The 116,132-nt window shown below is 36.8% G+C and overlaps 3 protein-coding genes and 1 long non-coding RNA gene across 6 annotated transcripts in view; 2 read left to right on the top strand and 2 right to left on the bottom strand.

The window, feature by feature from the left end:
• The window catches only part of LOC140147055 (protein mono-ADP-ribosyltransferase PARP14-like), a 28,501-nt gene extending 2,373 nt beyond the window's left edge, over positions 1-26,128 (top strand). Inside the window, exons 2-22 of the mRNA XM_072168827.1 lie at positions 208-289; positions 2,710-3,565; positions 3,925-4,182; positions 4,356-4,592; positions 4,758-6,461; positions 6,726-7,211; positions 7,841-8,010; positions 8,284-8,526; positions 8,969-9,190; positions 10,060-10,186; positions 10,603-10,755; positions 12,192-12,344; positions 13,651-13,725; positions 14,115-14,276; positions 14,979-15,182; positions 15,388-15,590; positions 15,892-15,975; positions 16,473-16,842; positions 17,380-17,534; positions 18,690-18,867; positions 19,950-26,128. Coding sequence (XP_072024928.1) covers positions 266-289; positions 2,710-3,565; positions 3,925-4,182; positions 4,356-4,592; positions 4,758-6,461; positions 6,726-7,211; positions 7,841-8,010; positions 8,284-8,526; positions 8,969-9,190; positions 10,060-10,186; positions 10,603-10,755; positions 12,192-12,344; positions 13,651-13,725; positions 14,115-14,276; positions 14,979-15,182; positions 15,388-15,590; positions 15,892-15,975; positions 16,473-16,842; positions 17,380-17,534; positions 18,690-18,867; positions 19,950-20,230 — 6,345 coding nt within the window. The 5' untranslated portion in view covers positions 208-265 and the 3' untranslated portion in view covers positions 20,231-26,128. The remainder of the gene's footprint in view (positions 1-207; positions 290-2,709; positions 3,566-3,924; positions 4,183-4,355; positions 4,593-4,757; positions 6,462-6,725; positions 7,212-7,840; positions 8,011-8,283; positions 8,527-8,968; positions 9,191-10,059; positions 10,187-10,602; positions 10,756-12,191; positions 12,345-13,650; positions 13,726-14,114; positions 14,277-14,978; positions 15,183-15,387; positions 15,591-15,891; positions 15,976-16,472; positions 16,843-17,379; positions 17,535-18,689; positions 18,868-19,949) is intronic.
• LOC140147056 (uncharacterized) lies at positions 25,765-27,249 on the bottom strand. The gene is made up of 2 exons (XM_072168828.1): positions 26,577-27,249; positions 25,765-25,886 (listed from the first exon to the last, which is right to left on the bottom strand). The coding sequence occupies exons 1-2, from the start codon at positions 27,247-27,249 to the stop codon at positions 25,765-25,767; spliced, it is 795 nt and encodes a 264-aa protein (XP_072024929.1).
• An 8,878-nt stretch (positions 27,250-36,127) lies between these two features.
• Positions 36,128-83,072, bottom strand: LOC140147985 (protein mono-ADP-ribosyltransferase PARP14-like). 3 transcript variants are annotated; one of them, XM_072169804.1, is made up of 16 exons: positions 66,706-66,844; positions 62,625-62,794; positions 61,134-61,373; positions 59,636-59,857; positions 58,550-58,676; positions 57,915-58,067; positions 57,456-57,530; positions 56,502-56,663; positions 52,030-52,236; positions 51,584-51,795; positions 51,072-51,155; positions 50,494-50,863; positions 49,969-50,123; positions 49,508-49,694; positions 48,191-48,322; positions 36,128-36,299 (listed from the first exon to the last, which is right to left on the bottom strand). In XM_072169804.1, exons 4-16 carry the CDS (start codon positions 59,837-59,839, stop codon positions 36,130-36,132), a joined length of 2,238 nt encoding a protein of 745 aa, XP_072025905.1. In that variant the 5' UTR covers positions 59,840-59,857; positions 61,134-61,373; positions 62,625-62,794; positions 66,706-66,844; the 3' UTR covers positions 36,128-36,129. The 3 variants fall into 3 exon arrangements, 2 of the variants coding, with proteins under 2 accessions (XP_072025905.1, XP_072025906.1); XM_072169805.1 differs by lacking the exon at positions 36,128-36,299 and having other exon boundaries at positions 48,014-48,322; XR_011858428.1 differs by lacking the exons at positions 36,128-36,299; positions 48,191-48,322; positions 49,508-49,694; ... (8 more) ...; positions 58,550-58,676; positions 59,636-59,857 and adding exons at positions 67,377-69,092; positions 69,632-69,868; positions 70,134-70,382; ... (1 more) ...; positions 78,653-78,725; positions 82,946-83,072 and having other exon boundaries at positions 61,138-61,373; positions 66,706-67,184.
• Positions 83,073-87,998: 4,926 nt separating this feature from the next.
• LOC140147994 (uncharacterized) lies at positions 87,999-91,170 on the top strand. Its single transcript, XR_011858432.1, has 3 exons — positions 87,999-88,081; positions 88,970-89,189; positions 90,759-91,170. It is a non-coding gene; the product is annotated as an uncharacterized lncRNA (long non-coding RNA).
• The last annotated feature ends 24,962 nt before the right edge of the window (positions 91,171-116,132 follow it).

Consider the following 116,132-nt stretch of genomic DNA (forward strand, 5'->3'; position numbering starts at 1 on the left):
GAACCTTTCCTGACCATGCTGGCAGTTATATATATACTATTCAAGATTTTGAGAAAATAATAACAACATTAAAATTCTATGGAAATAGTATATTATTGCTTTAAACGTTCACTCCATCTCATGCGGAAATGATTTCCCCTGGATGCCTCCCGATCAAGTCGACTTACACAGCAATAATGCTCTTTTGTTTTTGTGGGTTTGTTTTAGGTACACTATTATTGTCTTTCATTTCTGGTACATGTAGACCTAGACGTTAATTTCAACAATGGCAGAACAAACAGTGAACGTGGTAAGACATCATATTTTTCTACTTTGATATCTACTTTAAAGCTACAATATAACGTATAATAACTTAAATGTTCCCAAGCGCTGTTGTTTTTAGTGTATTTGCAATTATGTAACATCTAAATAAAACAAACTCTCCAAATTTGCAGGAAACCCGTACAGTAGAACGATGGTATTATATTAATTATTTAAACTTATGATCTCAACACAAAATCAACACGTTCCTCAAATTTGAGGTCACGACTTTGACCTTCATCTAGATCCTGGCAATCCAAGTTGGGGATCCAAATCTCTGTCATACTCTCTACGTAACTTAATCCCTATACAGAATATCCCATAACTCGAGAAAATGATATCGGAATAAAAATATTTTTTATTTGATTCGATTGACTGGTTGCCAAGAAATGAGCGATTACATAATAAGCCTTTTTGAAATATGGCGGGCACAAAAAGAAAGGGCGTACTTTGAAGTGAGTAATCTTTTGTCCGAATGAGAAGCATACAAAAGATTACTCACTTCAAAGTACGCCCTCTCCTTTTGCGCCCGCCATATTCAAAAAGGCTTATGCGCGCATGAATTACAAGTTTAATCAACAGGCGGTTTTTATTTATTCTGAAATATACATTTTGTTAATTGGACTTTTCTTTCTCATTTGACACCCTGTTCGTGAAAACGAACAAGAATTGACCAAGATATGCTCCTCCAAAGCCTCAAACCCCAAAATCAAAAGTTGCATTTTCAATTAACACAATGTATATTTCAGAATAATCCAAAATTATCAAGTTATTGAACAGCAAGGATGAATATAACTGACGAGTTTTTTTGTGCCTGGTGTATTTTATAATCCGACGGTGTTATGTTATTCATGCTTTCACTGAAGGTAAAAAAACTGAACAGCTTTTGATTTGCCTTTATATTGATACACAGTGGTCGAATTATAAGAAACTTAAGATGGATTCCTGAAATTGGATAGCTATAACTTAAAATAGTTTTAATTCTTTATTTAATATGTTAAACTTTTCAAAAAACCAAGAAAGACATGATTAAGTAATGAGCTTGTAGCTTCTAATTTTTGATACTGTGCTATATTATGTTTAATACTTTAAGTTTTGTTCAAACTTTTGTATCAATTATTCATGACAATATTTGAAGCAACAGTTTGTCCGAGAAAACTTTGATTTCGGAAATTGGAAGCTTCCTAACTTAAAAGTTGTATGTTGTGCAATATGTTATTTTTTTAATTTCTAAAGAACATTTGATCCGAGAATGACAATGATCAAGTGCTTTACAGCTTAACGTGTAGTAATTCTTGATATCATGCAACATTAGGTTGAAGCTTTAAAAGATTTAAATGTTACATTAACAATTCGTGGAAATATTCCAAAACATTATTGTGTGAGAAACTTTAACTTTTTAGTCAGCTGGAATTATTGATGCAATAATTATATTAAGGGGTCGGTCACCCACCTTTGCACAGTACCTTTTGTGAGGTCTGAGAGCGCATCAGACATATCAAAAAAAAATTAATTTGCAATATAATAAAAATTCTATGGCAAATTATTAAAAATTGATATTTTTGATATTTAACAGTCCTGGAAGTAAAATTAATAAATCTAACGATATTTACTTAAAGTGTATGTAGCTGGGAGGAAAAGCCGACGATCATTTGAAATTTTGACTTTTCGTATTAAAGATATACATCTTATCCCAAAGACCGAACAAAAATTAGGTATTTTGGGGAAAAAATGACGTACCTTCAATACGAAAGGTCAAAATGTATATATCAGTAGATTTATAAATTTTACTTTGAAGACTCTTTTTCATATTTAAAAATATGAAAATAAAAAAGAATATCACTTTAAAAAAAATTGTCATAAAATGTGTTTTATATCGCCAATTTAAAAAAAATCAAAATTACTTGATATCTGAAGAACATTCCTCGTATAACAAAATGCAATTCGATATGCATGATGTGCACTCATGTGCCACAAAAACACTTTGGAAGCGTTGATATCCGATCCCTTAACATTATCGAAAAAAGTACCGAGAAACAATTGTTTCAGAAGAATGAAAATGATTTCACCGAACAAAATGTAAAACCAATTGGCACGTTTACGACTAGGGCATTGTCGTGAATAATTTTCCTTTCAAACATAGAATGAAGTGAATTGACGCTTGCGTTACTTAATCGCTTGTTTCTTCATATAAATCGGTCAACCGATTCGAGTAAAATATTTAGCATATAAGATGGAGACTTCTGTCCTAATTCAGCCACTCAGTAATTTTAACCCGGTTTATTTTTTCTGGTACACCGTTTATATGTTTTTCTGTATCCGCGGCCTTGGTCACTTTTACCTTTTTGCTTCGGCCATTTTTAAAATGTCATAATTAAATCTGTTTTTGAAATTCCATTATGCTTTTAGAATGAAGTTGACCACAATGCTGATGACGACATAATCGAAGAAGTAGTTTATCAACCAGAATCAAATTCAAGTTCAGATGAAGACGAGTTTTACATGACTTCGTTCAAAACCAAAGGTCAAATTTGCCGTCCTCGAAGTGCATGGTCAGCTTCTGATGAAGACAGTTCATTTGATGGCAATGAACATGAGAGAAAGCTCGACGAACATCATCAGTTGTTTCCACACCACTCATTAGCAAATAACACCAATCCCAATCTTGGACTGTGTCAGCCAAATGAATATTCGCGAGAACAAAGCCATGATAGCGGCAATACAAAGCATCAACCATCACAAAAGCCAAAACAACGACCGGTACCAGCTCCTCGAACAAATTTAAGGAATTCACAGACTGGTGTTAAAAAGGAGGTTCGAACTCCACCTAAGAACATTCTCCAAAGGTCGCAAGACTACCTGATGAGTCCGCAAGACGGAGAAGGCGTATCATACAATTCACTGGACGTAGAACGACCAAGAGTAAGCTACAACCAACATCAATCTGAAAATCATTACAACAGTCCTCATACACATGACATCGATAACTCATGTAATTCTGACGAAGTTCCACCTGGTGAGCAGGTATTTGATACTGAAATGGGACCTTGTAGTCGTAGACCACAAAGTAACTACGGGCAGCTATCAAGTATGCATACGGATGAAACTGAAAATGCTACTGTTGTGGTGTCCAAAATCAGTCCGAACACATCAGCTGACATGCTACGAATGTATTTCGAAAATAAGCGGAAATCGGGAGGCGGTATGATATCTGAATTTAGTTTAGACCAAGACGTGGTGAACATCACATTCATGGATCCAATAGGTATGAAAATAACAGTTTATACCAATATTTTGATAACTCAGATATATCATTTTTGAAAGGTGGATTGTTTCATCGCACTAACCATGCCAACTGGAAGAGAAAAATGCACACTCCTAAGGGGCAGGACAAAACTTCAACTTCAACAATTAACTAATGTTTACTGCATGCTTGTACTTGCATGGTTGAAAAAAGCTGAATTTATACTCTACCCCGTTTGCAATTTTTACACGCTTCTGGTGGTACTTGTGTTCTTTATCACATGTCCCAGTCGCATGTCTGAAGGATTATTATTTATCTTCCATCAAAGCATGACCATGCAATAATCACCAATATTTCAAAATGTTTAATAATCCTTTTAGCCGCAAGAGAAGTCACCCAAAGATCCCATGTGTTGGATGGTTCTACTATTTCTGTTATCCCGGGTGAAAGGAAAAAACCTCGCGCAAATCGCCCGTACGATCCCTGTCGCCTTTGCCTTGCGGGAATACCGGACGGAGTGACAGATGAATTCTTGACGTATTTCGTTGATGGCCGCACTCAAAAGGAAGAAGATCCGGATATATCATACGGAGAAGTGCCTGGAACCGCTTTGCTGGCATACCCCACAGAGTTTGAAGGTATTCTGATGAAAAGTAAATTATAAAAGATATTTTAACCAATACTAACAACTCGTTTTCGGACACAACTGCAACAGAATACGATGTAATTTACTACTACAATTGAATTGCGGCAACTACCATGGCTACTACTTCACTCATTCTCCTACAAGTACAACATGTTTCTTTTTCAGATATTGACCACGTCATTCAGAATTTCAGAAAACGAAAGCTAAAAGATTCCTTCGTCAAAGCGTCACGTGTACAGGTCTCCGACAGCATTCTTGTGCATAACCTGAAACCAGGATCATCCCAACAATCAGTTGAATTGTACTTTGAAAGCACAAAGAATAGTGGTGGTGATTGTGTTCGGGAAGTTCGTCTTTTTGAGGAAAAAGACCAAGCTGCCGTTTTCTTTGAAGACTGGAAAGGTAATGATGGTTATTCTCAATTAAAGCAATGACCAGCTTATATTGTTCAACTATCTTAAACACCCAGAGATCGAACTTATTGTAGACACATTTCAGAACGGAATGATTAATCAAACAAAATGATGTGTTTATCATAAATTTGTTTAAATTCTTTCCTCTCTATAGTTGTTGAACGAGTCACAAAAAGAAGGCATACACTTGAGGGCTTCCAATTGAAGGTTACACCTTTCTACGACTTTCTTGGTGCGGAGGTATCAGCTGATGGACCAACGCCGAGGATTCCTAAACCCGAGGTCCTTGACGTGGACCCGTTAATTGCTGAATACATATTCAACGAAAGTCAGATCCAATCACACCTTCATCAGGAGATGCGAAAGGTAGTGACTAAAATCGAATGGCCACACGAACAGAATAACGACAAAATACAGTTATTGCCTGACACTACTCTCAACAAAGATCCAGTCTTGTGGAAATCATGGAAAGAGAGCGCAATTACACAGGCAAATACTTTCTTCGATCAGTATGAAACACGCGAAGTACTTGTTAATCGATCATTCTGGAATGAGATCTGTCAAACTCTTACGCAAAGAAATCTTCAACTTGTCCGTCCCATATTGAGATCAAACGAGGGCGTGATTGTCTTGCAAGGAAAATCAGAAGATGTGAAAAGCGCAGAGACCGATATCATGAATCACGTAGAGGCTTTAGAAGAAGCAGCTGAAAGAGAACGACAAACCGTTACTGAGCAGATACCCTTCAATTCAGAGAATTTCAAACTGCTTCTTTTGTGTCGAATCAAAGAAGAGATTGAACAACGCTGGGCAAATGTGAAGTTTACTTTACTCCCAAGCTCCAATATGATAGAATGCGAAGGTATGCAAAGCGAAGTGTTGAAGGCACAATTTGAAATATGCAATAAACTGAATAATCTCAGTAAACGTTCTATTGACGTCAGTCTTTGCAAAAGCCGTTTTGTGAACCTCGTCGAGGACAAAATACACGAAATCTTCAATTCAAGGAACATACACGCTGCTTGCCGGTCGGAAGGATGTAAAATTACAGTCACTGGAAAAACAGATGCTGATAGAGATCGCGCTATTAAGTGCATCGAGACCGAGATTGTGGGAAAAAGTGTGAAAATTGAGAATGAACCTACTCTTCTCGTTCTGCAATCGGCCAAAGGACAAGATCAAATCAGAGAAATAAATAGTCGGAAAGCGGTCCTGGTTGCTTTGAATTCTAACAACACGCACGTTGACATCACAGGATTCGTCACAGATGTTAAAACTGCAGTACATACTGTTGAAGAATTCATCGAAAAGAATGTAATTCTTGAAGGGGTAGTCAAAGCAGAGAAGGGAAGGGTTCGTTTCATATTAGAACGAAAGGGAGAAAAACTACGTGCTCTTTCGGGAACCAACCGTCAACATTCAGTGACTATCCGGCATCAGCTAGATAGCCGCGTAAGCAGATTTTACATTAGCGGAACACAGCAAGGCATGTCGGTAACCTTACCACGTCTTAAAGTGCTAGTGGAAAACATTGTGTATCAGCAATATCCGGTTGCAAAAGCTGGTATTCCAAAATTGCTACGAGAAAACAAAGGACAAAGATTTTTAAAGACGGTTGAAAAGGAATGCGAATGCATTGTTGAGATTGACAAAGAGTTTGATTCACTTAACGATGATGTCGTTCGCGATGTCTCTGAGAAGAAAGTACAGGTACTTCGTCGACATACCCTACCAGGAGGTTGTCTGTTGATGGTCTGCAAAGGAGATTTGACAGTAGAACAGGTAGATGGTATCGTAAATGCAGCAAATACAGGTTTGCAACACTCCGGGGGATTGGCCAAAGCAATAGTTGTTGCAGGTATAGTTGAAAAGAAATAACATAAATTCCATACCATTCCAACTGCAAGAAAATGTGTTTATTTTAGTTTAAAAATAATGTCGTTTGGATTTAAAAGTGTTACCTGTTATTGAATACAACAACATACATCACACCTTATAATAGTCATTCTATACCAAGAATCATACTATGCCGTCTACCTAAGGCATCGAAGTACAACGGTTGAATATGCATGCACTTTGACTAATGAACTTCTTATAACATTCATTTCAATTCATTTTGAAGGTGGTGAAAGCATTCAAAGAGAGAGTAACCAAATCATTCGGGAAAAAGGACGATCCTTGCTTACAAGTGAGGTGGTTCGAACATCCCCTGGACGACTTCCATGCAAGCATGTACTTCACGTAGCGGGGCCTAAATGGGAAGACACACCCATGCCCAAATCTGGAGATGACCCTACAAACGAAGAAAACTTACTGTGGGATGCCGTGACAAATGTTTTGAGAGAAGCCAAACGTATGGGAATGCAGACCATATCAGTACCGGCGATAAGCTCAGGTATTTTTGGTTTTCCAATTCATCTCTGTGCTAAGACGTTGGTTGAAGCATCGAAGGAGTTCTGCACTAAAAACAAATCATGTAGTCTGAAAGAAATACGATTTACCAACATCGATGACCGTGCCTGCAACGCAATTCTGACGTATTGTCAAGGAGCATTTGGTGATGATGATCGGAAGGAATCGTTTCGATTTACTGACATCGACAATGAAGGTAAAATATTGATATTTATCTATATCGTTGCTTAAATTTGTTTTACTTGAACCCATGTCTAATCTAGGATTTGTTTGTAACAAACCACGGAGGTTGTAACCTCTCTATTATTTCTATTACACTTAAACGTCGTATAGTGTTCAAGGTTGAATATTCATACGAATTTGGAGGTAAATCAAAGTTGTTTCTAAGACTCTAAGGGGTGTGTTCCTAATACTCTGATCAGTTTGTAATAGACGGGACTCATCGTAGAATATACGTAGAATAACGTACAAACAGGCTTGGCGCACTACTTACGTGAACCACTCTTTGCATATTGTGCAAACTTTATTGACGCGCAGTTGCAAAAACCGAATGATTATAGTATAGTTAAGCGATGCTGACCAGTATCAAGCCATCAAGTATCAAAACTTTTAAACAGCGTTAAGCAGTGTAATAAAGAATGTAATTTATTCTCACTTCTCTGGTCTGAAATAAAGGTTGGTATTTAACGCAATGAAGCAATATTTTACTTGTTATTCTCAGATTGGTATGCTCTATAATGTCGTTCAATTTTAACAGGTTAAACAATGATCAGTCATCTTTTGTTCATTTTTGCATTTTTTTACATAATGATTCCCATAATATAGATGATTTCGTAAAACTGGACAGAGCCTATGGATACTCAGGGAGTTTTTCAAGAACTCGAGGTGTTTCTTCTAGTACCTCTACACCTCCAAAACAAGCTGGAAGATATACCCTTAGCACAAAAGAAAACAAAACCATCTCTTTGAAGAAAGCCGATCTCTCAGCCGAAAGAGTAAGTATTCAGTATTCAGTATTTTTCACTAACTTAAAACGCACCCATCGATATGCCAAACTCACTAGCCCTTGCAATCCCCGTACACCTTCAACAAGGGATAACTTTAATATCTCTGGGATGTGAATGATAAATGGTTTAGCACACATGTACACATAGATTTTGGCCGGTTCAAAAGCCACACCAGGGAAAATATATGTAATTTCCTTCTGTAAAACAAAGTCTACACAAAGTCTGTAACCGTCGTCATTATACTTATAATATTGTCAACAGGTCGATGTCATTGTTAATACGACAAATGGGAACATTAACCTCGGTGGTGGAGGAGGGGTTTCTGCCGCAATTCTATCAGCAGCTGGTCACCAACTTCAACAAGAATGTGATGACGAACTCGCTCAACAGGGACTCTCAGGATTGGGCATAGGAGGTATTTTGCAGACAGGTCCTGCAGCATTGGGATGCAGAGCTGTTTATCACACTGTGTGCTGTTCTTATAATGGTGCTAAGTCCGAGTCGGTGAGTGTTCGAAGGTCAAAGATAAAACACCATCAAGTGGGGCTTCTGCATGTAGCATGGTATGGGAAAAAAGTTTCAAATTAATGCGCATCTCCGCAATCTAGTTTAGTGTGGTATTCTGTGTTAGGTAGGTTTATTCAATCCATTATACGCCCTTGTAGACACAAAAAGGACCATGATCTACATCTCAGATCTATATAGATGTGCATTGGTATATGTTTTCTAATGATAAGCAATTGGTTATGAGTCTGTCAGAATCATGAAATAAGAGGCTCTCTTCTCGCTCGAACCATAGTTACATCTTAATCCCTTAAGCATGAAAGAATGTCAAACTCCACCCCTGTGAATATTGCCTTTCAAAATATAGAAACAATTCGAGATGAGCGAATTTGTAAATTGTCACCATAAAATTTGATCCTAAACTATTTTCGCATTTATCTAGGTTTTGTGTACGTTAGTGATGACCATTCTACAGCAAGCAAACCGAGCACGCCTGCGGTCTATCGCTTTCCCAGCAATCGGCACAGGCAATTTGAAATTTCCGCCCAATGTTGCCGCGAAACTGATGTACGAAACAGTAGTCAAGTTCAGCCGGCAAAACCCAACGGGATCTCTTGTAGACATCCGTGTTGTGCTGTATCATAAGGACATACCTACGATAAAGGTATGTAATATCTTCTGATCTTCTTGTTATGAAGAGATGTAGTACCGAAGCAATCATATCAACGTGACTTTAATGGAAATTATTTTGATATTGAGTTAAATTCTGATGATATATGAAGAGCTTGGTTTGAAACCATATTAAGTCCACAAACACATGTTTCTGATTTACCTGTGCGATACTGCAATGGGTTGTGATGCTATAGTAATTAGTATAGTAATAGGTATAGTAATTTCCGTTGGATACACCATTACAAAGCAAACAGTGGATGGATGCACCGTAACAATACTGTGTGAGGCCTTTGGTTCCCATATGTGATGCGATCAAGCAAAATCAGTCGGAACTCGGCAAAAATAAATTTTCAGTTTCCTATAGGATAGTAAAATGTATTTATAAGCTGGATTTTGCAGAAAATCCCATTGAAATTGAACAACCAGTTCCAAAGATATGAGCAATTAAAGAGTTTCCAAAACAATAGGAAACAAAAGGAAAAATTTCCTTTGTTTGGCTATATCTCAAAATCAATATTTCCGAGTTCCGACTGATTTGGCTTGATCGCATCACATATAGAACAATAGTCTGCATATTTTAAGCAGCATTGTAGCGGTAAATAATGGCTTGTTGATGGTACAATTGTTGCTAATGTCAATCTTGTCAAAGTAATTGTGATTGTATCACGCAAGTAAATGAGAAACATGTGGTTGTGGACTTATCATGGTTTGGAAACAAGCTCTTCATATACATCAACAAGACATTATTTGTAACTGATGAGCATGAGAAAACTCCAATGCTTATTAAGAATATAAAGTTATTTTACTGCCAAATTATAAGTATAAGTTATTGGTACTGTATTTACTTGCCTGTTTATCAAGGCCTTTGAGGCAGAAATGCAACGTCTGACACAACCTGGAATGCAAATCGGAGCTGGGACAGATGAAGAAGGGACACCTGGAAGACGACTGAAAAAAACACCAGGGAATAAAGATTCGGCGTCGTCAGGTAGGTTGCACTGAATCATGTGTACAACTTTATTTAAGTCTCAAATAAAAGCGTACGCGTAAAAATTATGTTACGTATATTTTTGGACATTAAACAGCAGGCAGAAAGCATTTGTCATTCGTCAGTCAACTTATAACGGAGATATTATATATCAAGTATACTATTAGTAGAATAGGATTAAGGTTTTTTTCCTGGTTGAGGTGTTCTTGTTATATTACGCTAAATTCATAGAGATTGATTGATGACGAGAAAAAGATAAGAAGAAAAAGAGAGGGAAGATAGAGGAGAGATAGATCTAACACTGTGATTGAACTACGTGAATAATTATGAATTAGATAAGTTATTATTGGTAGATCGGGTTTTGCTATTGTCATGATAATAATTGAAGTCCTAGTGCATAATCGTTTCTACAACAGGTCAATCATCATACAAAGGATTTCGTGAATCCCATCGCGGTACAGTTGAAATGAAGATAGGGCAAATACGTGTTCAAGTATGTTCCGGAGACCTGACCAAAGAGAGTACTGAAGCTATCGTCAACAGCGTTGGGCCAGGTCTTGGTTTAAACGGTAAGTACGAAATTTAAAGTTGAACTGTTTACTACATTAAGTCAGGTATGTAGAACAGTATTTACATTAAAAGTGAGAATATTGTTGGGCTTAGTTGTAACATTTCACAGGACGGTGACAGAACGGGTTAGTGTAGCGGTCGTCTCACTCGCTTCTCACCACTGTGGCCCGGGTTCAATTCCCCGCGTTACCACATGTGAGTTTGGCTGCCGATCCATGCTTGTCCTCGTAGGGTTTTATCTGAGTTTCTAAAATCAGACCTCTTCTCATATCCCATATCCCTGTTATAAATGTTATAAATAATACTGTGTGAGGCCTTTGGTTCCCATATGTGATGCGATCAAGCAAAATCAGTCGGAACTCGGCAAAAATAAATTTTCAGTTTCCTATAGGATAGTAAAATGTATTTATAAGCTGGATTTTGCAGAAAATCCCATTGAAATTGAACAACCAGTTCCAAAGATATGAGCAATTAAAGAGTTTCCAAAACAATAGGAAACAAAAGGAAAAATTTCCTTTGTTTGGCTATATCTCAAAATCAATATTTCCGAGTTCCGACTGATTTGGCTTGATCGCATCACATATAGAACAATAGTCTGCATATTTTTAAGCAGCATTGTAGCGGTAAATAATGGCTTGTTGATGGTACAATTGTTGCTAATGTCAATCTTGTCAAAGTAATTGTGATTGTATCACGCAAGTAAATGAGAAACATGTGGTTGTGGACTTATCATGGTTTGGAAACAAGCTCTTCATATACATCAACAAGACATTATTTGTAACTGATGAGCATGAGAAAACTCCAATGCTTATTAAGAATATAAAGTTATTTTACTGCCAAATTATAAGTATAAGTTATTGGTACTGTATTTACTTGCCTGTTTATCAAGGCCTTTGAGGCAGAAATGCAACGTCTGACACAACCTGGAATGCAAATCGGAGCTGGGACAGATGAAGAAGGGACACCTGGAAGACGACTGAAAAAAAACACCAGGGAATAAAGATTCGGCGTCGTCAGGTAGGTTGCACTGAATCATGTGTACAACTTTATTTAAGTCTCAAATAAAAGCGTACGCGTAAAAATTATGTTACGTATATTTTTGGACATTAAACAGCAGGCAGAAAGCATTTGTCATTCGTCAGTCAACTTATAACGGAGATATTATATATCAAGTATACTATTAGTAGAATAGGATTAAGGTTTTTTTCCTGGTTGAGGTGTTCTTGTTATATTACGCTAAATTCATAGAGATTGATTGATGACGAGAAAAAAGATAAGAAGAAAAAAGAGAGGGAAGATAGAGGAGAGATAGATCTAACACTGTGATTGAACTACGTGAATAATTATGAATTAGATAAGTTATTATTGGTAGATCGGGTTTTGCTATTGTCATGATAATAATTGAAGTCCTAGTGCATAATCGTTTCTACAACAGGTCAATCATCATACAAAGGATTTCGTGAATCCCATCGCGGTACAGTTGAAATGAAGATAGGGCAAATACGTGTTCAAGTATGTTCCGGAGACCTGACCAAAGAGAGTACTGAAGCTATCGTCAACAGCGTTGGGCCAGGTCTTGGTTTAAACGGTAAGTACGAAATTTAAAGTTGAACTGTTTACTACATTAAGTCAGGTATGTAGAACAGTATTTACATTAAAAGTGAGAATATTGTTGGGCTTAGTTGTAACATTTCACAGGACGGTGACAGAACGGGTTAGTGTAGCGGTCGTCTCACTCGCTTCTCACCACTGTGGCCCGGGTTCAATTCCCCGCGTTACCACATGTGAGTTTGGCTGCCGATCCATGCTTGTCCTCGTAGGGTTTTATCTGAGTTTCTAAAATCAGACCTCTTCTCATATCCCATATCCCTGTTATAAATGTTATAAATAATTTCCATAAAATAGTATTCAGTTGTGTTATTCAAAATATCTGATTATGGCACAACTTTCTGCAGCGTATGTTAGTGTACTAAAGTACATTGCAAGCATAAGTACATTACAAGCATATAATAGAAGAATTGAGGGCGCTTTCCACGGTAAATGTTTACAATATTGATTTAACTAGGCCCATGGTAAATTTAAAGTTCTGTCATGAAGTTTTCTGTGATGTTATTTCTACACAATTCATAACACTAGTCACTTATAGCTCTGGATTGTCATACGTTGATTTTGTCCATGATTTTATAAATGTTCACCCTTTTGGTCAAATTTATGCGTGGAGAGCTCATTTCTCCTTTCTAGTGATTTTATCATTTTGAAACAACTGCTGATTAAAAACTTCAAAGAAAATCTTATTTTACACCAAAATTAACTCCACCAAATCTTTGTTTTGCACTGAATGATGGTTGCATGAGTGCCTAAAGGATCAGAGACAGAAAGGTGAAGGAAAAAACAAGAATTAAATCAACCTTAACATTAATATTGAGAACGTTTTGTTCATAATGTGATAAAGTGCAACTTTTTCTGAAAGCATCATTTTTGGAGGATGTGATTATTTTTGACCAAAAATATTGTTTTTGCAAATGAAACAACTTTGGGAGGATTGAAAAACGATTCCTCTATTCACAGCTTTTTGAATTTTTCAAATCACCAAAATATATGTAAAGTTATGCAAAGAAATGTTTTGTAATTTTAAGCGGAAGTTATTTCTTTTGAACCCTTTATGTACTGCTTTGCACATATGAAATCCAAGACACAGATACTGAACATCAATAACCAAATATGGCAATGTTTATAAAAAGTTCCTATATACATTTGTACATCGAATAAAGCTGGTTTTAAATTGACAGGCGAAAGTTAGGAAACTCTTTAACAGTATTGTCATCGTTTGCCACTGATATCTAATTTCATTGAATTTTAAGACTCATGTGTTTTCCATTGCGTTCTATTCTTAGGTCCAGTTTCTCAAGCCATTATTCGAGCGGGTGGGAAGTCAATTGAAAAGGAATGTGAACAGGCTCGTGACAAAGGTAAGCACATGGCTCCCATGACCACTGAACATCGTAGCATATAAATTAACTGCTTTCGATTACTAACAGTAATTTACAAACAATCTTATTCGGGACTCGACCATTGCCTTGCCAGAAATAGGGAATATAATTAACTTAGTATTATTGAGTTATTTGTAACGGCTCAATTACACTATTTCATAATATGGAGTGAATTCACATGTTTCTCCAAAGCCGTGTTACGATAATCAATTAAATTGACTAATATGGTTCTCTATACATTTGGACTTCAAATCCATTCTCACATTATATTAGAAAGAAAATAAATGGAAACGTATGTTTCAGGAATACAATTTGGAATATGAAATTGAGGCGAAAGTATCTTTACTCATATTTGTTCTTCCTATAAGGTGATGTCGTCAAAACAGGAGCCGGGACTTTGAACTTCAATTTCATCATTCATGTTGTGACGCCCCGCAATTTGAATAAACTGAAGGAAGTTGTGGGAAAGGCTCTTAATCTTGCTGAAAAGGAACGGTGCAAATCGATCGCATTTCCAGCACTTGGAACAGGTAAGGCTGTTATTAATCAGAATACCATACACAATTCGAACAACGTTGTATGTTTAATTTGATAATAATTGGCCTACCACTTTTCGTGGTATCAGTAATATTGCGTCATTGAAGTCGCATCCCCAGTATGATACTAACTAGAAATGTTCTACAAAGTAGGTATAGTCAAAAGAGGAGCTTTTTTGGATCCTGGTGTTTTATATCAGGCAGGAGATGAGAGGATCATAAACATGAATTAGAAAGTAGACTTTCGTCTCTATTTACTGATTAATGATGTTAGCTCCCATTCTTCTAATCCAATGGATTCTCTGATTTATCTAGAGTTCGAAAAGTGCCCGTTCATTCGAAGGATAAAACTGTAACCACTCCTATTTGAGTCTTATGAACACTCCTATTTGAACACTGAAACGAAAAAAAAAAACCAACAGGGTGTCTAAGACAAATAGTGAGCAGTCCATAAACTGTGTTTCCAATTACATTACGCGATAGATATTAAGGCTTGGTACAAAGTTTCACATGTTAAACAATCCAAGTCAATGAAACAAAAGGGGTACTGGTTAGATTTTCAAAGGAATTAGCTTTGCCTGTCATAGATATTTGTACCATTTTTGCCGACTGTAAGAATACAAGTGTAGCCCGTGAGTGCTGAAATAATATTTGAGACACTGCTATTTTTGTTTTGTTATGCCCATGTTCTTTTAGGGAACATCGGAGGAGACCCTGCTCAGGCAGCTGGAGATCTGCTTGATGCTATTGGCGAATTCGCAAGTGGGAAGCCGAAACATCTTTTATTGATCAAGTTGACCATCTTCCAACCAACATTGATGAAAGTGTTTCAGGATCAAATGCGATCCAAAGAAGGCGATTCATATACTGCACAGAAGTCATTTTTTCAACGTGGTGCAGGTAGGTTCAGACATATCAATTCTAGATAATTAAAAAGGGACTTTATCAAAGGATGACAGTTTATTACGAAATGCGTTTATATGGTCTTTGGTAATTATCCAGTACAAATGAATCATATTATATGATACAGTTAATATGTTTCAGTTTCATTTGACTAATAACTGTTAATATTATTGTTTAGTTTTGATTTATTTGGACATTACAGACCTTGTCAAATGGGTATTTTCGAAGGCGTCATTCCGAGGTGGTGAAGAAGCTTCAAACATCAGCGAGAGATTCAGAGACGGAACAGATGTCGATAAAGCACGCGACACACTGATTCTTCACATATATGCTGGACAAAAGAGTGATCTACAGAATGCCAAAATGAAAATTGACGAATATATCGAAGAAGAGTTTACCAGAGATGTATGTATTTTTCAGTGACACAAATTAAATTGATATTACATTGGGAATACCCCACACCATGGTTTCTTTCCCAATTTATATGAAATAAAGTAGAAAATAAAGTTACGCATAGTGAATACGCCGATATTGGAATTGAACCCCCGACCTCCTGCATGCGTGCTATGCGAACATTCAACCCACCAAACTAATCACCATACCTGATAAACGGCGCTGAAATTAGTAACTAATATAAGACAGTAATTTGTCATCTTTTATGTTATAGTTAAGATAATCACTGTCTGTGTTATTTTTGCTGTCTTAGGAAATAATGTACGAGAGTGATGTTTGGGGAGAGCTGGATGGAAGGAAGATGGCCAAGATAGCTGCCATTGCAAGAAAAAACTCGGTAACATATACTATAGTGAACATAGTATAGTCAATTGTAGTATTTGGCAAAGTCATTCAGCGGTGTCCAACTGCTTAACCTGATTATCGCGTAGAAAGAATTAGGTCACGTGATGCTACTCAGCATGAGCCGCGAATGTGGTGCCGATGTGACGATGGCGTAATTCAATTAGCCAATCAGAGTCCCACTTCCGCGTTTACGCTGTAAACCGCGTCAAATCGGCAGATCTTTCAGGAACCTTGCCAAGAACTATAGTCATCTGTATGGTAGAAATGCAGACATGATTTCTTTTTGTTTAAAGACACTATCAGCATAAGTTCAAAGGTCATAAGTTCATCAAAAATCATTGACCTAGATATGAACTTCCATTTTCAATCTCGGTACTTACATCAACAATTATTTGTGACAAATTTCAATTGATCTGAAACTTAAACAGACATGATACAACTGTATCGAGTACCGTCAATAAATTACGTTCCGCTACTTTTCGTCAATAGGTTGAAATCGAGCCTCTCTTGGATGGAAAGGCTAAACGAATTATCATAGAGGGGAGAACAGTTGACGTCAACAAAACCAAAGCTGATATGAATAGGTTCTTTACTGAAATACAAGTGGAGAAAAAGAGGGAACTTGAAGACCGTCTGACAAATAAAGAAGTGGAATGGCGTTACAAAGAAGCAGGTACTGGTCAGTTCACGAAGTACGGAGATGACATCAACCCTCTTATAGAGCGCGCATATCAAGAGGGCAAGGATTACAAAGACATGGAACTTGAAGATGGATCAATTCGCATTGACTTCAGGACAATGAAAGAAGGTGACAAGTTTGGACGTAAGACGGATGTTGAACGCGTTGATCTAAAGAAAGGTATGTTGAAGTACAGTAGAGGGGAGTAAAACGTAAATGGTGAACGATGAAATTCACACAGTTATATAATATGCTGATAAGAAAAGCATAGGCAAACAGATTCGTCGAGGTCCAACATGTTTGGAAGTTCCTTAAAAGTAGTTAATAAATCGGTGAAATGCCATTTTTGTGAATATCGACAGAATATATATAAAAAAAGCCGAATGGTAACAGTCACCTTTGAGATTTGACTCTCTACGTGTCTATTTATTAATTTTAGGGACTAGTTAATATAATGTTAATATTACTAAAAAATGACATGTGTGCAAAATAGTATAATTGGGATTATGTTTTACACAATTAAATTGAGTAAATTTGAAACTATGATTCCGGTTCAATTAATGTTTTTAATTTCATTGTTTTTTCGTGATTGGTATAAGATAACACATTATGCCAACTGTGACATGGATATGTGACTGTGTTATCTTAAATGCGATCAATTTATTATATCAATGAAGTTAGATAGGGGAGCTCAATGCAGTTCTATATTTTTTTCAGTTGGTCATTCACAAATTACTTTGCCACAAAATTGGATACCAATGAATCCTGGCCAAAACTCACAAGTCGTACCGTTACTGCAGACAACACAGGAATATGCTGATATCGAGAGGACCTTTACAGCGTCAATTGGACGTCAAGTTAGGATCAAAGAGGTATGAAGCTGTAATTTTGATCTCATATTAATAAATGATCAATGTTTAATTACCCTTTTATGCCATATTTATTAAAACATTGTTACGAGTCGTACTTGACTCGAGGCCAAAATCACCTTACCCGAACTCACACGAATGCACAACACAAATACACTGTTTGATTAAGCTAACAAAATATAAGTCTTTAATTGAAAGCACGTTATGATTGGTATAATATATGACAACAAATGCACATACACAATAATCAAATATAATCACTCTTTATCTATTTAGTACTTAGCCAGCATTCTTCTTGGTGATCATGAAGTTCTTGCAATGTTCTGGACGACTGATGTAATATATCCTTATTCACTTGTCCTGCGAAAATCAGCAAAGGCCAGTGTACACTTGAGTTTATAAATATCCTTGCGTGTGAAATCCTCACACAAAAATGGCGTTGCTTTCTCCAAACCGTTATCTCCTTGCGCTGCTTTCGCCCAACTTGGTGCTATTTCCACCTTTCACACAATATCTTCAGGAAGCAGGACTGCGATGCAGTTATCCCCACTTATTTTGACAGTTGCGTTGAATCAAAACACCAGACTTCAGCAAGTCGACAGAAGAATATATATTCCTTTCTTGGAAGAAGTACGTTCTTTGACGTATTCTAGATCTTCTCCGACAACACTGGCAAATAGTAGTACTTTGACTACATAAAATATTTCTGGTTTGCAATTTCCTTTCTTTGAAGGAATTGGACTGTAAGCATATTAGCTAGCTATCCCAGATCAACACTATCAACTGTGTCAATAATTGTGTTTACATTTTCTTATATATCAAGCAGTGGGAAATCCCAAATATTAATAGCCAAATGTGATCTTGAAATTCCCAAGCCTTAATTATAACATTAACATTTCACATGACATCATTTCCTGAGGGAATCCCTGACATCACTTCCTGAAGGAAATCCCGTGACTTCACTTTACATCCTCAGGGGGGTTTCCAAATATTCCAAATTAGATATGATTCAACTTGTTTGCTCAATTTGAGAGAGGAATTCCCCCAAAATGTCATCACTCATGTAATTTTGTAAACAGAGATACATCACAACATGCATAAATGTGGCAATGACTCAAACATAATATGCATAGTTTAATCATTTGCTTTACCGAATAGATCCGACGTATCCAAATTGAAGACTTATACAAGATGTATACAGCCAAAAAGGAGAAAATGGTTGCATCAGCTATAGTAGGGATTCAAGTAGAACGATATGCTTACCACGGAACAGCACGCAACAACTGTGACAAAATCAGCACAAACGGGTTCAATCGTAGTTTCCATGGCGCTAACGGTAACATTAAATCTAAAATTAACAGATAATTCAAATTAACAAAACGAAGAGATTCCTCTTCAGAGGGGGACTTACAAGGTTTCTCTTCAATTTTACAAGGTTCCTCTTCAAAAATTGTAAATTGAATGAGGAGTCGAAGGTCAAACAAAAACTTGTCAGAAATATAACAATTAAGCTTAAGAAGCATACTTCTATAATATTTCTGACAAGTATTAATCTTTTGTTTGACCTTTGACTCTCATTCAATTTACAATTTTGAAGAGAACCCTTGTAAAGAGATACCTTAAAAGTCCCCTCTGAAGAGGAATCTATTCGTTTTGATAAGTTTGTTTTAAGAGAGGAAACATTAGCACAATTCATACAGGAAAACAGTTGGGCAAATTTGTATATAAAGCCAAACCATTTGACTAATTCAATTTTTGACATCTAGCCCTCCACATACATAAAAACAAGCAAAAATGCAATATTTTTGGAATCAGTCTACCCTTAAAATCAAATAACAAGTCACGTATAAACAATATATACATGCACATTACTCTGTTTTTATTTATCAGACAGATATTGTTGGATCTCTGAATCAGTGTACTGTGCTTTCAATTAGAAATACTGTTTAGGAGAAAGTTCAGGGGGTGTCATTTTCTTCAGAGGGGTCCAAAATATATCAGTGACCAGACCCAATTTGTTATGAATCCCGGCTGCACCTATCTACTTTTAAATTGTGATGCAAGACCCCTTCCACTCGTACAGCACCAAAACTAAATACTAGTAATCAAAAAGTTCAAAAAACGTGTGATAGTCTTAAAAAATCGATTGTAACTGCAATTGTCGCCAATATATTTATTTTATATTTATTCACGAGCCATTTGTAAGTTAATGACTGCGTATTGTGTTTTTGCTAGTTTGTCCATGTTATGAGCTCATTTATGACCCCATGATGCAGATTTGAATCAAATTAGCTGGTGAAACTAGACTTTTGGAAATTACTTACGTGTTAAAAACACTGTTGTATTAAACTGATTAAAAGATTGTAACTCTTTATCCCTTATAACACGGGTATTATTCTCGAAATATTTCTGTTTTAGGAACTATGTTTGGAAAAGGGACATACTTTGCACGCGACGCCAGCTACTCTGACAGATATGCTAAGCCATCTGCCTCAACCGGATATCGGTACATGTTCTACTGTAAAATCTTAACTGGAGAATATACTATTGGTAATCCCACATATATTGCTCCTCCAGCTAAACCCAACAACCCAACTGACCTGTATGATAGTGTGGTAGATCGTCATCCCAATCCGAAGATATTTGTCATCTTTCATGACACTCAAGCATATCCAGAGTACCTTATCAAATACCAGTAACCTTATTATGTGACCTTCTTCCCACAAACCAATTAATGCTCTGCGTGCTATCCATGTGCTTCAACGGAAAAAGTTCAAGTTTCAAAATATTTTCTCAAAATATCAAGAGCTATCTTAAGAACTACTGAACCAATACTAGGCTTGTTTGTACTCATCTTAATGCAATTTTCATGTTGATTCCAAATATGGTCAGTTTTTTAAGAAATTTTTGAAACATGTCGTCTGCAGTCGACACCCGCGTGAAGAGAGTTAAGGAACATAGGAGAATGAGAGCAATGTCAGTGGCCCAGGTCACAGTGTGCATGGTGTATGGGAAGTGATGGTACTAAACTATCATCACATTGCATTGTGGGCCTGTTAATGCCATATTATAACATTTCCATAAGAAAAATGGAATTGTTTTGGCATAAAATGTTAGTTTTCACTGTCAGATATGTCCTCTTTTAATTTAGGCCCTAACAGATGAGGCAATACAAAGAAAATACAGCGTATATGTCGCCAATGCTAGCCACTCATTCGAACGTGAGTCATGTCGGTTCTTTTGATATGTCACGTCTGCCCGCACGCAATGTACGTACTGTGTTATGCACATCATGTACGCGTTCGACTGATATCCATCGTAATAATAAAACGACGGTTCCGGTTTATTCAAAATCTCGGATTTTGACAAAACTACAGCACCTCAAGTCTTGATTTTTGCAGGGTATGTTAGTTTACTAAAAAAGTACATGACAATAATTGTGTAAAAACCCAGAATTTGTCAAAATATTGAGGGCGTCCTCCTGAGCAAATGTTATAATATGGCTTTAATTGTTATATTCTAACGCTTCGACTCAAACTTATTATAATGTTCCGCACAATGCAAAACAAGGTCACTGAGATACACGGACAGGAATACTATGATTTATATGTGTACCGCACAACAAGTATATTGAAAATGAGTGAAATTGACTACCCGCGTAAACGTTCGCCTAATGGCGCACCTGGGCTCATTTGCCTTGGGGTAAATTTCATGTGCAAATAGAGAGCTCAAAAGGTTCCGTGCCCTTATTTGCTGGTGGGAATTTTACGCGAGGGCACTTTTAGGTTATGCCGAAAATTCCACTTATGCCAGGGGAGCCCATAGCGCCATTAGGCGAACGTTTACGGTATTTCTTTAAGTTCCGTTGATCAATAATCACTGTCATATTCTAATCGATTTACTACAGAATGTATTATATAATTTACTTATAACTTGAAATTGTAAATATGTTCGAAAATATATTTTTGTATCTAAGTATTACAACACGTTAATAACATCATGTAGGAAACAAAATGACGCCTAAGCATGCTGGGAAGGACTGACCTGTGTAATTTCAGACCATAGGGATGATATACCACTTTGAAATTGTGCCTTTTGGTAGTTTTTTGTCACTCCCAGCAAACACAAAAATGTTTTAAAAATGTTTTGAACCTGTTATATTTTGTATTATATTATGGGCTTTGGTTTAGATAAAAACATTTTAATAATATTAAATGCCGGTTTAGATATTAGATATTTAGATATCCAAATAGACATTATAGTGAAATGGCTAGCATAAAAAGACACGATGTTAATTTGACAAGATCTTTTAATTGAGTAATTTCTCTAGTTCGTATTCGTAGGTTATTATTTTGACAGCCCAATGTTACCTACAAATACATTAGAAAAAATTGATATTCTGAGAAAGTCTCACCAAAAATGATGATGCTGTAGAAGATATAGAACCTAAGGGTGTTAAAATTGACCCTTATCAGGAATGTGGAGCTACCATAGATGTAGGCCAGATAAAAGCCGATTAAGGAAGAGGGTCAATGGAATTATATTGTTATATTTTGTATTATATTATGGGCTTTGGTTTAGATAAAAACATTTTAATAATATTAAATGTTGGTTTATATAAAGGTCATAGAAACAATTTAAACGTCTTGTATGAAAACACAGACACTACAACAATATTTTAAAAATGTTTTCAAAATGTTAATGTAAAATATTTTTTGCAAACATTTTTAGTCAAATATTTTGTTAACACTTGGTTAACATTATGTTAAACTATTTGCAGTAAGTTATCAACAAATGTTTTTGATGTTAAGAAAACGTTTATAACGATATAGAACCTAAGGGTGTTAAAATTGACCCTTATCAGGAATGTGGAGCTACCATAGATGTAGACCAGATAAAAGCCGATTAAGGAAGAGGGTCAATGGAATTATATTGTTATATTTTGTATTATATTATGGGCTTTGGTTTAGATAAAAACATTTTAATAATATTAAATGTCGGTTTATATAAAGGTCATAGAAACAGTTTAAACGTCTTGTATGAAAACACAGTCACTACAACAATATTTTAAAAATGTTTTCAAAATATTGTAAAATATTTTTTGCAAACATTTTTAGTCAAATATTTTGTTAACACTTGGTTAACATTATGTTAAACTATTTGCAGTAAATGTTTTTGATGTTAAGAAAACGTTTTATAACCTTTATATGTCCTTTATATAACCTGACATTTAAACGTTTTCTGGTAACCATTTCTATTCTTTTGCGAATGATGTCGAAAACGTTTTGTGTTTGCTGGGTCGCTATTCCCAAATAATAATTAAGTTCCCTAGGAAAATTTAAGTAGCTATAAATATTAGTATATAAGCTTTAAAATGACACAATATGATACAATTCATACATAAATGTCATTAATCCAATCTTCCATTCGGTATTATATTTTTCACACTTTTTCTCTAAATGGCGATTTTCTTTGAGGTGTTTATAAAATCATAAAATCATAGTGCCAATTATTGGCAGAAATATTTAGAATTCAAATTCTAACGATTCCAAAACTTTTAATGAATATGTGCACTCTATGAAATGGATAACCTAAAAGTGCTGTAACTTCTGAGTTACTCATAAAACTTATTTAAAAGTACACATTTTAGGAAGGAAATTAGACAAGTAATCTAAACATAGACACAGATTTGGTGTAAATGCAACAATTTGCAGAAAAACATGTTTTGTGCCTCAAATTTTTTTAAACACACATATCAATTTGTAAGTCATAGTTCATTGAATTTCAACCGTATGACAAAACAGGCGAAATGTTTGCACAAGATTTGCAATCTAAAGAGAATTGCCCATTGTTCATTCTAGTGACGCTAGTGTATAGACAATATAAGTGTGCTTTTTCATTTAATGACATAAAATGTGACCAATATTGTAAGGAACACTTGAGGTTTTGACCTACATTTTGGTCCAAAAATGTGCTTGGATAGGTAGTATTCAACAGATTTTCCACATTTGCCTTGCTATAACATTGAATTGCGTTAACTGTTGACCTAGTGACGAAAAGTGTTTTCAGGGGGAAGTGAAACATTTCCATATGCTATAGAAAAAGAAAACAACAACCCCGAAACCGGTGTCATATTTTTTTTGTACAACAGAACGTAAATCCATTGTTCTCAAGGAAATTGATTTCAAATGTTGTGAAGATTTCACAACCTCGAAAGGTTTTAATTAACATTTTAATGACAGCTATTTAGATATCCAAATAGACATTATAGTGAAATGGCTAGCATAAAAAGACACGATGTTAATTTGACAAGATCTTTTAATTGTGTAATTTCTCTAGTTCGTATTCGTAGGTTATTATTTTGACAGCCCAATGTTACCTACAAATACATTAGAAAAAATTGATATTCTGAGAAAGTCTCACCAGAAATGATGATGCTGTAGAAGATATAGAACCTAAGGGTGTTAAAATTGACCCTTATCAGGAATGTGGAGCTACCATAGATGTAGGCCAGATAAAAGCCGATTAAGGAAGAGGGTCAATGGAATTGTTTATGATCATATAAAGAATGTACATTGTCTTTCAAACCATAAATGATGCTATATACATCTAAAATACGGTATTTGATAATTAACAGCACAACAGTAAGTTTAATGTACATGTAAATAGTAAATATATACAATACATTTGCATATAGAGACACATCGTAAACGTCAAAATGGATCGCTATGAAGTAGATGTAAACACCTACCAATAAGTAATTACCCCCACTCTCTGCTAAATTTGGGATATACAGTCGAAGCAGAATTTTTGCACATTATCACACATCTCACTTGTTGCAATGGTCGCAGTATTGATGCCACACCTTACATCTAAATGAACACAACCAAAGATTAAGAAGTTGCAGTTAAAATCGTATTGCCTGGTAATCAGTATCCATTGAAGGAAATCTGTTCAGCTCTCATTGGATTATCCTTTGTTTCATGCATTTGGAGAGGATCAAAACATGTGATAATCAATAACCATTCACATGATGTCAAATTGAAATATGAAAATTTCAATATGTTTTCTAACCAACAAGGTCTTAAATGGCCTACAATTGCAAGTTGTCCTTTCAATGGGTAAAGTTAGAATCAACATTTCTTGATTGGGAGTTGTTACCAACAAATATAACCCCTGGTCTTCCACTTCTTGTGACCTTCTTGATCCCATAAATCATTGTGCTTGTTATGTATAATGATAAAGTAAACAATGACTACTGATGTGAATAATGACAATTTTTATTGAGTATCATGTTTTGACCTTATGGCACATAAACTATATACTGCGTTTGATCCTTCCGTTCCTGGGAGTTCTGATCTAGCTTTATCCAGATTGTCTGTATGTATCTCAGATATCAAGAAGTGGGTGATAATCAATAAACTAAAGTTGAATGATCAAAAAACTGATTTTTTTTGCTGCTGCATCCCCTCGTGCCATTAACTCCATCTCCAATGTTACGTTTCTCCATCTCCAACTCCATCTCCAATATTACAGTATCCACAAAAAACATCAAAGCCGCAGAGCCGGCAGGTTAATACTGCCCCCCAGTATCCATAAAAACATCAAGGCCGCAGAGCAAACAAACAAATATTCAATATACATGTATAAACTCCTCAAAAAATTTCAAAAACAGCCGTTTTTTAGAAATTTGTGAAATCTATCTCCATATTGTTTCATATCAGTGACAACATTGTTTATTCTTGTCAACAATGACACCTCATTTGTGACGATAACTTATTCCACGGCTGAGTAACTTTCTTTGAAAGACAGAGAGGTATCAAAGAAAATGTGCCAAATTGACCATTGTCTGCGCTCATCTCACTGACTTGAATGAATGAATGAGTTGGTTAATGCATGAATAAAAAAAATAAATGAAAAGTTATTTACAGTCATATGCTTCATGAATCTAATCTCCGAGCTCGCAAGCCTGTCAGGAAGCCTAAAATGAATCCACTTCATCGTCTTGCCCGTCTTCGCTGGTGCCGTCAACAGCGCGGTTGGAACGTACACATGTGGCGCAATGTCATGTTTAGTGATGAAGCAAGATTTTGTTTGAGGAAGCTTGATGGCCGAGTGAGAGTATGGAGAAGATTGCTGCATTGACAAAGTAACAGCCTATGGTGGTAGAAGCGTGATGATATGGGCGGGAATATAGATGATAGGAAAGACCAGACTGGAAATCTCAATGCAATCAACTATCGAGATGACATCCTTCAGCCAGTCGCAGTCTCATTTCTGCAAAACCTTGAACCGAACGCTGTTCTACAGGATGATAACGCTCGACCACACAGGGCAAGAGTTGTAAATGACTTCCTGCAAGAAGAATGAATTCAACGAATAGAATGGCCAGCCAATAGCCCGGAATTAAATCCTATAGAACACCTCTGGGACCAATTTGGTCGGACAGTGCGCACTAGAGTGACAGATCAAACCACCTTGTCTGGTTTACGACAGATCTTGCTTGAAGAGTGGAATGCCATCCCTCATGATTCTGTGGCCAGGTTGATAAGAAGCATGAGAAGAAGATGCAATGCTGTTGTGAACGCATATGGGTTCTCTACATACATACATACATACAACAAGGCTTTTATAACCCGCCATTTCATAAAGACCACAGCGGGTGTGATGATACAGCAAAACAATATTAAATCAACAAGCATAAAAAATAATGACAGAGCAAACAAATATAAATGCAACAATTACAAACTTATTTTGGAAAGAGATATGATTTTAAATTTTTCTTGAAGATATTAAGCGATTTGGCAGTGCGCAGAGCAATTGGGATTTTGTTCCATAATCTTGGTGCATAGTAATAAAAAGATCTATCAGCAGCAGATTGGAGATTCCGTGGATGAATTTTGTGTTCCATAAGCCGGGTAGTATCTGTAGACGAGCGCAAGCCACTACGAGATGATGTGTAAGCAGTCAAGTTTGAAGCAAGATATGGCGGAGCAATGTTATATATACACTTAAAAACAAGAACCAGAATTTTGAATTGGATACGTTCCTGCACAGGCAACCAATGTAACTGTCTCAGGTATGGTGTGGCATGATCACGTTTGTTGGCACAGTGAATGAGTTTAACAGCCCAGTTTTGTAAACGTTGAAGTTTGGCAAGGTCCACCTGGTTTGATCCCAAAATGAGTGCATTTCCGTAATCTAAACGAGAGAGTACAAGAGCTCTAATGATGTGATGACAAGAATCTGTGTCTAGAAACCGACGTATGCGAGAGATATTGCGGAGTTGAAAAGTGATTGATTTGCAGAGTCCGGAAATATGAGGAGACATAGACATGTGAGTGTCAAACAAGATGCCCAGATTGCGAACAGTATCTGAAGGGTGGACACTTTCAGTACCAAGTTGGAGATGAACTGGCGGCATCTTGCGTTTGTTATTATGTGACACTGCTACAAAGAACTCAGTCTTGGTGTCATTCAACATGAGCATATTGTCCGTCATCCAGAGTTTTATTTCAGTGATACATGCAGAGACTTTTGAAAGAGAGTTTTGAATTGAAGTAGCATCTGACGGATTGAAGTCAAGATAGAGTTGAATATCATCTGCATACATGTGATAAGAGATGTGATGTTTTCTGATGATGCGACCGATAGGAATAGTGTAAATCTTGAATGACGCAGGTCCAACAATTGAGCCCTGTGGGAGACCGTAATCCATGTGGCGAGGTTCTGAAAAAGCACTATTGATAACAACTTTGGTTTACTGATTATAGATAAGTAGCGATTGTTTTAATGAAACAGGGTGATATTCCTTACTCATGTTTACTGATGCAAATGGCGTAGATAACGGCAGATTTGGCACATTTTGTTTGAGACCTCCTCCAGCCAATAGCCCGGAATTAAATCCTATAGAACACCTCTGGGACCAATTTGGTCGGGCAGTGCGCACTAGAGTGACAGATCAAACCACCATGTCTTGTTTAGGACAGATCTTGCTTGAAGAGTGGAATGCCATCCCTCAGGATTCTGTGGCCAGGTTGATAAGAAGCATGAGAAGAAGATGCAATGCTGTTGTGAACGCATATGGGTTCTCTACTCGTTACTGATTTTAGGTAAGTAGCGATTGTTTTAATGAAACAGGTAGATATTCCTTACTCATGTTTACTGATTCAAATGGCGCAGACAACGGCAGATTTGGCACATTTTGTTTGAGACTCCTTGTCTTTTAACGATGGAATAAGTTATTGTCACCAATTTGGTGTAATTTTTGACAGGAAAGAACAATCTTTGTATTGATATGAAACAATATGGAAATAGATTTAACATATTTCTGATATATAGCCGTTTGTGAAAGTTTTTTGGAGGAGTTTATATATATACGGTATTTGATAATTTAATTAAGGGTGAGCAATTCTTCGTCTTCAATAACGAATTTTTATTTTTCGTAATTCAATCAAAACGCACACGTAAAATAATAATGTAAGATAATTGAATTGTCAATGGAATGAAAATATATTTTCATCCATTAGAAACCAATAAACGCAGTCAGGACGTGACGGTAACTGAAGACACTCTAATGTTGTGTACTCATATTTGTGTATGCTCTTACGCGTTGGTAGATAAAAAGTAGATTTAAACTGTCATTCAACACACATTCTCATCAGGAGGGCTTCGATGATGAACTGCTGGGGTTGGTGCGGGAGGCCATTCAGATCAGAAAACACACTCCAGCGCTCAACCGTGATCAAGAACTTGAGCTCCCTTCATTATATAATGCCCTAATCCGATCAATAGAAAAGACATCAAAGGTCGAGAGCAGGACATTCGACTCCATCATTTCATCATTGCATCCTTCGCTGAAAAGTTACAAAATTAGATTGTAGTGAAAACAGTTTATGAAAAGAAACATTTTAGAGCACGAATCTATCTGTATTGTAATTTAATTTTATAATAATTCTTTCACGTTTTTTATCAGGTGTTGAAAATAGATTACTTTTAAATTCATAATACCACGTCCGAGTAGATGTGAAATGTTATTTTATGCATATTTATATATACCTATATGTATTTGCTTATTCTGAAAAAGTTCCATAACAATAGTAATGTTTTAATTAGTTTTAGAATTTTTGTCAACTATGTTCATTGCAATGTTTGAAGATGACGGCGTTGATGACTGTTTTTTAAAAAGTAAACACAGAAGCAAAAACTTGACATATCCTTCGCGAAAGTGTTTGTTAGTCGCCGCGTATATGATGCAATTTATACTAGAATTAGTGTGCGCTAAGGCGACTGCCACTTTGAAAACCCAATTTGGCCATGTTCCGTAGAAGAAGACACCGAAGGCTGTGAAAGGTGCCCACATCAAAATGAATGCTACCCAGATGGTCGCAATGGAACGAAGGAGTCTCAGATCAGTTTGCTTAATCTTATTGTCACTGTCCATTTTGCTGATCTTTGTAAGTTCCTTTCTTACTGAACGAGCATATATCAAAATACGTAAGTAACAGAAACTTACCAAAGTCATAGGGGTACATAAGCCCAAGAAAGCGAGGTAGAGAGTATAATTGTAATCAGTCAAGAAATTAAATAGGCACAAATACCCTTCCTTGTTGAACACATGTCCTCCCCAACCGACGAAGTTTGGGAAGTCAAGACAAAAACAAATAAGCCATAAACCAAAAATGTAAAATGGCATCTTTCCTTTAGTGTACATGTCATAGTAAAGTTGTCGATGGCAAATACAGATATACCGGTTGATACTGATGGCGGCAATGCTCCAAATAGAACAAAAACAGGTTACGATACACAGACAAGCTATAACCTCACAAAATGCGGGGTATTTGTAAAAAAACTCGCCATTCGTTACTGCTCCTACCAAGTTCAGTGGACTGATAAAGGCAGACACCATGAGATCAGCGATAGCAAGATTAGCGATGAAAACGTTGCTAAGAATTCGCAATTTCTTATGAACCAGAACGGCACCTGTAAACATAAACGAGTGTATATAACAAATTAATTTTGTACAAAGACAATGCAATTATAATAGTCAAGAATCTTTAAACTCCAAATGTGTGGCTGAGTGGAATAAGTATTTTTATAAAATGAAAACTTCAATAATACGTACCAATAACTAAAATGTTTCCAAATGTCCCGCAAAATGCCATAATCGCTGTTAAAACAAGATAGCCAAGTAGAAAACCATTGATTTCAGATGAAATAATATTGTCATTTGCTGAACTTTCATTCTGATCCTGGAAATCTTCCATACTGTACATTGCTGCCTGAACGCTAATGTTAAAATGAAGATATGTAGATTTAATTACTGTTGGCCTTTAAATTTTGTCTCAGCACTTGGGGTCCGCATTATTGCATTACTTATTAAATTATAACATGAAGTCTGCACAAAAAGTAACTCAGCTGTTATAAATAAGCCTATAGATTCAGAACTAATAATTGTTTTCACAATATTTCAACATAAAAAGAAGGATGATTTATTTACGCGCATTTTGATACCCCATTTGTCCAATTTTGTTCAATATTGACAATACAGCAGTGTTTTGAAAGACAAAAAATACCCCAATTTAAAAGTTGCAGTTATTTGTATTGATTTGAAGTAAGCGCGAAGATAATGGCGGGCTTTACGTGTTTACAGTGCTGGCATTATAACCATTGATCGCTGTAAATTGAAACTTTTAAATTCGGGTATTTTTCTGTAAAAGCACTCCTGTGTTGTTAACATTGAACGACATTTGACGAATGGGTATCAAAATGCGTGTAAATAAATCATCCTTCTCGCTATGTTGAAATATTGTGAAAACAATTATTAGTTCTGAATCTATAGGCGTATTTATAACAGCTGAGTTACTTTTTGTGCAGACTTTATGTTATATTTAACTGGTCAAGGATGTACGAACACTGATTATTTATGACTTTTTTTACGGAACCTGTGTAAAATTCATCAATTTATCAATCCAAGTGAGAGTACCCGACGTGACAAATCCTTTATCGTGTTATAGTGTACTATTTCCGTCAAATGTTATTCTTTACTCAAAATGCTGAAATTTTATTAGCAATAACTGGGTTTCTGTCCATTTTAAGCTGAAATAACAAGGTAAATTGAAAGAAAAACCACTGACTATTTTGGCCATTTAACATGGCGTTCTGTGGTGGCCGTAATTATGATGAAAATGTTAAAATTGGCTGATTCCATTAAGGTGTTAGTTGGGATATGTGTAAACATTACAAAAACATTACAAAAATGCCAAAAATGCCAAACAAACAATTTCATATTGTGGCTTTAACTATGCTGCAAGGCGAATGTGTTGTCGTACCAAGGTGTTTTAAATGATATAGTCCGGTGGTAGACCAAGGTAGGTTGGTTTTGCCACTTAAAATGTTTTTGTTTGTTGATTATTGTTCACCCCTGGGATTTTCGAGATAACCAAGGTCAAAATCTTTACAGGGGCAACAATTTAAAGAACTTGTCAAATGTTGTCCACACCTGTGTCAAATGATTCTTCTCGTCATAAAGATTCAGAAAATATATTGTTTCACAATATCTACGGCTTATCGTGGTGGAGTTACAAGCAAAAGTATTGAAGGTAAAATCCTTATGATCAGAGGAACATTTTGGTATGGGTTTCAAACAATTTGCGGAGTTTTGAATTTTGACCACTGCATAAACTTTGACCTTGGGGAATCTTGAATTGCCCATGGGTGACAACAATTCTACACCCACCATAATCTCATTTTGTACCACCTATAAAATAATAATCAGCGACGAAAAACACTTGAACTGGCAAAACTATCTAACCCGATAAAACAATAATTTGCAGCAGGATTATTAGGATGGATAACTGAAAGTGGTATTTAGTACCTGTGTTATAGATATTGGCGATGAATAGCGAGATGAGTACCATGTAATCCTCTTATTGTTTCTTAACCCCCTGAGCACTACTGCCTTTCTAACAACAACTTTGATTGGTTGATGACAAGAGACATTCAGTTGATTAGCCAATAAGAATAGTTTTGAAAATATTTCACCCCGTTCATTTTAAATGATGGCATTATTATTACAAGATCACTGATAATAAATGAAACTACATCCATTCTGACTAATCGGCAGGTAGGTTAAACCTAGGAGTGACACTCAAATTAGCATGTGACCTGTTGTTGTTAGAGTGACCTATTGACTCTGATTACAATTGTTTAAATATCCACCAGTATTGGCCAATACAAAAACACTATATATAGCCTGTCTCAAAAAAGCTGTACAAGTGAAAAGCGCCCTCTATGGCAATTAGAAAATACCGTTGTGACATGATGCTTACATCATCGTCATCGTTACAAGGAAAGATCAAGAGTACTGTACATGTAAATCAATGATAGCATCAAGTTATCAAGAGTTATTTCGTGAAATAAAAAAACCGCATCAATTATACAACAATAAAATAGTTTTTACTGTTTTTACTGCTTTATCATGATACATGTATTATATGATTCTCTTTTTCCACTTAAAACAAGAGAAGTAGATATTTCACATTCTGCTGTAAAATGAAATACAGTCATGTGCATGTCAATGATTTTATCATGGTAAATACTGTTTTCTTTGTCACTCAAGACATGTTAAAAGACAAACAAATATTGCAAACTTATAGGTTAATGAACGTGTATTATTTGTTGGGAGAGAAATTACTAGTAGACAAAATAATGCATGCGCGCTGATGTTGATGCGTCTTATGCACGAGCCCCAAAGGGGGAGTGCATTAGACGCATCAACATCAGCTATCATTGATTTACTTGTGCAGCCCCTAGTAAAAGTGGCACAATTGTGATTTTACACTGCCGTTGTTAACTAAACATATCTCGAGATTAAAACAAGCAAATTGAACAGAACAAACGGCATTTGAGAGCTAAGACTACGCCCTTGATGTTGATGTAAGCATCATGTCACAACGGTATTTTCTAATTGCCATAGAGGGCGCTTTTTTTAGACATGCTGTACAACATATTAACAATCAACTAACACAGTATCGTAATAATTATGTGCGCAACATGCCCGAAATGTCTCAATTCGAGTCTTGACCAAAAAAAAAAAAAGGGGGGTAAAGGCTAAGTATAGCAGTCAAGTTAGCTCAATCGACAAGGCGGTTTACTATGGTACGAGAGGTTGCGGGTTCGAATCCTGGCGGTAGCTTAGTATGCTCTCATGGACAATTGAGTTTTGAAATTCCCTTGGACAAGGAACTTGCTGCTAATTGTCTCGTTGTAACCCGTACGAATATCGGGGAGCTGATCCTGGTTGCGAAGGTCAATTTGTGGAATGGCTAGGATGTGCGCTCTTGAAGCTGCAAAGTCCTTGTATTGTTGTTAAATGGTTTATGGAATGACGTGGGGCCGTAGTGATCAGCGACAACCTGTAATTTGTGCCGAGGCTTGTGGATCAACGTCTAGGCGTTGTGCCTGTGCGTAACACACTATAAATCACTGCACTTTTTTTTAAGTACCTCCAGCATATTATGTACCAAATTTTAACTGAGAGAGCCCAAGTGGGCTAGGTGTTTAACTATCTAAACGTTCACGTCAGAGCCCTTAAGGATGCCAAAAATCATTGGTCCCACTAATGTAAGGAAAGTAAAATCCCAAATCCACAGCGCCACGTAATATTAAAACTGCGGAATTAGTATTAAACCGCGGATTAAATGTTAAAACCACGGAATTAATTTTAATCAAAGGAATCTTGCTTTTTAATCATCAAGACATAGCGTAACCATAGAAGCACCACCCTTATACCGTAATATAATCACAACACACAAGTAAAATAATTATGTAAGATGTTGAATTATCATTAAATTGTTGCAAGTGAAAATGGTTTCATTCATTAGTAACCGCCATTGTCACCACGTGGAAGTCTGTTCAGACGAACTTTCACCCACCTGCATTTGAGCTGATCGGGAACATTGATGTCTGTAAATGGAAGATAGTGAAATGTCTTCCTTTACGTAAATCACCACTTCACCCCCACACTGATGTTTTTGGTTGATGTTTTGGCGAATGAAAATACTCTTTCCAAAATCATTTAAAAAATAGATGATCAATACAAACACTTCCAACTACAATCGGAGGTCCCGGGTTCAACCATCTCTAAATTCCACCAACTGATTACTCTATCACGTCTTTACTTAACCCATGGAGACAAATCAGTCCCCTTTCATTGACTAATTTGAATAATCATTGAATAATGTTGTAAATAAGGGGAAATTAAAGTTGAAAATGGCTCAAAAGCATATGTATACATTATCATAATACCACTGTAAGCTGTTTAAGCCTAAAATCGGGTTGTACATGATGGTTTGTTTGAAAAACTAATAAATGAACACATTAAACAACCGTGTAATAATTATGTGCGCAACATGCCCGAAATGTCTCGATTCGAGTCTTGACCAAAAAAAAAAAAAAAGGGGGGGTAAAGGCTAAGTATAGCAGTCAAGTTAGCTCAATCGACAAGGCGGTCTACTATGGTACGAGAGGTTGCGGGTTCGAATCCTGGCGGTAGCTTAGTATGCTCTCATTGACAATTGAGTTTTGAAATTCCCTTGGACAAGGAACTTGCTGCTATTTGTCTCGTTGTAACCCGTACGAAACTCGGGGAGCTGATCCTGGTTGCGAAGGTCAATTTGTGGAATGGCTAGGATGTGCGCTCTTGAAGCTGCAAAGTCCCTGTATTGTTGTTAAATGGTTTATGGAATGACGTGGGGCCGTAGTGATCAGCGACAACCTGTAATTTGTGCTGAGGCTTGTGGATCAAAGTCTAGGCGTTGTGCCTGTGCGTAACACACTGTAAATCACTGCACTTTTTTTTAAGTACCTCCAACATATTATGTACCAAATTTTAACTGAGAGAGCCCAAGTGGGCTAGGTGTTTAACTATCTAAACGTTCACGTCAGAGCCCTTAAGGATGCCAAAAATCATTGGTCTCACTAATGTAAGGAAAGTAAAATCCCAAATCCATAGCGCCACGTAATATTAAAACTGCGGAATTAGTATTAAACCGCGGATTAAATGTTAAAACCACGGAATTAATTTTAATCAAAGGAATCTTGCTTTTTAATCATATCAAGACATAGCGTAATCATAGAAGCACCACCCTTGTACCGTAATATAATCACAACACACAAGTAAAATAATTATGTAAGATGTTGAATTATCATTAAATTGTTGCAAGTGAAAATGGTTTCATTCATTAGTAACCGCCATTGTCACCACGTGGAAGTCTGTTCAGACGAACTTTCACCCACCTGCATTTGAGCTGATCGGGAACATTGATGTCTGTAAATGGAAGATAGTGAAATGTCTTCCTTTACGTAAATCACCACTTCACCCCCACGCTGATGTTTTTGGTTGATGTTTTGGCGAATGAAAATACTCTTTCCAAAATCATTTCCCTACAGATGCTCAATACAATCACTTCCAAGGTTAATACGGAGGTCCCGGGTTCAACCATCTCTAAATTCCACCAACTGATTACTCTATCACGTCTTTACTTAACTCCATGGAGACAAATCAGTCCCCTTTCATTGACTAATTTGAGTTATTTATGTTTATTGCAATGTTTGAAGATGACAACGTTGATGAATGCTTTTTAAAAGGTAAACACAGAAGCAAAAACTTGACATATCCTTCGCGAAAGTGTTTGTTAGTCGCCGCGTATATGATGCAGTTTATACTAGAATTAGAGTGCGCTAATACAACTGACATTTTGAAAACCCACTTTGGCCATGTTCCGTAGAAAAAGATCACGAAGGCTGTGAAAGGTGCCCACATCAAAATGAATACTACCCAGATGGTCGCAATAGAACGGAGGAGTCTCAGATCAGTTTCTTTAATCGTCTTGTCATTGTCCATTTTGCCGATCTTTGTAAGTTCCTTTCTTACTGATCGAGCAAATATCAAAATACGAAAGTAACAGAAAGTTACCAAAATCATAGGGGTACATATGCCCAAAAAGGTGAGATAGAGGGTAAAATTGTAACCAGTTAAGAGGTTAAAAAGGCATAGACCACCTTCAGTGTTGAACGCACGTCCTCCTCCCCAACCGACGAAGTTTGGGAAGTCAAGACCAAAACAAAGAAGCCATAAACCAAAAATGTAAAATGGCATCTTTCCTTTAGTGTACATGTCATAGTAAAGTAACCTATGACAAATACAGATATACCGGTTGATACTGATGGCGGCAATGTTCCAGATAGAACACATACAGCCAACGATACACATACAAGCGATAACCTCACAAAGTGTAGGGTATTTGTAAAAAAACTCGCCATTCGTTACTGCTCCTACCAAGTTAAATGGACTGATAATGCCAGACACCATGAGATCAGCGATAGCAAGATTAGCGATGAAAACATTGCTAAGAATTCGCAATTTCTTATGAACCAGAACGGCACCTGTAAACATAAATGAGTGTATATAACAAATTAATTTTGTATAAAGACAATGAACTTATAATAGTCAAGAATCTTTAAACTCCAAAAGTGTGGCAAAGTGGAATAAGTATTTTGCTTTAAAAAGGAAAACTTCAATAATACGTACCAATAACTAAAATGTTTCCAACTGTCCCGCAAATTGCCATGAGCGATAGCAAAACAAGATAGCCAATGATAAAACCATTGTTTTCAGATGAAATAATTTTATCATTTGCTGAACTTTCATTCTGATCTTGGAAATATTCCATAGCGTGTAATCCTGCCAATTGTGTAACTCTGCGTCTGTTGAAATTAAGATATGGACATTAGTTTAATAAGTGTTGGTTTTTCGTCTTAGAACTTGGGCTCACATTATTGCATTGATTTATTGAATTGAAATTTATTATCAACGGTTTCAAAAAGGTCAAAGCCCATTGAATAATGTTAATCCTGATCTATTTTGTGATGTTACCCAGGGTGCAAAACCACCGAGATCATGGGCGTCAATCCGAGGGGGGGGGCAGAGGGACATGCTCCTCCAGCTTTTGGCAAAATGGCCCATTTTTTGTTCTTTTGAGTCACTTTTTGACAAAACAGCTTATATATTTCCCGAATAATTTTACCTTGGTAAACTTGGTAATACATTTGTATAATTATTTGCAGAACATATGAAAATCAAAATAATACTTAACTTCGTTTATGTGTGAAGAAATACTTACTTAGACTTGCTTCCGACCGAGTATTGAGTTGTGAAAAGTCAGTCGTCAGTGATCTCATATGCAAGTTTATAAGCTGTCAATGATAAGCAACATAAAGCGAACTGCTTAAAGCAATGAACAGTGCTGCTATTTATGAGTAAGGGTAAATTGAATACTGTAGTTAAAGTTTGCGTGCTATTGCAAGTACGTCGTGCTTCGACAGGCATCTGATTGGTCGCGTGGCAACTTAAATGGTTATATCTACAACTGTGAGGATAATAACTATACTTCAGCTTGTATTAAATATGCAGGGAAAATCTTTGTTACGATAATCAAGTCGTACGTTGAAAAGTTGCATTCTAAGAGGCCTCGTGTCGCAATCGTGTGTGACAACGGAAAATGTAAACCACTGCAACAGTCCGACACGCCGCTAGTCCGAATCTGAAAACACTTTTTCAGTCCGACACGCCGCTAGTCCAAATTCGAAATACACTGCGCTAGTCCGAATCAAATATTGTGTCAATACTTAAATAACATTATGTTAAAATATTTGAACCCAGTAAACACAGAAATGTTCTTAAAATGTTTTTTTCAAAACCTTTTAATAACATTTAAATGTCGGGTTATATAAAGGTTATGAAAACGTTTTTAAAACGTTATTGAAAATATTTTGGGCAAACATTTTTCAAAATATTTTTTCAACCTCAAAATAACATTCTGTTTAGAATGTTTTGTATCAAGATTTCAAGAATGTTTTTGGAATGTTATTAAAACGTTTTTATACCCTTTATATAACCCGACATTTAAACGTTTTCTGTAAAACATTTTTGTTTGCTGAGCAGTAGATTATCAAAAATGTTTTGTAAGGTTATGAAAACGTTTTATACTCTTAATATACCCTTTATATAACCCGACATTTAAACGTTTTCTGACAACCTTTTATAACCTTTTGCGAATGATGTCGAAAACGTTTTGTGTTTGCTGGGTGTGCTAGCGGCGTGTCGGACTAACGCCCTGTACCCAAGATAAGGGTAATGTGTTCTATTATTTTCATTTTACCTCATTATTTCTGTTTCAAATGACAAGAAACCCGTACAGCTGTTTACTAATATTATAAATATTTTCATAATCTTTGGCAAAGAATAACTAAACTGAAATCGTATGTTAGACCTATGGCTTAACAAAAATACAAGCCGAGTTAAATGAAAATAAAAAGTACCATAGAGCTGCTCTACCAGGTTTCGACTCAGGGAATATGGAGTCTATTGCTTAAGGCCCGGTCACACTATGACGGACGATAAGCAACGAAAGGTGACGAATGTGAAAATCACAAAATGTTGACGGCAAAGCGACGTCAAAAAGAGGAAAAACAAGATTCGCTGACGAGTGGGAACGACCTTTGTCTGGACGATGTCTCGACGGAGCCCGACAACAAGCAACGAGGTCGGACGGCTGGCAGCGGATTTGCTTGCGGCAAGGAACGGCAGCTGACGGTGGATTGCGGCGATGATGACGTGACTCAGCGGCCGACATCAAAGCCTGTGTTTGTGCGGGTCGTATAGTCCACTTTGGCGTTTCCACTATTCACAACGATTATCAATATCAATGATAATCAAAAATATTAACATCAATATGAAAAATAATCAAAAATATTAAAATCAATATAAATAATAATCCAAACTATAAATATCTATATCAATAATAATCAAAAATATTAACATCAATATCAATAATAATCAAAAATATTAACATCAATATCAATAATAATAAAAAATATTATACATATCAATAATAATAATTTAAAAAAATATCAATATCAATAATAATCAAAATATTAAAATCAATATCAATAATAATCCAAACTATTATATCAATAATAATCAAAAATATTAATATCAATAATCAATAATGATCACAAATATTATCATCAATATCAATAATAATCAAAAATGTTAATATCAGTATCAATTATAATCAAAAATATTAACATGTATATCAATATCAATAATAATCAGAAATATTAATATTTTTGATTATTATTGATATTTCTTTTTTATATGAACTTCAAAATTGCATCGTGCCGGACAGTCTATTGAAATCGAACTGACGTCAAAAAATGTGAAAAATCGCACAAAAAGTTTAAAATCGTGGACCATCGTTTAAAAATCGTAACCCATCGCAGACCACCGTTACAACGCCGCAGGTACTCGCAAACGACCCGCCACCAACAGTCAATATCCGTCACTCTCCGGACAAAATTCGCAAGTCACTGTCGCACCAATATCGTTACAATTTCGTTACTTGCCGCAACGTGTCGTCAGGGTTCGAGATGTGACGTCACTTGCCGTTGATTTTTCGTCAATGGTCGTTGACAACGACTACCAACGAAATTGTGACGACCTCAAAACGACTAGAGACGGCTTCGCACGGTATGGAAACGTCAAAGAAATGAGGGTTGCGGTCTCCAACGAAATTTGAACGGAATCAAAACTACTTTTTTGTCGTCACAAAATTTTCAACATGTTGAAAATTTGCCGACGAACGCGACGAATAATATCGACCGTCTGCGGTCGCTAACGGATTCGTCAGCGACAACTAACGGCAACCCACGATGAGTGACGGTAAATTCAAAATTGCAATTCGCAGCTTAACGTCGCTTGCCGTTCACCCCTATTCGTCATAGTGTGACCGGGCCTTTAGGCGTCCCATTTAAACGAAAAATATCTGGCGTTGAATCGGGCGTTGAATTTCACCGAGATAATGAAAAAAAAAATCGATCGGGTTAAGGACCTCTAATATGATAAACAATTTTTGTCGAACAAAAGAGGTCACGCTGTTGCCGTCGTATTTTTTAATTGTTAATTACAAAATATTTCCAAATAATGCTTTGTAACCAAAAAAGGTTAATGGTGATATCTGAGTATCAACATGTTCAAGAAAGATATTTTAAGTGGCAATGTAGTAAAATATGGGTCCCTAAATCTTATTATAATACGTTTAACTCTTAGCATTGATTTTTTGGTATTGTCATTTGTAACCTAGAAGACAATAAGTCTGTAAAATGAGGTTCGGTGCCAATTTGGCGTCATATATAAATTATATTAGGGCTATAAATTGTTATATATATTTATCAAACTAGGTCAAAAATGTTTTAACAAAATTATAGTTATACAAATTTCTTTATTTACTGTTTACCTATATTTGTCTCTTATATAGATAGAACATGTACGTCATGGTCAGCATCAAGGAGGTTCGAGATAGAAAGGAGAAGAAATAAATTACCTAATGCTTTGTTCCTTTGATGCCGATTAGATTTTATGGTAGGCTATTTAGAAAAGTGGTACCATTGTTTCGAACAAAGGGGTTCCGCCATTCAATTGGTCACTGATCCGGCATCATATAAACGTTTTACACAACAGGCGAGTATCAATAAGTGACCACAATACAGTCATGTTTAAGGGCAGTCATGTGTAAAGTGGTACCATTGTTCTCATGTATCCCAAATGTGTGCGTGTGTGGGTCTGAAGTCTACAAGGGAGGCTTTAGCTGTCGATGCAACATACTGCAGTTACTGTCCGTTTTCCTATTACACAATACACAGTGCTCTCACCATTCACGCGTGACCTCTACAAATAGTGTATGTTAGAAGTATATGATATTGCCTAGTTAACGTCACTGTGTGAAAAATAACCGGCCAATATTTAAAGTGTTCTCTGAAATTCTAGAAAATATTGTTTTGTAACATGTCCTAAATTTTTAGCTAATTTAGGTGTTTGGAAATATTCGCACTTAGTGTATATTATAGGTAATAGGACATTGCCTTAACGTCACTGTGTGAAAAATAACCGGCCAATATTTAAAGTATTCTCTGAAATTCTAGAAAATATAGTTTTGTAACATGTCCTAAATTTTTAGATAATTTAGGTGTTTGGAAATATTCGCACTTTTGTGTTTTAGGAAGGATATGTAAACGACAGATAAAATCAAAAATATGAAGAAATTATTTCCAACCCGTGTTAAGTCAACAACCATTATGTTTCTGATTTTCAAGAATGCTGGTTAACAATAAGCAGACTTTGCTTTATAATCGGTTACCCAACTGAAACTATAATACCAGCTCAATGCGATACCGCACAGGTAAAACAGAAACATGTGTAGTGTGGATTTAACCAGAGAAGATCTGATTTAATCAGTTAAACTGTTTTCAATTAGTGTTATCTTGGTTTAATAGTTTTAATGGGGTTTAAGTCCTGCAAAGGTCGTGGTGAATTCTACTGTAGACATGACTGCATCATGATCATCTTTACCACCCACCTGACTTTAGGCGCTTCATTTAAATAAATTTAATGCTTTTGCTGATCGATTACACTTTAGAATGTATTAAGGGGTACTACACCCTGGCCGATTTTAGGGCCGATTTGGGGCCTATTTTTGCATTTTTTTCAAAAAATTATAGCTTATTGGTGGCAAGTAAGATATGTATATTATAGGGGCAAGGACTACAACTACTGGAATTGGTATATTGGAAAATGTTGCCAATCAATATTCATGAGAGTAAACATTCAACGTCCAGTGTGCCAAATTAGGTGACTTGTGTTTGGCAGGTGTGAAATACATAATGTTTGGGCGTTTTAATTACAAATGCATCAGGGGCTATTTTAGAAGAAAAAAACCCACTGCAAGTTGGCAAGTGTAGTTACTTTTGTCGCAGTGGTCATCAGAGCGGGGGTCAGTCCCGATATACCCATTACACGCCTTTGGCGATTCGCCGAACGCGGGGAGCAAGCATATAGTAAACTGTTTTTCACTGCCGAAAATTCAAAAACGTTGCTCTTTACAAGAGTTATAGGGGACGATTTATAGTCAGGATAGTTATGATTAGTATTACATTTAAAGCCTGTGGGACTAATCGGGGCATGCTAATGTATACCTTCTAACGGTTTGTTTTAGTTTGTTTCATAACTTGGTTATTTCGGCATCGTTTGTAACACGTTAAAATCTAAATCACTATTTCAAAATCTTAGGAAATGTCTTATTTCATCAGAAAAAATATAATTTTTGACAACTAAGTTGATTATTGTTGACCTGATACGTGACAAAGGAAGACATCTGTCTGCTTCAGCTCTTTTTCTAAGATTTTAAAATAATGATTTGGACTTGAATTTGTTTATATCAATTGCGGTCATTATGGTCACCTTGATTTTTGAAATCGGTCGACGACCCTCACTTTGGCTGACAAAACGTTATAAACAGATTATATTTTTGGTTTTGGTTTTGGTAAAAATGTTTAAATAGCATTGAATGTCGAGTTTAGAACATTTTGTATAAAAAAACCACTACAACAACATTTTTAAAATGTTGTCAAAATATTGTAAAATGTTTTTGCAAACATTTTCGCCAAATATTTTGTCAACACTTAAATAACATATGTTAGAATATTAGCAGTAAAGATATCAAAAATATTTTTGAATGTTTGATTCATGAACTGATACCTTATTGTTTGTGATAACTGTAGTGATTTTCTTTTATATGAAACAAAACAAGTTTGTTTGACTGTTTAATAGCCGAAATGATTTGCTATAGCTGAGATTCCCTAGGATTGGCCTGGGCGCACTTATATTATGATGTCAGACGTCTTTGACTAATGTTGGTATAACAAGACCCATATATTAGCTGTTGTTGAGAAGGTTAAACTCCTTGGTGTTATGATCCAAAACAATTTATGTTGGGATGAACAAGTTGATTCCATGTATGCGAAGGCCAATCGTAAACTCTTCATGCTCCGTAAACTGAAGGAAGCATCTCTCTCACCCGAGGAGTTGTTATTGGTGTACAAGGGGTACATCCACGATCCACCCTGTTTTAGAGTATGCCGCCCCACTTTGACATTCTGGTCTTACTCATAATCAGGTGGCCCAGCTTGAGAAAATTCAGAGACGTGTTTGCAAATACATCCTTGGTAGAAAGTATACTACCTATGCAGATTCCTTAGCTACCCTTGAACTTCATTCGTTGTCTGAGAGGAGACAAAACATCTGCAAGGAATTTACCCTGAAAGCAAGCACGTCTGTGAGGTTCTCACACTGGTTTCCACCTAGTAAGTATCACTCCCACATGACTCTCAGAAGACAACCAAAATTTGACTCTTTTAGATGTAGGACCAACAGATTTCAAAATAGTCCCCTACCATTTCTCACCAACATCCTAAAAGCAATGTAGTTTGTTTTTTATTGCCAGTCATTTTTTGATATTGTTCCAAATCCAGTCAAGTGCAATTATAATGTGTTCTTATTTATTTGTATGTTTTTTAATGTTTGAGTGTTTTAATTACAAATGTATGTATTTTTCATAATGCTATTTTTAATGTAAATGTCATGCAATTCAGCCGTTGGCTGCTATGTGATTTCTAATAAAATATACAATATACAATATAGCGAATAGAACATCATCTAGGATGCTAGGGGTTTTGAATAGAAATTCAAAGAACCCATTTTGTGATGCGATCAAGCAAAATCAGTCGGAACTCAGAAATATTCAATTTTTAGTTTGAAGGCTGAATTTTGCAGAAAACCCCATTGAAATAACCAGTTCCAAAGATAAGAGCAATTAAAGAGTTTCCAAAACAAAAGGAAACAAAAGGAAATATTGCCTTTGTTTGGCTATATCTCAAAATCAATATTTCCGAGTTCCGACTGATTTTGCTTGATCTCATCACATTTAGGAACGTGTAATAAAAAACTGCCTCTGTAAGACAAGGGTTAATGCATTCATTTCATTTATTCAATCTTCCATTTATACATACGTCGTATATACAATCTCCTTGATTAAGTTCAGACTATTGGTAAATTAGGGGCTGTGCAATAATTACCAGCCCTGGGGAGGGTAAAATGGGGGGAGGCAAGACATTTTGGCGAGCCGAAGGGGGGGGCAAGCAATTTTGGCAAGCCGAGAGGGGTAGTGATTTTTGGCACACATTCTTGGGGTGCCTTTTAAATAAAACGCTCTAAAAAGGCTTAGAAAAACCGTACGGAAACGCTTAAATATGCAAATTTGCTTGCTCGCTGCGCTCGCAACATATATATAGGCGATTTAAGATTTACAAACTGGGATCCCAAAATTTGGCATGCACAAGGGGGGGGGGGCAAAGTTTTTTTGGCCGGCAGAGAGGGGGAGGGCTAGCGATTTTTGGCGGGCCGAGAGGGGGCAAGCGATTTTTGGCGAGCCGTTTGGAAATTTTACCCCCCCGGGGGGGCTCATAATTATTGCACAGCCCCTTATGTTTAAGTCAATAATTCATTCACGTTTTAGGCGTTTCATCTCCCGATCGGAAGGCTTCATTAGTGAATATGAATTATGTATACGACCAGCTATTGCAAAGAACTGGACACTCTGGAAATGAGAGTAGGAGTGTTGCTGGTTCATCGCATTACTCACTGATGAAATGTTCCGAGCGGAGGATGAGCTTTGAAAATCAGAGATTCACATTGAACTTCTCCCTTATCAGATTTTTAAACGACCGCGTAGCGATGTATATCGAGTTAACATCATTAGACTACTTTTAATTGATAACCACTTTGACTTTGCGTTTAGGTGCCTCAGAATTTAAAAAATTTCAACAGTTGCAACTGTGACAAACATGTTCCTCATTCTCATTTTCAGTAACACTCGATTAAAATAAACAATTTCGGAGATCTAGACACATTTGACATTTATGTTGTGTCTGATAAATTATCAGAACGTTATATATCTGAAAGGAGGCGACTCGTAATAAGCTTATAAAAGATGGAACATATTTCAATTCTTGAATTGTTAAATTTCAATAGATGCAAATCTTTGACAAACATGTTCCCCCATTACCATTTTCAGTAACACTAAATTAAAATAAACAATTTAATAGATCTAGACATCTGACAAGAATAACCTACGAGAACCGATTGTCACTATTTACATTCAACTTCCAAAGATACAGCTTACCCCATCCAAATGTAGATTTTGTTATCAGGTGAAAGCTCACATTTTTCTCATTAATATATTGAAATTAGGCGTTCCATATCCGTTTAAATCGGCGTTCCAAAGAAATCATCAAAAAACTGTCAACTTAGTCTAAATTGTGGTATACCACGATTTGAAACACCTAATTTCAATATGTTAATGAGAAAAATCCTTTATTTGCTATCAGTTTATTACAGGATCATGATGGTTGTCATTTATATAAACACTGTAGACTACCAGTATCAGGCTGTACAAATGTCAGTAATTCTATAAGGAATTAGTCACATTTACAAGGAACAATTATTACGTGCTCTTTTTACCTGAATGCTCGAAAGGGACGACTTTTTGTTATACATAAGTTTTAAAGAATTCGTTTTTCCAAATATATTGGGCCACCTTCCTTTAAAGTTGCTTAGTTGACTTTGAGTCTGACATCTGTCTGGAAGCTCCACATTTCTGATGAGTCCAACGCAATCTGATAGCGGCGAGACGCCTTTAGATTTAGTTCTCATCATATTATATCTGCCATATCATCCGTCGTTTTGTGGTGCAATATTGTTTCTCAGGATATCAATGTTGTCTATTGGTATTTGTAGGTAACATTGGGATGTCAAAAAGAACCGACTTAGAGGAAAAGTATACAGACAAGATCTGGCAAAAATTAACATCTGGTCATTTTGTGCTTGCCATTTAAAGCCATATTGTAACATTTGCTGAGGATGACGCTCTCAATATTTTTTTAAAATGATGTTTTTTAGTATATTCAACTAAGGGGCCGTCCATAATTTTCGCCATTTTCACTTACGTACAAAGCGTACGTAACTTTTTATCCCCCTCCTTCCCTCGAGTTACGTACAAATAAAATGGCGAAGGATTTCCGTGCGTATATGCCTCCTACGTACTATAGCAAAATTGAGATGTTGGGTCGGGGTTGGGGTTGCGGTTAGGGTTTTGGTTAAAAGTTCGATTAGGTTTAGGGTTAGGGCTAATGTTCTGGATTAATGTTTCTACAGATAAGTTGAGAAATGCTGAAAAACTTCCCTTTTAAACCATATTTTCATGTTAACGAGAGCCACCAATAAATTAAAATATAGTTTAAAATGCAGCCCGAATCTAAACTAAATGAATAATGCACCCCAACATCTGCTGAACATCCCACTACTCTCTTTTCCACTAAGAACCCCCGGATCACATCATATATAGGGGGAACCAGGCGGACCCCTTCAATTGGGCATGAATTTTGGTACTATTACAACATGCGTGCACCACGTATGTTATTGCAATGGGTTTCGTAGTCTTTTGTCGCAACACTGACAATCCACACTGACAATCCACACTGACAATCCACACGTCTGCCAATAATCCTAGCGCAGATATAAAATACTTTTTAAATGTATTTTGTATGAATGTACAATGTAAAATAGGACCACTGTGCATATTAGACAAAAAAAGTAAAGAGAAAATCATTGTTTGCATGGCATGTTATAGAAATTGAGCAATATTTTAGGTCAATTGGTTATAAGTTATGAATAAAATATTGAAAAATACCATAATTTTTCACTTTCATTTTTGTTTATTGCTCAAACAAATCGCCATTTTTCTTACGTACACATGCCCATGATTTTTACCCCCTCCCTCCCTCTTATGTACGCTTTGTACGTAAGAGAAAATGGCGAAAATTATGGACGGCCCCTAACATACCCTGCAAAAATAAAGACTTTAGGTGCTGAAGTTTTGTGTATACTATTTAAATAATCTAAAAGGCTGTGATTCAAAAGTTGTTACTGTAACCAAATTAACTTTGGCTTCTTTGCGAAGATTCAAATACAATGACTAAAATCAGGAATTGTTTTGAGTATAAGATACTCAAGTAATCCTAAACTAAATAAATATTCATATATGAAGGTAAAACTGAAAATGTAACATTTTGTGCGGTCACGGGCTTACTTAAAATATTTAGATTCTTAACCAATAGCACGTTTTTTTGCTTTGTAAGTGGGTCACATTATTATACATACATTATACATGACCAGGAATAAATGATTTGCGCCAAAAAAATAGCAAATTTCACGGAAATGCGCGAAAAAACACCCCAACCAATTGCGCGGAACTTTTATACATAAAACACTCATATAAAACAGAGGAAGAAGGAAAAAACATATCAAAATATGAAATTATACACCGTGTCATGTAGGATACATAGTGTTAGCATTATGTTATCTATATCACACAATCTGTGGCAATTGTTGAACACTTTTAGGCATTTTGGCAGCCACTTTTTACACTTTCAAATCATATTTCGCGTGAATACGTCACGGAATCACTATTTTAATCCCTACTATACTGTACATCCCCAACTATTAACGCGCTCACCTTTCTGAATAAGGTAAATAATGCACTTACTTGGGTGCCACTAAGTCTCTAACAAACTCAGTAACTGAATGCACGCGTGTACTAGTGTGGTCTCAGATAGCCCAATATCCAGTAGTAGAACATGATAAATACGCGAAATTAAGCAACACTAGGGCGAGACAGATTAGCATTCAAACAACAAACAAGGCTGACATTTCACTACAGACACGTTTCATAGTGAAAAGAACACCCAACAAAACCTTCAATTTCGCGGAGCAAATGAAACTGCGCGGCGAAAGGGAAATTTTGCGGCGGTCGCGCGATTTCGTGCCCTGAAAATCGTTGGAACCCGTACATGACACGTACATGATATGTACAATGCGAAATCAAAATTTAATTTAATTTAACTAGAATATGTGAAAAGTACGTGTGCTGTACTACCGAGCATATCGATTAACCAGCTGCTAATAATGTTTATAAACATTTGAGTGACCTCATCTATTTAATATACACTTGGTGTTATTTTAAATTGTATTTACTACTATTTACTACTATAATAAATGTTCCTGGACTATTTCAATAAACTTTTAAACCTTCTAAACACAAGTAACCGGTTGTAAATTACGAGGAATTTCAGTTGCATGAACGCAGCTTTCAACAGCTGTACTCGATCCAACTGCGATCGTATATTGCGTATTTCAAACTACATGTACAACGCGAACGCACGACCTTGGGTACAAAACTAACCAATCACAAGTGCGTTGGCATGGTTGGATTCACTTCCGCGTTACTAACGCACAGCCGAACAAACTGGCGTACATCGTGCAGTGTACGCAAAACAAGTCACGCTATGTCAGGTTGCATTCATTCAATTGGAATTCCTACTAGACGTAACCTTACGAACGATTACGAACGATTTCGAGACTTACGAAGCTTCGTGTTAAGTTTAGTGAAATGCACCCCTGCTTTTGTAATAATGGGTCATTATCTGACAATGATACGATCACTGAAATATGATAAGGTACTCTGGATATGCCTGGCTGTCATGAAATATGACAAATACACTTGGATTAGGATCACGATCTACCAAAGAATCATACAAGTCAGATGGGTTGTTGGGTTTAGCTGGAGGAGCAATATACGTGGGATTACCAATAGTATATTCTCCAGTTAGGATTTTACAGTAGAACATGTGCTGATAGTTGTTTGGGCCAGATGGTTTAGCGTATCCGTTAGAGTAGCTGGCGTCGCGTGCGAAGTATGTCCCTTTTCCCAAAGCAGTCCCTAAAGCGAAAAAGATTGGAGAATATAATAGTTTTGTATTATTTTACTTGTAAGTTAGCCTGGCTTGTACATTTTGCATAGGTCTGGACCATGAATTTCCCATGAACCCAAGCGTGTGTACTTTACGGATCAAAAACAAACAAACAAACAAACAAACAAACAAAGTTACTTTACCAGGATGTCCGTGATAATTTGCAATGTTAATGCTGATGGGCGGAAATAAGGAAACAGGCCAAACGGTGATGAACATCACAAATTACACATCAATAGTTATAGTGGCAACATTTCAAAATAACCATTGCCTTTACATATTTAACTAGAGCGGTTACCGCACCAGAGCTAAACCATGATGCTGTGGCAGTTTATAGTGGTATTACCACTGTCACACATGTCAGATTTTCTTCTCTTTCATATGGCGCACTTTTGTTTTGTTTTCGAGATATTTAATGTAGAAAAGACACAAAGGAACATTGACGCAGGTCTTATGAGGAGTGTCACCCCCGGTGGGGAAATATTTTCATTATAATATTCTTCACATTTTACTGTTTTCTCTTTTAACACCACTCGGGCACCTTCTTGGCATTTCGAGATATGAATATTGACCCGGGTCTTATGATCACCCCCGGGTGGGGATATATTTTTGTAATATACTTTACTGTATTCTCCTTCATTTGACACCACTCGGGTTGTCATACCTTCTTGGCATTTTGATATGTCCATTTAAAACTAAAAGGTTGCCAAGTAAGGAAGTAAGTGATAAAGACTAATATAGGCTGAGACCATTTCATGGTTTAGCAAAAAGGCTGACCTTTTTCAACTTGAATTGATCTTGTACGCTAAGGTTCCCCTTGCTTTGTTTGTTGTTTAAAAAGTGATAATGGGACGTACCATGCTAAATCAAAATGATTAAATCACACCAACAATCCTATAATTACATGCATGCATGTTGCCCAATATGGAAACTAAAGAAACATAATTGAAGAAAAAGAACAATATGAAAAGAAAGTCACTCCAAACAAATATCATGAACAATTTTACTGTCAACGTACCTTTGGGTCAAGAGAGTGGAAATTCTTAATCCCAATGTCAACGACCAGAGACTAACTCAATAATACATAGCGGAATAAATGTATTTGAATTAAAATTGCCCCTAATTATTTTGTATTACTTATTTTAAATTGTTACCGTTAACTCCATGAAAACTGCGATTGAATCCATTTTTGCTTATCGTGTCACACTTTGTTTCTGTTGTTCCGTGGTAAGCATATCTTTCAACTGGAACCCCTGCTCTGGCCATGGTACCCGCTGCAACCATTTTCTCCTTTTTGGCTGTATACATCTTGTATAAGTCTTCAATTTGGATACGTTGGATCTATATTGGGTGAAACAATTGATACTATCATAATTATATAAATATGTACATCTACCTTTGAGTGACATTTACTTTTAGTGATGTTGCGCAATTGTACAAGTGTTTGAACGACGCATATTATTATAAATAATATCTTTATTAACATTGCTCAAATTTTCTGGGACAATAAAGTTATAACTTGGAGAGTGAAGACTGATGACGACACATATTGAATAGCGAGTAACTTTTGATTTAATTAATGTAATTGACTAACAGTTAGTTTAATACAAAGTACCTCTATGATCTTCACTTGACGTCCAATTGACGCTGTGAAGGTCCTCTCGATATCAGCATATTCCTGCGTTGTCTGCAGTAACGGTACAACTTGTGAGTTCTGGCCAGGGTTCATGGGTATCCAATTTTGTGGCAAAGTAATTCCTGAATTACCATCTGCAAAAATATTGAACTCATCTTATTCGACCCTTCTAACGTCATTTGTATTGAAATAATATCAAATATTATATGTTATATGCCAATAGATCATGCATTTGCTGTTAAATATGCATGAGCGAATTGAGCCGACAGTGGCCGACACCTCTCCTCATATTAAAACATTTATATATTTAGAACTGGCACCGATATATAAATCAAATTGATCAAATTTAATATGCAACTTTATTTTTGAAACAGTTTGACCGTATATATCTATGTCTATGGGGTTTTTTCTGTCAAAATATTAACACTTTGTTTTATTTTACCTTTTACCATAAACGTTGTTACATTCCTACCTTATTTTGAATATATTTATGATAAAACATACCTTTCTTTAGATCAACGCGTTTAACATCAGTCTTACGCCCAAATCCGGTGTCTTCTTCCATTGTCCTGAAATCAATGCGAATTGATCCATCTTCAAGTTCCAAGTCTTTATAAGACTTATTCATTTGGTATGCGCGCTCTATTAGAGGGTTGATGTCATCTCCATACTTCGTGTACTGACCAGTACTAGTATCTATATAACGCCATTCCACTTCTTTATTTGTCAGACGGTCTTCAAGTTCCCTCTTCTTCTCCAGTTGTATTTCAGTGAAGTACTTATGCATATCAGCTTTGGTTTTGTTGACGTCAACTTTTCTCCCCTCGATCATAATTCGCTTAGCCCTTCCATCCAAGATGGGTTCAATTTTAACCTGTAGAATTAAAGTAGTAGTAAATCATTAACTATAGGTACGACATTCAGTTGAAAAGTCTTTTTCTCAAGTTGATGTCCAACTTGGAAAGTGAATTTTCATATCTAATTTTTGAATATGCCAATATTGTCTTTAAAGCAAATCCAAATCATATTTATAATACTATAAATACAGGCGAGTATATTATGTTCACAACAGAAATCTGTACCATGTTCTCTCTTGCAATGGCAGCTATCTTGTTAACTTTTGGCTCGTCCAGCTCTCCCCAAACTTCACTTTCGTACATTATCTCCTAAAACAGCAACAAGAACAACGACAATGGTGATCTCGAAGTTATCTCAAATAACTATTAAAGTTTTTAAAGAGACGGGACTGATTATGGCAAATTAAACAACATTATAAACTCTAGTGGCGATAAATAAAAGCATCATTATTTGATAGTGTGTCCTACATCAATGTCCTACATCAGTTACTGGGTTCAGTTTTAAGGAGAGCCGAGAGTTTAGTGGTTTGGATGTCTGCATAGCACACAAATTGCAGGTTTGATTCCCATGTCGGCATATTCTACAATTTTGTATCCGCAGCTTGCGCATTCACTTGTTAATTTCGTTGGTTTTCAGTATTAATTGTAATACCATAACATAACTCAATTTCCTACTTTATATAGTAAATCCATTGAAAAAGAAACGATGTGATCTCAATTTTATTTGTAGTACGTACATCTCTGGCAGACTCTTCTTCTATATATTCGTCAATTTTCATTTTGGCATTCTGTAAGTCACTTTTTTGTCCAGCATACATGTGTAGAATCAATGTATCGCGTGCGTTATCGACATATGTGCCGTCTCTGTATCCTATGGAAAATCTGCCGAAGTTCGAAGCTCCTTGGTCATCTTGAGAGGACGCCTTAGAAATTACCCATTTGACAAGGTCTAAAGAGTCCAAATAAATCAAAATTAAACATTAATTACCGATACTTGACAAATGAAAATTCAAAAATAAATTATATATTATAACTTGTAACTAATAACCATATACCGTAATCATGGTACCTATTTTCTTGATAATTACAAATTATTTAAATGCATTTAGTGACGAACTCTCATTCTTTGACCCTTTGACAATGTCACTTTACATTAATATAGAATTGATATATCTGCATCTACCTGCACCACGTTGTAAAAATGTCTTCTGTGCAGAATATGAATCGCCTTCTTTGGATCGCATTTGATCTTGAAACACTTTCATCAATGCTGGTTGGAAGATGGTCAACTTGATCAGTAACAGGTGTTTTGCCTTCCCGCTTGCTGCGAATTCTCCAATAGCATCAAGGAGATATCCAGCAGCCTGAGCAGGGTCTCCCCCGATGTTTCCTGGAAGAACAGGGACAGATCAATCGAACAATTGATGCACTGTAATACTTGCCTTCATCTTTCAGTAACTCTGTACATGCTAAAGTAAAATTTTACTCTTATATGCACCAATCCGACTACGCCATTACTGCGGTGTCCCCGACGTAAAACTGCTGTGTCGGGGGTTCAATCAATTAGCCTACTTGTTAGTGTGCTATACAGAATTGTACACAACAGTGATTTTCAATACACGATAATGAAAATTCAATCTTTACAAGCCGACGACAAAGTCGGCTTGTTCTGTTTTACGCTAATTCTTTAAGTTAGGCGTGCAGCCTAACTTATTTTTTTCTTGCTGTTTGTTTGTTTGTTTCTTTCTTTCTCACAATTCTCGCTATTCGCAATAAGGGCGCCGATGTAATCGTGATGTATCATGGGAAAATCGTGATGTATCATGGGAAAAGGTCGACATCAAGTCCGCGCAATACGAATATTACCATGCTATTACATAGGAACACGTGACAATATTTTTTAGTTTGTCAATATAACGGTATTACACGCAAATCGACAGAGAAAAAATAATTGTGCACATTTCAAATCACATTATTAAGTATTATTGAGTATCGATTCGCGTGTAACACCTTTATTTTGACAAACTAAAAAATATTGTCACGTGTTCCTATGTAATAGCATGGTAATATTCGTATTGCGCGGACTTGGATGTCGACCTTTTCCCATGATACATCACGATTACATCGCAAACCGCTGGCGGCGCCCTTATTGCGAATAGCGAGAATTGACTACTAGTGCTACATCCGTGATCGGATGTGGACCAAACGCATAGCCAAGCCGTATTGGGTAAGTGGCTACAAAAGTCTTAAAATGTTTTAATATCGGAGGTCATGCAGGGGTCACATGGGTCAAAAATGGTCATTTTTGCCTCATATGTGCCGCACCCCCATTATAATTAGGGGCAAAACATGGAGACATCTAGTCTAGTGTTTTGATAAACAAGAGATAACCACAGGCAATGGTTCTGCTGTCTGTGCTTCAAAACGTGTAAATTTTCGTCAGGATTGGTCTATTGCCAGGTGGTGAGTGCCGTGCATTCTCTAAATTCAGTAAATTTCCATCGTCAACCGTGTGGAAAATGTCATACGGCCGGGCGGTTTCACAAGTTGCCGGCTCTATCATACCAGTCGCCGCCTGGCTATTGCAGCTGCAATCCATACATCAAAACGTGTAAATGTTGGCTATTCCAACTGCAATCCATACACCCTTCATGCAAGACATGACTGGAATCGTCCACACAGGGAGTGAATATTACAAACGGAGTCACCCATTGAGGTAGGCCCATTCGAAATTCACACGCCCTGTGTGGGAGATTAAGATAATGTCTTCCGGAGAGGTTGTATGAATTTCAACGGAACAGCCCAGTTGGGGTGTATGAAACCCCAAGTGGGCGATTCACACGAAACAAACTGAGGTATGTTCAGATGCCAATTTTGTTACATATCTTGAGTGTAACTTGTGATGTGATGCCTGTATGCTAGATAATTATAACAGCTACATCATTTCCACTGATGGCTATAGGGTGTGTGGGTGTGTGTGTGTGTTGGGGGGGGGGGGGGGGGGGTGATATCTTGGCTAAAACTGCATCACGCCTTCCCATGATGCATTTATGAAAATCAATAATCCCACTATAGTTTCTACAGATGACGCAATAATGGTGAATAAGGGGGTGGGGGGTAAGTAAAATGTTGAAATATGACCGCATTAAACCACAAAGGTCATGTGAGGTCAAAGGTCAGGTCAAATTTAAAGTTGCTCCGATTGGGCTGTAACTCGGGAAAATGATCCCTGACACTTGGGGAGTATGAAACCGCAAAGGTCATGTGAGGTCAAAGGTCAGGTCAAATTACAAGTCGCTCCGATTGGGCTGTAACTCGGGGAAAATGATCCCTGACACTTAGGGAGTATAAAACCGCAAAGGTCAAGTGAGGTCAAAGGTCAGGTCAAATGAAGTTGCTCCAATTAGGCTGTAAGTCGGGAAAATGATCCCTGACACTTTGGGAGTATAAAACCACAAAGGTCATGTGAGGTCAAAGGTCAGGTCAAATTTAAAGTTGCTCCAATTGGGCTGTAAGTCGGGGAAATGATCCCTGACACTTGGGGAGTATAACACCACAAAGGTCAAGTGAGGTCAAAGGTCAGGTCAAATTTGAAGTTGCTCCAATGAGGCTGTAAGTCGGGGAAAATGATCCCTGACACTTTGGGAGTATAAAACCACAAAGGTCAAGTGAGGTCTAAGGTCAGGTCAAATTTGAAGTTGCTCCAATTAGGCTGTAAGTCGGGGAAAATGATCCCTGACACTTTGGGAGTATAAAACCACAAAGGTCATGTGAGGTCAAAGGTCAGGTCAAATTACAAGTTGCTCCGATTGGGCTGTAACTCGGGGAAAATGATCCCTGACACTTGGGGAGTATAAAACCACAAAGGTCAAGTGAGGTCAAAGGTCAGGTCAAATTTGAAGTTGCTCCAATTAGGCTGTAATTCGGGAAAATGATCCCTGACACTTGGGGAGTATAAAACCACAAAGGTCATGTGAGGTCAAAGGTCAGATCAAATTTAAAGTTGCTCCAATTGGGCTGTAAGTCGGGGGAAATGATCCCTGACACTTGGGGAGTATAAAACCACAACGGTCATGTGAGGTCAAAGGTCAGGGCAAATTTGAACTCCAATTGGGTTGTAAGTCGGGGGAAATGATCCCTGGGAAGTATTAAACCGCAAAGGTCATTCGAGGTCAAAGGTCAGGTCAAATTTAAAGTTGCTCTGATTTGGCTGCAATTCGGGAAAATGATCCCTGACACTTGGGGAGTATGAAACCGCAAAGGTCATGTGAGGTCAAAGGTCAGGTCAAATTTGAAGTTGGTCCAATTGGGCTGTAAGTCGGGGAAATGATCCCTGACACTTGGGAAGTATTAAACCGCAAAGGTCATCCGAGGTCAAAGGTCAGGTCAAATTTAAAGTTGCTCTGATTGGGCTGCAATTAGGGGAAAATAATCCCTGACACTTGAGAAGTATGAAACTGGAAAGGTCATCCAAGTTCAAAGGTCAGGTCAAATTTAAAGTTGCTCGATCAGGCTGCAACTTGCGGCAAATGATCCCTAACACTTGGGGAGTGTAAAACCGAAAAGGTCATCCGAGGTCAAATTTAACGTTGCTCAGAATATAAAACCGAAAAGGTCAACCGAATGTCATCACAGTCATACGCCTAACTTACCTCGTGCCCTTGCAAAGGGCACAGTTGCTCTAGTTCTTTCTTTCTTTCTTTCTGGCAATCTGCCTCTTCTTTTACAAACAAAATGCGCCGAAGCTCTAATTAATACATGTTGGTCACTAGTGGCATGGGTATTCAGGGTGTTCACAGCTTGACCATTGCTTGACCTTTGACCCCGTATGCAATACAAACTAAATTTGAACAACAAGATATGTCAAGTTATAGTGCTGCATATGATAGACCTTAGTGAGACAAAACAAAAAGTCAACGGTGACCTCCGTGTACAATGTTTACGTTGGGGTCAAAAGGTCAAAATGTGTATAATTTGAAACAACGAGTTATGGCAAATCTGAGTGCTGCATATGATAGACCTTAGTGAGACAAAATAAAAAGTCAATGGTGACATCTTTGTACAATGTTTACTTTGGGGTCAAAAGGTCAAAATGTGTATAATTTGAAACAACGAGGTATGGCAAATCTGAGTGCTGCATATGATAGACCTTAGTGAGACAAAAGAAAAAGTCAATAGTGACCTCTTTGTACAATGCTTACTTTGGGGTCAAAAGGTCAAAATGTGTAAAATTTGAAACAACGAGGTATGGCAAATCTGAGTGCTGCATATGATAGACCTTAGTAAGACAAAACAAAAAGTCAATGGTGACCTCTTTGTACTTGGGGTCAAAAGGTCAAAATGTGTAAAATTTCAAACAGCGAGGTATGGCAAATCTGAATGCTGCATATGATAGACCTTAGTGAGACAAAACAAAAAGTCAATGGTGACGGTCAAAGTTTAGGGGTCGAAGGTCAAATTTTGAAATTGGTCAAAATTGACCCATTAATGTTATATTTACTGCCGGCGGCTTGTACTCAGAATCTATTGACTCTAGTTTTTGACTGAATTGCACTCATTGTTCACTCTTTCCACAGTTACATTCCGTGTCCTCTACTGATTTTAATACGTGAAATTATGACTTAAAGTCCTAATCGTGTTTTCTGAACAAGTTACCTGTTCCAAGTGCAGGGAATGCGATCGATTTGCACCGTTCCCTTTCAGCAAGATTAAGGGCCTTTCCCACAACTTCCTTCAGTTTATTCAAATTGCGAGGTGTCACAACATGAATTATGACATTAACGTTCAGAGTTCCGGCGCCTGTTTTAACGACATCACCTAAGGAAAATATAATATGAGAACAAATATTACTTTTTGTCGGGATTCATATCCCAAATCGTAATATTTTATGAAAAATAGTCTTTTATTCATGTTCTTTCTAATATGACGAAAAAACCATATGTGACTGTACACGACGAATGAGCCGGTCAATGTTGTTTTATTTCGTGTTTAGAAAATTATACATCATAAGCTTTAAAATGGTATATCATTTGACTTCAAACAATATCCAGAAGCGGGGTTATGGTTTGTTGAACTTTGCTCCTTCAACAAAAATAGTAGCTTTTTTCGTTTCTACATGTGTCTCTTTTTCCACATTGCTAGCAATAAATATCAAACAGTCATAATTGGCGGTCATTTCAAATCATCCCCAAGTCAACGAGGTTCAAGAAAGTTCTCTCATTGTTAATTGTTGGCCATACATATAAAATACAATGCCGTGTAACCCACCACTTGAACAGGATTTAGCCAAAGCAAACAAAGACCATATCCATCTAAGGTAGAAATTTATTATCCTCTTCAACAATAGGATTATTGATTGGTGTTTGACTATCAAAATGAGATGTCGCGCCAACTTGAGGTACCAATGAATACGACCTTCATGCACATTTTACACTGTAACTCAGAATACAATTTTGGCCAAAGACGGAGGTTCAATTGAGATTCCACCTTTTCCCGAAGCACTACAGATCATTTGAAATCTACTCTACTAAGTGAACACGCTGTGCCAGGAAAAATCGGTCGGAAAAGTGGTTTATAGCAATGATGTGAGCCTGCCTGTACCAGCCTTACCTTTGTAACGAAGCTGTTCAATTTCTTGTTCAATTGAACTTCCACCAGCTCGAATAATGGCTTGAGAAACTGGACCTTAGGATAGAGATAAAAAAATATGTTAAAATACCATGCCATTCAACGGCACTTGCTAATGACTCCATCTCTGTGTCTTCTGTTTTTTACCCATCAACTTGAGACGAGCTTTATTCGATGGCGTATTCGGTGCCATGAACTAGTATACATCTGGCTGGGACTTTGCTCGTAATAATTTTTTTTGTACAAACAGTCATTGAAACTCACTGCTGCTGCCGAAATTGAAACCAAAATAATTTGGATTTTATTCAAGTAATCTTAAGATTAGGATGTAACAAACAATGATGTAACAATTAATGTAACCAACAGTTCAACAAACTAACGCTTGCACCAAGGAGAATTATTGTACACGTCATTTACTGTCCTTGTGCAATTCATGCTTACCTTGTAAATCAAGACGTGGTCCAACACTGTTGACGATAGCTTCAGTGCACTCTTTGGTCAGGTCTCCGGAACACACTTGAACACGTATTTGCCCAATCTTCATTTCTAATGTACCACTCTGGGATTTACGAAATCTTTCGTATGATCTTTGACCTGTGGTAGAAACGATACCTTAAAAAGTGTAATTGTTTTGAAGGAGAGGTCGTCTTTCTTTGGTAGAGGAATAATTCATTAACTCATTGATGTGGCGGCGGTATCAGCATTGAGAATATTTCCTTACAAAATGTGTGAGTCATATCCATACTATCACCACCTCCCCGAAATACTTTGATTCTTATGAAAAAGCGCATTAGGAATAAACTAGGGCATTATATATTTTGAATATACAGCACAGTAGAGTGTTGCAGCCTTCTTGGTCTTAATTGCTGCTATTGCTTCGACTCCTTCCGACAATGAATCACTTCAATGAATATACGAGTCTTATAATTAACATTGCATATACCAAAAATGCAACAAATGTGGTCTAAAGCTTAAGTTGTCATTTGTTTGTCATAAAGTTTATACCCGAGTTTATACATCTTGAACAAAATTAAATTACAAGTAGTTTTTTTTACCTTTGTAGTAGTTCAACCTACCTGACCGCGATTCGCCATTCCCTGGTGTTTTTTTCAGTCGTCTTCCAGGTGATGCATCTTCTCCGTCTGTCCAAACTCTGATTTTCATGCCCTGTTGTGTCAGCCGTTGCATTTCAGTCTCAAAGGCCTTGATGAACAGGCAGTTGTATGTAAATACAGTATTAACTGATTACCAATCGATTAGTTTAGAACGCGAGTTATTAGCTTATATTTTGTAAAGGTGGGTGGTTAGAATTTTTCATTATACCATGACCTCTGCATCCAAACTAAACTGGCCTCAAAAAGAAAATTTTTCAAAAGGTCATATCTTAAAATCCTCTCCATAAAAATTGCACACAGGATTACTTCAATACTCTCACACCCCAGCAGATTTCTTTTGCTGGGTTCCAACTATTCGCCTGTACATGAACAAAAATTACACACATGATTACTTCAATACTCTACTCTAAACACAAGTCAGTAACCAAGCAGTTGTCCAACTGACACAACAGTAAAATGCACTGACACGGAACAGCTTCCGGGACCACATTCACAGGCGAATAATTGGAACCCAGCAAAAGAAATCTGTTCGGCTGTGTCAGTTGGACAACTGCTTGGTTACTCACATGTGTTTAGAGTAGAGTATTGAAGTAATCCTGTGTGTAATTTTTGTTCATTTTTATAGACAGGATTTTAAGATATGACCTTGTGAAAAATTATAAGTTTCTTTTTGAGGCCAGTTTATCTAATTGGAAGATTTTAGTTAAATTGCGTCAGCACTTTGGATATTTGAATCAATAACGCGACAGATATGAAACTCTAAAACTATAAATTGAATGATATATAACTAATATCTGAGAACTGACAGATTTCTAGCTGTACAAAGTTGTGAATAAGGCTGCGAATCACCTGACCTTGATGAAATGAAATCCATTCCAAAAAAAAAGTTGTGAGCCCTTAGTGACCTAGTGCCTGCTACCTATCGTCTGTGTTTGACTCGATGTCGTAATATTTCGATGAAAGTCACTTTGATGTGTAGGCTACACTACTACATGAGTTGATGAGAAGATCAATGACTACTAAGAATGTCTCTGATATATTACATACCTGTATTGTAGGTGTGTCCGTATGATACAACACAAAACGAATGTCTACAAGTGACCCCGTTGGGTTTTGCTGGCTGAACTTGACCACTGTTTCGTACATCAGTTTAGCGGCAACATTGCGCGGGAAATTGTAATTGCCTGTGCCGATTGCTGGAAAAGCTACTGACCGCATTCGTGCTTGGTTTGCTTGCTTTAGAATGTTCATCACTAACGTACACAAAACCTGGATAAAGACAAAAGACAATGTTTGGTTCATAGAGGTTGTATGTTGAAAATGAAAACGAGAATGATCTCGAGAATTTTGAAGAGTTGGAAAGTAGCAATTGATAATTCACTGACGTGTGAAGAATGCTTGTTTGTATTTTTAAAAGGTAATATTTACCGGAGGGGGGGAGTTTGATGTATGAACGTTTAGCTTTTGTGATCAATTGGTTTAAGATATGAAAAACGATAGAAACTTATAAAATACCTTCAGTAGTGACAGCTATTCATGCTCATTTGGGTAACTGCGGGTCTATAAGGGGCGGTGCAATAATTATGAGCCCTGGGGGAGTGTAAAATTGGGGGGGGGGCAAGAAATTTTTGGCGAGTCGAAAGGGGGGGGCAAGCAATTTTTTGCCATCCAAGAGGGGGGGGGGAAGCGATTTTTGGCACACATTCATGGGGCGCCTTTTAAATAAAACGCTCTGAAAAGGCTTAGGAAAATAGTACGGAAACGCTTTAATATGCAAATTTTCCTGCTCGCTGCGCTCGCAACATAAATATAGACCATTTAAGGGTAGACGAGGTATTGTTGGTCGAAGCAACATTAAAAATCGATTTTCATTATCTATATCAATATATTATTGAAAATTAACGCCTTGATATTTCATTCTACAAATCATATACTTTGCAAACTTGCTTAATTTATTGTTGTTAATGAGTTATGTACGTTTTACAAAAGTGTTGTTGTTTCAGCCCTCTTTACAACGTAACTCAAGAACCGCAGCACCTATAAAAGTGTATCTGTGATATTTATATTCTTCTACACGCTCGCTATGAATTGAGCAATGCAGTTTTGCCAAAGCTCACTACCATTCGTAAGATGCTGTGAACTACCAAATCACAACAGTTTAAAATAATTAATAACCTTAAGGTTTGCTTTGCAAATTGGGATCCCAAAAATTTGACATGTGTAAAGGAGGGGGCAAGCGATTTTTTGCCAGCCGTTCGGAGGGGGGGGGGTCATAATTATTGCACAGCCCCTAAGAAGGGTATCATATTTGAGCAAGTGAAGAGTATCTTTCTGAAATTCTGAAATACCATTAGCTTTCTTTATCATTAGGAAACACAATTGGAATATCGACACGAAATAGCATATCCGCAATAGTGAACATCATCGTGTAACTTTCATGATCCTCTAATTTGCGTCTGCCTGCACGCTGATGGAATGGTAATAATCTTTTGTTCCATGTAGAAACCGTAAAATGGTGTCATATCTTTAACCTCTGAGAGCTTACCGATTCTGACCTGGCACCATTGTATGGACAGCAAACTGTGTGATATACAGCTTTGCACCCCAATGCTGCTGGACCTGTCTGCAAAATTCCACCCACGCCCAATCCTGTGAGTCCCTGTTGAGCGATTTCGTCATCACATTCTTGTTGAAGTTGAGGACCAGCTGCCGATATAATTGCAGCAGAAACCCCTCCAGCACCGAGGTTAATATTTCTATTTGTCGTATTGACAATGACATCGACCTGTTGACATACAATGTAATTGACAGGAATACGCAAGTTAGACATAGAGGATGATCCGATCATGCATAAACCGTATCCAAACATCCCTACTTTTGCAGATTTTTATATTGGAAATAACCCCATATTATTTCATTAATCAGCTTTTGTGACCCAATGGGAAAAGAGTATGTGATGAAATAAAATCATCTTTCTTAATCCATAAGGACAATAATTTTAAGGAAGGTAACGTGAATTTTCATTCTTTGTTGGTCTGGTGTTTATTTCGTCGGCCGTATCACATAGTGACGTATTCGACATTTTTAACATTAGTTTGTTGTGTTCTACTCTATCACCTTATGTGGCTTAATAGTAAGATATTAATCAATTTAATTATGTCATATTTGCAAAACCTTGAAATGTCTGTATCACATAACGACGTATGTATCGATCATCTATACTGCGCAAGCCCATGTATGTCAAGTTAGACATAGATGATGATCCGATCATGCATAAACCGCATCCAAACATTAACTAGTTGTTATAAGCCAAGGTGAAAATAGTATGTGATGAAATCATCCTTCTTAAGGGATCTGGAATGAGCGCTTTCAGCGTTTCGACAGTACTTTTTGTGGACATGAGAGCACATCAGACATATCGAATTGCATTCTGAATACGAACAATGTCTTTCTGATATCAAATAATTTTCATTTTTTGAAATTCACGATATAATACAAATTTTATGACAAATTATTAAAAATTGATATTTTTCACATTTTTGATATATTATAGTCCTTGAAGTAAATTTTATAAATCTAATGATATATTCTTAATGTGTATGTAGCTGGGAGGAACAGCCGACGATCAATTGAAAATGTTGACCTTTCATATTTTTTTTGTGTTTTGGGAAAAAATCCATATCTTCAATTCGAAAGGTCAAAATTTTCAATTGATCGTCGGCTTTTCATCCCACCTAAAGTATAAATCATCAGATTTATAAAGTTATAAAGAGTACTGTTAAATATCAAAAATATCAATTTTTAATCATTTGCCATAAAATGTGTATTACATTGCGAATGTCAAAAAATCAAAATTATTTGATATCATCAGGACATTCAGAATGCAATTCGATATGTGCTCTAATGTCCCACAATAAATACTGTCGTTCATACCCCATCCCTTAAGTGAAGTGAACTTTTCATTCTTTGTTGGGTTGATGTTTGTTTCATGGTCTATTTGTAATCTAGTTTAGTAATTATATTGCTCTTAACTTACCTTTTCGGCTGAGAGATCGGCTTTCTTCAGAGAGATCTTTTTGTTTTCTGCTGTGGTAAGGGTGTATCTTCCAGCTTGCTTTAGCGACGTGGGGGTACTAGATGAAACACTCCGTGTTCTTGAAGAGTTCCCCGATTATCCATATGCTCCACCTACTTGGACGAAGTCATCTACGTATATTATTTAGAATAGTTATGTACAGATAATAGATATAAATACTAGTATAGATAATAATATCAAGTATTACTTAACCCTGGTCTAGCTGAGCCATTTATTTTGCATGAAAGGTACCCTAAAATACTCTTCGCAATCATGAATTAGACCACGTGACATGACAACAAAAATTGAGGATAGACTTTTGGTAACCCGGTAATAGCTCTGCTAGAGGTCATGGAACTTTATACAGTGGTCAAAATTTGAACTTAAAGGGGCATTTCGTGATCCACAGCCTCATCCCCCCACTTTTCTCAAAAAAAAAGTTGAGATTTTTATATCAGTGGAAACCTCTGGCTACATAATGTTTATGTACAAAATATTTCTTGCAGATTAATTCGTTTTGCAAAGATAACGTGAAATTTGAATTTCGTTCTGGTGCACCAGAACGAAATTACAACGCATTGTCTATGGAGCAGAGTAATACACATAATCATGCATAACTCGCAAACGCAAAATCGGAATCAACTGAAATTTTGGGAATAGGCTTTTTTCGTGGATATGTACTGAAAAATGTCATAAAAAGAGGATGCTAGGATCACGAAATACTCCTTTAACCTAATTGTATTGAAATACCAATGTATTTTCTTTAGTTACAAGGATCGAGAAAATGTATAGTTTGACCTATCTAGGATGTTTGAGTTATGACAAAAATGTCAAAGGTCAAATTGTTGGCTCCACGGGATCACAAAGGCAAAATCCTCCTATTTTGATCAACTGCAATAAATAATTGTTTTTAAGGGCGTACTACACCCATATATTGGTTTGATTGGTCTAAAAAAAATTTTTTTCATTTATAGCTAGGCGATATATGCACGGATCATGTGAAATTAAAAAAATCATGAAAAAACATCGTTTTTCACCTATTTGTCTTAAAAGTTGATTGGTTGATAAGGACGCTTTATTCATCCCTTTTTAAGGGATTTTTTATTTAGCGAGAGTACGTAGTCAATCTTCATAGGGATGGGCGATATCAGCTTTTGGTACCCATTGTCGAACTAGAGCAGTCAGGGGGTTTGGGTCGAATTTGTAGAAAAAATAAAACAAAATGAAAAAAAATGGCCGCGGAGCGCGCTTGCGCGACGCAGGGGGTTGTCTGAGGGAGGGTGAAATAAAAAAAAACGTGTGCAAAATGAAGATCTAATTGAAGCGATTTGGTGGACAATTTTGGCACTATTATGCCAAGGCCTATATACTAGTGTAAAATTTTAGTTTGGCGGCCGAAAATTTGTGAGAGCCTTTCGTGGACAAGTTTCGAATTCCCTATTATCGTAGGCCTATAAATTGTTTTAAACATAAATCGGCGAAAGCAGAAGCGAAAATGGCCACTTGTATATCGATTACGCAGGGGAGGGTAAAATGAAGACTAAATTGAAGTGATTTGGTGGACCATTTTGGTACTAGTGTGTAAAATTTTAGTTTGAAAAAGTCGCAAATTTGTAAAATGATGGTCCATGAAACCTTCCTTGGACAAGTTTTCCCTGTAAGCCTATACCGCAAATTGGGCTTAAATTTGCAAATGTTGGAAGAAGAGCGAAAATGATCATATGTTTATCCACTACGCAAGGGGGAGTCTGAGGGGATGTTCCCACTGAAAAATTTGCAAAATGAAGGTCGAATTGAAGCCATTCGGTGCATTGTTTTTACACTACTATTTGAATCAATTGCTTTAAACAGAAAAAGGGCCCGAAATCAATTTGCAAAACTTGAGATTGGCAATTACTAAAGCATGCATAAATCGATGAAGTCGTTATGGAGTCCGTCTTAATTTTTGACTTTGGTGGCAAAATGTGAGGGGCCCTGCATATCGGCTGACCCGCAGTAATTTTCACGTGCTTTTAGGACGAGGACCCGCCTTCAAGCAATGCCTAGTCGCAGGCCTCTATAGGACCTACTTCCAATCGTCCCGACTGTGCGGTTATTTACACATGGGCCTACTCAATTACGTGCAATTTAGTTTCTCTCCTCCTTTCCTCCATTTTCTCTTCTCTTTATTTATTTATTTATTTATTTGGGGGGGCGTCAGCCACCTGAATCCGCGCCTTAATTGAGTCCATGTGTAGGCCTATGTTGGGGATTGGAGGGGGTACTGAGGCCTACCACATTTAATAACGAACTTACTTACTCTTTGTGGGATTTCGAATCGCAACACAGGTAATAATAAAACCAGTAGCAAACTTCACTTTACCAACAAGATACAACAACTTTACAACTTTCTTTTAATTAATGAAACAAAGCTTATTTTTGACTCAGAGTTTAAATTTAAGATGCTAGCCGAAGTCAATAACTTTGCACATTCTTCGGGTTCCTTTGTTTCCACTCATGTTAAAAGAAGACATAAAACCTGATGATCAGCTGACTCTTTCTGTTGACAATTTAAGTTTAAAACATTATTAACACAATTTTTGTGTTGAAATTAATTGTAAACATTAAACAAAACCAATACATTGGCTATAGTTTCAAATCTTTCATAACATATAACCGTGGTGTTTGTAAAATATTTTGTAAAAGATTTGCAATTAGGCCTACTTTGATTGGATTCGAACATTGCAACTTTACAATGCTCAAGAACACGAACACTTCGGGTGTGTGAAACATTGTTAAAAATTGTATGAAATGAGGATTCCTAGCGTAAACTAGTTTCTATACACTTTTAAATGTGATTGATAGGAGGTCTGTAGGCTAAAGGGGCCCCGAAAATTTTTTTTTTTTGTGATGAATTTTTTTTTGGTTCAGGCCCCCCCAGCAAGTGTTTGTGAACGGTCGACGGTCCCTATAGGCCTACCACACACAATTTATTCGCTACCTGAAATCGCTAATAGAGAATGAAAGATTTTTTATTTAATATTTGTTTTCAATTTTCGAATAATTATTTTTGTTTTCAATAGGCCTACGTTCCATAAAAATAAAAGTATTGTATCGGAAATTGACCGATACCAAAATGGTATCGAATCGCCCACCGCTAGAAAAACCAAATCATGGCGTCTGTACAAAAATGTATGCGGAAGTCTTTCGGCAAGCGAATACAGTGAGTTTCATGGATTTATACTGGATTTATAATGGATTTTCTTAAAGTGGAATGATTTCAGCATGCGGTACAGGTAAGTGACGAAACTGTTAATACACGTGAACTAGTAGGGTGTCCCATTTAGCTGTTATCATTGTGAACATACCGATTCACATTACAAATGCATTATAAATCATGTTTTGTAAGCTTCCCGTATTTCCTCAGAAAACTGAGCAAAATTCACCTAATACTGAAAACCAAGGCATTTACTGTTCTTTAATTTCAACCTTATCAAACCTGAAACAAATATGCTGCCTTGCGAACACAAATTTTGCATATCATTGTCAACTAAAAGGGGGGGAAATAAGTTTAATTTCATTGATAACATGAAATTGATGCATATTAATGTTTTCAAAGCTGTGCATAATTAATTAATTTCCCCAAAAAATAATTTTTATACTTTTAGCGTCTGTCACAAATGCTTAACAAGTGTGAGTGATTGGATTAACGGTATCAATTCTGAAATTCTAAAGAAACTCGATATTGTGAATCGAGGTCTATGTACCTCTTCCGAGCTTCTACCTTTAAAAGCATGTAAGCTACATTGATACCGATGCCACCAATAGAACGAGAAGATTTGCCCCTTCATTTTGCATACCACTTTGACCAATTTTTTTTCTCATTTCTCCACAAAATGCAGAAAACCCGCAAAAAAATCCAATGGGTGTAGTACCCCCTTAAGGTAACATTTTTGGACAAAGCTTCTAATAGTTATCAACTTTTTCTATACATTCTGAGCTTTTCAACTAATAAAATTCGACGACGGATATATATACAAATATATCATAATCAATATTTTACCTTCACTGTTAGTAGATCCAGTTGATTCCATCTGATCATCATCGTCAAAATGTTGTTGAAAATACGTCAGAAATGCATTACAAGCACGGTCATCGATGTTAGTGAATCGTATTTCTTTCAAACTGCATGATTTGTTTCTCATGCAGAACTCCATCGATGCTTCAACCAACGTCTTAGCACAGAGATGAATTGGAAAACCATAAAGACCTGAACTAATCGCCGGATCGATATGGTATGCATTCCAATACGTTTGGCTTCTCTCAATACGTTTGTCATAGCATCCCACAGTAACTTTTCTTCGTTAGTAGGGTCGTCTCCCGGTTTGGGTATGTGTGTGCCTTCCCATTTAGGTCCCGCTACGTGAAGTACATGCTTGCATGGAAGTCGGCCAGGAGATGTTCGCACCACCTCGCTTGTATTCAAAGATCGTCCTTTTTCACGAATGATTTGGTTACTCTCTCTTTGAACGCTTTCGCCACCTTCAAAATGAATTAAATCAACGTTAAACAATTAGTAGTTCACCAGTTGAAATGCATGCATTATTCAAACTGTGTACTTCGTACCCAAAGGCAAAGGTAAACAGTACGGCTTGTACATTGCATTATTTTTAATATCATGCAAAATAACATAAAATTGCATCTAGAAATAATATTGAATCTAGATCAACTAACCTGCAACCACAATAGCCTTGGCCAATCCCCCGACGTGTTGCAAATCCGTATTTGCTGCATTTACGATGCCATCTACCTGTTCTACTGTCAAATCTCCTTTGCAGACCATCAACAGACAACCTCCTGGTAGGGTATGTCGACGAAGTACCTGCACTTTCTTGGTAGACACACCACGAACGACATCATCTTGATCATCTTCAAATGATTCAAAATCTTTGTCAATCTCAACAATGCATTCGCATTCCTTCTCAACCGTCTTTAAAAATCTTTGTCCTTTGTTTTCTCGAAGCAATTGTGGAATTCCCGCTTTCGCAACCGGATATTGCTGATACACAATGTTGTCCACGAGCCCTTCAAGGTGTTTCATTGCTACCGACATGCCTTGTTGCGTTCCGGTAATGTGGAATCTGCTTGGGCGGCTTTCCAGCTGAGGCCGAATTTGAGTCACTGAGTGTTGACGGCTGGTTCCCGGAAGATCACGTAGTTCTTGTCCCTTATGTTCTGATATGAAACGCACCTTCCCCTTCTCTGCTTTGAATATCCTTTCAAGAATGACATTCTCTTCAATGAATTCTTCAATAGCGCGTACTGCAGTACCAACGTCTGTGATGAATCCTGTGATGTCAACTTGCGTGTTGTTAGAATTCAAAGCAACAAGGACCACTTTCCGACTATTTATTTCACTGAAATGATCTTGTCCTTTCGCTGATCGAAGAATTAGAAGAGTTGGTTCATTCTCAATGTTCACACTTTTCCTCACAATCTCGGTTTCGATGTACTGAACAGCGCGATCTCTGTCAGCATCTGTTTTTCCAGAGACTGTAATTTTACATCCTTCCGACCGGCATGCAGCGTGTATGTTCCTTGAATTGAAGATTTCGTGTATTTTGTCCTCGACAAGATTCACAAAGCGGCTTTTGCACGTACTTACGTCGATTGAACGTGTGCTGAGATTATGCAGTTTATTGGATATTTCAAATTGTGCCTTGAATACTTCGCTCTGCATACCTACGCATTCTATCGTATTGGAGCTCGGGTGTAAAGTAAACTTCACATTTGCCCAGCGTTGTTCAATTTCTTCTTTAATTCGACACAAAAGAAGCAGTTTGAAATTGTCTGAATTGAAGGGTATATGTTCAGTAACCGTTTGTCTTTCTCTTTCGGCAGCTTCTTCTAAAGTCTCTACGTGATTCATGATATCGGTCTCTGCGCTTTTGACATCTTCTGATTTTCCTCTCAAGACAATTACGCCCTCATTTGATCTCAATATTGGACGGACAAATTGAAGATTTCTTTGCGTAAGATTTTCACAGATCTCATTCCAGAATGCTCGATTAACACGTATTTCGCGTGTTTCGTACTGATCAAAGAAAGCCTTTACCCGTGTAATGGCGTTCTCTTTCCATGATTTCCACAATAATGGATCTTTGTTAAGTGTAGTGTCGGGCAATAACTGCATTTTGTGGTTATTCTGCTCGTGTGGCCATTCGATTTTAGTCACTACCTTTCGCATCTCATGATGAAGGTGTGATTGGATCTGGCCTTCGTTGAAAATGTATTCAGCAATTAACGGGTCCACGTCAACGACCTCGGGTTTAGGAACCCTCGGCGTTGGTCCGTCGATTGATACCTCTGCACCCAGAAAGTCGTAGAAAGGTGTAACCTTTAATTTGAAACCCTCAAGTGTGTGCCCCTTCTTTGTGACTCGTTCAACAACTAGGGAGACAAAAAATTAGTAAAAAACGAAATGGTTACTTACTGTTTCGTTTGTTTGAAACACATGTCCTCATTGATGGAACATTTTGCACATTACATGAGGAATGTGCTCATTAGTATTTTGAGTAGAAATATTACATGATGTTGTGAATTACATTGGCCAATAATATGTTCTCTAGGTGTTAAAGACAATTAAAAAAATCAATAACTAATTATTGATGTAATTCGTCGGTCGCAACACATAGTGGCGTACGTGAAGGACAAAATACGTTTCCGATCAAAACAATTTTGAAGGATATGCTACTAGTAACGGAGTCGACACTCCTCCACTGTTACTCTCAGTGGCCCGATTCCATTTGTAATTGAAGTTTAAGGTTCAAACTATTAAAATGTACCCTTAACAGTTAATAAGGAATAACTATTATAGGATAATAGCTAGCTCTAAACCTATACGCCACCTATACGCCACTATGTGAAACGGAAAATTTTGAAAATCACTCTACGCCACTATGTGTTGCGACCGACGAATTGATAATTACCTTTCCAGTTTTCAAAGAAAACGACAGCTTGGTTCTTGTCCTCAAGAAGACGAACTTCCCGAACACAATCCCCACCACTATTCTTTGTGCTTTCAAAATACAGCTCAATTGATTGTTGGGATGATCCTGGTTTCAAATTGTGCACATAAATACTGTCGGCAACCTGTACACGAGACGCTCTGACGAAGGAATCTTTTAGCTTTCGTTTTGTGAAATTATGAATGGCCTGGTTAATATCTGAAAACAATGTGAAATTCATAAGAACCAGGGAAGTAGTTGTAGAAGTAGTTGTTTTTGATGTAACATTTGTAGAAAAAGGAATAGGAAATGTTACTAATATAATTATAAGGTTTACCCTGTCAGGCGATTTCCTTTGCCGTTGACAGGTTAGAGCATAGAAATGTAACAAGATCGTCAATATTTAACATATTTGAAACTTAAAATAGGTCTAACTTATGTTAATTATAACAAATACATGGAATTAAACTTTTAATAAGAATACCTTCAAACTTTGCGTGGTATGTCACCAAAGCTGTTCCGGGTACTTCTCCGTACGAAATATCGGGATCCTCCTCCTTTTGAGTGCGGCCATCAATGAAAGAAGTCAGGAATTCATCAGTTACTCCGTCAGGTATCCCCGTGAGGCAAAGACGATATGGATCATACGGGCGAGCTTTTTTCCTTTCTCCCGGGATAACAGAAAGAGTAGAGCCTTCTAATTTGTGTGATCTTTGAGTGACTTCTTTTGCGGCTAAAAGAATCATTAAACATTTTGAAATGTTGGTGATTATTGTTCGTACTTTTGGTGGTAGATAAATGTTCAATTCGCCGGACAAGCGATAAGGAACGCATGTCGCACCAGTAGTGCAATGCGCGAAAATAAAGTCTGCACAAGAAGTAACGCAGCTGTTATAAATACGCCTATAGCTTCAGAACTAATAATTGTTTTCACAATATTTCAACATAGAGAGAAGGATGATTTTATATTTACACAAATTGTGATACCCCATTTGTCAAATGTCGTTCAACTTTAACAAAGCAGTAGTGCTTTTAAAGAAAAATACCCGAATTTAAAAGTTGTAGTTTACTGCGATCAATGGTTATTAGAGACATTGCGATTTCCAAACGTAGACATCGGACGTACGTTGATCTATTCAAAATCACTCTCCTGTATCGAAGCGAGGTCACGTATTTCGCCAGTTTTGAAGATTTTCTACGTTTGAAATGAACGTAGATACATGGTTGAAAATGCACAAAATTTGTCCATTTCACATTATGTTAAAGACAGTCAAGGATAATGAACATACGAAAGAAAGTCTAATTATTATTATGATCCCTTTTGTTTGTAACAAATCATTATAATAAAGCTACAGCGATGTGTTAAAGGTGAACCTCATTGAAAATAAAGTTATATATCAATGGAAAGCTTATGATGTCAGGATACTAAAAACTATTTTTTCCGATTTTTTTTATGGCCAATAAAGCTGAAAAATTAAAAAACCAATGAATTTTTGGTCTTTTTTAAGGCGCCCAAAAAGCACCCAAATCAATCGTCTATGACCTTGGGAATGCTCGTGACGTAAGCTCAGGGTTCGCAGTCACGTGATCCTGCTCGGAAACATGTAAACAAGACTTGCTTCCTGTACTTTGCAAGCTGTCCGGCAAGTCTGATTTTCACAATAAAGCTTGAAATTAGAGGAATCTTCAAGTTACTGGTTCCTTCTATATATATTAGAAATAGTAGAATTATTGTCAACACGTAAATTTTCCGTAAATTTTTGACAAAATCAGTCATAACTAGCTGGGTATAATTGGGTAGGCTAATTGAGTTTGAATTTCGCGCTGGGATCAATTCCATGCGCAAATGCTTGCTGCTGCCGTTCATGTCATGGACTGAATAAACATGATCGAATAACAAATTAAATACTTTCATGAAAGTTCATCTGTGTTGGTATAAATCATGATTTTGATTTAAACTTTTGATCCAAACACAAGGAATTAATTCCTACCTCGGAATTTTCAGATGGTACTCCATCTTTCATCAGCGAGTGATACAGTCACTCACTCGCTGATGAAAGATGGAGTACCATCTGAAAATTCCGAGGTAGGAATTAATTCCTTGTGTTTATCAAAAGTTTAAATCAAAATCAAAATTAAATACTTGTTTGTGACATTCCCTATTCTTGATTCATTTTAAAATATCTGATTAAAAAATATCGTCTTGCAGTAATTAAAAAATTAATAAAAAACCGCCGATTTCATCAAATCCAGCCCATATAAACTTGGTTTTCATATTTAGCGCATTGCGGTAATACATTCTTTCCACACAATCACGATTGAAAGAAACAGATATTTTATTATAAAATCAATACAAATTGGGCTTGATAGACCATTATTTGATGGAATTCTGAAATCTGAATAAAATTAAAATATTGTCACTTGTGTCACGATTCTTTAGTGATAGTACAATCAGTATACGGTACTGAAAAGTGAACCATTCATGTTTTATGGATTACCGCACATGATGCGTAAATTGCTGCTGAAGAAGGGACCCGACAGGTGGTTCCAGGGTTATGCACAAACACAGCGACTCGCTTCGTCCTGCCTGCGTGTGTTTCAGTAGATTTGATCAATCGTTATCTTATATTTGGAACATTTACATGAATAAATTTTGCTGATGAAGTAGCAATAACTTGGAAATATCAGAATGTGAATATAAAATCGGTCATTTTGTCTGCAAGTACAGTACAGTCGCGGATACTGAACATTCGGCGCCGGACTCGGCGACTGAGTCTCGGTCAGTCACGCACTGAGTTCATCCCGTATGTATCTCACGAGTTCGCCTATCATACATGACCGGTTGTAAAGCTAAGAAATAATTAAAAAATCCTGTACATGTACCTTATTCTATTCCTTCATTTTCTCATTGTGATAAGTTCATCTCAACTTGGTGTAACGATCTGAACTGGTAGCACTAGCAGTTATTTTTTGCAATCTGTTTTCATTCCGGTTCTTCGGCGAATCTTTGCTCTTCGTGCACTACTGTAATATTCCCTATGCATATCAGTGATATCGTGGATGGCTTGGCCTATCCCAAATCACCCCGGCCAGCACTTTTCCCATTTTTAAATCCACACACTTTATTCAGGAACTTCATTCTTGATTTGATCATGATGTTTCCTTCATGTTATTCTTATTTTATTGAAGATATTTTTCATGTAAAGTAAGTTGACAATGACTGAATTCGTGCATTGGCCCGATGCATGCCACAGTAAATGCATGGACATTGTGTTTACAATCAAACTCGGAAGTAACTGTGTGTCCCCGGGCTGACGTCATCAACGAAAGCGCCCAATTTGAACGATTTCGTTTTGTAATTTAGGGGGGGTGCCAATATCCAATCTTTGCATGGAGATTATGTCTAGCCTGGTACGTTAGGCAAATAAAAAATATTCTTTTCTGCTTCCTGACATCATAAGCTTTCCATTGATATATAACTTTATTTTCAATGAGGTTCACCTTTAACAGTTGACTAAACTTAAACGTGGTATCCATACGCAGAGATTGTCCATTGAAATGTGTGTGATATTTTGCGTTTAAAAAATGACATTGCGATATCTTATTTTGGACTCAACGTAGCATTAAAACGTACGTTCCACGTTGAAATATGCTGATTTTACCTCATATCTAGGTAAAGGAAACGTAGAGAACGAGTGTGTCCCTACGAATGTTATAATCAAAATATCATGTGTTTTTTGTACAGGTGAGGGGTGGGGCAATAATTTTGTGTATCCTCGGGGTGGTGAATTATTATAGGGGGAACAGATTTATTGGCAGGTCAAAAAAAGGGGGGAGGGCAAGTATTCTTTGGCAGTGCCCCCCCCCTGTTTGCCCCCCCCCCCCACACTTTTGAGGCAAAAAACACCAACATTAAGTAAATTTCCATCTTTTGCGACAATTTTGCGCAAAATGTGTTGATTTGCCCCCCCCAATTCACCCCCCCACATACTCCCGGAAAAAAATCCTGGTGCCGCCACTATTTTACATAGAACCCCGATAAAGATTACGGTACTGTTTTGTTTTTATGGTAATCTAATCTTCCATTTTCTTAAATTATCTGGGAGTTCTATGCGATAATCTTGAATCTTGAATCTTGAATAAAAGGGGACATCCAACTTCTATACCCCGGGGCACAGTGTCTTCGACCCTATATCTTCATGGCAGGAATCGCCATGGTAGGTTAAATCCACAGCCACGATTAGCCATTTGGTTCAAACCTTTAAAGCTCTTTTTAAACTAATAATTAGTCGAGGACATAACTAAGGCTACTCACAATAGCCGGGTAATCGATCTTGGTTGTGCGTGATTAAGCTTGTATACCCCATTGAGGTCAATGGTCATCGACTTTATACTGCCTACAGTGAGTGCAGCTGTACTACACGCTGCACGCTGTAGTCCATAACAGGACCAACGCAATATAAAATGGTCAAATTTTGAGTTCAAAGCGCACGGCCAATTTTCAAAGCGCATTTTCTAGCGACTATCATATCTGTTCAACACGTATTTCCAAGTTTATGAGACCAAATCTGGTTTCTTGAGAAAAAAATCATGACGGGAGATATTCATCATTTTCTAACCCGGTATCAGAAGATTTTCGTCTGATATCAAAATCGTGCATAGCAATTCACGTGTATCGATCCCGTGTATTCATTTTAGTGTCCCTTCTGCACCAAATAATTATTAGCCAGGCGGTGTCGGTGTGCGGGGACTATTAGGCCTATAATGATGACAAGCTCCCTATACATTGCTCGGACCAATGTACCATGCACGATGCAGTCAAAAGCGATATGTATTGTGAGCAGCACATTACACGTATTGTTGTATTGCTACTCTATACGCTGGCGAAGTGACGTCATAATCGGATTAACTACCATAGAAATAGATGAATACAATTTTTGAATAAGAGGTTATCCGTGTTCTATAAGCTGCATATCTTATCAACGACTGCTATACCTTGTTTAGGATTTTCAAAAGAAGTACCTGCATGTGCAACCATGACTGTTTCAAAATAGCCCGCCAAAGTCATGCAAGTAAGTCCGAGGTCGTGCATTGAATTGGTTTGAATGAGGCATACTACGGAACCAGCACCTTTTGTTAGAAGTCACACATGAGTAACGTGAATAACCTATATAGATCTCTCTGCACTACAACAGGTTGCATCATCACCTGTCTTCAAGCATTTAATAGATTGAATATAATACATCTCTTTTCAAAGAGACTAATGTTACAGGTGCAAGTGATTAGCATTTCTTTGACATCTATGGTTGATGACATATAGATGTCAAAGAAATGCTAATCACTTGCACCTGTAAGATTAGTCTCTTTGAAAAGAGCGGTATTGTATTCAATCTATTATATGATTGAAGACAGGTGATGAGTGCAACCTGCTTGTAGTGCAGCGCGGTATATTCAAAATTGTGTGTACATATTGCTATGGTAGTTAATCCGCTTAATTACGTAACTTCGCCAGCGTATATCTACGTAAAACCGTACGTATTAACGTACGTGAAAACGTACGGTCTACGTCTACGTTTGGAAATCGCAATGTCTCTATTATGTCAGGACTGTAGCACGTAAAGCACGTCATTATCTTCGCGCTTTACTTCAAATCAATACAAATAGCTGCAACCTTTACATTCGGATATCTTTGTTTCAAAACACTGCTGTATTGTTAATATTGAACAAAACTGGACAAATTAGGTATAAAAATACGCGTAAATAAATTATCCTTCTTTTTATGTTAAATGATATTGTAAAAACAATTATTAGTTCTGAAGCTATAGGCGTATTTATAACAGCTGCGTTACTTCTTGTGCAGACTTAAGATATGCGATCGAGTATAAATCCAGCCTTTTTTAACCATGCAAGTGGAGGCATATAGTAAACACTATTATTCGTTTATATATTAGGCCTACCAATTAAATTTTTACATTGTCATACAAGGGAGCATTGTTGTCTGTCACTCGCTTGCCAGTTGATGCAGGAAAAAGAATATTAGTATAGAGGTAGTCATTGTGACGTCAACGCCGCCATCTTGTGGGTACGGACTGTCTTGTCTAAGATCACCGCGTTGAGGGGGCACACCACTAAATCAATGCGCCATTTGTGTAACCCTAATGAGTTCCGGTAAAAAACAGAAACTTTTTGAGGTATTTTGGGCTGGTCTGTAGACTTATTAATCAGAAAGAGTGGCGAATTATAGCTTAAATAAAAGTGTAAAGCCTATACATAAATTTGAGTCGCCAAAAAAGTCGCATTTTTATAATTATTGAGAAAATAGGTCCGAAAATTAAAAAATGGCAGAATCGCGTTTGCAGTCTTGAGAGCATGTCAAAAACAGTGAGGGCGCTGTTCGCGGCCTCCTAGCGGGAAAACGAGATGAAAGAACCCCCATACATTGAAACATATGTTAAACTTTCATCGATTTGCAATCGACTGGTCATCATAAAATATTTTAAAACGAGCCCAAAAGGCCTCAAAATGAGCAAAGAAAACCGGTGTTTTTACACGTGTTTCAATGGGAAGATTATTTAGTGGTGTGCGCCCTTGACTGAAGAGGTGCATCACACGCTGCGACTTCCGCGTAATCGGGGGCGTAATGACTAACGCATAACATGCAGAACGGCAGTTCCCACAATATGGCGAATCCCGCCGAAAAGGCTGGCGGCCTCTATACTGCGCCAAAAAAGTATCCTTACGCTAGGAAAAATAATCACAATTTAACAACTGAACCATATTGGGGTAAATTCGTTTTTTAATAGATGCGCTAATCTAATCCGGCACATTATGACACCACATTGAATCCAATGTGACCTCAAGGGGTAAAGTTACACGCAATTGAATAGACAAAGGTCCAGTTTAAAAAAGAAGACAACGTGGCCTATACAAGGCACAAAAAGATACCGACAAGCCCAACAAAGAGACAATACAGTTTTTGCAATGAAGCTTTATTTAAATTAGTTTTTATTTCAGTTTTTACTTCTCTGTAATTTTCAGAACTTTCATTTTATTTGTCAACTCTTTTTTGTTTCAGTTTTCTTTTGTTCCTTTTATTTTAAACTAAAGGCACAAGTTAACCATTCACCACTCTCAAACCAGATGTCTAGTCCGTGGAGTTTTGAATAGGCCAGTTTGTCACTTTTCAAACTGGACTTTCGTCTAATCAAATGCTTGTAACTTTGCTTCTTGATTCCACATTGGATTCAATGGGGTGTCATATGGTACCGGGTTAGATAGTGCATCTACTGAAAAACCAATTTACCCCAATATGGTTCAGTTTTGAAATTGTGATTATTTTTCCAAGTGTAAAGATACTTTTCTGGCACAGTATATTATAGCCATAAAGATAATAGTACTTATGTAATTCAAAATATTATTATAACACACCTGCTGGGTCGAGGAAAGTGATATTTGCCACGCCGTGGTCTAAGCTATATTGAGTTATCACACCGCCTCCCGATCTCCGATTATTTTCGAAATACATTCGTAGCATGGCATCTGATGTCTTCGGATTGATCTTGGACACAACAATAGTAGCATTTTCATTTTCCTCCGTATGTACACTTGGTCGCTGCCCATATTTACTTATTGGAGGTGTGGGTCTGTTTTGGCTGTAGATGTTATCATCATGTCGAACTTCTTGAGGATTAAAAGAGTTGTCGCTGTTATTTGTATGAATTCTTCGTCGTTTGTTTGGTTGGGACGGTCCCAGATTGGGGTTGGGATTACTTGGTCCTGCGTGGTGTGTAAACTGTTGATGTTGTTGTCCATTACCATCAAATGAATTTTCTTCATCAGAAGCTGCCAATGCATACGGGGGACTAGAAATGTGACGTTTGGTTCCTGTCATGTAAAACTGCTCTTCTTCTGAACTTGAATTTGGTTCTCGCTTAATATTACCTACATCTTCAATTATGATGACGTCATCATCACTGTGGTCAACTTCACTCTATGGGGTAATAGAAAAAAATAGTTAGCCGAGCCATTTCAAACAGGTGTACACATGAATGATAGGTCATAAGGTTCCGCATAGCCAGCCCAGGTACGGTGAATTATATACTTCTGCGCTCTTGAAGATGATTCCAGTCTTGCATCCAGTTGGTGACCTGAGGAGGACATCGTGACTACTACCTATAATAACCCATTAATCCCTATGACATGATGACTTTGGTCACTGTCCATCATGCTGGCCAATATGAGCACCTATTATGATCTTGCAATGTTAATTCATGCAATATTCATAGCTATATATTCATTTTTGTTTGGATTTGTTAGTCTCAGTAATTAAACGAACGGCGCAAACCTATCCGCACTTAGATTGTAACATCCGCCAATTATCTGTGCAGCTCCCCAAATTCCATTGGGTGAAGGAAGTTTTTGATAACCAAACAACTAATCACCGCTTTTTGCGATACAGGAGGAAACCGGAGATCCCGGAGAAAATCTGCGAGAGCGAGCATGAAATCGGGATAAACCAAGTGCACATGAGTCCTTGGGCCGCGCCGGGGCTTGAACCCGGGACCTCAGTGGTGCAAGGCGAGGGAACTTACCGCTGCGCCAACTCGCTCCCCAGTACTTGGGTATTATTTGTGTTTGTTTGTTTGTTTGTTTGTTTGTTTCTTTCTTTCTTTCTTTGGTTCTTTGTTTCTTTGTTTCTTTGTTTCTTTGTTTCTTTGTTTGTTTCTTTGTTTCTTTGTTTGTTTAACCGGTCGGTTCGGGCGGACACACACATGGGTCCTGATGGGACCAAGCTTATCATCAATAATTCACAATTTCTGACATTATTATTTCAGAATAGCGTATTTTGTACTGGTCAGGTTTAACATGCCGGTTCGATTTGTTATAGTTAGGTGTTACACAGCGCAAATTGTTATTTAAACAAAACCGGATTTGTGAACTTTGGTAAGATCGTAAGCTATATGCATGATTTCAACGTACGATGATTAAATCTTAATATCTTACCGTGTTTATGGTACGTTCTGCCATTGCTGAAACTAACGACTACTATTGTGTACCAGAAATGGAAGAAAATGACCTAGAGAAAAATCACAAATGCAAGAAATATTAAATGGAAATACAAATAGGTGGTGCTAAAAGTTGAAGCTCAAGCTCAAAGACATGCATGGGTGTCCTTACTTCATATACTGTTACACACAATAAATTTAAAAGTTTAGTTTATTTTATAACGATATGGTATACTATGGGCAGCCGATCATTAACAGGCTAATAGCTATTTAACTGCGCATTAAATTTTCACATAAATGTGTTTTGTGTTGTCAAAGCAATATTATGTTAATTATTCTAAAACTGTTCGACAACGACTCCACTGTCAGTATGTTGTTTTTGGTTTCCCGCATAGCGGGAACACCCTATAGAAGTCTATGCTACTTACTTACTTAGTTACTCACTAACCATGTGGTCTTAGATGGGTATATCTTGAAATGCCACGAAGCTATACACCAATCCGAGAAGCGTTTACTGTATTTGGCCCTCTATTGACGGCAACACAGATGTACCAGAGCGGGATATTTAATTCGTAATTCAATACTCATGATTGTGTATTGAATATCACTGTTGTGTACAATTCCCGGGTACAATTCTGTATAGCACACAATAAATAATGGATAGAACCCCCGACCTCGGGACACCGCAGTTTTACATCGGGGACACCCCAGTAATGGCGAAGTCGGATAGGTGTATAACGAAGTTTAGGAATACAATGAAAAACACCGGGGTTCTACTCCTAATACTTTTAAAGCTGCGTCCATTTTACTCCCTCTCCCATGGCAAAAGATACAAGTGACTTGTGTCTGTATATTTTGTATTAAGAAGTGGGACCATGGGACACATTACGACTATCCTGAACCATGCCTGAATTTGTTCGGAGTCTTTGAATCTGACAGTGGTGACCTTATTATGCATTTTACTACCCCCTCCAATAGCAAAAGATGCAAGTGAACTTCAATTCAGTGCACCTGTTTGGTCAACAGGTTAGGACACATATGTGGCAACTTGACAAATCAATATATATAGGTGAAATGCATTATATCAACCCTTTAAATGAAGAAAGAAAGAGTAGTCAGTTAAATAAATAAAACATAAAAAATTTAATTAATTAAATTAAAAGAAATCCACTCACAAAATAACACAAAACATAACACAGCTTTTTTACTCTTACCTAAAAATGACGCCTCACAAAGCAATATAAAACAAAAGAAATCCAGTCACAAAACAATATCAAACATAACAGTTTATGCGCATAGAGACTGTACAAGCGTGAATGTGAGTGATGCACAAAATCTGTCCCCTAAAATGAGAGCCTCACAAAACAATATATAACAAAAGAAATCCACTCACAAGATCATAGAAAACGTAACTTAAAGGGTTTTTTTACTCTCCTAAAATTGACTGCCTCACAAGACAATATAAAGCAATATAAATCCACTCACAAAACAATATCAAACATAAAAGTTTATGCGCATAGAAACTCTACAGGCGTGAAAGTGAGTGAGGCACAAACCTTCCCTAAAATGAGAGCCTCACAAAACAATATATAACAAAAGAAATCCACTCACAAGATAATAGAAAACGTAACTTAAAGGGTTTTTTACTCTCCTAAAATTGACTGCCTCACAAGACAATATAAAGCAATATAAATCCACTCACAAAACAATATCAAACATAAAAGTTTATGCGCATAGAAACTCTACAGGCGTGAAAGTGAGTGAGGCACAAACCTTCCCCTAAAATGAGAGCCTCACAAAACAATATATAACAAAAGAAATCCACTCACAAGATAATAGAAAACGTAACATAAAGGGGTTTTTTACTCTCCTAAAATTGACCGTCTCACAAAACAATATAAAACAAAAGAAATCCACTCACAAAACAATATCAAACAAAACAGTTTATGCGTATAGACACTGTAGAGGGCGTGAATGTGAGTGCGGCAAAAAATCTTTCCCCTAAAATGAGAGCCTCACAAAACAATGTAATTATAACAAAAGAAATCCACTCACAAGATAATAGAAAACGTAACATAAAGGGTTTTTTACTCTCCTAAAATTGACTGCCTCACAAGACAATATAAAGCAATATAAATCCACTCACAAAACAATATCAAACATAACAGTTTATGCGCATAGAAACTGTAGAGAGCGTGAAAGTGAGTGAGGCACAAACCTTCCCCTAAAATGAGAGCCTCACAAAACAATATATAACAAAAGAAATCCACTCCCAAAACAATATCAAACATAATAGTTTGTTCGCATGGAGACTGTATAAGCGTGACTGTGAGTGAGGCATAAAATCTTTCCCCTAAAAGGTTTTTTTACTCTCTCCGAAAAATGACCGCCTCACAAAACAATATAAAACATTACAGTTTATGCAAAAAACAAAACTGTACAGGCGTGAATGTGAGTGAGGCACAAAATCTTTCCCGAAAAATGAGAGCCTCAGAAAACAATATAAAACAAAAGAAATCCACTCACAAAACAATATCAAACATAACAGTTTATGCAAAAACAGAGACTGTACAGAGGGCGTGAGTGAGGCAAAAAATCGTTCACCTAAAATGACAGCCTCACAAAACAATTTATAACAAAAGAAACCCATTCACAAAATAATAGAAAATATAACATATTGTTTTACTCTCTCCCAAAAATGACCGCCCCACAAAATAATATAAAACAAAAGAAATCCACTACAAAACAATATCAAGAATAACAGTGTTAGGAGCCGTACTGACTCAAGGCCAAAATTAACTTTTACCCAAATTCACACGAATGCGCAACACAAATACACTACGTGATTAAGCTAACAAAGTCTAAGTCTTTATTTGAAAGTAATACACAAACTTTTGCGTGATTACTTCCAAGGTGTTTCCCCTTATCACAAATTTCTCATGACATACTTTCAGCTTGTAAAGAAAGTTAAATAATTAAATTAAATTACTGAGGGCACATCACAACAGTTTATGCGTATAGAGACCGTAGAGGGCGTGAATGTGAGTGAGGCAAAAATCTTTTCCCTAAAATGACAGCCTCACAAAACAATATGTGACGCGATCAAGCAAAATCAGTCGGAACTCGGCAATATTGGTTTTGAGATATAGCCAAACAAAGCGAATATTTCCTTTTGTTTCCTCTTGTTTTGGAAACACTTTAATCGCTAATATCTTTGGAACTGGTTGTCCAATTTCAATGGGTTTTTCTGCAAAAGCAGCTTTGTAAATGCTATTTAGTAGCCTATAAGAAACTGAAAATTTAATATTTCCGAGTTCCGACTGATTTTGCTTGATCGCATCACATATATAACAAAAGAAACCCATTCACAAAATAATACAAAACATAACATAAAGTTTTTTTACTCTTTCCTAAAAATGCCCGCCTCACAAAACAATATAAAACCAAAGAAATCCACCCACAAAAAATATCAAACATAACAGTTTATGCGCATAGAGACTATACAGGCGTGAATGTGAGTGAGGCACAAAATCTTTCCCTAAAATGACAGCCTCACAAAACAATATAAAACAAAAGAAATAATAGAAGAAATAATATAATTGTTTTTTTACTCTTGAAAATGACCGCTTCACAAAGCATTATTCAATAAAAGAAATCCACTCAAAAAATGGGTGGTTTTATCCAAACGAGTATAACTTGGTTTGCTGGCCTTAGGCCCATTCAGTGACCCCAGCATAATTAAAAAAAAGCCCTAAAATTGTTTATCAATTACCTATAAGTGAAGGATTAGTCATTCAAATGAAATGAAAAACTTGTCAAAAAAAAAACAAAGAAAAGAGCACTTATGACAAAGTTGAAGCCCCATTAAAATGCATGATGATGTAGCAAATTTCTCTACTTAAGATTTTGATCATTTTTACATCCTTCATGTTTTACATGGTTTAGGACTATCAGCTAATAGTGCAAACATCTAAAAGCGCTGATGTTTCATTGTGTCATACATTTATTGGTAGTGTGCGTTTTCCAGATCCTGGATATACATTGAAAACGAGTTACTATTAGCTACTATTGGCAATATCACAAGAACACCCCTACTCCCACCACTTTACATAGGATATACACAAACGAACACACCCCATCTCATAGACACCCAACACACCCCACACATACACCCCCACACACACCCACCCCACCAACAGAGTATAATAATAATAATAATGCAAGGGTATGTATGTATATATACATACATACCCTTACACCCCACCACTGACATGTAAATTATTCTACTTACGCGTAAAATTCGTGTAACCAGAATATGCTATGGCCAATTATTCCATTGCAGGTTGCTCCTTTGGTAGCCGAATTATTTAAGATAAACACTTTAAGATGTTAAGCTTTTTATATTCCTTTTATACAGATTATTTATAGATTTCCCGAGGTTTCGCAATCGTGTGTTTTCCCCGGCTGTATGTAGTCTGGTGAAATACCTCGGTATCGCCACTCTCGACGATGCCGGGTACTATAGTGTTTGCACATAATATACTTATTTTATATTACTTTAAACATATTTAACAACAACGATAGGGACTTTGATCCCCGATTATGATGGAAAAAAATATTATCTATTTTTGAATACTTTTTGCACAATTACTTTAAACATGTTAAACAACAACGATAAGGTCTTTGACCCATATTATGATGGAAATCAACTACCCGATGTAAATTTACGGTGGCGACACCGTAGCTAGTGGCGTTGTCACGAGACGTTCATGTATTGCGTAAATGCTTTGTTAGTGAACTAATAATGGGAATTCCCCAATATTAATCACTTAAAGGGGCAAAAGAAATGGTAAATCGTCAGATAAGTAGGTACAGGCGCGGATTTAGGGGAGGGGGGGGGAATGGTATAATTATCATGATGCACCAAATGACTTCAATTGGCCTTCATTCTGCAAAACCTCCCAACACTTATCTTTTCCAACTTCCCCTTCAAACACCCCAAAGAAGTTGCCCTTTTCATTTCTGCTTTGGACACACAGTACTTTATGTTTTAAGCATTATTTATACAATAACAGTGAAAATTGGTCCACGAATGGCTTCAATTGGACCGTCATTTCATAAATTTTCAGCCTTTTCAAACTAAACTTTTACACAATAAAATAGTGCCAAAATGGTCCACCAAATGGCTTCAATTAGGTCTTCATTTTGCAAAAGTTTATAATTTATGAGGCACTCCAGACACCCCTTACATGGTGCAAGCTCAACGCGATAGCCGCTACGCGGCCATTTTTTACATCTTATGCATTTTTTCTCAAATTATCCCCCCTCCCGACTGCTTTAGATCCACCACTGGGAAGGTATCAAAAACAAAAGTATACCAATTCAAATCTGTGAAACGGCTTATGTAAATTAGGTTCATATTATGTTTGTCAGTATTTTTCAAATTTGAACACATTTATTATTATTTAATATTTTAAATATTTGTGTTCTGTTTGAATTCACATTCCTGATTATCACTTTACATCTCTGAGGCTGCTGTGTTTAGAAGGGTAGCAATAATATGAAACTGTTACGGAGGGTTATAATATAATCAATATGAAATTTACTGCACAGTGGAGAGCATAGGCATGGAACAACAGACAACCAGAATATCCTCCTTTAAGATCCATTGTAACTGAACTCACTATTTTGATTGGCCACTAAATTTAACACTGTTTCCATAGAACATACTGCTAGAGATTGCGCCAATAGAAATGGAAAAATCCAGATAGTAATGATTGCATAAAAATATATTAGTCGGGAAAATCCCATGTATACTATTGTATACAGCTACAGCACCTTGTGGTATAAAGCCGACAGCCATATCATATCATAATACGTATTACATTATGAGGTAAATGGTGAGACACAGACAATTACCAGAAATAATCGGTGCACAGTGTCATCGCCCCGATATCTTCATGGCAGAAATCGCCATGGTAGGTTGAAATTGAATCCACCGCCACGCATAGCCATTTTATATCGACCTGTTTAATAGTTTTGTGTCGTATCATGGGCCGAAGGACATCTGACTAAGGGTACTGACAATAGCCCCGATTAGCCCGGTTACTGTCCTCGCTGTGTGTTAGTCGAGCATGGTACACCATAGGTCATATGGTTTTAGACTACCTTCACGATCACTGCGCTATATAATTCGGCACATATAAATCAGTTTTTGACTAGTATCTCAAAGCGCAAACTAACGACTATCATATCTGTTAAAATATACATTCAAGTGCAAGGAACCACATCTGGTTTCTTTATACGAAATCATTTACGGGAGATATTCATCATTTTCAAACCCGGTATCCAAAGATTTATCGTCTGAATATCAATCGTGCATAGCACATCCACGTGTATCGATCCCGTGTATTCATTTCAGTGTCTCTTGCTGTATAGTGTAATTATTAACCGGGCGATGTCGGTGTGCGGTGTCTTGTTGAGGTATTAGACTGGCTCTATTTTGGAAGAAAGTTTGCGTAAAAGTTGTCAACAAGCTGTTAATTTTGGTATGCTGAACTCGAATTGGCTATCTGCCAAGTAATATTTTGAGACCGTGACCCTCAAAAAGACCCCCCAAGTGACTCCACAGGATCGTATAGGGGGCAAATATTAATTTGATTCCAATAACACTTTCAAACATGTGAAATTGTGCGTCTGGCCTCGCGGATCCCAGAAATGTAATGTTTGTGCGTATACGACCTATAATAGTTGAAAAGGTATGGGGCATGAAAGGTCACAGGTCAATTTGCTTGTTGTGTATGGGTCAAAGGTCAAAGTTGCTCCACATTTCGTAAAAGTTGCCGCAAATTGTTCGCCTAGCTTAGAGGATTCAGAAAAAGAATAGTTTGCACTATCTGCGATGTCTAGTTATCATGTAACACAGCAAAAAGACAAAATATATGTATGATTGCATAGGATTTAATAGAATTTGCATTTATTTATCATCTATCTTCTGAACTTGACATCGCAGATAGTAAAAACTGTTCTTTTTCTGAATCTCTTGAACTTGAGGAACAGTTTCCATCCATTTTTACGAAAATCGAAGCAACCTTAATTTTTCACCCCTGTATAACAGGCAAATTGGCCATGGACCTGTTGAACCTCAACTTGGTAACTATATGTCCTACGCGCAAATATGTTACATTTTTGTGATCCTTAGACCCAGACGAATAATTTGACATGTTTTTTAGTTAATTTGGAGTATATTTAATGTTTGCCCCCATATATGAGCATGTAGGAGTCTTATTTAAGGATCAAGGGGTTCCAACATAGCTTGGCAGACAAAATATTTGAATTCAGCATATTCGAATTAACTAAATTGGTTTGGTTGCCAGCTTTTACGCGAACTTGCCGCTTGATACTTGTATAAGCACATAATTATATCCAAAATAGAACCAGTGTATATGGTGAGACGTCAAGTCTTCCGAGACATTTACATGCATGGAAATGGTCTGTTTTAAACCGTCATATTAAATATACGGCAAGCTAAAATAAATGAATATGTTGCAAAGGTTTATTCATTTTCAGAAAGATAAAATGGAAATGCTGTATTGTCTTATTAAGGGGTTGTTTGGAATGGCAGGTGAGTCAGGGGTCAAAAACAAAATTGTTACCTTTTTGACCTCAGCACATGTGTATGTATGATGTGCCATACAAAAATTTAAAAAACAATACATTGAAGTATCATTTTTTGATGTTTTTTGTCATAATCACGCTTTTTTACAAATTATACCTGTTTGTACCGGGGGCGTGTCTGTTGTCAGGTGATGACAGCATAGACACACGTTACAACCTTGAATAATAATTCTATAGAGTTTGGTCCGTGATATGCACCATCAATTGTGTAATTGCGATCAATATTGCTAGGCAAACAATCACAGCAAACATGCCAAACAATCACAGCAAACATGCCAAAATCCTCCCATTTCTCCTCAATTTAAAAATAAATTTCCCCACCCCTTAAAAATAAGATTTTGTCCGCAAATAAAAACGCCTCGAGACAGTGTAGTGACGATTGCGTCAACAAATTCAGTGAATTACACGGTGTAGATTAAATCAGGCATGCACAAAACCTTCCCTGTTCATGCAATATCTATATAGTTTTAAGTATTTTACGTGTACTTTCAACCTACAATATATCAATTCTGCGTTGAGAGTGCAGTACCGACATGAAAATCGGGAATAATGGCAGCTAACAACGTGAATTGGGTGGAATTCTACCGCCAGATATTTATAAATCACCTAAATAATTCTGCAACATTCATGACACTTTTTCTCCCTTTCATTTCACCCTACTCAGCGGGTGATACCTTCTTGACATTTCGAGATATGAAAAGGACCCATATGAATATGGTCTTATAATGAGTGTCACCAGCTGGTGGGGAAATATGTTTATCATTATTCCTTACTTTTTTTCGCTTTCATGCGACACCACTCGGGGTCATACCTTCTTTACATAATCGAGATATGTCCATTTAAGACTAAAAGGTTGCTGAGTAAGTAAGGAAGTTAGATAGACTAATATAGGATGAGACCATTTCATGGTTCTGCAAAAAAGGGTTGAAATAAATTTAAGCACATTTCGTCTATAGATTTGAAAAGTTGAACAAGAAAATAAGTTTATCAAAAGGGAGATATTTTAGCTACCCACCCAAAGTTGATCCTTTCAAAAATAATGTTGTTCTTTTTCCAAAAAAAAAAGGGAATAAATCACATTTTCTATTGATGTTTTCAGACAAAGTTGCACTTTTCAATATCCAATCTCGTGCTTAGGGAAGTATCAGAGGGTGTGTCGGGACATTTACTTATGGATTTGACCTTTGAAATTACACGTTGGGTGGGTTGGTAAACTGTTCTTTCTTTCTTATTAATTATATTCAGTTATAATGCTGGGGAAACAATAAAGCATCAGTAATGATCTCCTGCACTTGTGTACTTGCGTAATATTTAATTGTGTGTATTGTTTATCTCGACTGCCAACCACCGTTTAGCAGTGGGAGCGGGATAGCCTAATGGATCTAGTGCCGGCAAATTCCCTTGCTTTTTTTCTTCAAGTTGGGTTGTGTGCCGGTGGGGATTTGTGTGTATTTGTTGTCTTGTTTAATGGTAACACTTTGGGTTGGTCAGTTTCCTCTTGTAGCGAGCAATCGTTCCTCATTGTGTTCATATGTTCTTGTACTTAACTTTGAAATTATGAGGTTTTTCCGCCCATGCAGCGGTATTTAATATGAAACCAAATATATTGTAGTCTATAGTTTTTTCTTAACCCTCTATTTGGTATTCGCAGACGAAATTGTGGCAGTGAAAGAATGGCTGAAATACCTAAAACCAAAACAACACAAAGATGATGTTTACGAGCAAGTCCTTCATGCATTGAGAAAGTCAGGTAGTTTTGCATAATATTATTTTATCATTGTTAGGCTTTCTCCTCCATTGCAAAAAATACAGAGGAGCGGGGCTAGCCAAATGGTGCTTACACTGTCACCGTCATGCTCCGAATGGATACACGCCGCTCCATCCACTTGTAAACCTGTTTCTTTGTAACAATTGCGTCTTTACAAGAGGAGAACTAGTTAAAAACCTTGAAATATTGTGTTACAAAATATGTGTAACTTTTTTCTATTGTCAGTTTTGGGGTCTCATTAATTTGTCCCCGCCTCTCAACTTGGACTCTCCCCTCGTACCTGACAAAAAAATCCCATCTACGCCACTGGATCCATGACTATAATTTGGTTCACCTCAAGTTGGCGGTTGCGCCGCAAGCTTTTCAACAAATCGCCCCTGGCGATTAACTTTACGCGCGCGATTCGATTCCGCAGTGAGCGAAATACGCACATAAGTCACTACCAAACTTGAGATGAACCTAATTATAGGCGGGTGTAGCCTTCGAACCCTTTAGTATTTGCTGGTATCACAGGTATGCTTATAGAAAATAACCATATTTGAGCTAGGCAAGTTACGTGTATAGGAACTCATCGGATGACTTTAAAAGTAGTGCTATTAATGATTCTACCATCCCAAATGAAAATGAAATGTATTATCTACAAAAGTTATAAAACACAAAGGCACTGCCTTTTAACTTGGGGAAACAGCCTTTGCGTTTTCGTAATGATGATTCTATTCTCAAAACTACAGCAGTTATAATATGCAGATAATGCCCATCTCTTGGACACCTCGACTGTGTATACGTCATCTGATTCTAATTTGATATTTATATAATCAGAAATCCAAAGATATTGTTACCAATAATTAAATACAATTAATGATATTTCAGGACAGAAACACATTTCCGAAATGTTGGAGGATGGTAAAGCTGTACCTTGTGAAATCGTTCAACAAAGACGGATTTTGTCCATATATTCTTTCCAAGATTGGTTACTGAAACACGGAATACCGATGTACTACCTTACTTGAAGTGTCTGAGTGCGGAAGAACGTAATGAAATCATGGCTTGTAAAGATCAGCATTGCAATGAACAGGCTGCTATGAAAATGGTGTTTTACCTAGTACTGAAAGGAAAGGAGATGTATGGTCAACTTATAAATGCTTTGGGTAAAACAAAACATAACCGATTGGCTAAAGATTTACAAGAAATGATAGAACTGGGGTATGATCCAACGTCAGACAAAGACTGTCCAGGTAGGTGTAATAAATACTAGTAATTGCAAAATTCTTTCACAACTCTTTTCTGTATATTTGTGTACTTCATACATATTTCAACATATCATTCGTGCTAATAAGTAGATATATTCTCTTAAAGCGAAAGTATATACTCTTTTTGTTGTACTATATTATACAGAAGGGAATTTTCAATAGCATTTTCATAGTTTTTATTTTCTAATATTTTCATCCCTTCCCATACTTTAATATGAGAACAACATTAAATCATTTTAGTTCTACATTGAAGTGTTTCTATTTGTATTAATTACACAACAAACAGCACCTCCTACTAATTTCCATTCAAACGGTTGTTAGATTAGGCCTTAAAAATTGTTTGATTGGCGTAACATAAAAAAAAATTAGGGTAGGTCGGTTGGCATTTTTTATTATTGTAATTATTATTATTTTAAGCTGTAAATTGCATATGATAAAGGTCATGGAACTTTTTTTAAAAATTTTTAAAATATTTTTTGGCAAAAAAAATATGAAAAAAGTCTAGGGTCGGTCGGGTTACACCAATCAAATATTTGTGATTTTAATATTACTCCTTCCTCACTTTCAAACCTGCAAAATGATATAATGTACAAAAGCTGATCCCTTAAATACACTGTTAAATTCAACGAAATTTTATGTTTGTGAATATCAGGAAGTCGACTGAAGATGCCGACTTCTTGTGTTGCTGACTTGAAATAACGAAAAATAGTAATAATATAAAAATTTATAACATACGAGCGTATCTGAAAATGTACCTTTTGATTTACATTTTTATAATTACTGAAAAGCTGAATTTCGGCAAATATGCAGGTACGAACTTCTTGCATTCACATGACGAACCCACCCGCCTTTTTAATACGACTTTTAAAATGTCAAGAACTCAGGAACGAAAGGAACTCAGGATCCCGTGATCACGAGTTCCTGACTTAAAGTCACGAACTCGAGTGATACCGAGATACTGTCTTAGAGCCTGTGTTACGAGCACCATTACTTGATCATTATTATGCAAATGACTCGCATCTCTCAGCTGGTAGGCGACACCAAACTGAACTGATTACACTCTTCACAACTTTGTTTTTCCCATTAAGGGATAAGTAGCTTGACAGCTAACCCATTCTTTAACAATTCTACGGCTAGAATGCCTTACATGTGCATTATTAAGGAAATCAAGAATAAATCTGTTTTTATTAAACCAGTGTCAATGTTTTCTTTACCGAGTCTGTCATGACTAGAAATTTGGTTGAATATTTGTAACGACATGCTCTGCGTGCTAGCCTTAGGCTTCAACATTATAAAAGTCTAAGGTTTGAGATATTTTCTCAAAATATCAAAAGTTATCTCAAGAACCACTGAACTAATATTGGACTTGTTTGTACTAATTTTAATGCATTTTTCATGTGGTATTCCAGATATTGATTCGGCTTCACCTATTCAATCTGTTCAAAGAGACGACACTGCTGGAAAAGCAACGGGCAAAAAGCTACCTCAAAAAACTAAAGTATCTCGGAAACCACCAGAAACTCCAAAAGAAAATAACAGAGCCCCTCTTAAACAAAATAGTAAACAGCGTAGCGATTCACTAAAACCACTAGAAGAAACCTTAGTGAGTTATACTCCTCATACTTCTACAAAAACCAATAAACAACGTAGCAGCAATTCACCAGACGAACCCGCGAAAGAAATGTCTGCTAAATCAAAAGTGAAAACATCAACTACTGGTAAGACTGCGAAAACCAAACCAGACCAAAGAGTGAAGAATGTTGAAATAACCGAACCTAAGCAACATACTACAGCACCTTTAAAGTTGTCTACAACCAAGCTCGCAACCATGTCGATCGTTGGGAAAGTTATAAATGCAGACGCGAAGTGGGCAAGTAATTGCTGCAACAAGTGTTTCAAACTCGTCGAAAAGGATAAATTAGTTTGCAAAAGGTGCAAAACGCATTTTTCCGATGTATCTGTTTTGGTTCAACGATTAGTAGCGGAAGTTGCATTGAAAACAGAGGACGGAAAAACGATCAAGAAAATGTGCCATGGCCCAGAGCTAAAAGTATTCTTCAAAGAGAATGGGGATACAATAAGTAACCATAGATCGGTAGATAAACTTAGTACATATCTAAAAAACCTTAAGTCTCTGGAATTGTTGTTAGACTGCAAAGGTGATGTTTCCAAGATTTCAAAGCACTAGTGCCAGGAGTTCCCAATAGTGTAGCAAATGTATGCAAGCTGAAATGCTGCATTATTGTTACTGTAATTTTAATATAGGTGTAATAACATAGGCCTACATAAGGCAACATTTATAAACTAAAAAACTTGAGACCACAAGGCGCTGATAGAAACAGTTAATAGACCTTTTCGAATCAAGATCGGAAAAGATCAGAAAACCTCAGTATTAATTAGGTAGGGGTCAAATTGGTGCACAATGAATCAAGCGGAATCACGAACCCTTTTGAGTGAAAATACAACGTATTTAGCCAAAATCAACATGAGTCATCACAGAGAAATATTTTCTAACGGTATTGAACTGGCACTTCACAATGTGACAGTAAAAGAAAGAAAAATGCAAGTGTTTGTCGTCTGCGGCACATTTGATTTGGTCTTTGTATGGTCTACGCTTGACCGTGTTTTTCACGTAATAGTTGCGTTTGCGTCAGCGTCGATGACCGGAATAGTAAACGGGGTTATCAATAACAAACATCGATTTGAAAAGGTCTATTATATCAACATGAATGCTATTCATAAAAGTCTTGCATAATATAATATATGCAATTAGTCGGATGCTATGTACTTTAGTATCACCGTTTGTATTGACATGATTGAAGAGATATATTTATATCAAAATGGAGGTTTGATTTACGGATGTGCATAATTGTGATTTCCGCATATAACTCAGTGCTTTATTAAAATACCAGAGTACTTTTAATCTATGAAGTGCGTCAGGCGATTCGCCGAGCCATGATAGCGACAATGTACGGTTTTGCACTGCCAAAATTCATTGAAATTGTAATGCGCCCTTCGCCCCAAACAGGTGCGCATATCTATGCAAAAATTAAAAAACAGCGCCCTCTACAGTCGTTACAATATAAAGGGACGATTTAAAGTTGTAAGGGGGTTAGTCAGTATGACAAAAACACAACAGCTATAATCTAATGTCAAAATGGACGATACTAAACAAAATGTTTCATTATTATGTTGTGCTTTATATCAGTTTTTGATCATGATCAGCATTTGAAATGTTCAAGATTTTTCATTGATCACTGTCTAAATTACTTACTGTATATATACCCTGTCTATGTTTGGAGCCTCCATAAAATGCCTTGGGTTTTCTGTACATTCCGTGTGTATTTTTTACATCAATAATGAAAAGTAGTACAAAAATGGGTGTATTTTTATTACATAAATAATGAAAAGTAATAACAAAATGTGTGTATTTTTGATGACAAATTAATAAGAAGGGAAGAAAAAGGAACAACAAGACAAATAAGATATTCTTTAGGAGAAGGACAACTAATGTAGCCAAAGTCAGTGGCGTAGCCAGTGGGGTGGGGGGGGAGGAGGGGGGCCGGTGCCCCTCGCTCATGATGGCCGTCGGTTCATGTAAAGCCGTCGGTAGACGGAAGACTTTGGTTAAAAACAAATTGGGTGAAAATTGGGTGAACAAATTGACTATTTTTTACTCTGCTTTGGTTTTAGGTTCGTAGTGCCTATAATCCTTTCTTTTTTTTTTTCTTCACTTTTTTCAAACCATCGAAAAAAAAAAATTGGGTCTACAATTCTAAACATCCGTCGGTAAAAAATATTTCCGTCGGTACATTTACAAGTTGTGCCCCTCCGGTTCCGAAAAGTAGGACAGTGTAGATAATGATCTACCACCATCAATAACTTGCTCAATATATAATAATACTATTTCTGAAACCCGTACATCCCCAGCATATTTGGTTGCAACGTTACGAGCTTATGTAATGACAAAAGTTGTGTCGCCCGTCGCCTATATGTACATCGCAACACTAATCATTGAGTGACAAGTCTATCTAGACAAAATTGGAACACCGATTTTGCTTGCTAGTGTCTCTATAATCAAATGCAGAAAACCTTTTTGACGAGCGCGACTAACGCGATGTTGCAAATTCGGAGCTAACAACGCGTACGGCGCACAGTTCTTTCATAAATTTCCACTCGGCAAAAGGGGATTGCCTCAGCAGCCAATCAGAGACAAGTGCGTCCAACGCAGTAAATACGCGATGTATACCTAAAATACGCACTCGTCAAAGGTTTACTGCATTTGATTATAAGTACCATCCTGAACAACAAATCAATAATGGAGAAAAGAATAAAGTAGGGGAAAAATGTTAATTTTCTTAAAATGGCCGCTAATGCAGAGCTCAAATTTCAAAATTGGGCAAATCATGGGAAAAAACCATTTCTTTCTCGCATTATTTGGATTCAGAAAAAAGTATAGTTTGACCTATCTCCGATCTCTGGAATTGTTGCTAGGTGGCAAAGGTGATGTTTACAAGATTTCAACAGTGACAGGAGTTACATTTTGTAAACTGAGCGCCTTTTTACCTGAGAAAACAGGAAACTAATAACAGGGAACTGACGACCCGAAACAGAAGATCAAATTATATCAACATAACATGATAATCATAAAAAGTCTTGTACGAAATAAATTTGTTGCAATTATTTTGATGCTATGTATTATCGTCTTGGTATTGAAAAGATATATAATTATTTTTTAAATCAAAAAGGAGATTTGATTTCTGAATGTGCACCATTGTGATGAATGTGCACCATTGTGATGACTGTATACTGATTAAAACCTGTGGTATTATTAAACCGTCGCTAAATAACCCATGAAGTGAATTAGGCGATTCGCCGAGCGCCGAAAGCGATCATGGCAAATACGGCTTTGCATTGCCATATATTTATTGAAATCGTAATGCGCCCTTCGCCCCGATCAAGGGCGCATATCTATATAAAAGTTTGATTACGTCGCCCTCTATAGTCTTTATACTATAAAGGGACGGTTTAAAGTTATATTGGATTCGTCAATATGAGAAAACATCAACAGATATAATCTTAATGTCGAAATGGTCGCACTCACCGACGATACTCAACAAAATGGCTATTATTATGCTGTGCTTTAAATCAGTATTTTGATCATGATCATATGAAATATTTTATTGATCACAGTGTGATTTACTTGCTGTATTATACTATATGTGTATGTTATGAGTATTCAAACAAATGTCTTTTTGTTTCTGTACATTCCGTGTATATTTTAAATAGGTAATTATTATAAGTATTGAAAAGTAGTACAAAATATTATGTCTACATATTCAAGGACAAATAAGAAGGAAAAAAGGGAACAAAACAAATAAGATATTCTGTAGAAGAAGGACAACTAATCTGGCCAAAGTAGTACATTGTAGATAATGATCTACCACCATCAATAACTTGCTCAATATTTGAAGAGCTTTGTTGCAAAACCCCTTACGTCCATTTCAGCAATTTTGAGAAAACATCAAAAAATCATCGAAAAAAAAGTACTGATGGGGATTTGCAACAAAGCAGATTTTGGCGGGATGCTTGGGTAAGATTAACATCCCGCCAAAAACGGCTTTTGTTGAAAAACCCCTTTAATATATCAGTGATTTTTTTGATGACTTTTTGATGGGTCCTCAATTGCTCAAGTGGATGTAAGGGGTTTTGCAACAAAGCTCTTCATTTAATAATACTATTTATCTTTAACCTCAAAGAGGTAAGGCATATTGCGTCTATTTCTTTGTTTTTATCATATCATCATTGTTTGTATAATATTACTCGTTTGATATCATTATCATATCATAAATATTACATAATATCATTTGTTTCACTTGGTTTGTTATATCATACATACATGCATTTATATCATACAATATCTTTTAATTGACATTTCATGTTCAATCATGTCACATCATGTTATTTGTCTATACATATTATAACCTCTTATTTTAAGACAAGATTGTTTTAATTTCTTGAACAAATAAACTCGAAATTTTGTTCGTATCATTATATATGATTTTGGATTTATAAATTGAATAAGAGCCTAAAATAATCAAAAAAATTTGATAAATTGTATTCAGATTTGTCAATATGCCATCCACAAATAACTTTCTAAACATGTGTTAAACACTCTAATGTTTTGAATATTTTGGATGTGGCAATACTGCGCTGTTGTTCGTACACCTTCTGTAAGGTGTCTATGTGGAATGTAGCATTGTCTATACTTGTTTATTCCGCTTACCGGAAGCCTTTCGAGGATCATCCTCGTCATCAGCCGTTTTTGTTAGCTCTGATATTTCTTGGAAATGGCTAGAGACCAACCTGATCAGATGACGTCACATCAGATGACTCACCGAAGTTGGAAAATTCCTGCCCTTGGTCTTGCTTTGTTTAATCAGGTTGTCCCGCATAATTATTTCAATCGGCTCACAACTTTTGAAGATATGCATTTTCTAAGAAATGTAGCCATTTCACTCTGTCCACGGGATGAGTCATGCTGTGGAGTGGCCTGCAAGATCACCAGACCTAACGCCACTTGATTTCTTCCTTTGGGGCAAAATCCAAAGCGACGTCTATAAGCGAGCACCATCAGCTAGTCTACAAGATCTTAGCAACTATATTACTGCTGCATTCGTATCAGGCGTGCAAGGATAGTTACGCAACGCAATTGATGAGGACCAGGGCTGAAATCTGTATGCGTCAAGGGGACAACCAGGTAGAGGGCAGAACAGGTACATGGCCAGTAAAGTCACTTCAGAAGGACCAAAAACTAAACAAACAGTCCTTTTTAGGTCTACCTTTTATTCGAAGAAGAGAAATGACCTATGTTGTAAATAAAAAGAAAACAAGAAACAACAAAGTACGAAAAGGCACACATAACCAAGAAAATAAGCAATTGCAAGTATAGCAAAAGAAGTCCCATTACACATCCATTTTGCCCACAAATTAATGACACTTAACAATATCCATAGTCCATTCCCTTAATAAAGTTGTTATTTTATAAAGTTATCATTTAGGAATATTTGATATTCATGCATGGTATACGTGTACTCCTTTTTAACCTTTGAAGTAGCCAAATCTCCTCCGTGGACAGAGTGAATAACTGGTACGGGCTTTCTTTAAAAGCGCATATCTTCAAAAGTTTGAGCCGATTGGAATAATTTTTTCGGTTTATCAAAGCTAAAGATTAAAGGGTTTTTTCATACCAAAATATATTTGATCAACATTTCTAAAATAGGAGAAAAAGTGGGTGCAACGAGGGCTCTGTAGCTGTCTCAACGCGTTCATTAGGGTGAATAATGGTACATATCAAAAATCTTATGAAGATTAAAATTCCATTTCCTTAATTGACGTTAGTTCAAATAGCATTAATTAGTAATAATTTAATAACGACAATCCCTGATTTAATTTTAATATCATTTTTGTTGAGACTGTTTATAAAGAATACAATTTTTTTCTATTGTCTCTTCTTTTTAAGGGGCAGGCAAAATAAGCATCTGATCGTTTTATGCTAACCATGAAATACATGAAATGTACTCTATGCATATCGAAATGAAACTATGACAGTATACTTGATGTTGATGAAGTTCATACTAAATGGACTTTTGGTGTCCTTATCGTCTGGTGACATTTTTATGGATTATGGAATAATCACCATGCTTTTACGTTCTGCCAAAAAATAACGCTGTGCTATACTGCTCAACCATTTTTTGTTATTAAGATATGGCGCAAAAACCATGATTTTGTTTGATTTATTTAAGGTTTTATGTAATACCCATACTATTTGTTGTTCTGGCATGTTAAATTGGAGTACCTTAACATAATAATTAACTGCCTTAAAATATTACACAAGTATTTACATAAAATCATCACAATTGGTCAAATTGTATGTCCCATACTTCCTTTTGTGGTGTTGTTTCCTCAGATGCCTTTTTTTTTATGTGTTCACAACCCAAGTAAGTATCTTCAAGCAATTTACTTACATTTTTAAGCGGAACTTTTTGGTAAAAAAGAAAAAAATGTATGACTCATATGTCCTTTTGTCGTGGTGGGGAGGTATAGCAAACATAGCCATCAAAGAAACCTTTGTCCTTTCTTTAAATTAATAAATAAAGGTATTCGCAGGTAACCATGCTAATGTAAAAGTATACAAATATGAATGTGACAGAAAATCACATAACTATCAGCAAATCTGTCTGGGTATAAAATTATATGAGATATACAAACAATGTCAAGTTACTATAAACATTCATGAAATTAAGTATATCACAATTTTGTAAAGGGTTTTATACTCAACAAATATTGTGATTCTTCGTTAAATTGACTCAAAATAGCAGTTTTCACTTAAATTGGGCACAATGTAACAATGTAGATCACAAATGACGTGACACGATCACGTCAACTTGAAGATGGATATTTTAATATTTTAAAACAATGCAAAATCAAAGTTTAAAATTAAAGATTAATTTAAAACGTCATGGGTCTGAATAAATGCCGTGTTTCTTGTAATATATATGGGACGTAATTTTGAGATAAAGGCCTTCAAAGATAACAACTGTAAAATGTGTCAAATTCTTCATGGTTGTACCACCCTTAGCACTTATCAAAGAACATAAGTACTACATGTAATATTGATGAGAAAGAGAAAATATGCCGAAGTATACCGATAATACAGTGCTTCCAATTTTGTCCCCGTGATCTAAATTTCATAAGAAATTTATGGTGCAACCCACAACATAACACAACTTATCAGTGGAATGCCGGTAAACATTTCCAAAAGGGTGCACAATTAGCAGGAGCCAAAATGGGCAAAAGGCACATCTACGGGTTAGAGCCAATACTTGTGTGTCACATATGAGCCATAACGCTCTTGCAGTTTTGAAGCTAGCCTTGATACTGTGGTACCCCATTTTAACATTTTGGGACCTTTATTTATTATTCTTTACAGCTATATAAATGTGCCTTGTTTCGTGGGAACGGGTCATATAATTATATTATTATGATGAGATTACTTAAATATGATAAGGTATTCTGGATATGCCTGACTGTCATGAAAGATGACAAATACACTTGGATTCTGAACTTGATTTACCACACAGTCATACAAGTCAGTTGGGTTGTTGGGTTTAGCTGGAGGAGCAATCATTGTGCCATTGCCCAGCGTATAGTCTCCAGTAAGAATTTTACAGTAGAACATGTGCTGATGTCCGGTTGTGGGAGATGGTTTAGCGTATCCGTTCGAGTAGCTGGCGTTGTGTGCAAAGTATGTCCCTTTTCCCAAAGCAGTTCCTAAAAAGAAAAAAAAATGAGAATAATAGAAAACTATAATATAAATATATTGTATTTTAATGCATCATATTATAACTCAAAAATAGGAGTTATAATATTTTGAACTCTGGTTTGCCAGAACATAACATTTAGCAACACTCGCATTATTGCATGCGTCATGTGCCTGTCAACAGAGTGAACAGACCTTTTTTAATGGGCAAATTTGCCACCCATTGACCTCCTTTTTCAAAAGCTTACACTAAATGTCATTATACAGGCTGAATCAAAATGATTGGTAGCCATCAATGTTGAGGTTTCTTGAAAAGCCTGCATGTCTCCAAATACAACACTGGATACTTTTGCAATGTCCTGAATGTATATTTTACGACTTCTTAAACAATTAATCTATAAAATATTTGGATCTTATGCAAATTAGTTTGTATTATAATTGGGTCCGAAACTTCAATTCCGTGACCATTCTTTGGCTAGTAAGGTTTGACGATTGATTTGACTTCAATGGACCTTTTAGAAAAAAATTAGCCTCCATCATTTTTCGCTAGAGGCCAACATCCAAGATGGCCGCCGGCACCATATTGACCAATTAAGTTTTGAACCAGAGCATCACCAATAATCATGTACAATGACATATTTTCGGATAAGTCGAGCACAAGGAATCCGATTCTGACATTATTTTGACATTACGGCGTCATTATCACCCAGAAATCAAAGATGGCCGCTGGCACTTTTTCGGTTAAGTCGACCACAAGGATTTCAAATCTGACATTACTTTGACATTACGACCTCATTTTTATCCAGAAATGCAAGGTGGCGGTCGTCGGCGTCATCTTGAAAAAATCTGGAATCATGAATTAACCCACTTTTATGGCTAATTCTAAAATGGTCATGCATATGGAAGCATAAGTGTGTTATTGCCGCCTTATCTGGGCTTTACGTCCCTTATCTAGGGGTTAGACTGCCTTATCTGGATTTACGCCCCTTATCTGGGGTTAAGGCGCCTTATGTGGGGTTCAGATGCCTTATCCTGGGTTTAGACTGCGTTATCCTAGGTTTACGTCCCTTATCTGGGGTTAAGGCGCCTTATTTGGGGCTTAGACTGCCTTATCTGGGGTTTACATTCCTTATCTGCGAATAAGGTGCCTTATCTGGAGTTTAGATTACGTTATCTTATGTTTACGTCCCTTATATGTGGTTACGGTGCCGTATCTGGGGTTCAGACTGCGTTATCCCAGTTAAAGTCCCTTACTGCATTATCCTGCATTATCGATATTAGGTACTCTGGCCCAAAATTTATTGACTTACCCGAAAAAGTGTCTTTTGTCATGATTATAGGTGCTCTGGTTCAAAACTAAAATTTTCAAAATGGCGCCGGCGACCATTCTGGATTTTGACTTCTAGCGAAAAATGCCGGGATTTTTGCGAGGGACATGGGGGCTATTTTTTTCCTAAAAGGTCCATAGAAGTCAAATCAATCGTCAAACTAGCCAAAGAATGGTCACGGAAATTAAGACGATACGAAGGTGTCAATCTACCTTTGCCCCCCCCCCTCCCATCAAAATGCAAAGATTCCGACAAATGAGGTTACAAAACAAGAACCATGCGATCTTACATCAGTTCAACCAAGGATATTTTGCACAAAAAATTCAGTACATTAAAGGCCACAAGACAAGTATTAGCAAACCTACAACAATCCGCGATCTAACACCAACCAAAATAGGTCCAGGAGGTTACCCAGGAATATGCGTTGCTTTTTTCAGGATATTTGTTCTATAAGTATATTAAAGATAAATATATATTCTATGATGTTAAATGAGTTACTTCATGTCTAGGTAAAACGTACCCACTGTGATAATTTGACCTTTGAACTATTTACATATTTACATATTCATTATTAAGATAACAAATAAGGAATGAATACGGCTCTCGAGTGGGATAGGACCAAGGAGGTTAGATATAGAAAGGAGAGGAAATAGATTACGTAACGCATATTGTTCCTTTGTGCCAATTAGAGTTTCCGCCAAGCTATTCATCGAGAGGTACCTTTTGTTCGGGACAAAGGGCTTCCGCCATTAAATCGGTAACTGACCTGACAGCGTATTATAGGCAGGCTACTGTCAATAGTGATCAAACGAAAGTCACGTGAAAGCGCCTACACGAGCGAGAGGTACCTTTTGTATAATACCATCCAAGGGTGTGCTAGAGTTGTCGCATAAACACAAAAGCACACTTTACCGTCGATAAAGAATTATTTACCAGAAATTACCACCCATCTTAATTTAGGCGCCTCATTTAAATAAATTCAATAGAGTTGCTGATCGATTACCCATAACAACGTGTCATTGCTGCCAGGTATATAGGTCTATCTGTGTCACTATCTATAATTAACTACTTCGCAGCTATTATGTTGTTATCATGGTTATAGGCCTGTTCAATAAAATCAAATGGATTTCTTAATATCACGAATATCCATCTTAAAAGCCAGGTCCAATTGAGGTAGTGAAGGAGGGGTTGAGCGGTGAAAAGAGGAGAAGCGGATGGGTGATCGCTGATCGAGATTGTAGGGGAGGGGAGTAAGACAAAAAGAAAGGAAGAAGGAGAGAGAGGGAGAAGGGGAGCGATGGGGTAACATGGCTCTAAATGACATAGGCGTAGATTGGGGGTGGGGTGGTGGGGGATATATATCCCCCAATATTTTGCCAGGGGGATGGTCGATATAATCATCCCCCCAATATTGACGCCTGTGTATTGGTTTCTGTCGAAATTAACCTCATATTTGGCCATTTTAGCCACAAAATGCCATTTTTTTAGCGCTTCGCGCGAATTTATTCTACTTTTGTCCCACCAGTTTAGTTTCAATAGGCCTATGCTAAAATTGTCGCGCGCATTTGTACCATAAGGTTCACTGCACTCCCCCCCCCCTCCATGTCAAAAAGAATATGCTTAATAAAAATTCCCTTTAAAAGGAAGGCCAGCCTCAATGCAGAAGAGGTCTTGTAAATAGTTTGGGTCACCGTGAAAGGCATTTTTAGGATCACGCTTACATCCATGTTACATGAGAGTTCACCAAACCATCAATGGTGAGAACATGCACACTGAAACAGCAAAAAACATTAACTCCTATAACTCCTGTCAACTCTTTAATTCATTACTCCAAATTGTTCTGTATTTTTGTCTTTACTGCTTTTTACCTATGCTTATTATTAAAATCAAGAAATACACTGCAGTTGTTAGTTAATTCGCTATGTTAACTCAACTTACATGCACATTTTATTTTAAAATAATTATATATTATTTCGCAATGTATAGTTTACTATAAAGTAGATAGTGGCAAGCACATGATAAAGGACTGATCATTCACTACAATCTTCACTTTTAAACTGTATTTTTTGAATGTGTTGATTGTTAGTCCGAAACTCCTGCAAAGCTATGGACATGACATGGCATCTTACCTACTCCATTCTGTAATAGTCTGCATTGTGTGTTTTCTTAGTCTTCAATCATTTTGTTGAATGTAATTTTATGAATCAAATAAAAAAGATAGAAATTGGCCTCACTTTAGTTATGTGTCATTTTACAGTATATTTATAATTTATAAAGTAAGACAATAATTTATTTATTTTCTATAAGTGCATGTTAAAATATGGGATATATTGTTCAATATTATAGCTAGCCCCTAAAAACTTTATTTTCAATCGGATTTTTCCCGTTGAAAAGACAAAACTGATGTTAAAGATAGCAATAATATCATCAATAACATGTTGAGTCAATTTTATCCATAAAACGATACAGGATAGGATAGATAATTACTTTGACTTCAATGTGGTCCATATGAATAGGGGGGATGGCCCAAAACGACATGGGGACGCATAATTATTACTCATTATAACTCAACTACAATATGGGTAGCATAGGTATGCATGATAAATGATGATGCAGACACATTTCACAGCTAGCAATTATAGAATGCTTAAGTTCGATACATGCTGTATGGTACATACACGCAAAGGGTAGTTATAATCAAACCAAAAAACACGGAATGTTAAGTTAAAACCATAGACCCATGTGGCAAAAGAAACATGCGGTTGAGTGATAAACAACTGCATTTACTAGTCAACGGGTGTGCCATGTTAGGCCTATATAAACATTCCATGAAGTAAGGTTGAAAAAATAAGTAAGAATGAATAGGGGGGATGGCCCAAAACGACATGGGGACGCGTAATTATTACTCATTATAACTCAACTACAATATGGGTAGCATAGGTATGCATGATAAATGATGATGCAGACACATTTCACAGCTAGCAATTATAGAATGCTTAAGTTCGATACATGCTGTATGGTACATACACGCAAAGGGTAGTTATAATCAAACCAAAAAACACGGAATGTTAAGTTAAAACCATAGACCCATGTGGCACAAAGAAACATGCGGTTGAGTGATAAACAACTGCATTTACTAGTCAACGGGTGTGCCATGTTAGGCCTATATAAACATTCCATGAAGTAAGGTTGAAAAAATAAGTAAGAATGAATAGGGGGGATGGCCCAAAACGACATGGGGACGCGTAATTATTACTCATTATAACTCAACTACAATATGGGTAGCATAGGTATGCATGATAAATGATGATGCAGACACATTTCACAGCTAGCAATTATAGAATGCTTAAGTTCGATACATGCTGTATGGTACATACACGCAAAGGGTAGTTATAATCAAACCAAAAAACACGGAATGTTAAGTTAAAACCATAGACCCATGTGACAAAAGAAACATGCGGTTGAGTGATAAACAACTGCATTTACTAGTCAACGGGTGTGCCATGTTAGGCCTATATAAACATTCCATGAAGTAAGGTTGTAAAAATAAGTAGCAGGACCGGTTTCGTTCCTCGGATAAGTGGGAACTCATCAGCTGCAGGGGAGGGAGAAAGTATGGAGTGAACAGATGTAACATCGTGCTAAATAACGCTGTTAAGGGATGAGTCTGTAGGAATAACGACCAAACAAAGAAATTCTTGTTTAAGCCGTAATATTGTAGTCTTTCAACCCTTTCACAACTTCAGCTGTGTAACTTACAAAAATTCCCGCTAAAAAGTGGTTCTTTTAATTTTAGAAAATACATTAATAATCGCATTGGACTTTTCGTACTGATCGTACTATAAGTGACCACCAGCCTATAATGTTCTAATCACACTATAGACTGGGATTACATGTGACGTCATTGCCAGGCAATTGGTCTCTATTGTTCCTTGTCCGGAAATATGCCCACGCAGTCAGGGACCGTGCTTTTAAAACTCCCGCCAGATCACAATAAGGCCATTGAACTGCGTAGTAGCCATACGTACTCATTGAAGTATAACGGTAGCACGTTCCCTTACCGACTCATTATTAATGTGTGGAAAGGGGTCAGGGACGGCATTCTGATCATTCTAATCCTTTCTTTTGAGGTCAATAGATAAAAGAAAGGCCTTGAACACAGGTGCCGAGTTGTAGATAATATTTAATCATCAAAGCTGATGGCCTAAGAAATTTCGAGGAGGCAGCGCTTATTATTTCTTGTAAACACAATCTAATGTGGTACTCACTACATGTAGAAGGCCGGGCGGGTCTGCAAATTAGTGCATGAAGCTAGTAAAGATATAGCTTTATGTTCAGTTTAATCAATTAAAATACTATGGCTGGATATCAAAAAAATCGCGAGGCATTAAGTATCCAGTCCCTCCTCAATTGAATAGGCTCCGAGATTAGACTTTCCTTTCCAAAAATAAATTATATGGCCTAGAGGACATGATATAGGCCTAATCTAAACCCATATTCGGTATCCAGAAACCTTCACAGTCTGAGCGGCGCTTGCACTCGCATCGCATTAAACTAGACAAAGTTCGCTAAACTGAGGCCTGCTTCAATTGCCAACCTTTATCGAGGGGCGAGTTTGAGGTTTCATAGTCATCTATTACCTATACCATTTTTCACCCCGATGTGGCAGTGATGTCAACGCGTTGTGAACAGCTGTTTCGCTCGCGCATCTATGCGGTGTCTTTAAGCGCGTGCGTATGCACACCAGCGCCATCGAACTCCAGCGAGTGATGCTGCGCCTAATAAAATTCGTTTCATATCTCTTTCCCGCCATGAGTGTCGCAAAATACATCATCTCCCCGGGGGAGTACAGAGTTATGTTCATTGCATTCTGGAAAACGGACATTTCGGCTGGTGTCTTCATCACAAAAAAGGAATCCCCGATCATCACGATAATGGCGCGCGATCACGAACACCCGGCAAGCGGCAGAGCGTTTCAACCAATGACAAGTCTTGATTGTGTCCGTTTGTCTGCAATGCGAGTGCGCCACGCCGCTCATTGCAACCGGCATGGTAGTATGAAACCAGCACAGAGGAGTAAGATATCTTATTCCTCTGTGGAAACCAGCTTTATACTGACGTGACCCCGGATGTGACGTCACTGTCACATCAGGGTGAAATGTAGTCTCGGTACCAGCCGGTTTGTGCTCCTCCGTCACCGTTAGTGACGGAGGAGCACAAACCGGCTGGTACCAAGACTAGGTGAAATGGTATTGAACAACGCAAACCAGCCAAATTTGTCATAAGTTTGAATAGCCATTAGAACAACCGTGAATATAGTGTCAGAAAGTCTTACACATCTTAGTATAACCTTGTCGTTTAGTGTGATACTGAATGCAGCGCCATATTTGGAATATATTCGTACACGGTGTGGGCAAATAGTTGCTCAAATGTAGGCTAAGTAGGCCTAAATCATGAAAATCGCTTAATCGGAATAATACTAACCAGTAACGGACACTGAGACAGCACTACGTTTGAAGTTTGAGGTAAGTAAAGCTTTTCCTTGTTATAAAAACAAGGAAAAGGCAGTCATTTTTATCACAACGCGATATTTTAAAAAGTACATTTTGAGAGGGCCTACGCTGGTTCTTTTGATTCTAGTGTAAAATTTGTTCATCACATGTAGTCCGATTTGGTATCTATGGTCTCATCAAAGTCTTGAGAACTCTTTTTGATGTTATGTTGGTTAACAAAAACGATACTGTTAAAAATAGCGGTATTTATGCAAGCGACGTATCTATTGTGTAAAATGCATTGAAAATTGTCGGCTAAAGAGGGCATAAATTAAAATTGCGAAGAGTAATAGCAACAATAACTATCTACATTCCAAGCGGAAACGCTTTTCAAAAACATACCACCTTTTTCGGGCAATCGCTGAAACCGAAATATGAAATTCCAGGCCATCTGTAAAAAGTGCGTGAGCAGAAATGACCATGAACTTGGGTCACCGAAACAAGTGTTTATATTGGTGTCAGGCCTATCATAGTGATACAACAATTAGCCCCCAATAATGGCTTTCATTTGAACCGTTATTTGTTGTAAACTGCGATTTTTACTTTTGAGAAATCAATGAATGTATCAAAAAACTTTTCGAAAGTCGATTTAAAATGGCTCAACCCGTTAATTCTGTAATAAATGTATGATCTGGTATATAAGTGATATTGGTAACCTTATAGCAGACACACAATTTTCTACAGAATAGGGTGATCAATCAATTATTAGCACGTGCCGTTCTCATCGTAGTGATAGTGAGTTTGCAATATGATATAGTAGGCCTATCCGTTTAGATAAACGGTAGACTGTATTAATTTTGATAATATTTCATGCGACTCACAGATGCCACTAGATAAGACGTATTCAAAACCATACCCGGTATCATAATGTCATGTGTGTAACACATGCACGATAGTCAAATTTCTACGCCAGTGTTGCCAGTATTGATGGAATTAACCATGGTACTTGAAAACATCATTGTGTTAGAGGAGATGTCAAGGGGTTTGACCTTTATTTTCAATCGGATTTTTCCCGTTGAAAAGACAAAACTGATGTTAAAGATAGCAATAATATCATCAATAACATTTTGAGTCAATTTTATCCATAAAACGATACAGGATAGGATAGATAATTACTTTGACTTCAATGTGGTCCATATAATGAAGATTTTGATTCTACAACATTATTAGATCTGTTATCAACATATCAATTATGCACTCACAGGCAACCAAACATCATGCTATGCTCAGTAGTCCACTGATATGACCTCGTGATCATTCCCCCGCTTTGACCATGTCATTTTTTTGATATGCTGATTGCTGAACAAGTTTATGTTTATATGTGTAGGCCTAACCTATGATAACTTTTCGAGTCATAATTAATTCAAACATAACTTTGGCAATACTCAATCGTTTTCGTTCGTTGAAACGGCAAAACATACTTTCTTTTCCTTGCAAATCGAATTAGCAGACATCAAAAACATTTCCACCACGAGAAGTAAAAAAAATAATTCATACCAATAGAAGAAGGCTATAATCTTAGCTAATCTTTAGTGTACACAAACCCCATCTCAGAATTAGGTACCAGCCCTATGGGCTGGCGAAAAGGCCCATTCAGTGATTTGCTCATCCGGACGATCGTAAAAATGATCAAAATTCAGATTTTGGTACCTTTGTCATTGTCATACAACATAGCCTGGGAGAGGTTCAGCCGAAAGCCGTGTATTTAAGACAAAATAAGACATTTTACATGAATCTGTAATTTAGATACTAACAGTATCTAAATTAACTACATGTATTAGAATGTGGATTTTTGCCAAATCTGTCATTTCAAAAATACCAAATGACAATTTGAATGACTTATCCTTCACTTTTAAGCAATTTATAAACAATTTGAATTTTTTCCAGCCATGGCTTAATTCCGAATTGTCACCTAAATTGGGTGTACTTTGTCTTGGGTCCAATCTCTATCATGGAAAGTTTGCTATATCTTTCTAAATATAATGATTGTTTGTTCTAGATTTGTGTTTTAGCGTTTCATATTTGAAAGAACTAATGTTTAATTGCAACATTTCGAAACTACAAACCCAAACTGGGTATTATGATGTACAAGATTGGGCTACGAGTATGCATTTTACCAAGTTAGCAATAGTTATTTCCTTCATGTTGCCAATGCATGACTTTCTTTATTATACTCAAAAACGGATTTTATTATACATGTACTAGAAAGTTGTTTACGTGCATATAGGCTCCTTCACAGTCGGTTTGTGTTGTGTATGTTTACAACTGAGCCACATATAGACTGGGTTGCCGGGACTACCAGACAAAGAATCTGTTTTTGACTATAATTTGGCCTCCTATCAGTTTTACTGATAAGATGGCTAATTGATTTGACTATAATTTGGCCTCCTATCAGTTTTACTGATAAGATGGCTAATTGAAAATAAACACTTATTTTATAAACAGATAATGCTCTGTGGTTATTTATGGATGGAAACTTAGGAAATTGCTATTAATGAAATAATTAATATATTAAACATACATTTTGCTTTGTTAACGATTAAAATCCATTCACAAATAAGGTTTTTAGAACATTTTGAACAATTTTGGTCTATGAAAAAGGATACAATTGCATCCCTGCTGATCTGACTACTGATAAGCTGTCAACAAGCATTGACAAGTAAAGTGTGACCACTAATTAAACAATAATAATGAGCATTATCTGACCATTCCCTGATCTGACCAGAGCTGGGTATAAATAGTGCACTGCTACCATGACTACCAACACTAATTGATGTTGGGAGTGACACTAGTCGTCGAGGGGGGGGGGATACCAGTAATTGGGGTAGATAGTGGCTTTGGTTTTATACATTTTTGGTACGTGTAGAGCAACCGGGAATCCCTGGGATTGAGTAATCAGTCTTTTTGATTAGGCCAATGAAAGTCGATTTTGAGTTTCCCGTCACCGCCCTCACTTCATTTTCTGACCCTCATTTGAATTCATTATTGTGACTATTTTTAATATACTTTTGAATCTCATTAGGGCTAAACATCCATCTTCAAGTGAGTGAGTGGCAAAAAACAACACATTTTACATTCGTGTTAGTCATATAACGAAAGGCAGAAAAATAATGAATAATGAAAAAGTTACCTCACTTGTTTTCAGAAATTATGTGACGGGAAACTCAAAATTGACTGTTAGTGGCCTTATGATGTGATTGTAACTACCAGTAAACTATACATTGCGAATAAATATATCTAAAATTAATTACCATGCTTCAATATCAAGGTTAACAGTTACTGATAATAGATAATTGGATTGTCATGAAATGTGGTTGATATGAAATCCCTTAATTAAGCAGCAAACATTCTTACGGTTATCTGAATATAGATTGTTGGATTGTTGTAAAACTCAGAAGATGTGATTTCAATTGAGCCGTTTGTTACAAGTATGAATTAAATGTAGACCAATTTAGCACACATTTTCCAATTCAGCTTTCGACATGAAAATTTTGAGTACATGTCATTGGTGGTATTTACCAATCAATATTTCGCACCCGGTTAGTTGTGCCAAACATTCAAATTTACTAGCTTTCCAAGTACTTGCAATGCAAAATTATGAAACATGATCTTCATCCATGGCGTTGTCTTTTTAAAGACATTTCTTGTTTACACTTGCGCTGGGATCACTGAATGGGTCTTTAAGTGTGTGCATAAGAAAGAATAAGTGCAGAGAAAGGAAAAAAAGGAATGAATAAAGAAAATAATAATAATTATTATTATTATAGAATCTAAGCATATAACAGCACTAGGCAGCCATTTAATGATGCCAAAATCTTAATACGTTACGTAATTAAACACCCAGTCAGATATATTTTACACTTTCGATAACTGGACGTTGAATGTACACTCTCGTGAATATTGATTGGCAACATTTTCCAATATGTCAGCGCTCAAATCGGACACAATAGAACAATAGACCCTTCAGTGCGTTGGATAGGAACACTAGTGAATTTAATAGAATCCCCCGTACAATCGATTGAATCAATTCTGTATTGATTTGATTAAATCACTTGCAGTTGACACTAGATAGACTCGTAGACTCGAACGCAGGATACACGGTGTCCCTGAAAGAACTGTATCGTCGGGAACTGATTTTTTGGTACTTTAACGCATAAACCAAACGTAAAAGTAATACCTGATGATGTTGAGGAACATATCAGCTATCACATACTTTTTTGAATTTTGACAATTGACCCCTCCGTTTTTGAAATAAAAGAATTTTACGAAACTCATTTTCAAGCCTTTCCACGGATTCAATATAAATGACAAGACGCATCATGCGCTGATGATGCACAGTGATTAGGCCGTCTTAATTTTTAATCTTAATAGTTCGTCTCAAAGCACTTCCCACGTTAAAAACCTAATACGGAATGCGGTTTTGATTAATTAATTAATCAATTTATTTTTTTACATTAATTTTGTGTTTCTGTTGTAAGGATATACCTTTTCATCTTTTCTCAGGGAGGTTGCATTGTGGTCAAGATGAATTTTATTGAGATTTGCGCTTTGGACTATGTTGACGTCTGACGATGTCAGACGTGAGATGTTTGTGTGGTGGATAAGAAAAAAACAACCCAAAACTAAAATTTACTCAATACAGCGGGAATAACGCCAAAGAACGGGCGAATTTACTAATGCGCGCGTGGGCTTTGAGACGAATTATTAAATCAAGATGGCCTTAGCACTCTGACTATACTAAATAGATCATCGATTGATATTTGAATCCGTAGAAAGGCTTGAAAATGAGGGAGTTTCGTAAAATTCTTATATTTCAAGAACGGTATGGTCAATTGTCAAAATTCAAAAAGTATTTAGTTATGTTTAGTTGTTGCGTTAAAGTACCCAAACAATTACGTTTCAGACTATCAGTTCTTTCAGGAACATTAACAAGAATATTACACTTTCTCGGGGTGTTTTTTATTGTGGGAAAAACTCTTTAACATTTTGTCTTTTGGAAAATGAATAAACCATTACAACAAATTCGTTTATTTTGGCTCGCTGTATTATGTAAGACAACAGCAGAAGAGCATTTTAGATTGTCAATGACCTCACAAACTGTCTCACAGAAGAGGAAGACATATGAAAGAGGTGGGAGGAGTATTGCTCAGACCTTTACAATCACCAGACAAAAGGAGATCCTAGTGTATCCATAAGCCAGGAATCATCAAACAACGATGACTGTCCGGTCTTGAGGGAAGAAGAAGAGAAAGCCATTAAATCACTTAAGAATGGAAAGGCTCCGGGGATAGACAATATTACAGCTGAGCTCATCAGACATGGAGGCGAAATGACAATTGACATCATCACAGTCATTTGCATTGAGATATGGCGATCTGGTGATTGGCCAACACCATGGACTCAGTCGCTCATCATCACGCTCTCCAAGAAAGGCAATCTGCAGCAATGCCATAACTACAGAACCATCCGTTTAATCAGTCATGACAGTAAGGTCATACTAAAAGTCTTACTGAACAGGCTGAAACCCCAGGCAGAAGAAATTATCTGTAAGGAGCAAGCCGGTTTCAGTGGAAGAAGCACAACCCAGCAAATATTTAATCTGCGTGTAGTGGGTGAGAAATACAACCAACACCAGCAGGACACCTTCCATGTGTTCATTGACTTTAAGAAGGCCTTTGACCGCGTATGGCACAACGCACTGTGGGCCACAATGAAGATCTACAACATGGGCCAGGAGCTAATCAAATCAATCCAACAACTGTACAGTAAATCCAGCAGCGCAGTACTTGCACAAGGCAAAATCGGAGAACTGTTCCACACGTCAGTTGGCGTACGTGAAGGTTGTCTGCTAATCAAATCAATCCAACAACTGTACAGTAAATCCAGCAGCGCAGTACTTGCACAAGGCAAAATCGGAGAACTGTTGCACACGTCAGTTGGCGTACGTAAAGGTTGTCTGCTAATCAAATCAATCAAACAACTGTACAGTAAATCCAGCAGCGCAGTACTTGCACAAGGCAAAATCGGAGAATGGTTTCACACGTCAGTTGGCGTACGTCAAGGTTGTCTGCTATCTCCTACCTTGTTCAACATCTTCTTGGAAAGAATTATGACTGAAGCACTAGAAGACCATTGTGTAACAGTCAGCATAGGAGGCCAAACAATCACAAACCTAATGTTTGCTGACGACATGGACGGATTAGCAGCAAACGAAGAAGAGCTGGCAGACATCGTAAAGTGACTGGACACAACATCAACCAGATATGGTATGGAGATAAGTGGAGAGAAGACAAAGCTGATGAAAAATAATGACGGAGAAATAAAAACACCAATCTCAGTCAGTGGCCAGCAACTTGACACAGTGAAGAAATTCAAATATCTATGGGCCATAATCAGTCAAGAAGGTTCCAAATCAGAAATCATCTCCAGAATTGCACAGACAACAGCTTCATGCACTAATGCTCTCAATATTTTTGTACGCGTGTGAGTCGTGGACCCTGACGGCAGAACTACAGGGAAGCTGTAGAAGTGAGATGCTTACGAAGGCTCCTCGGCATATCAGCATATCATATACTGACCACATCACCAACGAGGAAGTGCGCATAAGAATATCACAACACATGAGACTTTATGAGGACCTGCTGTCCACTGTTCAGAAAAGGAACTTTAAGTGGTATGGCCATATAACAGGATCCAGTGCCTATCCAAGACGATCCTACAGGGAACAGTACAGGGAAAGAGAAGAAGAGGCCGGCAGAGAAAGAGATTGCTGGACAACATCACAGAATGGACTGGGGTGAACTTCTCACGAGACAGAAAGAGGGTGGTGGTGGAGCGGTCTGTCATACAGTCACCCTACGACCCTCGAGGGTTATGGTAGCAGTGAGCAGTATATGTAAGATAATCGGTTCAAAACAAACCATAGATAATCGGGACATGTCTTGTGGAGGTATGCTTTCCATGTTAGTCGCTCGGAAGGCGAGACCCGACTGACATGCTCACCATACCTCAACAAGACACCGATTATCTCTGGTAATGGTCCGTCTCACACCCTTTATCTGCTACGTAGAGGTCAGTGATCAACATCATCAATGCCATCATGAATAATGTTTGATTTTTTTAAGGCAGTTGTAAAACGGAAAGGTTGAATATTTTGCATTGTCTTCGTACACTGCCCCTGTAGATAAAATATTTTGTGTAATTTATTTTAAAGTGTTACCGTTAACTCCATGAAAACTGCGATTGAATCCGTTCTTGCTTATTGCGGCACAACTTGTTTCGGCTGTTCCGTGGTAAGCATTTCGTTCAACTGGATTCCCTGCTGTAGCTGACGCAACCATTTTCTCCTTTTTGGTGGTATACATCTTGTATAAGTCTTCAATTTGGATACGCTCGATCTATATCGGGTGAAATAAATGACAAAGTATGGTCATATCGTACAGGGTGTTCCAAAAAAATGCTTTACATTAGGATGCCGAATAATTTAAGATAAAAGTTGAAACCAATGAGGTATTTTAAAACTGTTTCGTAGAGAGGAAAAGTCAAGCTTTGATATAAACTTGATATAAACAACACCAGACAGCCTTGATTCTCAGTAAGACTTCCTCTCTTGTGTTGTCTTCCATCTTGATTGTCTTGTCCAAATACTTGTCAATTTCAATCGGTTCATTGTCAATTTCAATGGACTTTCTAGTGTCAAAGTTGGTCATGCATTTCGTTTTTCCTTTGTGCATTTTCAGTCCAATTTTCTTGCTCTCAGTATTCAAATTATTTAGCTGAACTTCCAAGGCTTTAACTAATGGTGATGTAAGAGCTACATCATCTGCAAACCTTAGGTCGCTTAACCATTCCCCATCGATGTTAATACCTCTTTCTTTTAAATCTAGTTGTTTAAAAACTTGTTCAATGACAACTGTGAATAATTTGGGAGAGATTGTGTCCCCTTGCCGTACTCCCCTCTGTATAATGGATATGGTTGGAGACATATCTATGTTGATTGTAGCTTTTGTGTAAATGTCTTCTAAGATAGCCTTCGTTAACTCCAATCTTTCTTAAGGCTGCAAATAAGTCACTATGTTCCACCAAATCAAAGGCTTTCTCATAATCTATGTACCCTATACAAAGCTCCAGCTGATACTCATTTGCTTTCTCGGTCAAATGGTTAAAGGCATGCAGATGATCAGTTGTTGAAAAGCCCTCTCTGAAGCCAGCCTGTTCTCTAGGCTGATTTTCATCCAAGATTCTCTTGATTCTGTTCTGAATGATTCGTGTGAAAATTTTATATGCATTTGATGCCAGATTAATTGGTTGGTAGTTTTTGATATCCTTTTTATCTCCTTTCTTACGTAGAAGAATCTTGGCTTCCTTCCATGCTGATGGAATCTTCTTTTCTGGCAATATTTGGTTGTATAAAGTCTTGCTAATTGAGTGTTGATTTCTATATCTCCTATCTTATAAAAGTCACTGGATATATCATCAGTGCCGGGTGCTTTGTTTTCTTTCATTTGTTTTACTGATGTCTCTACTTCTTTAACAGTTACATTATTTTGGTGTGTCTGTTTGGTCTGAAGACAATAAGTTTGGTTTGCTTTGGTTAGAATGATCTGCACAGATGTTGAGTATTTTACTAAATTTAATACAATTTCTACTAGATGTAGGAATACCATTTTTGTCTTTCATCTGGTATATTCTAAACTTTCTTACTGTTTATTTTGGAGATCTGTTTTGGTCCTTTGCCACTTTCTAGGATGGACTCAATTTGTCTTCTTCGTTTTCTTCTACTTCTCTGACGCCTCTTCTTTCGTACAGCCTTAACAGTTTCCTTGTATTCTACTCTCTGCGTAGTAGTTTTGTCTATGATTTCTCTGAGTATCTTTCTATTCATATCTAGCTCCTCAATCTTAATATTGTGTTTGGTTTTTTGTTTCCTTGTTTATTTTTGTTTCCATAGCTCTCCAAAAAAGGTTGAATAATCGGCTAGGGGTGATTCAGCCAAAAAATCATATCTTTGGCCTGATTTGTTCCATTATTCAAAGAATATGATTTTCCCTTTTTCTTTTGGCAAACATGTGTTTTTATGTGATTCTGCAATATCGTTGTTTTACCACAAGTCTGTGTTTATATTTAGATTCCATGACTACTTTCCTTTCCAAAAATGTATACTTTTTTGCAATTTTGACTGTGCATAATCCCCAAGAATTTTGAGACATATATTTTGTTCTGAACCACCGATGGAAAGTGAAATAAAGTTTATATTAACATACTCCATAGATCTCTAAAAGTATTTGCCATCCGTTATAAAGTTTTTGGGACAACCTGTATGGTGGGCAAGTTTACATTACATACATATATTTGTCTTGCTTAAAAGTTCACTTGAAATTAATACATCTCTATAACTATACATCTCACGCCAACAAAACAACATATTTTCTAAAAATTTAAACTTAAAAGAAATTCATCTTTGTGCTAGACAAGTTGGTATATATGTATAAAGGGAGAGTAAGAAACTATAGGGTAATATTATGAGAAAAATACCGGATTATACTATGAAATTTGGTGTATTTTCAACTGTATATTTTTTCAAAAATGATTTCAATCAAATATATAAAGACTTATGAATATCGAGTAACTGAACAAGATTGAATATACGCTTCATACCTTTATGATCCTAACTTGACGTCCAATTGACGCTGTGAAGGTCTTCTCAATATCAGCATATTCCTTTGTTGTCTGTAGTAACTGTACAACTTGTTCGTTCTGACCAGGATTCATTGGTGTCCAATTTGGTGGTAAAGTGATTCCTGGCTTACCAACATCAACTGAAATAATAATCCATTTAACTTCCCTTATACAACAACCCACACATATATCACATGTATACAGTTAGCATGTGTTTGTTTAATCAATCATGCCAATTGGGAACGATACATTAATTAAACTGGAATCTTAAAAAAAATTCAACAGTTTTGACTTTATGAAATTCTTTATAGCATCTTTTCATGTTTATTATGTCAAAATATCAACATAATATTTTTTATCATTTTCTACCATTCAATCTAAGAAACGTGTTAGTATGATTCATACCTTTAGTTAGATCAACGCGTTCAACGTCTGTCTTAAGTCCAGCTCCGTTGTCTTCTTTCATCGTCTTGAAATCAATGCGAATTGTTTCATCTTCCAGTTCTAACTTTTTATAATCTTTGCCCTCTTGGTATGCACGCTCTATGAGAGGGTTGATGTCTTCCCCGTACTTCGTGTATTGGCCAGTTCCAGCGTCTATAAAACGCCATTCCACTTCTTTATTTGTCAGGCGGTCTTCGAGTTCCCTCTTTTTCTCCATTTGTATTTCAGTGAAGTACTTATGCATATCAGCTTTGGTATTGTTGACGTCAACTTTTCTCCCCTCTATCGTAATTCGCTTAGCCTTTCCATCTAAGATAGGTTCCATTTTGACCTGTTGAAGAGAAGTAGTAGATGTTATCAACGTTTTGAATCTAAATCTATTTATCTAAATTCTATGATTTTGAATGACCATGATTGTGTACCATACAGGTGACTATCTAAGTTTATTATAATAACTCT

The sequence above is a fragment of the Amphiura filiformis genome, chromosome 3, assembly GCF_039555335.1.
Source record: "Amphiura filiformis chromosome 3, Afil_fr2py, whole genome shotgun sequence".
Lineage (NCBI taxonomy): Eukaryota > Metazoa > Echinodermata > Ophiuroidea > Amphilepidida > Amphiuridae > Amphiura > Amphiura filiformis.

What these genes read in the sequence shown, in the direction of transcription:
- LOC140147056 (XM_072168828.1), bottom strand. Translation starts at nt 27,249, where the DNA reads ATGGATTACGGTCTCCCACAGGGCTCAATTGTTGGACCTGCGTCATTC. An exon ending in TTGGTTGCCTGTGCAGGAAC is followed by an intron (nt 25,887 to 26,576) that starts GTATCCAATTCA and finishes TTCTTCTTGCAG; the next exon opens with GAAGTCATTTACAACTCTTG.
- LOC140147985 (XM_072169804.1), bottom strand. Translation starts at nt 59,839, where the DNA reads ATGAACATTCTAAAGCAAGCAAACCAAGCACGAATGCGGTCAGTAGCT. An exon ending in GAATGGCGAATCGCGGTCAG is followed by an intron (nt 58,068 to 58,549) that starts GTAGGTTGAACT and finishes TTTCTACCACAG; the next exon opens with GTCAAAGATCATACGAAAGA. An exon ending in ATTCCCTGCACTTGGAACAG is followed by an intron (nt 52,237 to 56,501) that starts GTAACTTGTTCA and finishes CTGTTCTTCCAG; the next exon opens with GAAACATCGGGGGAGACCCT.